The sequence below is a fragment of the Musca domestica genome, unplaced genomic scaffold (genome assembly GCF_030504385.1).
Source record: "Musca domestica strain aabys unplaced genomic scaffold, Musca_domestica.polishedcontigs.V.1.1 8, whole genome shotgun sequence".
Classification (NCBI taxonomy): domain Eukaryota; kingdom Metazoa; phylum Arthropoda; class Insecta; order Diptera; family Muscidae; genus Musca; species Musca domestica.
The window spans coordinates 3442384-3586562 of NW_026712409.1; the positions used below are offsets into that span (position 1 = coordinate 3442384).

Sequence of the window (144179 nt, forward strand, 5' to 3'; positions counted from 1 at the left end):
GTGCGCTCGGTTGGGGAAACTCGGAAAGGAGGTCTTGTGTTAATATTTTTTTTTTCAGATGGAACTTAAAAAGCTCCAGCTTTTGTAGGTGTTTTTACAAATTTAAGTTAAATCCTGCACCCCCGCCTTCTCTTCTAACAAAGATCAATATTTCGGAAATTCAAGCGAAGCAAGTCTTTAGCTCTTTTGAGTCTATTTTCTTTCTGTTGGGGTGTAAGTTCTCTTTCTGATTCTTCTCCCACATTGAGTTCAAAATTTTGAAAAACATATAAGCGTTTTGTGTTTCAAAATTTTGAACCCATTGTGGTAGAACTACAGGAAAGAAGCGAAATAAGCATCCAACTCTCTTCAAATTTTACACATCCAACCCGTTCTGGTACCTCAATCACAAAGGCTCACAATTTCCAATACTTATATCTGTCATAATTACAAAACATGTAGGAGATTCTATACAACATGCTGTATCTAAGTATTTCCCTTAGCTAGAAATCTGATATGAATGTTGAACTAATCGGAATGTATGATTTCGTATTAAATTGGATTTAGAAGTTCGATTGCCTTTTAATTTTCACATACCTATATTTTTTCGCTGTATTAGATGAAGTGGAATACTTCGGTCCACTATATCCGGTACCTCACGCATATTTCCACATTTTCTAAAAAATTGCATATATCTCATATAAAGTATAGGAAGTAGTCCAAATCCGGCTACAGCGTGCCAGTCTTAGGTCAGATACGAATAGGATATTGACCAACTGCTTCGGAACCTCCCCATAAAGGATCAACAGTTTGAATAATCATAACTCAAGGCTGAGGGATATACACCTGTTGGCAAAACCGACTGATTTACTTGTTTTATCTACAACAGATTTGTATTTGTTTTTTTTATTTCAATCAGAGACCCCTGACAACGAACCGGAATTTTGAAATTGCAAAAATATTGGAAATCATTAACTCATTTGCAATTAAAGATAAAACGAGTTTAGGTTTGCAAGGAATGTATTCAGCCGCTACAGCTTTTCGGTGTCATAAATAAACGAAATGTCACAAAAGTTTGACACGCAAACAAACACAAAAACTATTGCATTAATGGATGAATGTTTTTGTTTATTTTGCGGCAAAAGTTTAAAAATTTATCAAAAAAAAAAAAAAAATTGGGGGTGGAAGAGAAGTGGTTGAGTGATAACGAACGCCGAGTGCCAAGAGAGCTTTAGATTACAAAAACAATAAAACAAGTCACCTTAAAATGTTTAGAAATTCTTGGAAAAAGCTCCTTGAAACTTTTGTTGCCATCATTCGACAGCAATGTGTGGAGGAGAGGAGGTAATTTTTTTTTATGACATCCATTGTTGTTTGCCTTCATTTATGGGGCGGACTATCAAAAGTCAAACAAAGTTACGGGTACTTAAATAAACAAGTTATCAGGGTCTAAAGCATTTAAAGATTATTGATTGGGTTCGATGGCGTGGCAAAAATTCAACACTGCATTCGTTCAGTTAATCACTCCTGATTAGGTGGCATTGCAGTCGAAAGCGAAAATGACTGAAACGATTTTTCTTTTTTTTTGACAATTCGAACTGGAATGGGGATCAGCGGTATTACTTGGGTATTATTTTTATTTCGATGATGGCTGGCTTATGTTTTCACATTTGGCCTTAAATTATTTACACAACTGGAAAATGTAGTGCCCGCGGAAGAATAGCTCAGGTGAAAATGATCACTTGTGCTATTTTGCAATATTTCCCCGAAGAAAAAAAGGTGTTTCGTTTTATTTATTTATTTATTGTTATGGTAGTATTGTAATAATACCTGTTGTCTGATGGTGTATTGGGGTGGAACGCAAAAAATGAGGTTGGTAAAAATTTTCGACTTTATACGAGCAATTTTTTTATTATTGGTCTAATCCAGAACTGCAAGAATGTCACACTTTTTACTACGATAGCCGATTTTCCCTTTTATGATATCGAAAAAAATGCAAAATTACTGGATTCCTGAAGGTTCTGGAACAGAGCATATATCACAACCAAAGAAACTGTTCACGCCAAAATAAAATGCATTTTTTTCATAATTTTGTCTTGTAAATATGGCTGGGATACAGTTAAGGGAAGCATTAGTCAATCCTCGCCTTACAAGGTAATGAAAATCAACTATAATATGCCTTACCAGTAAGTTGGAAAAGATGCCCATGACAATAGAAGCTAATTTTCGGAATTTTTTCAGCCTATATTGGGTGTTTATTTGGCAGATTTTTAAATAGTTATGGCTGGCAAAAATGCTCATTTTAGTTACGAAAAGTTTTCCGTTTTAAAGGACATTTTTACAAGGAGTATTCCTGAAAAAAAGAAGCCTAGTACTGTTGTTAAGTTTTAAACGTCAGATCAATACGTTTTATATCATCAGACAAGGAGAAAACTCAATTTATATTCAAATCGGTTGACTTTTAAATCCAGAGCACAGATTTACTCGTTTTTCACAAGTGAAACAAGCTCGCGAGCGGGATTTACATGGAGTTTAGTATTCACTCACAGAGAGTGGGAAATTTTTATGGAGTTTAGACTTCACTCTTTTTTTTTTTTTTTTTTGGTGGGAAGTTTGAGAAGAGGTGGATGCTTATTTCGCTTTCTTTGAGCGTGTTTTGTTTTTCAAAATCTTGAACCCTATGTGGTGGAGGTACCAGAAGAAATGGTCCGATATCTAAAAATCCTTTTAACCTCGTTTTCGAACGAATTTTGCTCCCACTCCAAAACGAGCAATACATGCTGGCCCACATTCGAGAATTTTGATCGTTTTGTTTTGTTTACTCCCAGGAGTTGTTCTCCTGCTTCAGTTCGAGGGTATTTCACCCTCTACAGGGTGAGATGAATAAACTGCAACCAACTTCAGACTGCTGTCATTTCCAAACCACTCGTCCGACAGCTGCTAGAATTATTCCAGTGACAGCTCATTATATTGTTTACAAGATTACAGGAGCATTTTTGTGAGAATTTTCCAGAAAAAAGTTATTCGTCATGGAATTCAAGCGTGATAGTGTGATTTCCTTATATTTGGCTGGAAAACCACAAGTGGCTATCGTTAGAGCGCTCCAGCATTTAAATGTGAATACATCTTGTGTTTCCGAACCATCGCTCGTTACCGTGATAGCTGGGAGCGTAGCCCGACGTCAAGGAAGTGAACGGAAGAAAACAGCAACATCAGCAGAAATGATTCGAAAAGTAAAGAAGCGACTTGATCGAAAACCGCGTCGCAATTGCCGAAAAATGGCTCATGAGCTGAACATATCACAATAGTCCATTCGGTAAATATTGAAAAATGAGCTACCCCGTTGAAATTGGAAAAAGTGCAAGAACTTAAACCGCAGCGGTGGCCGAAAACGGTGAACTTCCGAATTTAGTTTTCTCCGATTAGAAAACATTCATTGTCCAGCAGTTTGTAAACAAACAAAATTATGGTGTTTACTTGCCACAGAGGTCAGCTTAAAATGTGCACCTTCGGTTGGCCACCAGAACTCAAGCGCCGGCCATAGTGATGGCGTGGGCCGCCATAACAGCCGATGGCCGCTCTCCGCTCATATTAATCAACCGAGGCATAAGAATAAATGCTAAATATTATCTCGAAAATATTCTGGAGGGTGTATTAAAGCCTTGGGCACGCAAACATTTTGACCGCAGACCTTGGACATTCCAACAGCACTCAGCACGCCATCATGCCACCCAAGAATGGTTACAAAATGAGGTTCCTCGCTTCATTTCCAGCGCACAATGGCCACCAAAATCTCCGGATACCAATCCGTTGGACTATTGTGTCTGGAGTATTTTGGAATGCAAGGTTGGCACTAAAAAATACGAAAGTCTCGATCACCTTAAGCAAGCGCTTCGCAGGGAATGGACCAAAAAAACCACAGAGTAACATTCAGGAAGCGTGTGAGGGTTCCATTTTCCATTTGAAGGCCATAATTCGTGCCCAAAGGTGACCAATTCGAACAAATCTAAACTTATTCTAAAATTTGATGCTATTTCCGACATTTTTTGCTTCACTTCAATAGAATTAAAAAAATGTAAAAATTATGGCGTTTTACTTTGTTGCAGTTTTTTTATCTCTCACCCTGTATGTACTCTGATCTTAAGTATTTTTTACATTTTCGTCATATTTTCTATTTAATTTTCGGAAATTTAGGTATTTTGAATTATTTGTTTTTTTTTTTTTTTGTAGAAATGCCGTGCCCTTAAAAAAATACATCCTATTAAATACATCCTATTACTTTTTTACCTCTACTTTCAAAATCTGCTGGATTTTTCCTGTTTTTTTTTTTTTTTTCTTTTTTTTTTTTTTGAAGAAGATTGAAAGTTGTTGAACATGGGGTCGATCGTAATTTTTTTTTTGTGTTGCACAGTGTAATTTAATTTTTTCTTTAATTTTTGTGGTTTTCGGCACCACCTAATATACGTGGATATACTTTTTAGACAATAACAATTTTCAATTCAATTGCCATTCGATATTGACTGATATGGCATGGAGAGGGAACCACACGACATGCATATTGTTGTGTTAATTGTTTTTATACCCTCCACCTTTCTATGGAGGGTATATTAGCTTGTAACTTTCGTTTGTAACTCCTAGAAATATTCAGTAGGGTCTATACAAAGTATATATATTCTGGATCAGCGTAAAATTCTAAGACGATCTAGCAATGTCCGTCTGTCTGTCTATCTGTCCGTTGCCATCACGCTATTTTTGGAACGAATTGAGATAGAGAGCTAAAATTTTGAATACATGCATAGTTTACCAGTAGGCAGGTTGAGTTCCTAAATGTGCCATGTCGGTCCACGTTTTCGTATAGCGGTACCTCCCGATATTCGGTATTTTCATGATTTTAACGAAATTATTTACCGGAATAGTTTCAAACTTCGTTTTGGAAGATTTTAATGGGTACTGCAACCTATGGCAAAAAATGCAACTATGCAGGCCCACGTCATCGTATAGTCCCCATATAGCGGTACCTCCCGATATTCGGTATTTTGATGATTTCAGCAACATTATTCACCGGAATAGTTTCAAACTTCGTTTTGGAAGATTTTAATGAATACTACAACCTATGGCAAAAAATGCAGGTCCACGTCTTCGTATAGCCCCCATATAACGCTTCCTCCCGATTTTCGGTATTTTCATGGTTTTGGCGACATAATTGGCCGGAATGATTTCAAATTTCGTATTTGAAGTTCGTAATGGATACTACAGCCTATTAAAAAGATTTTCGTAAGCAGGTCCACGTCTTCGTATGGTCCCCATATAACGGTTTTCAATTAAGTGGTAATTTTCAGTTTTTTTATTTTTTTTTTTTAATTTCCAAATGGTGGAGGGTATTAAAAGTTCGGCCCTACCGAACTTAGCTTCTGTTTTACATGTTTTTTTTTTTTGTTTTTGGTACTAATTATGAGTAAATTCAATATTCAATATTTTCTGCAAGGTCTATCTGATATAATGAGGGCAATAAAAATAACCGTTTTTTTAACGCCACGTATAAAAATGACTATTTGGTGCATGGCTAAAAAAACCTTATCAGCTAAAGGCTTATCAGAGGTTTGGGGAGGGAATGAATGTTGTTTCCAGAAAGAATAAAGGTATGACTACCAAAAGTGAACGAAACACTGAATTATTTTGAAGAGTAAAAAATATGCTTGCAAGGAAGAAAACTGCAAACCTCAAGGAAGAATGAGGAAAATTAGTAAAAATTATGGTCTTTCCAAAAATAAAAAAAAATATATTAACTAAGTTTAATTAATATGCGAAGGACAAATTCACTGAAACTTTCAAAATTTATAAAAGCCAAGTATTTTTTTTTTTTTTTTTTTTTTTTTTTTTGAAAAACCGGCATAACATTGATAAATTGATAATTTAGTACTTCCCAAAACTCTAAAATATACTAAAAAATATACATTTTCTTTATATGAAAAAAATCATTTTTTTTAAAGTTATTTCAAAATATCACTTTTTTTCCTTTTAGCCACACTCCGAGTTTCCTTTGACCAAACTTTATAATTATTATTATTTTTTTTTCTTTTCAACAACTCTACTCACCCATATTTTTGTGTCGTTTATTTTTTTTTCTTTGTCAAGCGGTGTCAAGCGTTATACTAACCGTACTAACTATGAGCGTATTACTAAAACTGCTGGAAATTATTTAAACATGCACTTTATCAGCTCCTTTAGTCGCTGATAAGAGTGTGCCAACACCTGATAAAACAAAATTACAGCAGGGCAACGGTTGACGCAATACAGGGTGGGTGATATCGGAAATATCAGCAGGGGATCTACATGGCTATGGTATTTGTAGATTGGGCTTTCGAAATAGACTTACATGAGAAAAAGAAAAATGAGTAAAATTTCTGAAGTCATTGACTTCCGGATAAAAGTAAATTATTGAAAATTTTGAAAATAAATTATATATACGTATATATAATATATAAATTATATATTATATACGTCGGGCTCCGCTACCAGTATCACGGTAACGAGCGATGTTAGGAGACTCAAAACATTTATTCATATTTAAATGCTCAAGTACTCTAACGATAGCCAATTGCGGGTTACAAGCCAAATATAAGAAAATCACGCTTGAATTCCATCACGAATAACTTTTTTTCTGGAAAATTCTCACCAAAATGCTTTTGTTCGCTTGTAAATAATATAATGAACTGTCACTGGAATAATTTTAACAGATGTCGGATGAGTGGCTTACAAATGACAGCAGTCTGAAATTTCATCTCACCTTGTATATGACATAAAAATATATTCAAATGAGAAATTTTTTTACCTTATAGTTTTTTATTGCTTTTACACACAAAAAATCTGGCAGAGCCTTACAGGGCTCAGCAGATATTAATTATTCTTTTGTATTTTCCATTACAACTCACTTTTTATTTAAATTTTTCACAGAAAAAAATCTTTAACGCGTCATTGCCGACGATTCTTTACAAAACGCCTAAAAGTATGCTCTCTTTTATATCATTACACCGAGAAATGCAAGAGACTTGCAATTGAAGCTAAATAAAATTACAACACACAGCCGCAGAACAGCAGAAATGGAAATATTGTTGAGTGGCAAGTTTAAATGTTATAAATAAAGGGTGATTTTTTGAGAGCTATAGGAGAGCTTTTAAAAACCGAACACCTGAAATGCAGAAAAATAAATGAAATCTTTATTTGAATTGGTAGTACCGTCCAAACATCGCAAAGTAACCAAAACAGAGGGTGACAATAAATTTAGATTTGTTCGAATTGGTCACCTTTGGCACGACCTCTGGCTTTCAAACGGCCAATGAAACCGTCACACGCTGCCCGAATGTTAATCTGCGGTATTTTGACCCAATTCCGGCGAATTTTGACCCAATTCGGACTAGTGGCTTAGAAATGACAGCAGTCTAAAGTTGGTTGCAGTATTTTCATCTCACCCTGTATATGAATTTCTGGCGTTAAGGTAAGACATAGACTTATGACATCATCTAGGACCTATAGTAAAATTATATGACCAATAAATTTGCACAGTATTTTGCCCGAATACTTGCGATTCCGTTTAAAGGGAGTTTTTTAACGATGTATTCCAAAAAAGATCAAGCAGACCCCTTTATTGACTCGCTTGAGGGTTAAGATTTTAGACCAAAATAATTCTCGTGTTTTTATCTGCAATATTGCCAAAGACACTATATCACTAAAATCACCGGATTCTGAGGAATTTTCATCCGGAAATTGCACAGTGTATTTTCCATATGAAACAGAAAATCTTAGGCTCCCATTGTCAAGCAATTATCCTTCATAGAAAATTTTTCTCAATTTCACTTTACCACCCTGTTTTCTTATTTAAAACAACTCAATTTAATCTTATCATTTTGACGGGCACAATATCTATCCACAATTTCGAGCAGATACTTAGAAATCAATAAAACAAAATAACTTCGATTTCATTCCTTCCGAAGGGGATTCACGCCACTCACCTGTAGACTACCAACAACGATAACTCTTATACCCAATCTCTTCTACAACATGTGAGTCATGCTACCCATTCGTCATACACCCTCCCCTCCCCTCCTCCAACATACCCAAAGGAAGGAAAACAATCTTATCTCGCTAAACCATTCCACTGGAAGTTGACATTTTCAAAATAAAGCCATTTCAAATTGATAGGTGTTGGTTTGCCGATACATATGAATCAGTTAACCGAAAACTGGTAGTGTAATTTTTTGTTAGTTAAGAAAAACAAATAACGAACGGAAAACTAGAAATTTTTGGGGAATTATTTTTTTTAATTTGAAAAATAAATCAGAAGAATGGGTAAGTCGAGAATTTATTTACGATTTTTGAGAAGGGGATTTTTTTTTAGATTTTGTTTAACAGAAAATATAACGGTTTTTCGTGCTAAACACTTTTTCGCATAATTTCGATGAATCATCTTAGTCACGGAAAATTCTAGCCGAAATTGAAGCAGGATAATAGCGGACTCCAAGGAGCAGAACAATGATTCGATTATGTTACTCTCATTTTCAATATATGGCCTTGAAGAGCGGAATTTCTCGAAGAAGGCTTTTAGGGTTTCTCGAAAATTCTTTTATAGACGTTCCGCGGAAAGCTTAGTGAATATTCATGCAGATGCATAGAAGACCCCAAAAGCTTATTTCGAAGTTTTTATAGAAGATTTGTTTTTTGGAAGGACTCAGGTACAATTGCTATGAAGCAGATCCTATAAAGGTGGGGCATTGAAGGGATATCCAAAGAGAAAGATTTATCCGGTTCTACCGTTGAAGAATTTTATTTAAATTTTTAAAGGTTTTTTTAAATAATTAGCTGGGACATCGTCGTAGACGTGTCACAAGCAGATCTCTTCCTCTCTCTCTCTCTTCTTTTTTTTATCTTTCCCATATTTCCAGCCCTCTCACTTCACGTCAAAATAATTTCCCAAACTTTACTTTGACACTTTCCCATTTCAGCCCAAAACTGGTTGCATTCATCCCCCTATGCACCGCTGCCACCCAAGGCTGTGGTCGGTGGCTACGACAGCGATGGCAGTCCCATTTATGTGGGACGTTCATTTCACGAGGGCGATTGCCTGCCCACCAAAGTTATACCCAGCAAACGTTCGGCCTTTGTGGCATGGGCTGGTGGCGAACATCCCAAAGCCCACTATGAATTGTTGCTGGGCGATGGTTATTCGTGGCAGCCCTGCTTCGGGCCCAATATACCGCCGAACGCCATCAGCACGGGTAAAACTAGCAACGGAGAAGCCGTGTATGTGGGTCGTGGCCACTATGCCAACAGCTTGACGGTGGGTAAAGTTCTGCCCTCTCATGGCTGTTTGTATATTCCCTACCAGGGAGGGGAAATTAAATTGGAGAAATATGAGGTGTTGGTATACGGCGGCGGAGCACCCGAAGCGGCACCTTTAATTGACTTGGATGGTAAGTTTTGGATTGTGCAGAATATTCATTGTTCTAATCATGTTAACTTCTTTTGTCAGATTACAAATGGGTCCACTCTTCGGCCTATTCCAGCCTGCCACCCAATGCTGTGGTGGGTGGCAATGATTTCGATGGTGACATGATGTATGTGGGCAGAGCTTTCCACCATGGCGATATGTTGGTGTTGAAAGTGGTTCCCGCCAAGAAATTGGCCTTTGGTTCGTGGAGGGGTGAGGAGGTGCCCAAGGATCATTTTGAAATCTTGTGCGGCCGCAACTTGGTGTGGCGCCACTGCTATAACCACATGATCCCCGACAATGCTGTGGTGTGTGGCACCACGTCGTTGGAACAGCCTGTCTACATTGGCAGAGGCCATTACGAGGGTAGTTTAACTGTGGGCCGTATTTCCAAAGTCCACAAGGCTTTGTTTATACCCTTCAGGGGAGTGGAGCGTCGTCTGGAAACCTATGAAATTTTGGTTGATGAGAAACAGTCGGCTGGCTGGAAGGTGGAACTGGCATCCACCGATCCCTTACCGTCACCACCTCCCCCACCACCAATGACACCAGAAAAGGTGTGTCCCTATCCAGAATTGAAAGCACCCATGCCAATGCCAGTACCCACACCAATGGGTCCACCACCACCCTACACACCCGTGGCAACTCCCATGCCCATGCCAATGCCTACACCCATGCCAAGTTATTTGCCTCCAAAACCAGGCTTCACTGAAGCCACCACATATGTACCCCCCGTTGCAGGGGCATATCCTCCATCCCAAATAATTCCAGCCTCCACATACAATTCGTCGACCTACCCTCCACCACCACCGCCAGCTACAATTGTGGTTACGGCAACAACTTACCAGCCCTCCAACCGTTTTGACAAATGGATGCCAGCATCACCGGCATACACTCCTGGCGATGCTGTACATGCTGGCCAAGATTCTGATATGTCCACCATTTATGTTTGCCGTGCCTTCCACAATGGCGACTTTATACCCGGTAAAGCGATACCAGGACGCTCTTCGGCCTACATTTCGTATCAGGGTCAAGAGATTCACAAAACAAATTTCGAAATTCTGGTGGGTCAACATTACATTTGGGTTCCGGCCATTGATGGTTATGCCCCCGGTGCCGTTGAGGGTGGGCGCACCAGCAGTGGTGAAATTTTATACATTGGTCGTGCCCACTATCATGGCTCCTTGACGTGTGGTAAAATTCATCGTTCCCATGGCTGTCTCTATATACCCTATGGCGGAAGGGAGATCCGCATCGATGGAGGCTATGAAATTCTGGTACATCGTGAGGACTATTATCGCGGTGGCCAATACATGGGCTATTGAGGAGGAGGAGCGTTTGTTGTCTTACTTTGGTGTATAAAAATTAGAGCGACTGTTATGTAAATATATAATCGTATGTAAATATGTTTATTCAAATCAATTAAATAATAAAAACCATAATTATCCGATAGCAGATATTCCGCATGTGGATTTTTGGAAATAATACGGGTGAGTATAATTGTTGTTGCTGAACATTATAATTAAGAGCTTCTAAATAGCATTGACAGAACTGAAGTTTCTTTTTGATCAAGTCAATCGCTATGCCGAGTCACAGAGGTGATAGAACACATATTCTGCGACAAGGAAACTACTTAAATTCTATGTTTTGCCGACAGATGTATACCCTCAGTCAATGCCCAGTTTATTTAAATATATTTTGAATTGAGTTATTAATATTCAAACTGCTGACCCATTATGGGAGAGGCTCCGCAGGAAAGGTCCAAAAATGTCAACATTTAAAGAAAGTCGAACATTTATTTTCAAATTTCTGCGAATAATTGTTAATTTAAATTCCCGATTATACAATTCAGACCAGATTTTGATTTGAAAGAAATATTAAGATATTCCAAGTTTGAAACGAATCGCAGACTCTTGTTTCGCAAGTTATGAAAAACATAAGTATGGCAAATTTTGACTTTTTGTGTGGGGGAAGTAGCAAGAGGGGTGGACCAATATCAATCATCTTCAGACTAGATCTTCCGTATTTAACGATAGCCGGAGGCTTATCTCACGTTTTATGAGAGTTATGTTCATTCAAAATTTTGATCCGTTGTGGGGGAGGTACTAGAAGGGGTGTGCCGATAAAAATATTGGGATGTGTGAAATTTAAAAAGAATCGGATGCTCATTTCGCATTTTATGAGCGTTATGGTTATTTAACATTTTGACTCTTAGTAAGGGGAGGTACTAGAAGGAGTGGTCCGACATATTCCATCTTCATACCAGGTCTTGTGTTAGCAGAAAAATTGGGATGCCCTGAGTTTGAAAGGAATCGGATGCTTATTTCGCGTTTTATGAGCTTCATGGTTATTCAAAATTTAGACCCGTTGTGGGGTAGGTACTAGAAGAGGTGGTCCGATATATTCCATCTTCACACCATATCGTGTGAAGGTAAAAATATTGGGATGTGTGAAATTTAAAAAGAATCGGAAGATCATTTCGAGTTTTATAAGCTTTATGATTATTTAAAATTTTGATCCGTTGTGGGGGAGGTACTGGAAGGGGTTGTCCGATATACTCCATCTTCACACCACATCGTGTGATGGTAAAAATATTGGGATGAGCCGTGTTTTAAAGGAATCGAAATATCATTTCGCATATAATGATCGTTATGGTTTTTTTAAATGCTTGACCCTTTGTGGGGGAGGTACTAGAAGGAGTGGTCCAATATATTTCATCTTTACAACAGGTTTTGTGTTAACAGAAACATTGGGATGCCCCGAGCTTGAAAGGAATCGGATGCTTATTTCGCATTTTATGAGCGTTATGGTTATTCAAAAGATTAACCCATTGTGGGGGAGGTACCAGAACGTCAGGTCCGAAATATTCCATCTCCACATCACATCTTGTGATGGTAGAAATATTGGGATGTGCCGAGTTTGAAAGGAATCGGATGCTTATTTCGCGTTTTATAAGCTTCATGATTATTCAAAATGTAGACCCGTTGTGGGGGAGGTACAAGAAGGGGTGGTCCGATATATTCCATCTTCGCACCACATCGTGTGATGGTAAAAATATTGGGATGAGCCGAGTTTGAAAGGAATCGGATGCTCATTTCGCGTTTTATAAGCTTCATGACTATTCAAAATTTAGACCCGTTGTGGGGGAGGTACTGGAAGGGGTGGTCCGATATACTCCATCTTCACACCACATCTTGTAATGGTAAACGTATTGGGATCTGTGAAATTTGAAAAGAATTGGATAAACATTTCGCATTTTATGACCCTTTGTGGGGGAGGTACCACAAGGGATGGTCCGATATATTCCATCTTTATTTTCTTTTAATTTTTTATTTGTGGACCGATATATTCTATCTTCACACCAGGTCTTTTGCTAATAGAAACATTGGGATGTGCCGAGTTTGAAAGGAATGCGATGTTTATTTCGCATTTTATGGGAGTTATATTTATTGAAAAATTTGGACCCTTTGTGGGGGTGGTACCACAAGGAATGGGTGGGTAAATCCCATCATAGCGCCAAATTTTGTGATGGTAAAAATATTGAGATATGCAGAGTTTGAAAAGAATCGAATAATAATTCCGCATTTTATGCGCGTTTTAGCTATTTAAAATTTTAACCCTTTTAACCAAAAGGACTTGTCCGTTCTTGTCCGTTTTCGCACCTGACATAGCACTGATACTGCCCAACCCAATCACTAAACTCGATCTAAGTTTAACAATACTGTTACGATGTGACAAGTTTGGATCGAATCGGATACTCCCTTCGAGAGTTATCATGGGCACCAGCCAGACAGACAGACGGACGGACTGCACCCTACATCGACTCCAAATGTCTTGAAAAGTATTTGACCGAAGAAGCTTAGACGCGATGAGACGCGTTTTGTCTGTATCAAGTGATCTATTCCCCCTGTAGCCATATGGCTGAGGGTATAAAAACCGAGCAAAATCCTCAGTAGGTTTGAAAAAGAAATTGGATTAATGAACTGAAGCTTTGTTCTCGAGCTCCGTGCAGTCAGAGTTGTACCCACAGGTCTGGCGCCCTCCGAACTCCAGAATTTTTTAACGTTTTCGGCACCATTTGAGTGCATTAGTTCATATTTCTGACTCAATGGGTAAAGAAATCTGAATTGTCAATTTAATGCTCTTAAAAAATCACCCTTTACAAAGGGGTTATACACAACGTTGTATCGTTAGTGACCGAAGCACATAACTTGACTACTCTCCAAATTGTAGCAATGGTTGTAACGTGTGTGGTCTGCATGAGTCTTACTCTACCATTGACACTTTCTCGCTCTCTCTCTCTCTCTCTCTCTCTCTCTCTCTCTGTCTCAGCCCCTCACATTTTTGGACTTCTATGCTAAACGTGTTCAGTGATCCGCAATAGATTTGATTGGAATATAATGGAGAGATAAGATTTGTCCAAAAACACGGTAGGTAAAGATTTCGTTTATTTACAACAAACTGTACATTTCAAAAAAAAAATGAAAACCAAGATATTGAAGCATTCCACGAAGGCGTGATATAAATTATATTCTAAGTGATACAATTTTACAATCTGATTATATGGCTTTATGGTTCCTTACAATAATTTATAAAATGAATACGCAGTTGGCAATATCTGGACATATACGGGTGAGATAAAAAAAAATAAAAACTGCAACAAAGTCAAATGCCATAATTTTACATTTCTTTTTTTAAATTTTATTGAATGAAAGCCAAAAATTTGTTCGAATTTGTCACCTTGAGGTACGAATTATGGCCTTCAAACGGCCAATGAAACCGTCACACGCTGCCCGAATGTTGCTCTGTGGTATTTTGGCCCATTCCTTTTTTGTGCCAACATTGCTTTCCAAAATACTCCAGACACAATAGTCCAACGTGTAACCATTCTTGGGTGGCGCGTGCTGAGTGCGATTGTGCTGAGTCTTGTTGGAATTTCCAGGGTCTGCGGCCAAAATGTTTGAGTGCGCAAGGCTTCAATACACCCTCCAGAATATTTTCGCAATAATATTCGGCATTTATTCTGATGCCACGGTCGATTAATACGAGCGGAGAGCGACCATCGGCTGTTATGGCGGCCCACACCATCACCATGGCCGGCGCTTGAGTTCTGGTAGCCAACCGAAGGTGCACATTTTCAGCTGACCTCTTTGGCAAGTAAATGCGATAATTTTGTTTGTTTACAAACTGCTGGACAACGAATGTTTTTTCATCGGAGAAAACCAAATTCGGCAGTTCACCACTTTCGGCCAAGCGAAGCAACTCTTTTGCTCTTTTGAGTCTATTTTCATTCTGTTGAGGTGTAAGTTCTTACACTTTTTAGAATTTCAATGGCTTTACCACCCTGAGCTCATTGCCGAATGGAATATTGCGATATGTTCAGTTCACGAGTCATTTTTCGGCCACTGTGACGCGGGTTTCGATCAAGTCGCTTCTTTACTTTTCGAACCATTTCTGCTGATTTTCTTCCGTCCACTTCCTTGACGTCGGCCTACGCTGGTAGCATCACGGTAACGAGCGATGGTACGAGACACAAAAGATTTATTCACATTTAAATGCTGGAGCGCTCTAACGATAGCCATTTGTGGTTTTCCAGCCAGGTATGAAGAAATCACACTATCCCGCTTGAGTTCCATAACGAATAACTTTTTTCCGGGAAAATTCTCACCAAAATGCTTTTGTACGGTTGTAAACAATATAATGAGCTGTCACTGGCATAATTTTAACAGCTGTCGGACGAGAGGCTTGGAAATGACAGCAGTCTGAAGTTGGTAGCAGTTTTTTCATCTCATCCTGTATAGAAAAATGTATAAAAATATGCCCAGAAAGAGAAAGGCTAATTTGATTTTTCTCCAACTTTCAAAATCCTAATATTTGCATCAGTGCTAGGTCAGATGCGAAAATGGACAATATCGGTCCACTTCATCAAGTTCCTCTCCCACGAAGGGTTAAAATTTTGAATAATTATAACTCTTTTATAATGTGATGTAAGTGTTCGATTGTCTTCAAATTACACACATCATATTACTTTTATTAACTCAAAGTCTGGTGTGAAGATGGAATATATCGGATTTCTCATTTTGGTACCTCCCGCACAGAAGGCCAAAATTTTGATAACATAAAACGCTTATAAAATGTGGAATTACCATATGATTCTTTTCAAATTTCACACATACCAATATTTTTACCATTACAAAATGTGGTGTGAATATGGGATATGACGGACCAAACCTTCTAGTACCTCCTCCACAACGGGTCATAATTTTTAATAACCATGAAGCTCACAAGACTCTAAATGAGTATCCGATTCCTTTCAAACTCTGCACATCCCAATGCTTCTATTAACACAAGACCTGGTGTGAAGATGGGATATATCGGTCCACTTCTTTTGGTACATTCCCCACAACGGGTCAACATTTTGAATTCCCATGTAGCTTAAAAAACCCGAAATTAACCTCCGTTTCCATTCATTGCTTGGCACATCTCAATATTTCTATCAACGCAAGATATTTTATAAAGATATAGGACCATTACTTCTGGTACCTTCCCCACAAAGCGTCAAAGTTTTAAATAACCAAAACGATTATAAAATCCGTAATAGGCATCCGGTTCTCTTCATATTTCACACATCCCATTGTTTCTACTAACACAAGACCTGTTTTGAAGATGTGATATATCGGTCCACTCTTTCTGGTATATTCACGAAGTTCATAAAACTTTAAATTAACATTCGATTTCATTCAGACTTAGTAGATCTCAATATTTCCATCTACACAAGATTTGTTGCAAATATGGTACTGATTGAACTATTTCTTCTGGTACACCTCACCCCCCATATAGGGTTCAAGATAAAAAATAAAACACTCAAAAAAGCGAAATTAGCATCCAACTCTCTTAAAATTTCACCCACATACAAACATTTTTGGTAGCACAAGTTCTGTTGTGAAGATTATGTATATATGCGAACTCATTCTGGTACCTCACCCACAAAGGATCACAATTTTATAACTTATCACTTGCTATATCCAAATATTTCTCTCAATCAGAAACCTGAGAGGAATATGAATATGATTTCGCATAGAATGGAATATAAATGTTCGGTTTTCTCGTAATTTGGTCGATACCAATATTTTTATCTGTATTAGCCGATGTATACTTCAAATACTTCGATCGACTATATCTGGTACCTCACCCACATTTTAACTTTTTTTTTAAAAATTATTACATATCTCACATAATTGAAGAATGTAACCAATATAGTCCAAATCTGGCACGTCACAATATTTAAATGATATATATTTAGGTCCGATACGAAATGGACAATGTTAGCCCATTGCTTCGGAACCTACTCCATAGAGGGACAACAATTTGAATAATCATAACACAAGTCAAAATATATTTAACTAATCGAACACTGGCTGATGGTATGCATCTATCGGCTAAACCGACTGATACATTTTAACTTGTTTTTCCTTCGTTCAATTCTGTTAAACAATATTGTTTATGATCCTCATCAATCTCTTATAACACTAAGCAATTTGCACTTTAAGTATCTACATTTCTTGTACTTGAAAAGTTATATAACATTATAAAATCTAGCCTCTCGAAATTTGCAGGGATTTCGTCATAATTCCAAACTTCAAATTGCCTTTATTGACTAAATAAGTCAATAGTTTCACTTGTCAACAACATTTTGTGTGTTTTGACAAAAACCACAACAAACATCAAATATTTTGTTACCTACCACAATAAAAAAATGGCACAAAGAATATACTCGACATACATACATACATACACATAAAAATCTGTATGTTCATCATCAACAATGGGCAATAACATTAATCTAATCACAATTGTTTACAATTATTTTTCTGGTGAAATAAATTTTCGCAAAACAAAAAAAAAATTTGTAAAACCAAAGGCGAAAGAAAAACGTGTGCCGATTTCTTATTTGTTCTGTAGGTGTGTGTGTACGTGCGTGTGTTTGTGTGTTTGGGGAAATAAAATAATTAGAAAGCAGGCAAGGCAATTCATTCTGTCGAATGGAATATTTATTTAATTTTTTATTTCACTTTGTTGTAATTATTTGCCATCAAACTGATTGCCGGGTAAGACGGGCCGCACGGGCGAGACGGGAAAAATAAACCAAAACCCACCCCTAAAACCAAAGTCATGAACTGATAATTGAAGCGTTAGACTGATGGCTGATTATTTGTTTTCGGTTGATAAAAATCAAGTGGAAAGGCCGTACCGCACAGGGACAGTGGGTCTTTTTTGATATTTTTTTATTTTGTCATGTTCTCGAGTGAAAAAGTAGAAAGAGAACTGCTTAAAATAGTTGCAACGAAGTTTTAGAAAAGATTAAAAAAATCGCCTTGTCATCAAAAATATGCACAAAAATGTGTTGGGGGTATTGAGTAATGAACAAGCACTTCAATCATGCAATCGACTAGTGCTTACCGAAATGGGGGAGAGACCAGGAGAACTTAGGTTGTTGGAGTTCGGCCTATAAATATTCTCACGAACTGATGTATACACTCTGCCAATGTTCGATTATATGATTATTCAAATGATTGGAATAATGAAATATTGAGATGTGGCGGGTTTAAATGTAATCGGATATTAATTTCGCGTTTTATGAGCACCATGGATATTCAAAATGTTGACCCTTAGTGAGGAAGGTCTTAGAAGGAGTGGGACGATATATTCTATCTTCACACCAGACCTTGAGCTAATAAAAATATTGTGATGTGTTTAATTTGAAGACAAGCGGACTCTTACATCACATATTAGCACACCGAGAGTGATAGGTTGAGGCGAAGAGTAGTACGTCGTATAAGAGCTCTTCCTGCCGAGGATGTACCCCCACAGTTTACGATAGGTGATGTTGCGAATGTCATCCGAAACACTAAGTCATCTAAAGCGTTAACTCCGACCACTAACTACCCCAAAATCATTGGGGTCACATTCGATAGCATGTTCAAGTCTTACGCGCAAGTCACAGCTATCTGCGATAAACTGAAAAGTAGGAACAAGGTCCTCAAGGCGCTAGCCGGCAGAATTTGGGGTGCGGATAAGTAGACCTTGTTGACCTCTTATAAAGCGATAGGCCGGTCTGTGGTTAGCTATGTGGCTCAAGTGTCGTCTGCGAATACGAGTGCAACGAATGTGGAAAAGTATTCACACCTGCCAGAATGCCGACTTGTGAACTGCAACAGGGTGCCTCCTCATGACTCCTGTGGACCATTCACATGAGGAGACGAAGGTTCTTCCCTTACGTCATCATAATCATATGCTTTCGTTGCAGTACCTGCTTGGGTGTTATCGTGGGGGTCATCCTAACCACCATATGGTGAAAAGAACTCCTCCAACCAGGCGTGTCAGGAAGGACCTGTATGATCTCGAGAGAGGTCGAGCGATATAAGAGAGAGCCCCTAGATCATGAAGCCTATCAAGCTGGTCTGAATAGCACTCATACTGATGCCGTCGCAGAGGTAGTTAACAATTGCATCTGTTCCTGTATACCCAGTTTGGACCAAGTCGAATATTCTCTTCGAGACCTAGGATCTAAAACCTTTATTTCGATAAGGCACGTTTTGGCCGTATCAAATGATATACACCCTCTATAGCCATATGGCTAAGGGTATAAAAATCCTCGTGCTTTTATCTGTAATATTGCCGAAGACACAATACACCTCAAAAATGTGCCCGATTCTAGGAATTTTTATTGGAATTTTTCGAAATGCGTGAAAGATATGGAAAATTGTCCCTTCTGTTTAGATTACTTTGCGATGCGATATTCAAATCTTTGATATATGTGTTATATTTTTTTGTTGATTTTTCTTATAATTATTTTTTGTGGTGCCCGGTGTTATTTTCATAGATTCTTTGACTGACCTGTGAATATTTTTTTTTAATTAAAGCATCACTAAATGTGCACAACTAAATAATGAATGACTGAAACACTGTGCGTTACTCCAACAATAGATAAGAAATCTATGAGATATCAAGACTTGTTCCCATTGCATTTGATTATTTAAAGACAGATATCACTTAGCCGGGCTAGACACTCAAGAGGCGTAGGTGTTGATGGGGTAAAGAAAAGCTATGTTCCACAATGCAAAATATTTACCACGATAACAGATTTTTCCTTAGAAAAAAGTTATACTTGCCAGAACCAGAGTTTAAAAACCAGAACCTATTGATATTATCCTTAGGTGCAACTGGTATTGAGTATTGGCAGCTATGACAAAAGTTACACATGTTTAATTGATAAGAAGCTAGCTACACATTCAGCAAACAACAAAGCTATAGCTCTGCAGCGGCTTTCGCTTTAGTCGAACGAGCTCGTCTGGTACTTGTTTCCAGGTTCTGGGTCACATAAAAAATACAGGGTGAGATGAAAAAAACTGCACTCAACTTCAGACTGCTGTCATTTCTAAGCCACACGTCCGACAGCTGCTAAAATATTCCAGTGAAAGCTCATTATATTGTTTATATACGCTTATAAACAATAGCATTTTGGTGAGAATTTGGCAGAAAAAAAGTTATTCGTGATAGAATTCAAGCGTGATAGTGTGATTTGGCTGGAAAACCACAAGTGGCTATCGTTAGAGCACTCCAGCATTTAAATGTAAATAAATCTTTTGTGTCTCGTACCATCGCTCGTAGTCAAGGAAGTGGACGGAAGAAAACAGAAACATCAACAATAATGGTTCGAAAAGTAAAAAAGCGACTTGATCGAAAACCGCGTCGCAGTGGTAGAAAAATGGCTCGTGAGCTGAACATATCGCAATATTCCATTCGGCAAATATTGAAAAATGAGCTCGGGTTAAAGCCATTGAAATTCCAAAAAATGCAAGAACTTACACCGCAACAGAAAGAAAATAGACTCAAAAGAGCTAAAGAGTTGCTTCGCTTGACCAAAAGTGGTGAACTGCCGAATTTGGTTTTCTCCGATGAGAAAACATTCGTTCGTTCGTTGACTTGCCAAAGAGGTCAGCTGAAAATGTCCACCTTCGGTTGGCCACCAGAACTCAAGCGTCGGCCATGGTGATGGTGTCAGCCGCCATAATAGCCTTAATCGCTCTCCGCTCGTGGCATCAGAATAAATGCCGAATATTATCGCGAATACATTCTGGAGGGTGTATTAAAGCCTTGGGCAAGCAAACATTTTGGGCGCAGACCTTGGACATTCCAACAGGACTCAACACCATCGCACTCAGCACGCGCCACCCAAGAATGGTTACAAACTGAGGTTCTTTTTTTCATATCCAATGCATAATGGCCACCAAAATCTCCGAATACCAATCCGAGTATTTTGGAAAGCAAGGTTGGCACTAAAAATACCAAAGTGTCGATCACCTCAAGCAAGCGCTTCACTGGGAATGGGTCAAAATACCGTAGAGCAACATTCGGGCAGTGTGTGACAGTTTCATTGGCCGTTTGAAGGCCATAATTCGTACCAAAGATGACCAATTCAAATAAATCTAAACTTATTTTAAAATTTGATGCTATTTCCGACATTTTTTGCTTTCGATCAATAAAATTTAAAATAAAAATGTAAAAATTATGGCGTATGACTTTGTTGCAGTTTTTTTATCTCACCCTGTATATCTGGGAGCTATAGCTATATTTGAACCGATTATCTCAATTTCGATAGGGTTCATCCTTGGGCCAAACAAATAATTGGTGCAAATTTTCATCTGGATCGGACAATAAATGCGGCCTGTAGCTTGTTTACAAAAATACATGGACAGACGGACGGACGGACATGCATAAATCGACTCAGAATGTCCTTCTATTCAGATCATCAAAAGGAACTATGGGTCTATTTCGTTGCCTGTTACAAAAAAATGCACAAAGACATAATACCCTGACCATCTTGTGGTGTAGGGTATAAAAAGCTAAAGCTCTGCAGCGGTTTTCGCTTTAGCCGAATGAGCTAGTCTGGTACTAATTTCCAGGTTCTGGGACACAAATAAAAACAATTTTTTGAAAAAAAAAAAAAAAAAAAAAAATAGTTTCTTCCAGTACCGTTTGTTGCGGCATAAATCATGGAATGAATAATCCAAAAATACCCCGAAATATTTTGAAACAATTACAATTAAATGTATGTATTTTTCCAAATTATTTAATTAATTAACTTGCTCTTAAGCATCTGTCCGGGTCAAAAACACATTTCTAAGTAAATCCTATTAAAATAAAATCGAGATATTTTTATTCATTATTAATTCTTTTTTTTGGCAAAAACTTGTTTTGGTTTTTATTTGTTTGTTTTCAAAACACAAACCAAAAACTCGACTTTGTTTTGAAAAGTAAACAAAAAAAAAATGAATTAATAAAACATGGTCAACAGTGGCAACAACAACAACCAAAAAAAACGGTGGCAAAATATTCGTCGTATATCTCTTCTGTGTGACGTTATAAATTACTCAAACATAAATAGTGTGACGTCTAAAAAAAGGCCGGTTGGGCTAATTTTTCAAAAGAAATCCGCAAAATCCCCCAAACTCACAGCTATCTGCCCTGTGCTTGCGGAATATTAAATTTAAATACATTTTCTTAGTAAATTGTTTATTAAGTCGAGCTACTCTCTTTCTCCAGATGCTGTAGGAATTGTAACGACAATAAAATTTATTTAAAACAGATGACACACGACCGAAAGCGTTTTCAACTGAAATCTCGTTCAGCCATTGTTCATTGCCCAGGCAGGCGGCCAGCCAACGAATCCGTTAATGACATTTTTTTTTTATCCAGAATCACTTTTGATGGAAAAGTTCGCCGTGCTTGTGATTTTAATGAGTTAATGTTAAATGTCTGTTTCGGACCGGGTTATTAAATGCAGGCCAGCCATTTCGAACGGAATATCGGCTCTGTTGTGGTCAGCGGGAAGGAGTGGAATTTTTTTTTTACCTTTGTTGCCACCAGCTGATCGTGCAGGCAATGTGTTCGATTAACTTTAACACAGTTAGAAATGACATAAAATTGTAATTTAAATATTTTGAGGAAAAATCAAATTCCTTACAACAATTATCGCCTAATTTAATTAAGGAAGTGGGGATGTACTAAAAATAAATCCTTTAAAAAATTAAGTAAAAGTGGTTAGACGATAGCCTAAACTAAACTTTCATGTCACAAAAGCGTTTCCGGCCTTAAATGTCATCAGGCATTTGAAAGGCAATAATTTATTTCTTCACACGAAAATTAACAATGCATAAAGTTCTGCAATTGTAATAAAAATTGAATGAATCAAAATATTTATTCATTCATTTCTGCTATGCGGAATTTAGAAGTGTACAGGCTATAGAAAAGGGAACTTTTTTTACAAAAAAAAAAAAAAAACTGACAATTTATATTATTAACTATATGAATTGTCAGGTTATTGAAATTGTATAAGGATGAAGACTCAAGAAATGTACTTCTACACTTGAAAGTTGGATAAGTGCTTCCATGTGGTTTGTCTCTCCTAATGTGGGAACTCGTGAGAATAAATCAGCTGGCTATACCACCTTTAGTGTTGTTTTAGGAAGTCATCAAAAAGGTCAGGTTGGAGGATCTGTAGTTAAAATTGAAATTGTAGATACCTTACTCGGAGACCTTTCGGTACATTGAGATCATCCTGCGTGAAAAGAAAAAAAGAAGGAGATGAAAGGTGATAGATCTTTGTAGAGAAATAAAAAGGATGGAGGAAAACGTCGAATGGAATAGCGTTTAAATTTCGACGACAAAGCCTGTAAAACAGCTATGAGCATCCTCGATCAACAGAATATAAGCAAAGCTCACGCACTCTCTCTCAAATTTAATTTACCATTGATTTGGCAGGAAAGGAGAGGCACTCGTCACTACTAATGCATATATAATGTAAGCAAGACTGCAGTAAAGCCTTTTTGCGAAGTAATGGATGAAACAGAGATCCGTGTCTGAATGCACACTGGAATCTTGGCCTTCCACGCAACCTGTAGCGTTTCCCCTAGCAATCAGCGCCCCGAAATAAAATATATTTTTTCAATTTTTTTTCTTAAAAATTTTTTTGTTAATTTTTTTATCGAAATTAAAAAAAATACTTTTTTTAAAAAATACATTTTTAAAAAATACATTTTTCTTAAGTATTTTTTTTTTAAATAACAATCAATCGGTTTTGCCGACAGATAAATACCCTCAGCCAATGTTCGATTTTTTAAATATATTTTGACATCTGTTATGATTATTCAAATTGTTAACCTTTTTTGGAGTGGGTTCCGAAGGAATGGACCAATATTGTCCATTTCGTGTCGGACCTAAATAAATATGATATAAATATTGCAATGTGCCAAGTTTGGACTATATTGGTTACTTCCTTCCCCTTATATAAGATATGTGATAATTTCAAAAAAATTGTAAAATGTGCGTAAGGTACCAGATATAGCGGACCTAAGTATTCCATTTTCATACCTCATATAATACAGATACAAATGTTGGTATGGGCAAAATTACAAGATAATCGAACATCTATATCCGATTTTGTGCGAAATCATAATTTCCATATTCATTTCAGGTTTCGGTTGAGAGAAATATATAGATATAGGAAGTTCTAAAGAACCGCTGACTTGTTTCGCAAGTTGTGACAGGTAAAAGACCTGAAAATTGTGACCCTTTTCATTTTAACACCAGATCTTAAGTTTATAAAAATATTGAAATTTTAAGACAATCGGATTCTTACATCACATTTTACAAGAGTTGTAATTATTCAAAATTTTGACCCTTTGTGGGGGAAGCACTTGATGGAGTGAACCTGACTGAATACTGGGGCAAATATTAAGATTTCAAAAGTTGGAGAAAAATTGGATTATTGCTTCTCTTTCTGTGCAGAAAATATATAATTTGAAAATTTCGACCTTTTGTGGGGGAGGTACGAGCAGGAGTGGCCCGATGTATTCTATTTTAACACAAGACCCTGGGTTAACAAAATTATTGGGATGTGTGAAATTTGAAAATATCAGACTCTTAACTCACATTTTATAAGAGATGTAATTATTAAAAATTTTGACTCTTTGTGGGGGTACTTGTTGGAGTGGACCGATATTGTCCATTTGCGCACCTGACCTAGCACTGACGCAAATATTAGGATTTTTAATGTTGGAACAAATTCGGATTATTTCTCTTTCTGTGCAGAAAATATCTTATTTGAAAATTTCGACCTTTTGTGGAGGAGGTACCAGAAGGAGTGGACCGATATTGCCCATCTCCGAACTCGATTTAAGTTTGACAGTAATATTACTATGTACCAAGTTTGGATCAAATCAGATATTCCCTTCGAGAGTTATCGCGCGCACCAGCCAGCCAGACAGACGGGCGAAAGGACATTCCTAGATCGACTGCAAATGTCCTGAAATGGATTTGGCCCAAAGAGACCTAGGGTCTAAAACCGTTATTTTGATGAGGCACGTTTTGGTCGTATCAAATGATATATACACTCTCTAGCCATTAGCTGAGGGTATAAAAAGAATTGCAGATTTAAATATAATTTCTCTTTAAAATATTTATTTTCTAACGGGTAATCAGATTTAATTTTTTAGGCAATTAAGTGCCTGTCGATTGCAAATTTTCGTAATTGCAGATTTTTTTTTTAAAACTTAGCTCTATGTTTTCCAAACTATTTTTAACCGTAAAATGAGTGCGCATGAACTTATTCCCACATAGTAAAGTAAGGAAATCCCATTTCAAATACTCAAATAATCAGAATTCAAACCTGATTAGTTGCCTCGAAATACCAAAAATCCCAAGCAATTCTCAATAAATATGACAATTATTGTCATATTCGACTATTGTCCAGATTTGAAAATTCCAAAAATTGGGTAATGGTGTTGGTGGGTCAACAACTAAAGTCTCTATGGCAAAATATTCGATGTTTGCGTGGTACACATAATTATGTCACGTTGTATCAATTAACGAACCAACCAACCAACTGTCTGTATGTCCGTCTGTCTGTCGATGCGCATGAAGAATTCCTCATTAATATCCAACTGAATAACTAAATTTGAGGTTTTTTTCTAGTTCCCACTATTGTTCGATGATGATTCTAGGAAGTAATCTTGGTTTGGTTTTAGTATTTTGTCCTTACACCAGAACATTGACACGGTGCCACAAAAATACGTTTTATTTTCGGCGTAGACATAGACAACAACAACAACAATTAAAAAAAATTAATATTATAATTGTCGTTAATCGCGCCATCTAAACACAAAGAGCTTCAGAGCAACATTTAAAAAAATAAAACTCAATAAAAATGAATTCTACGCTTCTAAAGCTGTTTTAGCTCACGTGTGTGCCGGTGGTCAAGCCAAGAAAAACCATTAAAACAGAGCAGCAACGGCAGCAGGTCTTTGGCGTTTTTTGTTTTTCCACGAATTCTGGTGCGTCTGCTGCGGGCCAAGCGAAAAATCCCACTATTATGAGAATGTGAATTCTTAATCACAAGAAAGCCGGTTCCGTCCGAGTTGTCGCAAACGTCATCCATCTCAGCATCTCTGTTTGTTGTTGTTGCTGTTCGTTGTTTTCGCTTCTTTGGTTTCAGGTTTTGCGGATGAATAAGCAGCAAGCCCCTATGCTCTATGCTCTTGTTGTGAGTGAGTGCGAGCGTGCGTGCCTGTGCTACCCCACTGTCAAATGGAATTCGTTGTGACGTATTAAATCGCAGCAAAAAGTACCCAAAGCCAGTGGGGAAAAACCCCCCAAAGGCAATGAGATGAATGAAACTCTCGGCTTGTTCTTCGCCAGCGTCGGCTTCGTTAGCTTCTTCGTTGTCGTCGTCGTCGTCGTCTAAAGTAGAGTATTTAAAATAACTTGGCTTGGCTCTGTAGAGTTTCATTCCCTGTTCGCCCGTTGAAAAGAAAGCATCTCGTTTTGCATTTAAAAACCGCACTTGGCAAAAATGAAGTGACTTAGGCCAAGAAGTGAAGAAGTGAATTGAATTGTGTGAAGCAGCTCGATACTAACTTAATTTGAAACGCACATAAGAACAATTGAAATTCAAAAATAAAAGTCTGAACCAGAACTGTGATTTATTGTTATTATTTTTTTATACAAATCAAAATTAGTGTTAATTATATATTTAAACAAAATGTAAGTTTGAAAAATTATAAAAAAATATTTTTTTTAAAATAATTAATTTAATAAACATTTAAACAGAAGTGATCAAAAATTGGAGAATTAAAAAAAAATTAAAAAAAAAATATTTGAAAAGATCAAAGAAAAAAATTAGTTAAATTAAACATTGATTTCCGATTCCTTGAAAACCCAAAGAATAAGAATAAAACAAAACCGGTCTAAAATGTATTCAGGCTTAAAATGTATGCATGTGTGTGTGTGGGTGACTCTCATAGCTGTGTGTATGCATAACATCTACTTAACATGAAAGTGACTAACAACAAGTGAAAAGGGCCAACCGCAGTACCAAACACCTTCTTGGAACGGATACCTACTCCTCCTCCTTCCTTCCTTAAAAAAAAACAACCTTACACATCTACATTGGCATGAACAGGTTCTAGGCAAATGTACTTTACTTTTGTTTCGAAAACTTTAATATAGAAAGTTTCCAGTGAATCATGGTGGAAATTTAAAGACATATCTTTTTTATAAATGACTGCAAGTGGATAATTGGGCCATATTAAAAGTTGGGTACGAAAGCCCGCCAAACCCTTTTAAGATTGTGTCTCACATTACATTAAACCGGCTTTTAAAATCCAAGATCAAATTGCCGAACGCTGTGCGACAAAATCCATTTCCCATAAATTACGAGGGAAATCCTGCAGATTATGAAAGTAGAGCTAAACAAAGAAGACATGTGTATCGGAGTTTTGAAAGTTTAAATCGTCAAGTAACCTAAAAATGGAGAGGGCATGTTTACCCATCTTCCTCGGAATCCATTAACTTAAGTTATATACTGTCTTTGGCAATATTGCAGATAACAATATCGAGAATGTAAACCCACAAGCGAGTCAACAAAGGGGCTTTTTGGCCCTTTTTATACCCTCCACCATAGTATGGAGGGTATATTAAGGTTGCCATTCCGTTTGTAACACCTCGAAATATACGTTTTAGACCCCACAAAGTATATATATTCTGGATCAGCATAAAATTCTATGTCGATTTAGCGATGTCCGTTTGTTGAAATCACTCTAGCTTCCGAACGATATGAAGTAGGTTGATAACATTTTACTCAAATGTATATTATGTTTGCAGGACTTTTGGTATTGAAAATTGTCCGTGCAGGTCCACGTTTTGGTATAGCCTCCATGTAATAATACCTCCCTATATTCGCTATTTTAGTTATTCACTGGAATCGTTTCAAATTTAATATTTAAAGTTCGTAATGGATACTACAGCCTATGACAGAAAGTTGTCTGTGCAGGTCTACGTATAGCCCCCATATAATTGTATCTCCCCGTATTATTATTGTTTTGGTGATTTAAGCGACTTTTTTCACCGAAATTGTTTCAAAGTTCGTAATGGTATTTGCAGTTCGTAATGGATATTACAGCCTATGACAAAAAATTGTTTGTGCAGGTTCACGTCTACGTATAGCCCCCCACATAATTGTACCCCACTATTTTCGGTATTGGGTATTCGATATTTAAGCTACATTATTCACCGATTTTTTTTCATGTTTCGCATTTGAATATTGTACGCAAAAATTTTTAATTTTTTTGAATGAAAGCAAAAAATGTCGGAAATAGAATCAAATTTTAGAATAAGTTTAGATTTGTTCGAATTGGTCACCTTTTGGCACGAATTATGTCCTTCACACGCTGCCCAAATGTTGTTCTGCTATATTTTGGCCCTTCCGGGCGAAGCGCTTGCTTGAGGTGATCGACACTTTGGTATTTTTTAGTGCCAACCTTGCTTTCCAAAATACTCCAGACAAAATACTCAAACGGACTGGGATCCAAAGATTTGGTGGCCATTGTGCGCTGAAATGAGAACCTCATTTTGTAACCATTCTTGGGTGGCGCATGCTGAGTGCGATGGCGCTGAGTCCTTTTGGAATGCCCAAGGTCTGTGGACATATTGTTTTCGTGCCCAAGGTTTTAATACACCCTCCAGAATATTTTCGCGATAATATTTTGCATTTATTCTGATACCACGGAGAGCGATCATCGGCTGTTATGGCAACCCTACATCATCACCATGGCCGGCGCTTGAGTTCTGAACGAAGGTGCACATTTTCAGCTGATCTCTTTGGCAAGTAGAACGATCATTTTGTTTGTTTACAAACTGCTGAACAACGAATGTTTTTTCATCGGAGAAATCCAAATTCGGCAGTTCACCACTTTGGCCAAGCGAAGCAACTCTTAAGCTCTTTTTAGCCTATTTTTTCTGTTGTGGTGTAAGTTCTGGCACTTTTTCAAATTTTAATGCCTTTACCCCGAGAACCATTCATTTTTCAATATTTGCCGAATGGAATATGGCGATTGGTTCAGCTCACGAGCCATTTTTCGGCCACTGCGACGCGGGTTTCGATCAAGTCTCTTCTTTACTTTTCGAACCATTTCGGCTGATGTTGCTGTTTTCTCCATCCACTTCCTTGACGTCAGGCTACGCCACCAGTATCACGGTAACGGGCAATGGTACGAGACACAAAAGATTTATTCACATTTAAATGCTGGAGTGCTCTAACGATAGCCACTTGTGGTTTTCCAGCCAAATATAAAGAAATCACACTATCACGCTTGAATTCTATCACGAATAACTTTTTTTCTGGAATATTCTTAACAAAATGCTTTTGTACGCTTGTAAACAATATAATGAGCTATCACTGGAATAATGTTAACAGCTGTCGAACGAGTCGCTTAGAAATGACAGCAGTCTGAATTTGCTTGCAGTTTTTTCATCTTACCCTGAATAGTGTCTTCGGAAATATTGCAGATAAAAATATAACAAATATTTTTGAGGAAAATTTTAACCCCCAAGCAGGTCATCAAAGGGGTATTTTTGGTATTTTTTGAAAAAATAAAATTGTTAAAACCCCTTTAAACTGGATCGTAGCAAATCAAAATGCTATGAAAAGCACATTTTAGGGTTAAAGCCGTAATTTGTGTGAATTTGTGCAAAATTCTCCAACAAAACTTCACTGTTGAAAGAAAATGTTAGAGACAAAAATATTCTTCATCAAATTCCATTATAAGTCTCCGAAGAAAAGAAATGTATATTTCTTTGTATATCGAAAAAAAATATTGGATTCAATTTTCCGAAAAAAAATATTTCCTAATTTTTTTGATTAATTTTTCTTTGGACTTATTTCGACTTGACGCCTGAAAGTAATGTAAAATTTCGTTTTAGGCGGAAGATGTCAAAAGAAGAAATATTCTACTCAAAATTTCACTATAAATTTCAGAATAAATCATATATCTAAATTCAATGGTTTGTAAGAAAATTACATTCGAATTTTATGTATTATAAGTGAAAATTATGTGTTGGCTTTTTTAATATTGATTTAACAGGTTTCCAATTCGAGTCAAAATCTTCCTTTATTCTTAATTTTTTGGGGAAAATATCAAAGTAAGAATTATTCTAGATCAAATTTCATTATGAGTCTCTGACTAAAAGAAATTTGTATATTCAATATGTACTCTGAAAAAAACATCAGCATTTTTTGTTAATAAAAAACCTTGTTCGTTTTTGAAAAATGTCGAATATTTCCCAATTCGCTGCAAATTTTCTTATAATTTCACTGGTTTGTTGAAAATTTCAAGTAGATTTGATAGTACTCAGTTGGAAGATTAAATCCCCAAAGTAGTTTTGGGTTTTTAGGCCAAATGTTGCTAAACCCTTTAAATGGTTTTGACCATATTCAGAGGGACCCTTTTAGTTTGAGATATATTTCGCAATATTTACCATAGAGCTTTGACAATTGGTGCATATCTTTGGATTACTTCAATAATCATGGACACAGAGAAGAATCATTGGATCATATCGATCCACTTTTTGGAATAGTCTCCTTGTTAAAATAACTCCAATTTCAAATTTCTTTAAAAGAAGGTTATGATTATCGTACCATTTGAAGGACATTTTGGGTCGTTTTGCAGGGCAAATTTTCGTTTTCAGGGCGAATTTTCAAAAAAAATTCCTTATTGTATCACAAAGACCCGAATAAAATCCTGCAAGAATATGAAGTTCAACTTTCAATTAATGTGTTTTCAGTGAAAGTAAAATCCTTTTTTAAAACCCCCCTCCCAAACAACGCCACTGCCTAGAATCTAAAATCATGACAATGGAAAGTGGGCAAAAATCTTTCCCCCCTGAATGTTTGCAGACTGCTTCTGCTGTTAATATTCAATTACCTGGCTCTTGACAATATGCAAAAAATAAAAGAAAAATAAAAGAAAAAAAACGAAAACAAACAGAACTATTCTAATTCTGCCATTTGAAGTCTACCCCAGCCTTTACTCACACACACAATCATCAAAGTTGGCTGGAGAAGCCAACAACCCAACCATCCAACCAACCAAGTTTATAACGCCCCCATCATTTGGTGTTATCGGGGCACATTAAATACGACACGGCTATATACGTATTTATTGGCCCTCTAGTTTACAAGTCCTATTTATGGCCGTCTATGGAAATTTCAAAATGACACTGATGAAATTTTAATAACCGGGCGATCACTTTTGAGATTCTCGACGCTGACATCGTTGTGTTCCTCGCGAGTTGTGGTGGGAACCTTAGCTAGAACCTTCACTTTAGTCTTTTGCTAACGCTCGAACTAGACGGACGCGGAACAATAAGAAACGGGTGACGACATTGTATTTTAGTTTAGTCACTGGCTAGTCGAAAGAGGCGCGCTCGCGATCTCTTTTTATTTTTGGCAAGATAATTTTCGGTTTATAACGAAGGAATAAAAGAAAGCAAGCGGCTGATGTGCGTGTGTGTGTGTATCAGTGCGGACGATCACATTCAAATATCAATTGCAAGCGTTTTGAGTCTGGAAACTTGTTGCTTCACTTGTTGTTAAGAAGCTGGAATAGATAGCATTTCGTCGATCTAAAATTGATGGTAAAGTTTAGAACTGAACAAAAAAAACGAAAAACAAAAAAAGATTATCGTTAAAAAGTTCTTGTTTTACTTGTTCGATTGAATTAATTGAAATAAGTGTTAATGATTCGAGTGATTAGATTAAAGGGTTAATCATTTGAGAGTGAAAAAAAAACGTGAGAAAGGAAAATAAACAAAAATAATAAAAAACATAAAAATAAATGAATAAAAAACAAACAAAAATTAAAGAAATAAATCTGAAAAGTTTGAAGAATTTTCAAATTTTTGAAAATTATAAAATTTTAATAAGACTTGATAGAAGATGTAGAATTTGGCTGAAATATGCCGGAATAATTAAAAAAAAAAACCGAATATCAGGTTTTACGGTTATATGGAGCTATACGGAAACCTGGATATTTTTAGAAGGTGGTAACGAACTCCAAATACCAAGACTGAGATAATTCTTTAGCTAAAATTTATGCAACCACATAAAAATGCCGAAAATAGGGAGGTACCCTTATGTGGGGCCATACAAAGGCGTGGATCTCTACAGGAAATTTTCTATCATAGGTGAACCCATTACGAACTCCAAAAACCAAATTTAAAATAATTCCGGTTTAAACTGTGACACAAATTATAAAAATGCCGAATATCTGGAGGTACAGCTATATGGGGTCTATACCAAAACCTGGACCTATATTTACAGTTCTCTGCAAGGATATTTCCAACATACTGGGAAAACATATTCCCAATTTACAGCGAATTCGATTTGAAATTCTGACTAAAACACCCAAAAAAAACTTAAATCTCTCGGTGCAGTTATATGGGGGCTATACGAAGACCATGGCCTGCATGGACAATTTTCTGTCATAGGCTGTAGCATCCATTACGAACTTCAAATACCAAATTTGAAACATTTCCGGTAAATAATGTCGCTTAAATCACCAAAATGCCGAAATATAGGGGCTATACCAAAACGTGGACCTACATGGTCCATTTTCAATACCAAAAGTCCTGTAAACCTAAACCTCACCTTAGTAAAATGTTATCGACCTACGTCATTTTGTTCGGAAGCTGGAGTGATTTCCACAGAAGGACGAATATCGCGTTAATCGACAAAGAATTTTAAGCTGATCAAGAATATTTATATATATTTTGTGGGATCGAGGTATATATTTTGTATATTCGAGGAGTTACGGAAACCTAATTGAGAAGTGTTAAATGTTGCCAAAATAGTTCTGAACTAATTTAAAAAAATAAATAAACAAAAAAAATTAAATGCATATTATTGGACTTAAATACAGTTTTTGATTTTGAATTTTTAAATTCTAATGGTTTTTAGTTTATCATCCCAAAAAAAATGTTCAGCCAACCCCTTTATTGCTTTGTCATCCGATTTCATTGCCAAAATTTAATTCTTCTCTCCTTTCACCCACATCTATTTTTCTTTTACTTTTGTTCTTCTCAACAAAATTTGATCTAATTATGGGACTTTAGTCAGCTATTATCTCGACACAATAGACAAAACAAATATCAAATAGAACTGAAACAAACCGGTGAAATGCTACATAAATTCTTATGTAGATATGTTTGGTGATATTTTTAAACAAATAAAATTAAAAGATTCAATGCGAACAAAAGAAAAACGGAACTAAAAAAGGCAAATACACACAAAAATTATGATATCAACAGAGTTTTCCTTTCGATTCAATAAATTCCAAGTCCAGTCCTGGCTGCTGGATTCAAAGTTTTTTTGGTATATCCAAAAAGTGTTTTTAGGAAGAGTTCACACACAACAACACTGTGCAACATCAAAAAAAAAAAAATAAAAATGATTTTGAATAGCCCCTCATGTAAGGATCACTCCGATTTTAAGTATGTTTTCGGAAAAGACCCCTTGTAAGGATAATTCTGATTTTAAATATTTTTTTTATATTTTTACAACGTAGTTTTTTCAAATTCTTGCATTTTGTTTTCATATTATATAGGGCTATGCCAAAAGGTGGACATATATTGATAATTTTTTAAAAAAAAGCGTTCCTACATAATTCAAATGTCAAATTTTGACAAAACTAAATGGAAAACATGGCCAAGACGTTAAAAATACTTGAAATCGGACTTATCTGTACAAGGGAACTATTCCAAAAAGTGGACGAATATGATCCTGTATATGTAATCATGACTCTGCTCTCTATGAAATTTGAAAGGTCTATGTCAAATACTTCGAAATGTATCTAAAACTAAATTGTATACGGTAAAAAAGAGGTTTTGATCTACATACCGAGTTCTATGAAGCCCATTTGGAATTTTTCACAACCCAGACTGGAAAATTATTAGAAAATTCGCAGGGAATTGGGAAAAAAATGATTTTTTTTCAGAAATAAACAATTGACGCCATTTTTTCAGGGTAAATGTTAAATATACAAATTTCTTTTGTTCAGAGACTCGCAAAAAATTTGATCTAGAGTAATTCTTACTTTGACACTTTCCCCGAAAAGTGAAGTATAAAGAGAGATTTGGGATCGGATTGGATACGTGTTAAATCAACAGTCAAAAAAGCAAAAATCAAATTTTCAATGCAATTTTCACAAAAACTATTCAAACTAGTTACATGGTCGTGAGATTTATAGTGAAATTTTGTGTAGAATATTCCTTCTTTTGACACCTTACGCCTAAAACCAAATTTTATGTTACTTTTAGGCCTCAACTCGAAAAAACTCCAAGGAAAAATGGATCAAGAAATTAGGGAAGTTTTTGGGTCTTGTTTTTTAGACATTAAAGCCCATTTTTTTTGATATACCATAGAAAGAGAAATTATTTTTTTTTCTTTGTGACTATAGGTCCAAAAAAAATACTTAAAGTGTCAGGAAAAGATTTGGGGAAAAAATATATTAAAAGATTAAGGAAAAGATTTTTTAAATATATTAAATATTTTCTTGATATATTATGGAAATAGAGATTTCTTTCCTTTGGTGACTTATAGTGAAATTTGATGGGGAATATTTTTGTCTTTGACGTTATCCTTCTAAAATGATGCCTTCTTGCAGATTTTTGCCCTATCTGACATAAACCACGGTTTTAACCCGGAAATGTGCTTTAAAGACCCATAATAGAATTTTATGAAAAATAATTATGTGGAATATTTTGACTTGCTCCCATATTTTCAAAAAAGGACCAAAAAAAACACATTTGGGAGTCGCTTGAGGGCTACCATACTCAACGAAAAAATCCTTGTTTTGTTTAATATGCATTAATATTACAAAAAAGACACAATATACATAAAATCAACGGATTCCAAATAATCTCAATTCGAAATTTTCAAAAATAAAAGTTTAAAAGTCGGGCCGACTTTATGATACCCTACACTCCTTGGCATATTTAGTAGAGCTTCATATAACAACTAAAAAAATATAACAAATAGGATGAACAATATATATGGGAGCTATTGCTATATCTGAACCGATTTGAATCAAATTCGACACACTTGTCTCTAGGCTCAGTTTGGTCGTAAGTGCCAAATTCCATCCAATTTGGGCTAATATTACACATTTATTATGCCGCAAAACATAAAAGGCAAGTTGGACGAAGATCCATGTGAAAGCTGTATCTAAATTTTGACCGATCTTTCAATAGGGTTCGTCCTTGAATCAAACAAATGACTTGTGCAAAATTTTATCTGGATCGGACAATACTTTCTTTACAAAAATACATGGAATGTTATCTCGTTTTCTTTTGCCTGTTACAAAGAAATTCACAAAGACCACCTTATGGTGTAGGGTAAGAAAAATGTGGAAGAGGGGTAAACTGGGCTTACTTTGCGATATTACACGTGTCTTCCTTTTTCAGGCTCTGCTTTCATAATCTCATGGATTTTCCCTATAATTATTGATAAAATTGAAATTTATAGCAAACATATTCCTGGAAATATTTTAGAGAATTAGTCTCTGTCTCTCCTGTGCATTTATCAGGTCATTTTTCATATTTGACAAAGACATGGAAAGGCTTAAGACATCATGACTTTGAGATGACTAAATTATAATACTCTTCTCACTCTCTTTCTCTCTCTCTCTCTCTAAAAAGTATAGGTATTTTACTACTTCCGCAACCTTATCAAACTGGGCATCAAAAGTGTTGTGGCAAACACTTCAATTTCATGCCTTGTCATTCAAATAAAATCCAATTTACAAGGGTCAATAATTCCTATCTCTCGCTATCGGCGGTTCTCCAGCGATGAAGCTATTAAAAATGGCAAAGAAAAAGTAAACAACTTACAGCTGATCCATACCAAATGCAATCGAATCAAAAACGAAATAAAATAATTATTCGATTGGTCGGCAATCTGCCTTAATTTGAGATAATCACTCTGGCTATTAACTGTCTCAGTAAAATCTCGAGACACTAAAAAAATATATTCACACCATTCAGGCGATGAAAGGCAACGTTTAACGTTCTAATCGATTAAAAGGTTTTCTTCCGGGTCGTTATTTCTATAATTAAATACAGAAACCTAAGAATAAATGGCTCGAAGGGATGGCTAATGATTCAACTAAAGTAGAGGGAGAGAAATCTTGAACCGCACATTTTTTTAGAATTTAATTTGTTGCGCACAATTATGGAAAAAAATTTATTGAGTCAGACTGTTTTAATTTTTAATATTTCATGAGTAATATTCTTTGATGTCCATTCCTCTCCTTCTTCTCTTCCCCCATAAATTCAAAAATGTTGCATAAATCCGATCTCATGATTTCAAATTCCAAATATTAACTGTGATTCACTTCATTCATCCCCGGGTGGGCCTGAGAATTTTAGAAAATATATTCCATTTGCCCTTTTCTAGGAACGAACCTTTGCTGGGAATTGAATCAGAATTTTTTGATTTTTTAATGAGAACGAAAAAAATTTTTTTTGAATCGGAAAAACAAGCAACGTCGCTGTAAATAATTAATGAGAAGAAATTATTTGACAATGGTATGTGAAAAATATGCAATCCACGAGAGCTCGATTATTAACGAAATTAGCATAGTTTACTAATTCCAAAACAACTGCAGCAATATTGATGAGAATATTTAAAAGAATATTTATTTATTTGTTTATCTTTTTTTCTATTCATAACTAATAAATTATAAAAAATAATGATAATGATCGAAAGCAAGAAAATGTAGACAGGAATGCTAATTGGTTGGTAGGACGCGGTGATTAACCGAAGCTGGGTTCGAAACAATGTTGGTGTAAAAAATGCAATTCCAGCAACACCTCTGCTACACGCCTCCGAAGATAAATCTCAAAGCTAGTAATGTGTCAAAGGCGAACACTTTTGAGCTTGACAAATGATTAGATTTCTTTCCAGATTGTCTTTTGTTTAACTCTAATCGCTTTTGTTTTCTTATTCTTAAATTTACATATTTGTTATTGCGCAACTGTCCATGTGTCACAAAAGTAAAGGCAGAAGAATACAACGACGACGTCGAATTAGTATAAATCAAGTTTGGCACTTGTTAAATATAATTTGCATTCCAATTTTTTTATAGACCAACCAATTAACTGGAAGCTATTAACCCATAAAATATTAAAAACACAATCTCAATAAAATTCTTTGTTAATCATTCAAATAATCTATTGCGTTGCATAGACTTGACTTAGAAGGCATTTACATCTCTTTCAACAGAGAAAGGAGATGAATGAGAAGGAGAGAGAGAGAGGACTCTCCTCTTTACCAATATTTGTTTACTCTTCAATAAACCTTTTCGATATTTAAAGATATTAAAAGAAACGATTATTTTTTTTAAATCTTCTTTTAACCCCTCTTGCCTATCTGGGGGTTAAGCCACTTTTATACCAGTTTATTGAAAGTATATTATTAATATAAAAGCATCAATTGTCATAATTTTCGCAAACAATAATTAAAGTTTCTTCGCCCCATGGCTTCCAAAAAGGGGAATAATAGATTTATAATTTCGAAATTAATCATTCATTAAGAAAAAAAATTTGCAATTCTAACAAAGACAATTCGTTTTTTTCTTTTGTTTATGAGAAAAAGATAGGGATTTCAATTCACAATAGAAAATAATATAAGTGAAACAAGTAAAGAATGTCTAAAAGTCAGACATATTTGGTAGAACTTCATATAACAAATAAAAAATATAACAAATAGGATGAACAATATATATATGGGAGCCATAGCTATATCTGAACCGATTTCGATCAAATTTGACATACTTGTTTCTAGGCTCAATTTGGTCGTAAGTGCCAAATTCCATCCAATTTGGGCTAATATTACACGTTTGGTGCCCAATAAAGAGCAAATCGGACGAAGATATATATGTGGGAGCTATATCCAAATCTGAGCCGATCTCAATAAAATTTGAGAAGAATTGCTGTGATGTATTGGATAGATTTCCCAAATACCGTTGTTACAGGGTGCATATTACGGCTACGGAGGATAAAAATATCAAATCGGAAAGCCAATATATATGGGAGCTATAGCTATATCTTAACCGATTTGGATCAAATTTGATATAATTATTTCCAGGCTTAATTGGCTGGTATATGCACAATTTCATACCATTTAGGCTGATATTACACCTTTGGTGCACAATAAAAAGCAAATCGGACGAAGATATATATGGGAGCTATATCTACATTTTGACTGATTATCTCCAATTTCAATAGGGTTCGTCCTTGGGTCAAACAAATGACTTGTGCAAAATTTCATTGGATTGGATTGGGCAATAAATGTGACCTGTACTTTGTTTACGAAAATACATTGGCGGACGGACGAACATGCATAAATCGACTCAGATTCTATGCAGATCATCTTAAGGAACTATAGTTCTTTCTCGTTTTCTTTCGCCTGTTACAAACAAATGCACAAAGGCATAATACCCTGACCATCTTGTGGTGTAGGGTATAAAGAACCGGTACTGTTTGCCACTACCTTTGAAGAGAACATTCGCTATGGCAAATCCGATTGCACCGTGAAGGAAATTGAAAAGGCTGCCCACATTACCAACTGCCATGATTTCATAATGAACTTGCCCAATGGCTATTAGACTAAGGTGCAAGAACGTGGCGCCCAAATGTGCGGAGGCCAACAGCAAAGTATTGTCATTGGATTGGGAGTTTTCTACGGAGTATACTCTTCACCCCTTTGCTATGTGTGGAAGCGCTCCAAAAAAACTTCTGTTTAAGAAATTAGAGTAGGAGTTGAATCGTTCGAAATAGAGAGGGAGAGAGAGAATTTGCTCCAAGAGTGAAACTGAGTGGAAAAAATGTTTGGTTTGCGATTTCTATGTTGCTGTGAACTGTGGAGAGGCGAATGATCATGTAAAATATCAAAGAAGAGAGAAAGACTAGAAGCAAGATGCGGTGGATTACTATCAAATGATTTTCAAGGTGTTTGGTTTGAGAAAAGACACATACATAGAAACACAGAGTATAATATGCTCTGACTTCGAGCGAATTTTGCTCTAAACTCTTTACTCGAATTCGAGCGAGTTTTTCTGAGGTCTAGTCAAAATATTTTAAGATATTAAAAAATTCATTAACCCTTCATCAGCATCTGGAAAATAATTTAAAAAAAATAAATAAAAACAAACAATAAATTCATCATCCGTTTTGGAGATTATATTAATTTTAAAATGAAATCAGGGTCTCATTGTGGAAAAATTCAAAATATTTGTAAACAAAATTTCAAAATTTTCCAAATCGCAAAATGTAATCAAAAACATTTCTCTTTTTTTCAGGTTCCCTAAAACTAACAGATACTCATTCAATCACAAAATGACGTCACCCGGAGACACAGCGACGAAAAAGAAAAACAATATTTTGGCGCAATTTACAAATCCCCAAAAGAAAAATGAAGAAGCGGGCGAGAAAGTGCCCAAGGCCCCATCGATATCGTTCTTCCAGTTGGTAAGTAAACCAAAACGAATCTAAGCCAAAGACTTGACTAAATCGCAAACGATTAATCCACAGTTCCGCTACTCAACGATAAGTGAACGCTTTATGATGCTAATTGGCGTTCTGTTGGCCTGCATTGCGGCCGGTGGTATGCCCTATTCGATTGTGATTTATGGTGAATTTTCTTCTCTGATGGTGGATCGTACGGTGGGTGTGGGCACCTCTTCGTCGACACTGATTTTACATCTCTTTGGTGGTGGAAGGAAATTGTAAGTCTCCATTTTAGCTCGCAATATTTATTCAAACTAATCTCAATACCTCTCGATTTCCACAGAACCAATGCCACCTATGAAGAAAACATGGAGGCAATACGTGAAGATTCCATGGCCTTTGGTTTGGGCAGTGTGGCCGGGGCCATTGCCCTACTGATTTTAATAGCCGCAGCTGTAGATATCTTAAATCGCACAGCCCTCAAACAAATCGGTCGCATACGCAAAGAATATTTGGAATCGATTTTGAAACAGGACATGTCATGGTTTGATACCGCCTCGGGAAATAATTTTGCCAGTCAAATGTCAGAGTAAGTTTGAATCGCCCCGTCGTTCTGAAGGTCATAACTAACCCAAGTTGTTTTTCCAGGAATCTCAACAAAATGAAGGAAGGCATCAACGAAAAGGTTGTCATTTTCATTTTCCTCATCATGTCCTTTGTCATTGCCATTGTGGCATCCTTTGTCTATGGCTGGCAATTGACCTTGGTCGTATTGGCCAGCTGTCCTTTGATTATTATTTCCACCGCCTTGGTGGCCAAAATTCAAAGCTCGCTGACGGAAAAGGAATTGAAGGCATATTCTGGAGCCGGAGCAGTTGCCGAAGAGGTCCTCGGAGGCATACGCACTGTCTTTGCCTTTAGCGGTGAGCGCAAGGAACAAGAACGATTTTCTCAACGTCTGATTCCAGCCGAGACCATTGGACGTCGCAAGGGTCTGTTCTCAGGCTTGGGAGCTGGCACCATGTGGTTTATCATCTACTGCTGTTACGCCATTGCCATGTGGTATGGCGTGAGTTTGATCTTGAATGAACGTCATGATGAAAATCGCCATTACACTCCAGCCGTGTTGGTCATCATTCTCTTCGGTGTCATTATGGGTGCCCAGAATCTGGGCTTCTCGTCGCCCCATTTGGAATCTTTTGCCACGGCCAAGGGTGCTGCCCATAGTATCTTCACCACAATTGATCGGGAGTCCAGCATAGATCCCCTGTCGGATAAAGGAGAGAAACCTGCAGATGTTGTTGGCAACATCGAATTTGAAAATATCCATTTCCGTTACCCCGCCCGACCTGATGTGGAGATATTGAAAGGGTTCTCGTTGAGCATAAAGACGGGCCAAACGGTGGCTTTTGTCGGCCCCTCGGGATGTGGCAAGTCCACTACACTGCAGCTGATGCAACGTTTCTATGATCCTCTAGGCGGCTGTGTTAAACTGGATGGTCGTGATTTGCGCAATTTGAATGTGTCCTGGCTGCGTTCCCAAATCGGTGTTGTGGGCCAAGAACCGGTACTGTTTGCCACCACCATTGAGGAGAACATCCGCTATGGCAAAACCGACTGCACCATGAAGGACATTGAAAAGGCTGCCCGCATTGCCAACTGCCATGATTTCATAATGAACTTACCCAATGGCTATCAGACTAAGGTGGGAGAGCGTGGCGCCCAAATGTCCGGAGGTCAAAAGCAACGTATTGCAATTGCCCGGGCCATCATTAGAGACCCAAAAATTCTGTTGCTCGATGAGGCCACCTCGGCTTTGGATCCCACTTCCGAAAGGCGTGTACAGGATGCTCTGGAAGTTGCCAGCAAGGGCCGAACCACTTTGGTGGTATCACATCGTCTGTCCACCATTACCAATGCCGATAACATTGTGTTTGTCAAGGATGGGGTGGTGGCTGAGCAGGGTACCCATGAAGAGCTAATGGCTAAGGGTGGTTTGTACTATGAACTGGTTAAGATATCGCAGCGACGCGAACAAGTCGATGAAAGTGTCGACAATTCCCAAATGGATTTCCATAAAAAGGCCAGCGCAGAGAATGACAGCGAGGAGGAGGACGACGACGATGATGATGGTAGCAGCAGCGAGGAAGAAGATGAGGGCAATGAAGTAGTCAATGTCGAAACACCCCAAAAGCCATCGAGCGAATTGGGTGTCACCAACAAAGCATATGAGGGTTCAGCGGAAGAAAAAATTGGCAATGGTTTGAAGAGTAAGTGTTTGTTGTCAAGACTTTTGGCAACTGATTATTAATTGTCATTTGTGTTATTGTTCGAAATAGGAAAAGGCAGCAAAAGGAAGAGGAAATCCAAAGACGTGGAAAAATATAAAATTTCCTTTTCACAATTGATGCGTCTAAATGCCCCCGAATGGAAGTTTCTGCTGATCGGTTGTGTTGCGGCCTGCTTGCATGGTGCCACCTTCCCTATTTGGGCGGTGTTCTTTGGCGATTTCTTTGGAGTAAGTATTACGATGAGAAAGAGAGAGAGAGAGAGAGAGAGCGTCTCAAAAACACACAGTTATTAATGCTAAATATGATTTCCCTCTTAGATTCTCTCCGATGATGATGAACAGGTTGTCAGAGATGGTGCCAACTTCTTGTCCTACATCTTCATTGGCATTGGTTTGGTGGCTGGCATTGGAGCCCTGTTGCAAACGTACATGTTCAATACGGCCGGCGTGAAGATGACAACACGTCTTAGGAATATGACCTTCCAGACTTTGTTGAGGCAGGAGGTGGCCTACTTCGATGATGAAAAAAATTCGGTGGGTGCACTGTGTGCTCGCCTGGCGGGAGATTGTTCCAATGTTCAGGGGGTAAGTTTTTAAGAGATTTTCCAATTAGATTTCTCACATTTATAATGGTTAAAATTATTCTTAACAGATTTCTAATGAAAAAACGTTATTTCTTTCAGGCAACCGGAGCTCGTATAGGCATCATAGTTCAGGCCTTGTCCACCCTGTCCGTGGGTGTATTGGTGGCCTTCATCTTCTCATGGCAGCTGACTCTGGTGACATTGGTCATCATACCATTTTTATGCTTCTCAATTGTCCTAGAGGCAAAATTCACGGAATCCTTTGTTGCCAATGAGAAACAAGCCGTCGAACAGGCCTCTCAGGTCGCAGTAGAAGCTATTACAAATATACGCACCGTAACCAGCTTGGGTCAAGAGCGAGACATTGTCAAACGTTATAGCGAACAAATCGAACTGGTGGACAGGGCGTGTGCCAAGAAGTTACGTTATCGTGGCTTGGTCTTTGGTTTGGGTCAATGCTCCCCGATTTTGGCCTATGGTCTATCCTTGTATTATGGCGGAACTTTGGTGGCCGATGGCGTCTTGCCCTATGAGAATATTATAAAGTAAGTATGAGAGGGGGATTTAAATTTCAGCTACTCATTTAGCCACTAGAGAGGGAGAAAGAGAGAGAGAGAAAATCGATTATGGATTAATCGACTTTTGGTATTGAAATCTCTAAGAGCCAAAGTCGATTTTTGTCTGTAATAAATTCTAAAGCGCTTATCTGTCTGTAATAAATTCTAAAGCGCTTATCTGGTTATCGGCTGGCTTCTTCGGAAATTAACAAAGGAGTGGAGATACATAAAGCGCATATTTGGCTGGCATCGGCTACGCTAGCCGATAACTTAGGCTTGCTTCTTCGTAGATGAACAAAGGAGTTTTTGGTTGACTTAGTTCGATTTTGGCCCAAGGCTCCTTTGTTCATTTCCGAAGAAGCCAGCCGATGACTTAAGCCAGATAAGCGCTTTATGTATTCCCACCTTAAAATTGGGTAAAGGCTACAATACATAGAACGTTTTTTTTTTTACTTCGCTTCGATCTAGGTTGACTTTGTTCGATTTTTGCCCAAAGCTCCTTTGATCTTTTCCGATGAAGCCAGCCCATGAATTGGGGAGAAAAGCCAGTCAAAAAAGCCTTTAAAAATCTTCGTCATTATACCCTCCACTATTCTATGGCTTTGTCATTCAGTTTGTAACTCCAAAGACAAAAATCGCAAAATCTAAAATTCAATCTAACTCTCAACTGCCTATCTTTTTAAACCCCTGAGAATATAACTTTAGCATTCAATGTCTAACAATCTCTCTTCCCTTTTTCAACAGGGTTTCGGAAGCCTTGATCTTTGGTTCTTGGATGTTGGGTCAGGCCTTGGCCTATGCCCCCAATGTAAATGATGCCATCATGTCAGCGGGACGTTTGTTGAAACTATTTGAACGTGTGCCGAAAATGCAATGTGCCACCTCGAAGCCATTCAATACAGCCGATGTAAGTTCGAAAACCCTCACAAGCCCCCAAAATTTGAATCAAATTTTAAATTCCCATTTTTGTTACAGAAATGTGAGGGTGACATAACCTATGAAGATGTCTACTTTGAGTACCCCACCCGTAAGGGTATTCCAATTTTGGATAACTTCAATTTGCAAATACCCAAAGGCAGTACCGTGGCCTTGGTGGGTCCATCGGGTTCGGGCAAATCAACTTGTGTCCAGTTGCTGCTGCGTTACTATGATCCCGTCCGGGGTTCCGTAAATCTGAGCAATACCTCGACCACAGAATTCCCCATCGATACGCTACGCTCCAAAATGGGTTTGGTGTCACAAGAACCGGTTCTCTTCGATCGCAGCATAGCCGAGAACATTGCCTATGGCAATAATTTCCGTGAAAACATACCCATGGCGGAAATCATTGAGGCGGCGAAGAAGGCAAATATTCACAATTTCATTACATCTTTGCCGCAGGGCTATGACACTTCGCTGGGCAGCAAAGGTACCCAGCTGTCGGGTGGTCAGAAACAACGCATAGCCATAGCCCGAGCCATGGTAAGGAATCCCACCATTCTCATACTGGACGAGGCCACATCAGCTCTTGACATGGAGAGTGAAAAGGTTGTGCAAGAGGCTCTAGATGTGGCCCGCAGTGGCCGTACCTGTGTCACAATTGCCCATCGTCTGACCACGGTGCGTGATGCCGATCTGATCTGTGTTCTGAAGAAGGGTGTCATTGTCGAACAGGGCACCCACGATGAACTGATGGCCAAACGTGGTCTCTACTATGATCTGTACTTGATGCAACAAGTTGCTTAGTTAGGTTTTTTTTTTCTAGGTTAGGTCTCTTTTTTTTACCACAAACATGAAGTATTAGACATTTAATTGTTTATTATTAATTTAATAATAGAAAAAAAAAACACAAAGTATTTTTAGCTGTATTATTTAGTTAATAGAACAAAATCGATATATTTTCAATGAAAATAACTTAAAAAATAAACAAACACTGAACAAATTCGCAAATGAAAACTCAAGTCTCTGAATTATTGGAATACTGGGTGGGTCGCAAAATAGTGGGGCAGTGCAATCCACTAAAGATGGGAATCGCGTATGGCCCCAGGATTGCTCAGAGCATTTTTGCGCTCTTGAATGGCAAAGCTTAGCTTGCGGAAGGGTCCCAAAGGCAAACCCAAGGACTTGAGATCGGCTTCGGTTAGCAGGAGCAGGGTATCCAAATCGATTTGTTGTTTCTGAAATCTAAAACAAAATTCATTAGAAATTGAAAACCAAACCAAACCTCTCAAAATACCCACATGTGCAGATACTCCTCCAAACCCCAAACGGTGAGAAAACGTTGTATTGGCCCACCAGCCACATCCTGGTCATCGTCATCACTAAACCCATCGGCCCCATCGGAATCCGAATCGGTGAGATTCAAAAATGATCGCTGTTTGGCTGAACGTGATTTCGAGCATATCGAACTGGTTCTTGTGGACGGTTGGGTGGTGGTGGCATTCTCCTCCAGGCCGCTATAGACATCGGTATTCAATTGGCTCAGGGCAGCCGTTACGGAACGCCTAAATGCAATGCTGCCCAACATTGGCCTATCGAATAAACCCGATGGTCTTTGAAGTTGTATCTCCGGCCGCAACGTATCCTTGGCCTCATTATCACCCAAAATATCTGGCTGAGAAAAGGATCGTGACAATGTACCATACGAGGACTTATTATTACTCGACTCATTGTCTGAATTTCCGGCTTCTTCAGTTTCGAAAAGCCCATTGATTTTACCCCGCTTACAGTTGTCCTCGTTGGAACTAAATGTTCCCACATATAAAATCTCCGAATCTCTTTGAACACCACTTAAAGATGTTATTGTCCTTCGGCCATCTGGTTCTATTTCCCCAATTTTAAAGCCAGAATCGCCTCCGCCCGAAGAAAAGGCCTTGGATTTCGAGGAAAATGTATTGCCTTTGCGGCTGGCCACCGAACCACCGCCACTACTGCCAGCCGTACTGCCTCCAGTTTGTACCAACTCACTGAACTTGACACCTCCACTACTTGCCGTGGGAGAATTTTCCTTGGGTATCTTATGTAAATTTCCCTGACTGGACCATATTTTCTGTTTTAATGTGGACAACATTTTGCCGGACTTGCCATTCGTGGCCGTCGTTGGGGATTTCGGTTCCTTTTGTTCCTGATCTTGTTTCTGCTGACGTTTCATATACTCCTTTATGCGTTTTTCACAATTCTTTTCGGCCACTTCTTTCATGGCTTTGGCCTTTTTTCTAAAAGGAGAATTTTTTCAATTATTGTTGGGTCGCTCCATTGATTCTGTTACTCACCTATCGCTGGCTTCGAAATTTGCCGTAGCCGCATCCAAGTAACGCAAAATCTCATCTCGATTGTTAATAGCTGCCAAATCTTTGGCACTGTGCTTATCAATGTCCAGGGCATAAATGTTGACGCCAAATTTCACCAGGAAATCCACACAGCGCAAGTGGCCCTTGGCCGCAGCCAAATGCAGGGCTGTATTACCGAACTGATCACATTTGTCGGGATCACCTCTGGTAATGTAGATGTGGAAGGGTTTTATAAATTTGAAATTTGTAATGGAAAATATACATGGCATTGGAGAGTGAGAAAAAAAGAGAGGGAGAGATTATCCGAGGTGTAAAATTTGGCTTCCACCCAGTTTCCAAGAAATAATATTGCTTAAGGAAATTCTACTTTTTAAAATTTTGTTTTATAATCAAATTCGGCAAACTGCTTCACTCGGAAACCTTTGGTCCATTGTTTTCATCCTCTAACATTCGTATCACTGTTTCCCCCAGGAAAAATGATGGGCATTTGCGTCATATCCTAGGATAATATCGTATGTTCCGCCTTTAGGTCCAGGACATCTTTGGCTGCTGGTTTCGGGTCTTTAATAGGCATGTAAATCGAGGATATCAGCCTTACAGTGGCGATGTCTCCTTTACATGTCCACATTTTTGGAGGCGAACATCGTATAGTTCTTATCCTTTAGTCCAGAAACCCTATTGTTGAAAGATAGAGTTCCTGGACCAAGGCGATATCGATATTTGACGCCGAGAGGTTTAGCTGGAGTTCGTCCCCGCGTTGATGCAGATTAATCTGCACCAGGCAAAGACCCGACTACTTGTCCAGTGCTGCTTCATTTATGAGAAGCCAAAGTGAATCTTTCGCCACCGAAACTTAGCAATCCCACTCCACTTTTAAAGAAGGCCTCTCCGGCCTTGTTTGTTACTATTTTAAGAACCACCCCGCTGTTCTTAGAAAAGACGTTTAGCGCACGCCAGTTTCAAGTGCTAAGACCAGTTTTTCCGCTTCTCAACAAGCTTCAGAATCTCCTTTGAATCCATTATGGAAGGTGGATCTTTGAGATAGACAATATAGCGACGTTGCTGCCTTCCCATTAACTGCGAAAATTATTAAATCTACCGATTCCTTATTTTAGCAGGTAATGACCCTGACTGTACTATAGACTACAGCTCGGCCAATCCATACATTCCGATGTTCCAACTTATCCGACAAGATCTTTCCGTCGATCAGAAGCCAATGATCTTTGCTAATGTACTCATTGATGTCACTCTGACTAATGACTGCTAGTCTAGGGTCATTCGGTATCATCCGTTGAGCAGATTGATGCTCTGCTTCGGTTTTGGGTATCAAGATTTCTGCGAGATATTACCGACAGAAACGGTTTTCGCCTTCCCATTAGTGTGTTTCCGACGAATCTTCTTTGCCGCCACCGAAGCTGTACCGTCTGCGTCGTCAACATTTTCTTCGCCTTGGGTTGCTGTTCCTCAGCTGACCGCATTTTCTTCACAGTCATTGGCTGAGATGGGGACTTGGTCGCCTTCGATGCTGCCTCTTTAAGCGAGATAGACAACTCAGCCGACTAGATACCCTTATGTCTGCTCACAGTTGCTTTTGTTTCATTTTACCACGTTCTCAGTTGTAGGGGGTTGTATTTGTGATGGTAAACTGATTGGATCGGCAGAGCCGGTTTCCAGGGTTTAGCAGGCTTTGATTTCTTCTTCTTCCTCGCAGCCGTTTTCGAAACTTGCGCATGGGATCTTCGAGACAGACACCGCGGCGACCTTGCTACCTTCCCAAAGGCTATTATCTGAGGAAATTAGAAACTCTAACGATTCTTTATTTTCACAGGTAATGACCCTGACTCAACTATGGACTGCAGCTCGCCCAATCCGTACATTCCGCTGTTCGGCCTGCGTGATGGACTGTTGTACCGTCCGTGTCGTCTCCATCAACTTCGCCTTGGATTCCTCCACATCAACTGGCCGCGTCCTTTTCACAGCCACTGGCTGAGAGGGGTACTTGATCGCCTTCGATGCAGCATCTTTAAGCGAGATTGAGAACTCAGCCGATAAGATACCCTTGTGTCTGCTCGCTGTATCCTTCGTTGCAGTCGTCTCTGTCCTGTCCACATGTTGCTTTGCCACGTTCTCTATGTGTTGATGAAACAACTGATGGGCGGAGCCCGTTTTAAGGCTTTGATTTCCTTTTTTTCCTCACAGCCTTTTTGAGGCCTGAGGATTCGTAGCCTTAGCCTCCCTTTCCTTCCCTTACGTTTTAATACCCTCCACAATAGTTTTAAGCTTGTCATTCCGTTTGTAACACCTCGAAATATACATTTTAGACCCCACAAAGTATTCAAATTTATTATTTGAAGGATGCTACAGGCCAATGAGCCATGTAGGTCCATGTTTTGGTATAGCCCCCGATATAACGGTACCTCCCGATATTCGATATTTTGATGATTTTAGCTACATTTTTCGTCGGAATTGTTTCAAATTTTGTATTTGAAGACAGAAAAGTGTCTGTGCAAGTCCACGTCTTGTACAGCCCCCACATAACGGTATCTCCCGATATTCGGTACTTTGATGATTTTAGCGGCATTTTTCGCCGGAATTGTTTCAAATTTGGTATTTGAAGTTTGTAATGGATACTCCAGCCTAAGACAGAAAATTGTCAGTGCAGGTTCACGCCTTCATAAAGCCCCCATAACGGCACCTCCCGATATTCGGTATTTTGATGATTTTAGCGACATTATTCACCTAAATTGTTTCAAATTTGGTATTTAAATAGATACTACAGCCTATGACAGAAAATTGTCTCTGCAGGTCCACGTCATGGATATTTTGATGATTATAGCGACATTATTAACCGGAACTTTAAGATATTAGTTTCGAGATTTTAGCAGAATTTTCAACGGATTTTATTTTTTTGAAAATTGCCAAATTCGTTCGCACCTTTCCCACTTTTCTTGCAAAGTTGAGAAAAACTGCTTAAAATCACAAAAAGAAGTTGCTGGACAATTACTGCTGGAATAGTAACCAGGCAGACCTATTATGGCGCCCAAATGTATACTCCATGTGAATTATTTTTTTCTTGCTTATAAATCTAGGCATCCGAACAAACCAGATGATACTGTCTTTATCTTCCCTCTTAGTGCAACATTTTTACATCCAAGTTTAAGCCTCTTTTCATATTATTTCTTGTTCCGATATACTTTAGATTTAGATATTATGTCCAGAAGTATGCGCTTTAATTCGTCTATTTCTTTATTTTGTATGAACCCATCTCATCTTCTTATATGTTCGAATTTCTCTCTCTCTCTTTCTCTTTCTCTCCTTCTTTACATTCGCAAAATTCCTTCTTACCCTCTGCCACACAACAGCCGTAGAGCTTCCAAATGTCCTTCGAATGCTGCCCATAACACCGGTGTCATTGAATCGTCATCTTTCGAGTTGGCATCTTTGCGTGTGGCCTCTTTTAGGACATCCAAGAGACCATCCTTGGCGGCTCTGCAAGAGAAGTGTTTATAAAAATTATGTTTCTCTCTCTCTCGATAGTAAGATATTCCAGAATCAGCACCAGCACCATTAAGCGAAAGACGAGCAATGTCAAGTTATCTTTAAACATTTTCTGATAAGATAAACATGACTAATTTCGAAAATTTCTAATACTAACTTGTGAAAACGTTCCGATGACATTTTGTTGTTGGTTCCAGGTTTTTAGCAGCAATTCAAAATTTGGGGCATCAAAAGTTTTGGTAGAAAATCTAGGAAACGAAGTTGAACAGCTAACAGGCCATAAGTTGTTAAAATTTCAGGATATATTTATCTACTACTGTATATAAGATATGAACTGGATAACTAATTGTAGTACCCGCTTTTGTAGATTTGTTTAGATATTCCCGATCTATTTTTAGTTTTTCATAACTTCAGAGAAGAGTTAGGTACGAAAGAAGGTACCATAAATGGAAAGTGTAATTCGAGACACATCAAATGCCAAACACGTTCGCGTACGTTCGTTCTTCTTATTTTTCTTCTTTGTTTGTTGTTATTCGGAATGAATGAGAAAGCACTTAATTCGGCTTGATATTGTTGCTTGCCCGCAAAGAGTTATCACTGACCCGTTTTACGATCACCATTCATGTCCACACATTCCGACACATTGTTGCATGAGTGCCTACGATGATGGTATGCGTTCCAAACTTTTATTACAACACGTCGTGACGAACTGGCCCTGCTGGCCTGGTCGCTCATTAATTTTAGTTGAAGTTCAACAATTCATTAAAACATTTCTGTTCCACATACAATGAGATACAATTCCGGCAGTGGGGCTAGATACATTGATTGCATTTCCAAATTAATGTTTGGTTGATGGCAAATTGTTACACTTGTTGTTGTAGCTTTTTCGGAGTTCGGTTCGTTTGTTTGATTTGTTATTTATCCATTACAAACAACATCAATTACGCGTCTCTTTGTTGTCTTTTTTTACTCAAGCGTAGAGCACGAAAACCTTCAAAACAACTTCACTTCACTTCAACCTCACTGATTCGATTCGAACTTTGTCAGCCAGCCACAATGGGGATTCGCTTCTTTTGCAATGAGACAAGTTCAAGGGGTCACAACACAAAACACTCGCTTTCTTTTGGCTTTTTTTTTTTGCCCCGAAAATGTCAATGGAACACATTTAGTTTTTACAATTCCCCCATTACTTCTTTGCCAAACTTGTAGTCATCATTCATTCACTTGTGAAAAGCTGGCTGGTAGCTCATCGTTGTCATAGGGAAATTGTACGGACACACACACAAACACTCATAGCATTAAAGTAGAAATGGAAAGAGTTTCGGGTTTGTGGCAACTTCCACTTCACAGCTAACCAAGCGCGCGTTATTTGCCGTTGTTCCGATGTTGTTTAGAAGAGAGTCTGAGCACAACTAACTCCAAATGTGGCTTACAAAGTAAGTTTTAGCCGCATTCTATTTTGGCCATACTCTCATCAAACTCATGATGTCAACATTTTGAGTAGACAAAGAGAATCAATGTAAAATACTAGCAATGAGAGCGATTGAGCATAATAACAACAACCGTTTTATGAAATATGAAAGAGAGTAGACTAAATTTTTGATCTCTTTCAAAAGATCTTAAACATGGAATGGGGATACACTTAGCGTTACCATTTTTAAACCCTCCACCATAGTTTGGGGGGTATATTAAGATTGTCATTCCGTTTGTGACACCTCGAAATATACATTTTAGACCCCACAAAGTATATATATATATATTCTTGATCAGCATAAAATTCTATGTCGATTTATCGATGATCGTCCGTCTGTGGAAATCACTCTAGCTTCCGAACGAAATGTGGTAGGTTGATAAAATTTTACTGAAATGTATATTAGGTCTGGTATTGAAAATGGGCCATGTAGGTCCACGTTTTGGTATAGCCCCATATAATGTATGTTCGGTATTTTGGTGATTTAAGCGATATTATTCACGGGAATTGTTTCAAATTTGGTATTTGAAGTTCGTAATGGATAGTATAGCCTAAGACAGGAAATTGTCCATGCAGGTCCAGGCCTTCGTATAGCCCCCATATAACGGCACCTCCCGATATTCGGTATTTTGATGATTTTAGTGACATTATTCATCGGAATTGTTTCAAATTTCGTATTTGAAATGCGTAATGGATACTACAACGTATCCCTAATATAACGGCTACATTCGGTATTTTAAGACTTTAAGATAACTTTAGCGTTACCCTTTTTATACCCTCAACCATAGTATGGAGGGTATATTAAGCTTGTCATTCCGTTTGTGACACCTCGAAATATAGTATATACATTCTTGATCAGCATAAAATCCTATGTCGATTCTATTTCGATTTTCTATGTCAATTTAGCGATTTCCCTCCGTTTGTGGAAATCACTCTAGCTTCGGAACGAAATGAAGTAGGTTGACAAAATTTTACTCAAATGTATATTATGTCTGCAGGACTTTTGGTATTAATAATGGGCCATGTAGTTCCACGTTTGGATATAGCACATATATAATGGTACCTTCCTTATTTTCGGTATTTCATGATTTTAATGACATTATTCATCGGAATTGTTTTAAATTTGGTATTTGAAGTTCGTAATGGAAACTACACCCTAAAACAGATAATTGTCTTTGCAGGTCCACGTTTTTGTATATCCCCCCATATAATGGTTCCTCCATATTTTGATGATTTTAGCTTCATTATTCACCAATTTTTTTCCAAGTTTCGCATTTGAATATTGTAATGGCTTATGACAAAAGTTGACTATGCAGGTCCACGTCGTCGTATAGACCCTAATATAACGGCTACATTCGGTATTTTTAAGACTAACAGAATTTTAACGGACTTTTTTTTTTTGTAAATTGTCAAATTCGTTCCAAATGGTGGAGGGTATTCAAAGTTCGACCAGGCCGAAATTACAGCTTTTTTACTTGTTAATTTCTATTTCAAGTGTACCCATTTTTTTTTTTTTTTTTTTTTTTTTTTTTTTGATCACCAATAACGTAAAATATTTGAAGAAAGTCTTTGTATCGGCCAAAGGTTTAGAGATAAGTTTTTTGGAAATTTATATTAGACTAGCTAGTGCACCTAAAAATTAGATTTTAGTTCGAGTAATCACTCAAAATTCACAATTTGTTCAGTTTGACACAAATTTTTTAATCAAAACTTCATAAATCGTACAAAAATGTCAGCCTTTTTAGTTTTTTTCTTTTTCGGAAAGAAAAATGGGAAAATGTTTGCCTTTTGCACCAAAAAGTCTATAATTTTGAAGTTTACTGAGGAGGATTATAGTACCCATTTGCAAAACCTCTACCAGATACCAACAGAGACGAATGTTGGGATTCCAGTTCTATAAATTCACTCACTATTTAATTTAGTAACATTTAGTACTTTTCGTATAATTTTAGTACACATTTCCAACCTCCATATCTCAATTTCACATACCAACAGGGACCTCAATATCAAATATGAGAATTCCACACCTATCCCTTCTCCCAATACCAAATTTAGTACAATTTAGTACAAATTCGGACAAATATAGGACAGATTTCCTAACCATCGCCTGAAACACAGTTAGATTCGCTCTCTATTCGTTGTTTGACCCTTAACTATGAAAAAACTACCTAATTCTTCACACAAAATTTCCTGAGCGAACACTCATATTTGTACGTTGTTCAAATCAAATCACTCTCAGAACAACGAAAAAATATGTCCCATCCCTAACAAATGAGAGCATTTATCGAAAAAATAAATTATGACATTTAAAAATTAAAAATAGAAAAATTTGATGAAATTTTGAAAATTTTCGGGAAGACTGAAAATTATGAATGAAAACTACAATGTTGAATGGCGTATGTACATTCAAACGAAAGTACATTTTGTTTTCTCTCTCATTCGAGGTACGCATTTTATCCACAAGTTGAAATTTCCACAGAAAACTGCAAACAAAAGAGGCAATATTTTCAAAAACTTTGTATCGGCAGAAAAAATGTTTGACAAGTGTCTCTCCAGCAAAATTTAAAAATAGAAAAATACAAAAAAATGTTCAAAATGTCAACATTTGCACAAAAAGTTGAAAACGTGAATGAAAATTATAAAATTAATGATATAATAAATATTTGGGAGAAAAACAATCATTTCTTCTATTCATATTAGTAAGAATTTCATGTATTTTCGTATAAATTCCCATTAAAATCAACAAACAAAATTTTTGAAAAAAGGAATTATTTTACTATGAATTACGAATCGTGCCGTATGAACGGGTTAATTCGTGTACATAATTCTGAGAGCGAACAACGTTGTTCGGTTTCCAATGGAAACATGCTATTACCATCAGTAATCTAAATATGAAATTTCAGAATTTGATTTCTACCCCTTCGCCCAAAACCATTCATTCATTCAGTACTTTTCGTACAATTATAATACATTTCCGAAACCACCTAGTCATGTCCGGGATACACATGATCAGCGACCCTAATATCAATTTCAGGTTTCAAGCATATATCTGTTCACCTAAAGCAAATTGTACCAAATATAGTACTCTTTGTACGCTTGTATTACTATTTTCCAAAACCACTTCTTTATCACAAATTTACCACCAACAGGGACCCCAATACAAAATTTCAAAATTCCAACTCCATCCGTTCACCAAACTGTTCCAAATTTAGTACTATTTAGTACAGTTCGCACGCTTAGTACACATTTTCAAACCCACCTTCATATATCAAACTTACTTTACAACCGTGATTCTCATACCAAAAACCTTAAAACCTTTCGTAGCCTTTAAGTGCTTAAAGCGAAGCTTAAAGTTCAGATTTTTAAAAACCCTTTCATACATATTTTCTGAACTTCATCAGTAACTTTCATTCTAAATATGTAGTCGTAGATTTTGCAATGCATTTTGCATCGCTCCAAAATCGAAATTTTCTGCTGATCTATGTACCCATTGAGCCAATAGTATTTTTACAATTTTTTTCAATATCGTGAAGGGAAAATCGGTTAGCTTAGTAAAAATTTTTACATTCTTGGAGTTCTGGAACAGGCCACATATCATCTAGAAAAAGTTTGATTCCTCATCCTCTCATCCACAAACGGCAAAATCCCTAATTGAAATTTTTCATTGTCTGACTATAGAGTGGAAAGAGCTACTTCATCTCCACTCTCTCCTCGAAAGCTGAAAAATACATTTCAGCGCCTGACATAAGACAAATTTTAAGTGGCATGTTTCATTTTCCATAACGGAAAATCGTTTCTATTTACTACACACAATACGATAATATTCGATAATTGGTTTCCCTCCACCAATAACATCACCCCAATTGATTAGTACACAATCGACCTTTAGATCCCTCATAAATACATATACCACCAGAAAAAAGAAAACACGATATATTTTTTTGTAACAATTATTAAAAATACGGCCAAAACTTAGCCACAAAGGGCAGTAATTTTAGAATATTTCTTTGAAATCTCTTCCCAGTGCGTTGTGCTGTGACGTGACTGTGTCTGTGTGGGTGTGTGTTTTGTAAAAGACAAGAAGATTGAATTCAAATAAAAAAAATCATGGTGCAAGACAACAACGAGGAAGAGAGGAGCGTTTTTGTGCAATAGATTTTCATTGGAACATTGAATCCTTGAAACGAAATTCGAAATATTCTACAGTAATCATCAACGTTGTCGTCATTGTCACCATCCATCCATCCATTCTTCACGTCGATCGATATTGCGTACAAGCAAGCCATCATCTATGGAACCAGCAATCTTCCAATCGATATGTTGCTATTCTTTTCCAAAATATTTTGAAAAATTGCCAACAAAGGAAGCAAAAGGGGAAACTACATTGGGATTTCAAGAATAACAACTTCAGGTATAAGCGGAAGTACGGTGTAAACATGTAACATATGGTGGTGCCTGCCTTACGGATGACACACCATTCATCCCCCCATCTAATATACAATATTTAATGGATATTTATTTGTTTTTGTTTTTCGTTTTAGGATAATGTAGATTTTGCGTAGTAACGTAGTGCCAATTTCAGCCAGTATATAATAAATAGTAAATGCATTAGATCAGATTTCAGAAATTTCCAACAGCACATCAGACAAACAACAACCAGAAATTATCATTTGCACAATTCAACAAAATACTAGAGCCTACCTACAGCAAACAAAAATAAATCCCCCCTGCGCACATTTTCACTTTCAATGCAACAACACAATCCGAACAAACTTCATTCGAACGAAATTAACCAGTACCATCATAGAAGAAGAGTAGCAAAAACAACAACAGCAGCAGCAGCAACAACACAAGAGAGCCCCCCTGCAGCAGAACATACAATTACCAAGTAGACTTAACACAAGAAGAAGAACTGCCACTATATTACGTTCGGTACCAAAGCAAATAGAAGACCTTTTAATTATTTTTTATTGTAATTTAGACTGTATACCAAAAGGCAGAAGCGAAAGAAGTTCGTTTTTACAGAACAAAAGAAACAAAATCGAGAATAAAGGAATTCAAATTCAAGACGTTTTCCCGCTATGGGAAACTGCCTGAAATGCTTCCAGTCGACATCAGAACATCCGTCAAACACATTGGGTAGTGGTGTCGCTACTTCATCGTCTATGCACTCTGGCTGTCACCCTACTACACACATTGTAGATGGTCGCTACACAGGCTTGGCGGCGACAACAGCAACAACAAACATAAACGCCAATGATGGTAATCATCAGCAACTGCCACATCATTTGCATGTTGTAAGAGCTACTTTCTCCTCCAAGGAAAGATCTCATGGTAGGATATTGCAAATGCCATTAATTTTCTATTCATTCTTTAACTCAGTGTTTTTTCCTTTAGAAACTGATGAACTGCTCTCTACCAGAAGTCCACTCAAACCAGCAAACCATTGTGATACAAAACGTAGTAGTTTTAAGAAATCGTTAGCACTGCTTAATGGTAATGCATCAACCATGTGCGATATTATAACAGCGGGTAAGAGTTTGGTTTTTCAAAAAAATATGTGTGGATTTGATCTTAGTAATCAATTGAATACTTTTACTTCCATCCACACAGTTAAGGAAACATCTGAAGTGTCCGATAATACCCTGAACAAATTATTTGAGGAATATAAAGAGCCAGACGAGGACATGATATTGGCAGATGGTATCGAACGTTTATGTTGTGATCTCAATTACCAACCAGATGAATTTGCCATTTTGGTGCTAGCCTGGTGCTTAGATGCTTCACAGATGTGTCGCTTTACACGTAGTGAATTTATAGAAGGTTTACATAAAATGCGAGCCGATACTATAGAAACCATACGCATAAGACTGGAGCAGACAATCGAAACATTAAAAGTCGATTCCGAAATGTTCAAACAGCTATATAGATTTACATTTAGGTAAGCAGCATAGATGACTACTTGGTTTCATTTATTATTTCAAAAACCTTGTTTGTTTGCAGATTTGGCCTGGAACCAGATCAAAGAATTTTATCCTTAGATATGGCCATTTCATTGTGGAAATTAGTATTTACCGTACACACCCCCGATTTACTTAGCAAATGGATACATTTCTTAGAGCAACACCCTAGTATAAGAGGCATTCCAAAGGATACCTGGAACATGTTCTTAAACTTTTCGGAACAGTGTGATATAAACAATTACGATGACACGGAAGCATGGCCAAGTCTATTCGACGATTTTGTAGACTACGAAAAATCGCGCTTAGAAACTGGCGACGATGACAACAACAATGACGATCCTTTGCAACAAAAACAAATGCAAGATAATTCAAGCTCAATTAATGTATTATAGTATTAAGACCAGAGAGACAGCCACAACAGTAGCACATGCAAAGTAATTTCGTTCGTTGCCGTTCCCTTCATCAACATGAATGGAGGTGGTGGGCGTGTTAAATTATAGTTAGATGTGTAAATTAAATTGTAAAATATTCATGAAATTCTCTGCAGGATTGAATTCCCTTGAGATGTTTCATTTCGTTTTTAACATTCCCCGAATATCCAGAACCCCCGACTGTCGATTTGTTGTAACCACTCGCCCCAAATTTTGTTGGATGTCGTTTTTTCGGTGCTGGTAACCCTGTCAAGAGAAGAACGATCTCAACATTTTTACATTTGAATCTGAAGAATTGTTTGTGTAACTTTCATTATTGTACATAATCTTTATTTGAAAACTACAAAAAAAATCATGTAACTCATTGCTGACGAAAAACAAACAAGAAAAAAAAAACACAAGAAATGTATTTATTTGAATTAGATAATACATTATTTCACATACATACTACATTAAAAACAAAAAAAAAAAAAAAAAAAAAAACAATACCATGATCGATCATGTACGTGATGGATTTGCATTTTACAAATAATAATAAAAATATATACATACACATTAAAGAATGGAATGTTTTTAGAAGTGCTGTCAGTCGGTGGTGGTACTAAATTGGTGGGATTCTTAAAATTGAAATAGAATTGGGGGCAGTGAATAAGAACAGAGGCCAGACATACACATATCTATAGATCCATGATTTTATAACTAAATGTATAATGTTGAAGAAAGCACTATTGGTAAAGAAAAATTCTCCAAAGACAACCATCACTATATGTTTAATAGTATCCATTGAAGAAAAGAAAACTTATCAGGACAAAGTTTAGATAATATTCATTTGCTATATTGGGAAGTTGGTCGTTTGATACAAAAATCATCTAATTTGGTTCATCCTAAGGTCAAAAATGCTATATTGCACAGTTACTAATAATAAACACCATTTGGTAAAAAAAATTAACAAAAAGTATCTTGATTCAAAAATATTCCACTTTAATGTGCAAAAACCAGGGAGATCGATTGAAGAATGCAGTTAAATTTTTAAAATACATAACAAAACGGGAAGAAGAGGTAAAACCCATTAAAAGCTGTAGATACCAAATTAAAAAAGAAAATCGTGATAAATACAGAATATCGAGAGGTAGTCTAGAGGAAAATGTGGACCTATACAGACAATGTTCTGTCACCGGAAATATAACCCTTTACAAACTTTTAATACCAAATGGTACAATTTCTTGAAAAAATGTGACTAAAATCATCAAAATACCGAATATCGGGAAGTACCTTCATATTGGGGGCTATACGAAAACGTGGACCGACAAAATAAACTATTGTGCTAAATGCCAAACCTCTACCTCATAAAATGTGGACTGTATCATGATTTCAACAAGAATATAATGTTGATTATGAGTATACGACGAATATTTAGAGGTGTTATAAACGCAATGACAAATCTAATATACCCACTTTTTTAAGGTGAATGCCATAAAAACTGTCTGTTCTTTTCTCATTAAAAATAGATAACAAGTAAAAAAATGTAAGTTCAGCCGGGCCGAACTTTGAACGCCCTCCACCATTTGGAACGAATTTTCCAATTTTCAAAAAATAAAATCCGTTAAAAATTCTGTTATAATCTTAAAAATACCGAATGTATTAGTAGTTAAAATCATCAAAATACCGCACATCGGGAAGTGCCGTTATATGGGAGCTATACGAAGACGTGGACCTGCACAGACAATTTTCTGTCTTAGGCTGTAGTGTCCATTACGAACTTCAAATACAAAATTTGAAATAATTCCGGTGAATAATGTCACTTAAATCATCAAAATACCGAATATCGGGAGGTACCGTTATATGAGGTCTATACGAAGACGTGGACCTGCACAGACAATATTCTGTCTTAGGCTGTAGTATCCATTACGAACTTCAAATACCATATTTGAAACAATTCCGGTGAATAATTTCGCTAAAATCGTCAAAATACCAAAAATAGGAAGATCCCATAATATGGGGGCTATACCAAAACGTGGACCTACATGGCCCATTTTTAATGCCAAAAGTCCTGCAGACATAATATACATTTGAATAAAATTTTATCAACCTACTTCATTTCATTCGGTAGCTAGAGTGATTTCTACAGACGGACGGACATCGCTATATCGACATAGAATTTTATGCTGATCAAGAATATATGTCTATTTCGAGGTGTTACAAACCCATAGTATGGGGGATAAAACTATGGTGGAGGGTATAAAAAAGCGCACAGACATTCATAGACTCACATGAAATGATCATGAAAAGTGACTTCTAATATATTTTGCTTCCTTTTGCATTTTACAAACAAATCCACAAATATTTGATACCCACTGAAATTCCTTAATTTATTTAATAAATATTCAGTGCATTTAGGTCAAACACATTTCACTTTTCTGAACATATTAAGATGCTGTATTTTTTCACTATTTCGATCTTTTCTTCATAGACCTCTTTTTCATAAATTCAAATCACCCTATAACATTGGCTGCCTCTCACATTTGTGTGTGAATACCCGATAAGTCGATAACAGCAGAAATATGTGTCATCATCGAATAATCGTGAATCAAGTGCAAATAATCGGTAATCCAGCAATCATCCTGAAAATCCAAAAAATCCAATGAAAAACAAAATAACAGAAGAAAACAAGGTCCACAAAGAAAAAATAAAACAGAAAAGAACAAAGTATCCCTTCAATAAATCTTCGTCGGCAAAAAATACACTCGGACAATAGAAGGTTATCAAACATTTGGAATGCGATAAGAATTATCGTAATTAGCTAAGAACGGGAATGGACAAGAAGTTATTTGCCATTCTGTTGTGAGTTATGATCGTGCGAGTGCAATTTAATATTTATGATTACAACAATAGCAGCAACAATAATGATATGGGAAATGTTATGACGGCCTCATCTGCAACATACGCAGAAACGAATAACAAAGTGATTCATTGATTTTTGTGCAAGCTAGAGCCTGCCTGTCGCGGCGGAAGTAGTAGTGGAGCGAGCTAGTGTGCGTGTGTATGTGTCTTTGATTTTGGTGACAATTTTGGTTGATTTGACGAGTCTAGGCGTCTAGGAACCAACTGACGACTGTCAAATCATGCCTTGCGAACAATGCCATGTCCAATTTACCGTCTTCAAACGCAAAAAAAGCTGCTCGGATTGCAAGCGCTACTACTGCCACTCTTGCCTGGTGAACACCCGCAAACATTCACTGCTGTGCGACCGATGTTTGCTATTTAGTCGAAGACCACTGCAGAGATCCGATTTGGTCCAACTGAAGACCAAAGACTTGATATTCTATTTGCAATCGAAGCACATCTCTACGGCTGGCTGTGTCGAGAAAGAGGATTTAATTGATTTGGTTATGCGAATGGATTCCAATCAGAATCCATCATCGTCGAGTGGAAGCAGTAGCAAGAGCAGTAGTAAAAGTACGACACCGCAACACCAGCAATCGGCTAGTGAAGGCAATGGGAATGCGGGGACCGGAGGCAATACGAATTCCTTTGATAATATAAAACAAACGTGCCAAAATTTCTTTAGTAGTTTAAGTGAAAATATAAGTGATTCCTTTGCCAATTTGGAGAGCAGGGCTTGTTCGAAATCACGAGGGGATCGACAGAATAGGGGTGCAGCGAATGTTACCGAACAGCCCAGGGTAGCTACTAGGGAAATACCAACGTATGCTAGCAGGCAACAAAGAACTGCAAGTGTTGAGGTGGTATCGCCCACAGAATCGACGGAGACGCGAACGCCCACAACTAATTCAAATCCATTGCCACCACCACAACCAACGGAGAGACAAGAATCGCCATCATCACCCCAATCACCAACGTCTACTCGTCCCAGTCCATTGACAGAGGAACAAGAGCCAAAGGAAGAGGAATCCAAGCCCTCTACTAGGATCATATACGAGGGCGATTGTGAATGTTCCGATGAAGAAGAACTTATTGCCACATTTAGTACACGGACCAGATCGCCTAAAATCGCAATAGAACCTTCCATAAGTAATGATGAAACCGATCAAACCAATCCTGGCGCACCATCTACATCTGCCTCAACTTCCAAGCCCTCCTCACAGTACTCCAAACTGGAAATTTACATAAACGAAGAGGAAGAGTCTTCACATTCTTCATTCGAAGAGCTGGGAGCAATTGGCGGCATTTCGGATGACAGTAAGACCACCACTGATACCACTAGCAATACTACAGATCAATGGCAAATTTTAGATCTAAAACAGGATGGATCTTCCAATCAGACTATGGAAACACCTGATGGCAATGGTTCGACCACAAACCAACAATCTGTGGATGAAACCTCTCCAAAGCCGCAAACCTCAGCAGCACCACCACCCCCACCACCACTCCGTCTCAAGAAAGTAATACGCAGACGTTCCGAAAGCTATCTCAACCGTAGAAGACCTCAGATTAGCCTGGAAGAAGATGACGACGATGAGGATGGTACAATACTTTCCGTATCGATACCCAATCCTACATCGCGAATCGAAGAAGAAACCCAAACCTCTTCGACCACCAGTAACACCACAGCCAAACGCTGTTGTCTGCGTTGCGGCAAAAACAAAGCCAATATCAGACATCAAGTCGAAAAGCTTAGAAAACACTTGGAGAGTTCCCAAATGTCTGAATCAGATATAAAACAGGAATTGAGAGAATTTCTAGCTTATCTTGAACAACGCACCAAATCCGTGGAGTATTCAGATTCGGAGGCTGGAACGTCTACGCCCAGTGCCACTGGGCTAACGGATAATCAAATGGCAACACAAAGAGAATTCAATGTTAGTGGAACTTCAGCCGCTTTCAACTATTTTTCAGAATCTGATGTTGCCACAAATCAATATGAAAAGGGATCACGTTTCATTAATTTGGAAGACTACGACTCATTGTAAGTGCAAAATTCCGATAAAAAATAATATGACAATTATAGTTGATTGGAATTTTGAACTGATTTAAATTATCACAATTATAAATCTACATTTTAATGATATCATTATTTATATTCAGCAAACAACTTGAGGGTCTTAGTGTAAAACAATTGAAAGAAGTCCTTATGCTACATAGAGTCGACTACAAAGGCTGTTGCGAAAAGCAAGAATTACTGGATCGAGTAGGTCGTTTATGGAAAAATCTAAAATCCACACCAGGTATTCGTTTTAATGGCTTATTTGCTTTACAATCGAACTAAATTTCTTCATTTTATTTTGCAGCTGTTGATAAGTTACCCACAGACGAACTGTGTAAAATTTGTATGGACGCACCCATAGAGTGTGTAATTTTAGAATGCGGTCACATGGCTACTTGCACCAACTGTGGCAAGGTCTTAAGTGAATGTCCTATATGCCGACAATATATTGTAAGAGTTGTAAGATTTTTCCGCGCTTAGATATACATAAATAGTTTTCAAATCTTAACAGTACAGAACACATGACTATATTTTGTACTTTTCTTGTATTTACCCTTTGAAAGGGTAAGACATTTCTATTATTTGGTTTTAAAAAGCGAGCAGAACTCGCCAGTTACTATTATATTTAAATGTTTGTATTTTTTAGTAGCAGCAGGAGAAGTGTTTGGTATTGATTTTTAATTTTGAATTACAATAATTAATGGTTATTTCTATATAGTATTTAGACGAAACAAATAATATTATAATAATAATTATTCTTAGAACTTAAAAAGTGATAATTACTTGAGATTTTCATTCCATTAAAAAATTACTTAATAATAAAAACAAGTATTAGCTCAGTAAACAATGGAATGTATAAAAATATAAATAATAACTGTTCGTACCTTAAATTATATATTTGACAAAATGGTTTAATACAGTATAAATAAATTTATTTAAATTTTCATCTGTAAGAATTGCTGCGTTTCTTTTTATATTTGGGTGAGGTACAATTAGGAAGTAGGTTTTAAATAATGCCTTGTACCTATTTCATATTATGTGAGTAGTGTTAAACTGAAATTGACTTACCTGAGCTTTTGTTTGAATTTTCGGATGAGACATATTTGCAATGTTAACGTGTTGCTGAAAAGAAGAAAAAATATTTTTTGAACAACATCCGACTTGAGTCCAAGACAATGAAATTATTCATTGTTATACCCTCCACCATTGTATGGAGGGTATTTTAATTTTGTCATTCGGTTTGTAACACCTCGAAATATACATTCTATGGTGATTTAGCGATGTCCGTCCATCTGTCCGTTTGTGCAAATCACTCTAGCTTCCGAACGAAATGAAGTAGATCGATAAAATTCTGCTCAAATGTGAATTATTTTTTTCTGGACTTGTGGTATTGAAAATAGGCCATGTAGGTCCACGTTTTGGTATAGCCCCCATATAACGGTACCTCCCGATGTTCGGTATTTTGGTGATTTAAGCGACACTATTCACCGGAAATGTATCAAATTTGGTATTTAAAGTTCGTAATGGATAATACAGCCTATGACAGAAAATTGTTTGCGCAGGTCCACGTTTTGGTATAGCCCCCATATAATGGTATCTCCCTATATTCGGAATATTGGTGATTTTAGGTACATTATTCACCGATTTTTTTCAAGTTTCGCATTTGAATATTGTAATGGTTTATGACAAAAGTTACCTATGTAGGTCCATGTCGTCGTATAGACCCTAAAATAACAGCTACATTCGGCATTTTTAAGATTTTAACAGAAATATTAACTGATTTTATTGTTTTTAAGAATTGCCAGATTCATTTCTCATTTCATTTATTTACCTACCAAATGGTGGAGAGTATTTGGCCAGGCCGAACTTACAGCTTTTTTATTTATCATTTTTTACTCCTTTATTGTCGAAAAATGGAATTCAAGGAAAATGCTTTCTGTGGTTTCAAAAAATATAGAAAAAAACAAAGACACAATCCAGATGCGAAATAGACTAGCTGTATAAGGCCTAGTAAAAATCGTGACTTCTTCCGCCAATGTTTTCCGAAATTTTTTCCAGTGGTAGGTATTTTTACCCTGAATTAAATTGCATACTTTTGTAAGTCCAACGCCGGCTACACGAAATAAAGTTTTTTTTTATTGAAAATATAATTTTAATTAACTGGTTAGACAATTTGCCTTAATGCCTCTGGACCCGAAAAAGGCATTAAGGCAAATTGTCGCATTTTGGAAAGGTAAGAGTGGCGGCCATAATTTGGCATCAATTTTGTTGACCCCCAAATTGGACCTTTTTTGAGAGGTTTTATAAAAAACCCAAGTCCAAAAAAATCGATAATTTGACTATAATTTCTGAACTGCTTATGGTGTGACCACTTGTTGGATAGGTTTTTTCATAAGCTTACGATACCTAGATTGTATATATCGGGTAAGTAGATCCAGGTCTTGGCAATAATGGAATCAGGTTAAAATAACCTACCTCTGGAAATTTTTCAAAAAAAAAAAACAAGAGATTTTACTAAACTACAGTTGTTCCCAGAATGATCTTGGAATAAGTAGTTGGCATTTCATTTTGCTGCGTTACAAATTCCCTAGCTTTAAAATATATCCATTTACTTACCATTTCAATGTCTTGCTTTGGACAATATTTTCTGCAGTTACATATAAATTGGAAATAACACAGAAGACACAATTCCATTCTATTTCAAAGATGATCACACAAAAAATATTAGGTTTTATATTCACAATATGAAATATATTCCCGTCAGACCAAACGTTTTCAACCAAGCGATATCGAATATATTATTCTAATCAACTGATTTATAAACACAACACAAGGAGCAATCACGAACGAACAAAAAAATCAAAGACCGACACAGGTTTTCTACATTTTCGGGAGTATTTTTCAGATATTACCATAACAAACCACACAAAACATATACAATAAACTTTTCTTTGCTATAGAACTTATAAAATTGTTATATTTTTTATAAAATTAATATTTGCGCGCATTTTTGAGCTTTTATTGTTGTTGAATGCTTGAACTTAATGCCAATGTTTCACAGGCTTCTAATTTAACGGAGTTGCCTGCTGCGTTTACTCATGCAACTGCCAGTTCGAAAAATACATTCAAACATGTTCATTTGCCAACGGACTTTCAAGTTAACTGGCAATAAATTTCCCGAGCCACATGACACAACTGGACTACCATGACAGGTGACTACTCTGTCAAGCTTTTTTGTGTCAAATAAACTATAAAAAAATTGCAATTATTTATTTTGTTTGTATTACATTTTTTACTTATTTCATTAAATTTGTTCCTCATTAACGTCAAAAATATAAATTATTCTTGCAACTGAATTCGAAATAATTTTAATGCTGAGCACTGCAAGTAAAATATGTGACTAAAAACAGCTATATTCTACTTCCGGTTACTGTAATGAAAGTCTACGAAGATAGCAACAAAAATAAAGTAGTCTGAAAATTATTCTTCTACCATGCTTGCTCTGTTCCGTTAAAAAGAGCTGCAACGGTCAGAAATAAATTTCATACTGTGGGAACCTAACATAAGTTTATTAGCAATGTACATTTGAAAGGTTCTTCGGGAAGTGGCAACTCTACACAAATGTTATTTTATACGTCCGGCATCTTTATATAGGAGACAAATAAACCTTATTTACATCAGGCAATTCAAATTTCTTTCTCGCCAATTGTTGATTTGTTTGTTGTCCAAAAAGGGGACGAAAATGTAATTCCCTCATTTTAAAACAACAACGCTCTTACCAACGAACTGGCAATTACGGTAATTATAAAAAGAAGGTAGGATTCTCTCTCACTCTCTCTCCAACAACAATCTCATAATTGGCGCCATTATAAGCTTCAGGCCTGCAATTGCAGGCTTTTTCTTTGTTGAAATGATTGCTACTGGTTATCAAATAATGGTGCAGACAAAAGCCGAGAAACGACCATCAGTTGAAAACTTATGGCCTTGTGTATTTCCACCCGATGCCCCCAAACACGGTACTTTGACGGAAATATCTGGAGTCAAAGAAGAGGAGCTATTGTTGAAAATCATTGCACGAACTGTTTTGCCTGAGAAATATGGCGGCAAATCCAGTCAAGTCGTTCTCCTTGACTTGAACCACAAAATTGATGAAATTGAAAAACATCTATTGGATGTGATGTCGTTGAGTGAGAACTTTTCCCAAGAGGATCCAAATCGAACCGATGATATTATAAGAACGTGTTTGGACTCCATCATTTTTATTGCCTGTTACTCGTCAGAACAATTTGATTTGGCCCTCGAAGAACTTGAGGAATTGTTGTGGAACAACGAGAACATAACCCTGTTGTCTATCTTTGGATTGGATGCTTTCTATTGGGATGATTGTTATGATCGTCTACAGCGTATGATTATCCACTATCGAAATTTGTGTCAGCGTTTGCAGAAGATCTGTAAACAACATAAAATATGTTGTATTTTTACGATGGAAACGAACTATTTGCAAACCAAATTAAACGGCAAGGTCAAGGTTAGTAACGTTTACAATTCTTATGTAGATTACAGAATTAGACTGTCTTCAAGTGATGGCTGTCTCCATCTCAATGATAAACCTTTTTCGTTTGATATGAAATAAATTGAATATTATGACTTAATTACGCCTGACTTCTCGGATTGGCCGATTTTTCAAAGGAAAGTGAAGCGTTTCTGTCGAATGAGGCACATGTTGATGGTTATCCCTTTATATAAATTGCATAACATACAAAAGGATGTTGGTTTAGTACTTACATCGGCCACATACGACATAGCAATAGTCGACATAGTGGCACACAATTTTTGTGATACATCCTAGTATCTACCTTAGTAGCCAAGTCAGTTAAGAAGTCATAAATCATCTGACCATTGTTTCTGCGTTCATGAAAGCATATTTATTGACTTGAACAGAGATGCACTAAAATTCGAAAAAAAAGGTGTTCCATACTTGATCAACTTTAAAAAATACCATAGTTGAAATCCCGTAAAGAATCTCATAGTTGAAATCCCGTAAATATAATCGTTCATCTTCAAGCGTACTATTTAGAAAGATGACAGCCTATAGCCATTCTGAAAATAAGAAACAGCAAACTTTATAACCGTGAGGACCGATCATGTATACCCCACCCACCATGCTTCGTGGTGGAATTTCTGCAAGTTTTAAGAAGTTTCTGGAAGTTTTCTTAGATTATACAATTAATTTATTTTCAATTAATATTATTTTCCGAATACCTACGTTCTCTAGAATATTTTAAAGCAGAGCATTTTATTTGACACATCATTAACATTTGTAAAAAATAAATTTGCAAGTCATTTCATTTCGTAGCACAACCTATGAATACAAATTTAGACAATGGGATGTTGGTTTTGTCTTTTTACTCAGGTGTATAATCATCCTGCGTTTGAGCCAGTCGATCTACTTGACTTCGAAAATACATTTGATTTTCAAGAGTCATGTAATGTACACCTATATTTTATTATGGAATAGTTTTCAGCTGACTAATATCCTATAGACCTTGATATTTTTTATATCTTTGATTTGAGTGACTTCAGTATTTTCACTCATATCTCTGAAACGAGATAGACGACATCTGCTGATCGGAATTTTTTTCGATGATAAGCGGTGAGAGCATTTATTCTTCTATATATTCATCACTCTATGCTGGTAGTCGTCGTATAATAGACAATTTACCCCAAACCGTAACGAGTCTAGTCAGAATTTCATGACAATTCCCCCATAAATCCCTTTTTCCTGTTAATATGAATTGAAAACGCTTAGAAATATTTGTTTCCTGGTCCTATGGGTAAGGTAACTGTATATGTGGAAAATAAATAAATAAAAAATGTATGTCCATTTCGTCTGCAATATTATGTCCGGTCAAATATTGTAAGCTTTTTATGTTTTCTTTTTCTGTTTTTGATATATGGAACCTAACACAATTTTTAGAAGACGATATATTAGGCATTTAAATATTCTACAAAACATTTGCTCGGAAGATTTTTGGTAGCGACCTGGAATAGCCTTGATTTTGTATTACGAACTCACTGACGTAGGAAAATTCCCGACAATATCGTATCAATATTATTCAACAGTCTCTGCTATCAAAAGATAAGTAATGATGTAAAAACACTTTACAACAATCAATTTCAATTTTGAAAAATTTGGTAATGACAATTGATTCTTAAAGGGGCAATCGATTTAGAATAAATTAAAACGCATTCTCTTATATAAATTTCTTTAGCATGATATTTGTATTTTTTTTTATTGTAGAAAACAGTCTTTTTTTTAATTTGTCTGTATAAATCAAAACACATAGGTAGTGTGTAGTCAGAAACACATACACATTGAATGAAAACAATTTAACCACAAAAAATTGTTATGTAAAAAAAAGAAACGATAATATTAGGAAGACTTGGGTCAGACTAGATTTTTTTTGTGTTTGTGTGTGTATATAAAGCAGCATACTAATACTTTAGGCACTTTGGTTTGGTAGATTGGATCAGGATGATATGCAGTGCATCAGGAGGAAAAACGTTTGGTCGTTAAATCCAATGGCTTGTCCGTGGTTGTCAAATCCAATGTCAACTCTGGTCCCCGCGTTAGAGTAGGATGAAACTGTGCATGATAATGTGATGATTTTGAATCGGGTTCATCATGCAGCCAATAGCTTTCCGTATCTGTGCTGGCTGAATTTGTTTTGTAACAATCTAAGGTGGCTCTGATGTGGCACATTTCTTCCATGGCCATACAAAATGGATCTGGCCCAGCCGGAATGGCTGTTGGAGCTGCGGTCATAATTAAATGATACGATGGTGGGTAATGGTTGTCATTGTGTTCCAAAGGAGAGAATCGAGATTCATCTAAACTACTTCTTTGTTGTTGTGAATGATGGTATTGTTGTTGTTGCTGTAGATATGATGGTGGGGGTGTTGTTGTTGTTGCTGTTGTCTTAGAATCCATTATTTGTATTGAGTGTTTAAATGTCTTCACATGCTTTCTCAGCGAGGATGGATCAGTATAACGTTTTTGACAACCGGGCACCTTACACATGTACGGTTTTTCCATTGAATGAGTGCGTGTATGCTTGAAGCGATCCGACGAATTCGAGTAGGCCTTATTACATCCTTCATATGTGCAAATGTATGGCTTTTCTCCCGAATGAGAGCGTATGTGGATCTTAAGATTTTCCGCCCGACTGAAACGTTTATCGCACAGATGACATTGATGTGGTTTCTCCTTTGTGTGGGTTCGGACGTGAACCAACATTTTGTAGCGGGCATTGAAACCCCGTTGAGTGCGATGGCAGCCAGACCAACGGCAATAGTAGAGACCGTCTGTCAGAGAGGCAACCGCGTGTATTTGCGTAACATGTATGGCCAAAAATTCCAAACTTTCAAAGCATCTGGAAAAAAGCAAACAAGAAAAATTATTAGATTTATGTTTAATTTAATTTAATTTTGTTGTTTTTTTTTTTTTTTTTTTGGAAAATATAGATTCCTTCCCAACTTACCTTCCACAATCAATCCAATCGCATACGAAATCATTATTTGAACTTGGTGACGAAGTGCCACTACTTGGTGTGTCATTGTGATTTAGATTATGGCTATCCTCAATGTGATGATCTATGTGGCCATTATACGCTTCAGTTGGCAGGTGATGTGGACTTTGACCATGGCCAATTTTCATAATGACCGATTGTGTACGCTGAGGTGTTGGATTAAATACTTCTTGGTCGTGCACGTTCGATTTTTGATGTTCAGCTTCTGGTTGTTCTTCTCCTCGTTGAGATTGTTCTCCAGTTGGGTGCAAATTCCTGGGAGGTGTTATAGGTGGTGTGGGAAATCTCAACTGTTGTTGCATTTGTAGAACATCTTCACTCATACTAGTTGGATAATGATATGTGTACTCGGGCCATGAACTGCTGCCAGTATTCAGGGAATACGGTGGTGTGTGATAGGACGAATAGAGAGGAGCGGGTATTCCAAATGGATTTTGGCTAGAAATTAATGTTTGTCCTTCCATTATTTGTGGTGAATTGTAAATTTATTAACATTGATTGTTTTGGCTATTAACAAAAGTTTTGCGTTTGTTTTGGCTTATTGGCGAAAGCACCGTTAGTCAGTAGTTTTTTTTATTTTTTGATTAAGAATGTATTTTCTCTAGCAAGTTTTGTGAACGACTGATGTGATTGTGAGTCGTTTCGTATGTAATATTCTATGCGAATTGTGCTGATAAGCTATTCTTATCATTTCTAGGCCTTCTCATTCAGACCATTGCGGCAGACAGGCAAGAGGGCGGGCTCGCTGTTGGGGGGGTTATGGGTTTGTTTTTAGTTCTTTTTCCATAAAAAGTGTGTTCTGTCTGTGATTGCGTAGACTGGTTAAATTCTCGTCATTGGCAAACACTCGCACAAGCACACAGACGCACACGTGCAGGTTGAATATTTATGAGATACACTATTATGTTGTCGATGCAAGAAAAACTTTTGTGTGTGTGTGTGTGTGGGGGAATAACTTTGACATGTTGGGAAGTTTATGATTAAGTCAATCAATCCTGAAGAAATTTATTATATTTTTACTTAAAGAAAGTTATTGGAAAGAAATCTACAATATTGTTTTATTCTCAACTCAACTGGATTCTAAGTCAGTTATTATGACTGGAAATCAATAAAATTAAAAAAAAAAATGAAAGATTAAAGGTAGGAATACATAAAGCGCTTGTCTGGCTGGCTTAAGTCATCGGCTGGCTTCTTCGGAAACCTAGGGCCAAAATCGAACTAAGCCAACCTAATACTCCTTTGTTTATCTACGAAGAAGCCAGCTAAATATGCGCTTTATGTATTTCCACCCTAAGGTTTGGTCCCGTCCTGTCTTTTCTATCCCCTTCCTTTTCAAACAATCGATTTTATTCATATCTTATCATGCTATTCATGCGTTTTCGTTCTTTTTCGAAATTATTTAATTGTGCGGCTGTGCCATGTCTGCAATTTGCCCTTTCATTTATTATTCAAAATATTTCAATGCCATGCTTTTTAAGTAAATATTAAATAAAAAGCTTTTTCCAAAAATGAGCTTTGGCAGTCCAGAGGGATTTTTTGAAATAGGTTACCAAACACAAGGTGGCTTAAATCCTTTTTGGTGAAACTGAGAATAATTGTAGTCAGTTTCTTCTACAATCGGCAAAATTCCAGCCAAGCTTAAAAATCTTAACAATTGATTATCAATGAATTTTTACAAATACCGCACCTATAATGTTTTGGATATGGGTGTCATGCTGTCTCTACTTTTGTTTTAATTCAACCTCGGGCACCATTAAAAAGAGGGGCTACGGAAGTGTTTATTTAAGAATATATTAATTAATGCATGATTGTTTTCAAGTTTATAAGAGCACTACCTGGATACACTCAGTAATTCTTTAAACTTTAAAAAGTTCCCTAATTTTTGCAAAACCAAAAGCTTTCCCCAAAACAGAAAAATGCAAACTCATCATTTGTGGAAACGCATTTGAAACACCCCCTTAGCACAACATTTCTCAGTCATACAAATGAGTCAGTATCAAATGGGAAGATACTCCGATTCGGGCAAAGAAAACATCGCTTCAACAACCTTCGCTACGTGCAATATCAAACGATTCAATTTCGTGTGTTTGCTATTTTTACACCACAAAACGTAAATATGGAACATGCTGTTTGTAGCCATGGTTGTGCGTGTGTGGTGGTTGTTGTTGTTGTTGTTTTTCCAGTTCCTTGCCGAAACCCTCTTATCTTTTCTTATCGTTCTTTTGGCCCAATTGAAATCACGGGAATTCACGAACACCACACATCCACAACACGACCGTTTGTGCGATCAACAAGCTTTGGGGGGCATTTTGATAACAGCACCTACGTGTACGGTCGATTATTTGTGTCTGCTGTACTTCGTACCCCTGTGGCATTTTCTGTTGGTCGCTTGTTAGTAATAGCCCCGATACAATTAACAGGGTATGATGATGATTTTGATACAATTGTTTATATTTAGAATTATGATGTATTCTGCAAAGCATGAGGGGGTTTAAACAATGATGCGCGGTCCATCCATCTATTATGTGGGTGACGACTACACCATGACTCGACGACTTAGGCAGGGGGTTCCGGACCCCTCCGGATTGATTATATTTGTGGAATTTAGCTTGAAAGTTTAATTTGTGTTCAGTTGTCCCTCCCCGAAATGGTTACATTTTTTGGCATGAACACTAAAATTTTCATATACATATGTATTTCAATGCCATGCCATCTGCCCATAGCTATACCTTGCTTATACTGTAATGGGCAATAATAACAAAGCAAAGCAAAAAAAACCATTTGGTTAGGCCATAGGAATTTTTTTTTACCAAATCATATTTGTTGCTAATTGTCTGGCATTTAACCATTGATAATATGCTGGAAGTTGCTGCTTGTGCTAGATGATGGAAAAATACACAGTGCCATTTTTAGATTAGGACAAACAAAAACAAATTATACGGGCGGGCGACGCATATCGGCAAATGAAATCTTAGGGGTTGGTACAAAATGCGTAAGAATTGACTGTTTGCTTACCGTCTGAGGTCTGCTAGTTATCTTCAGTATGGGCATATTTTGGTCAAAATTTCCTTCTTTTAGATAAGAGATTCTTTGAATTTTATTGAGTACAAGCAAACCAGTAAAATCATTGGTAGCTATGACATGGCATTTTTTCGAAGTTCCAAATTCCACAAATTCTTGTAAAACGATATTTGCAGTTTAAGATTGAAAAAGGGATGGCTCTGGGATATGTTAGCAATTCAAGTATTTGAAAATCAATTACAATAACAACAAGTAAAATAGCTGTAAGTTCCAGTGAATAATGTCGCTAAAATTATCCAAATACCGAATATCGGGAGGCACCGTTATATGGGGGCTATACGAAGACGTGGACCTGCTTAGACAATTTTCTGTCATAGGCCGTAGTGCCCATTCTTCAAATACAAATTTGAAACATTAATGTCGCTTAAATCACAAATGTACCGAAAAAGGGAGGTACCAAAACGTGGACCTACATGACCGATTTTCAATACCAAAAGGCCTGCAAACATAATACACATTTGAGTAAAATTTTATCAACCTACTTCATTTCGTTTGGAAGCTAGTGTGATTTCCACAGACGGACATTGCTTAAACGACATAGAATTTTATGCTGATCAAGAATATATAGCATTTTCAGATTAAATGAAACCTTTTGCAATTCAAATGAAACTTTTTGCAGCGGGAATGAAACCTTTTGCAGTGGAATTGAAACCTTTTGCAGTGGAAATGAAACCTTTTGCAGTGGAAATGAAACCTTTTGCAGCGGAAATGAAACCATTTGCAACCGAAATGAAACTTTTTGCAAATCAAATGAAACTTTTAAATTTATGGAAGAAAAAATAACAAAATATTTTTATTTTTAGTAGGTTTAAAATTAAATCAACTAATTATAACTAATATATTGACAAAGAGGATTTTTTATTGATTATAAACATCTACATTTATTTATATTATTTCTTAAATTTTCAATTATTGTAATAACAAATGGTTCTTTATTGATTTGATATGAAATGCTTCCATATTATTAAATTCCAAATGCTTAACGCTAAAACGAGAAATTTAAACAAATTTTGACCTTTATAGGTATGGCCAGGACTGAAATGTGAAATTAAGCTTTACCACAATTTTTTTATAGTTATAGTATACTATTAATCTTACCTAATAAAGGATTCTCGCTTCGCAGCTTTATTGATTATGGAGATAGAGCAGTCGTGATTTCAATAGGCAGATAAGTGGAAATCATTAAATCAACTATGATCATGATTGTATATAATTTATGGGGTCTACGACGAATATCTAGAGGTGTTACAAACCGAATGACAAATTTAATATATCCTCCTTTCCATGAAGGAGATTATAAAAAGGTACCCAATTCGGGTCCTTTGAAAAAAATACCTTGAAAAACTTTTTTCAATCTTTCTGCATCTACACTTGTGTTTTATGGAAGCTTTAAGAAAAACATTTTATAAAAACATAGTTATTAATAATCAATAAAAATTCCTCTTTAGCTATATATTAGTTATAATTAGTTGATTTAATTTTAAACCTACTAAAAATTAAAATGTTTTGTTATTTTTCCTTCTAAAAATTTTAAAAGTTTCATTTGATTTGCAAAAAGTTTCATTTCGGTTGCAAAAGGTTTCATTTCGGTTGCAAAAGGTTTCATTCCCGCTGCAAAAGGTTTCATTTCCACTGCAAAAGGTTTCATTTCCACTGCAAAAGGTTTCCATTCCACTGCAAAAGGTTTCATTCCCGCTGCAAAAAGTTTCATTTGAATTGCAAAAGGTTTCATTTAATATGAAAATGCTATATACCTTGTGGGGTCTAAAATGTATATTTCTATAAAATTCATAAAATTATTCAAAAGAGGTGTGTACTGCCATAAAACGAATTGCACTAATTACATGTTTACGTCAGAGCTTTTTTTGGGTTAACCTCCTTTATAAAGATTTATTTGATATGTATCCACTGGGTTTACTAAATCCGGTAAACGGTTAACGAACTATAAATTCGATTTAAAGCAAATAAAATTTCACAACGTACGTGATTCGTACTTAGCCTTCGCAATTAAAAGTGCAAATCTAGTGCACTTATTTTCTCCCTCCTCACATTCCCCGCTGCCTCCTCTTACATCAATTTCCTATTATCTATCCAAAAAAAGTCAATTGTTTACAGGTTCCCTAATCTTTGTTCCAAGCAAATAAACCAGTTTCGACTGGCGCTGGAATCTTAGGTGACCTCCAACCTGTCTTTCTTTCTTTTCTTTTTCAATGATTATTATTTTCACAACATTCCGGAGAAATGGGAAAGAGAATGAATCTGTCTGTCAGCAAAATTAAATTTATTTATTTATATAAATGTTTTGGCGCTCACCAAATAGCAAAACAACAAATTATTAGGAATAAATTTTCCAGTTTCAAAACACAGCTTTGAAACACTCAACTGATAAGAGAAATGTGGATGTGCCAGTTCATTCCATCCTTTTGACTTTTCACCACAGCTCCAAGTGAGACACGATGATTGTTTAAAATGGAAACAATAATATTGAACCAAGCTGAACTGAACTGAATAATCGCAAAATCAAAGTGAAACGACAAAACCGGTACAAAGCAGATATTGGAAATTGAACACTCTTCACCATAAATAAAAAAAATCGAAATGAATACACTCATATTCCTGTAGATTTTTAATTGCCTCGCGTACTGATAAGGCCAGAAGGCAAGTGCTACCACCATGTGTGTGCTTTGGTTTCCTTGGACGTTTCACAATCTTGCAACAATTGATTAATTAATACCGGGTGATATATCGCCCAAGATGTCTACAGTATTGCATTTCAAAAAGAGAAATGCATCTGTTGTCTGATAATGGCGAACAGCCGCCATCATCGTCGGAGACTGATAAAACGCATCGCTTGTTGTGTCCAATACATCAATGAAATGCAAATAAAAAAACTGGCCTGGAGGCCAGACATGCTACTATGTGTACAGTTCGTGCGAACGCTTAGCTGCAGCCAGATTCAGCTGTGGGTGTTATCTGTATGGACAATCCAATATTCTCATAATATTAACAATGAGACTTTGTACTTGGTTTTTTCTGTTTCAATTATTATTATTATTATTGTGATTTTATATGTTTCAGATTCACGCACATACCATTTCACCCGACTGTTGGTGCTGCTGCAGCAGACATTTCTGGTGTTCCATTTGAAAACAACTTTCCGAAGTCTTCTATGGCAGCAGACGTCCAAAGTTCAATTTTCGTATAATGTTTGTAAACAAATAGTTTAGGAAATATACCTCGACCCACATTGATACAAGCATAACTACACAGATATATACATACAAACATTTATACCTATGTGTCTGTTTGTATGTATCTGTATATCGATAGTAAGTGCCTATAAACCTGGGGAGTTGTTAAAGGTCAAGTTGCTGGCTAGGGGGGTGCGCGTGTGTGCTTTGTTAGTGTTTGTCCAAAATATAATAATTCATAAATAAGAGATTATTTTTGTTTATTAATTCACTTTGACAGTATCTCGTCTAGACATACAGAATGTTGTTAGATGTGTTTTTTTTTTTTTTTTTTGGAATTGGGTTCACCCAATGATAAAAATCGAGGTTCTAATAAAGGCAAAACAAGAATGAAGTTATTATCACATCATAAAAATGAGAAAGTGTCTAACACGTGTTCAGAAATAGGCAGGTATTTTTGGAATTATGATCAGGGCGGGAGATAAACGAAACAAAAAAACACACGCACACACACATCTCATAATTATTCGCCATGTAGAGCGGAAGTTAGAGTTGTTATTGCGATATTATGAACTATTATAAGCGCGTCCCTATTTGTTTGCCTGTGTTTGACGAAAATTAATTATTAAGTCTGATTGATAACTCTCAGTAAAAAATTGAAAACTTTTGTTGAGTTTCTGTAGTTTTTAAAGTTTAGACCATGGTAAAATTATGAAGGTGAAGTCATTTCAAATAAGCATTACCATCTCTGCATTTTTTGTTATTTACCTTCTAAAATTTTACTGCATAGAAAACAGATTCGCATTTCTGATTTGTATATCTACAAGTAATTCATAATTATACATTTTGACAATGAGATGTTGTCAAATGAATAATTTGAAAAAAAAATGTAAACATATTATGGCCATGGGTGAAACGAAATGTAACATTTGCTCTGAGATAACTGGAGAAGACTAGTAAAAGTGTCAAAATTAGATGACAATCTCTTAAAATCAACATTTACGCCGATCAAAAGCTGACAACCACGCTTCTATTTCGTACTCGGACAAATTCTCTTAGTAAAAGTATTAAAAGAGAACACCATATTTGTGAGTGCTCTCTTCATTTGGACACAAGTTTTAATAGATTTTCATGTACGAGAATATTTTTCAAGCCAAATTAAATTTAAAAATAATACTGGACTGTGGGCTATAGAACAACATTTTGTAATGATTTATACAAATTATAGGATTACTCTACACTCCTAATATAGAAATACCTATATCTATAAGTCGAATATTCTACATAGTTCTTTACCACAGTTTCCGGGACATGTGTGCTAAGTTTTGTACAAAATTAACAATAAATTATCTAATTCATATCCATACTAATTGCATATATAGCTAGAATATACTCATTAAGAAATCTTTTCATATTATACTATATCGAGCGCATAAGGTTTTAGCTACCCGGCGCCTCCCTTCAATATTTTATAAATTTACTATATAAAATATTTTGTAAATAATTATCAATAAATATTTGATTTAATTATCTCACTCTCCTCGTAGAAAGATTCAAAAATATACATAAATAATAATAATAATCCGAAACATGTCATTTATGACCCTCAATGAAGGATATAAAACTTTGTTTTATTGGCATTGGAGAAGCTTACAAGTCTCCGATGAGGAAACTAATATTACAGGAGAATATGGTATACAAATGTAGGCTCAATTTTTCAAAATGTTTGGTCTGTTCCAGAAATGCAAGAATGTAAAAGTTTTTACTACAATAACAGATTTTTCCTTTATGATATCGAAAAAAATTGCAAAACTAGTATATTCTTGCAGGTTCTGAAACAGAGCAGTTATTTATTACGCTCTGTGAACCTAAAAAAATATACATAAGTTAAGTTTTTTTTTTTAAATTTCTTTTTTTTCTATTTTTTTTTTCTAAATTAATCAAAGTTCAAGAGCTGTATAGACATGTACGTGTGCCCATTTTCACATTAACTAAACCATGGAACTTCTCCCCAGACGGTCAACAGTCCTCTGTGATAATCATGTTTTCAAAAAAAATGTTATCTTTATTTTACGAAAGGCTAGACATCAAATGACGTCAAGCTAAGATATCAAATAATTTTGGATCGTTTATATTTTCTAATCGTTATTGATTTATACATATGTTCGTTAATTTTTTCGCCACAAACCACAACGCACACATAAAAAACTGCACTATAAATTTAAAAAAAAAATATTAATTTTCGACATACCGCCAAAATTTCTTGTAATTCTTCCTTTTTTAATTTTTACGTAAACGAAAGTATTTTTTTCGCGACCGATTTATTTGTTGCTATGCAGCACACGGCACATTTTACTAAATGATCCTGTCGTCACTGATCACAATCATAAATGTGCACAATTGAGTGGCACTCTTCGGCTGGAAGTAAAGGTCCGTGGGGTCCACCTTTATGATCGGCCTAATCTAAATGCTCGCTGACAAAAATAATCTCATTTGGGCGCAGGGAGGCGGGCAGGCGCTACTGCAACATAAATACAAAATACATAGGTGCACACAACACACGCACACACCCAATCATACGCTCGTCTCTTCAAAAATGTATGGGCCTTTTTGTACGATTTCATCACTGATGCTGGATAGTTTGACCCTCCACGGTGTTGTGCACAAGACATGACGTACAACAACAACAGCAACAAATACATTTTGAATGAGCGTTTTTATTTAGCTAGAACATCACACATTTTGTGTTAATGTTGTTGTTGGCTAATGTGTCGTCAATACAGAAGAGATGAAGTTATGAATTTTGTTGGACTTGATTGAGCAAATGTCTCCCGCTACATCGTCGATGGCCTCTTGTGGATACTCAGCTCGTTAAGACGATGAAGAAACAAACAAATTAAAAATTGTTTTGTATAGCATATCAACAGCATAATTTCAACTTACCCTGCACCTTTTTAAAACGGAAACGGATATGAACGAGATATGCATAATAAAATATATTGTAATAACAATTATAATACTCTTTAGTAAGGCTCCTTAAAAAAATAGTTGTCAGGCTAATTAGGGTAATATGAAAGTAGAACATGCCTAATTATGGTAAGCAGATTGTTCTTTTGAGCTCAACGCAATTATTAAACAAAAAACTTTGGCTTAAGAGAGAGAGAGAGATAGAGAAAGGTTGATATTTATTTCACAGAAAGTTTGCAAATTCTTGCTGGATAATTTTCTTCTCGTTGCGGTGATTTATATTAAGGCAAGAGATTTAAAACTTTTTGGCTATTTTTAATTTTTGTGTTTTTAATTTCTGTCAAAAATAATCAATTATACCGCCATAAAGTATAATTTCTTGCAAAAGAGAATAAAACTGCCTTAGACTCGCAGAAAGCAACAGCCTGACAATTACTGTAGGAAAAGAAATCAGGCACAATTTCGAACAATTTTATGGAAATCATCAAAATATCCAATATTGGGAGGTTTCGTCACACGAACTTCAAATAACAAGTTTGAAGCAATTCCATTGAACAATGTTGCCTAAATATAATATAACGAGCATCGGAAGGTATAAACAATTTTCTATCCGAGAAAGTGATACCTATTATGATCTTCTAATAAAAACTTAGACAAAAATTCTGAAAAATTTGGTTAAAATATTTAAAATATCGGGAGGGACCTATGCTACGAGAGTGGACAATGTCATTACCCAATTGAAGGACTAGATTTTAAACAATTTCCTTGGAAATGTGAGTAAAGATATCAAAGTATCGAATATTGGGACGAGCCATCATATAATAGGGGAGGAGGAGCCATCATATAATTTATATTTGAATGGGCAGTTTTTTTTTTTTTGTAGGAAATGGGAGGTACGAACTATTACATACCAATTAAAAAAATCCCGTTAAAAATGAGCCCGAAATCATTCAAACACTGGTGAGATAAAAAAAACTGCAACAAAGTCGTGTGGCATTTATTCTGATGCCAAGGTCGATTAATATGAGACCATCGGCTGTTATGGCGGTCCACACCATCAACATGGCCAGCGCTTAAGTTCTAGTGGCTATCCGAAGGTGCACATTTTCAGGTGACCTCTTTGGCAAGTAAACACAGCACGATCATTTTGTTTGATTACAAATTGCTGGACAACCATTTTTCACCACTGCGACGCGGGATTCGATCAAGACGCTTCTTTACTTTTCAAACCATTTCTCCTGATGTTGGTGTTCTCCTCCGTCAACTTCCTTGACGTCGGGCTTCGCTACCAGAATCACGGTAACGAGGTTCGAGTACGAGACACAAAGATTTATTCACATTTAAATGCTGTAGTGCTCTGACGATAGCCACTTGTGGTATTCCAGCCATATGCAAAGAAATCACACTATCACGCTTGAATTCCATCACGAATTACTTTTTATCCGGAAAATTCTCACCAAAATGCTTCTGTACGCTTGTAAACAATATAATGAGCTGTCACTGGAATAAGCTTAACAGCTGTCGGACGAATGGCTTAGAAATGACTGCAGTCTGAAGTTGGTTACAGTTTTTTCATCTCACCCTGTATACTACGCATTTGTCATATATGGACATTTTATATCCACTGAGAGTACAAACTAAGCGCCATATATATAATATTTGACGTACAAGGGTTTAACTTTAGTGAGGCAAATTAATTTAAGATATTTTCGGATCATTTTGAAAATTTTATTGCTCTGTTTTTTATGCCTTATTTGAGATCAACATACCACTTTAGTAAAAACTCTCATTTTTTGTTCAAGAACCGGATTTTCTTTACTGATATAGACGATTTAAGTATCATTTGAATATCCATCTAACACATTGTCACATGATGAGGTTATCTATATCGCAAAATAATTTACTTTGTGGATTTAGAAAAAAACCCTAAAGGAAAAGAATCCATTTTCTTTTGAAGTGAAATTTGCAGTTTAAAGTACATGGCTAAATCTATATAGAGTTTTATGCTGATTAAAAATCTAATTTAGTGGTTTCTAAAATGCTTATTTCCAGACCAAATGACAATTTAAAAGAAAATCCACTTATTGCTAATATTTTGGCTCGATTATGTGCTATCCTTATACTAACGTCGTTGCCCTTGTTTTTCGCATGTTTCAAGACAAAATTATCAATTAGTTTTGTATTACATTGTTTAATAATTAAATCCTACTTGGGAATATTATATGTTAATAATGGTATTTATTGAACATGGAGGCTTCAGCATTAAGGAATGAAATCACTAAAAAAATTCCCCCGAAATACCCCCAATGTACCTGTCGGTAGATTTTAAACCATAAAATTTGTAGCCCTGTCGTTTTCATATGTAAATATTATATATTTAAAGTGTTTTAATGTACAATAGACAAATATTCTTAAACAAACAAATCCTTATTATTACGCATATATTCATTTAGCTGTTTCTCAAGTAGTGGTGCCGTCATTCGATCAACTTGAGCATTGAAACTAACAAAAAACTGTCGTCCATAGCGACGTGTAAACTGTTCTGCCAGTCTTTGTGAATCTGTTATGCTGCTTTGTGCCCCTAATATCGTCGTTCCAATTATTTGACCATCCTGCGGCATTTGCATTGCTACTGCCATCTCGTCCAAACACTCTGGCTCGGCGGAGCCAAGAAACATCATTGTCGCGCCGTTCATTTTTAGTGAACGCACCGTGTACTTTTTATCACCCACCAGGAGTTGTCCTTGGCTGGAGGTAAATGCTTTGTTTGCATCCCCACAATGATCTGTGCTGTTTTCCTCTGTCATGACGATGATGCAGTGTGTGTGTGTGCGTCTATCTTTCCGATTGTGGTCTTTATTTGGTTAGTCGAAATGGCATTTGCAAGTCACCATCGACCGGTAAAAATGATGCTGCTTAGGTTAACTTAGGACGGTACTTTGTTTATAGATGTGTCCGCAGCTATTTCCTTTGCTGGGGATGATGTTTTATTTTACATTACCCTTTTCGTTACGAAAATGCAACAGAATAAATACAATTAATTAAATGTCGGAAGTCTTAGAAAATGATATTTTTGCAATTGTTCATTGTGTACAATTTCACCAGCTGTTGTTGTTTTCATGCAAATAATACAACACTGTACATTGATAACAGGGTGTCTCGTATGAAGGAAATTAGTTAAAAGTGTCATTCAAAGCGAAGCTATCTCTTAAAATCTATGCCATGTTTCCACGAGCAGAAAATATCTCAAATAATTAATTTTGTGTGCCCCTGTTGAGAGTCACGGATTAATATTTTGATAGTTGCTCCCGGAAAATCAAAATTCAGTCAAATTTTCATAAAAGGATGAATTTATACAAAACGAGTCGTAATTGTTTTTTTTAATTACCTGTATAAGTTTTCATCAGGTTAGTACTCCGCAGAGAAATAATTCTGATTTTCTACATGAAATCGGGGTATATCATTTTATGGGGGCTATAATAAAACGTTTACCGACATGAACTATATTATGTACAGATGATTTTACAAGGAACCTATAAGTTATGTTTATACCCTCCACCTTGGAAACGAGGGTATATATACTTTGTTATTCCGTTTGTAACTCCTCAAAATACTTATGTATATATCATCTTGATCAGCGTAAAATTCTAAGTCGATTTAGCGATGCGTGTCTGTCTGTTGTTATCACTCTATCTTTCGAACGAATCGATATAGACGGCTAAGATTTTTCAGACGTGTTTATTTTGCCAGTAGGCAGCTTAAGTTCGTAAAGGGGTCATGTAGGCCCCCATATAACGGTACCTCCCTATATTCGGTATTTTGATGATTTTAGCGACATTTTTCACCGGAATGGTTTCAAACTTGGTATTTCAAGTTCGTAATGGATACTACAGCCTATGACAGAAAATTGTCTGTGCAGGTCCAGGTCTTCGTATAGCCTCCCGATATTCGCTAGTTTTATGATTTTAGCGACATTATTCACTGGAATTGTTTCAAATTTGGTATTTGAAGTTCGTAATGCCTATGACAGAAAATTTTCTATGCAGGTCCAGGTCTTCGTACAGGCCCGATATATATCAGTACCTCCCATATTCGGTATTTTGACGATTTTAGGTACAATACTCACCGAAATTGTTTGAGATGTCGTATTTTTTTTTTTAATTTTTACGATATTTTAAATTGGCTACATATATTTTAAGGACCCAAAAATAATGTTTGGTCTGGGAACCAAAACCCTTTTGAATTTTTCATCTACTAACCGAATAGTATATCACCTCCACTTGGAATTTCCCACTCCCGATTGGCTGTTGCAGAAAATGAATAGCAATGTGTTTTGCGATTAGCTGTTATTTTCGCTTTATTTTTACTTTTTATATTTGTTTGTTTTTATTATTTTTGTTTTAATATTTAATGGAATTACAATATTTGTTTTTACTATTTTTTTTTAATTTGTTATTGGTTTTCAATTGAATCCACATTTGTTCTTTTAATATAAATTTCGAGGATTGAATTTTTTTTCTCACAATTAATATATTTTTTGCTAGATTTTGTCAATTGGTTTTTAAGTTACGGTAATAAAAATAAAAAAAGACGTTATAGATTAAAATTAAAAGAAGGGTTGGGGGCGGGGTCTATAGTGTCGACTACTATTTGGGGGGCGATTTGGAGCGAGAGAGAATATGGTGAGGGGGTTGGCTTGCTGGGGACATTTGAATAATCATTGTAATTTTACTAACATAATTTTACTTTGTGAAGAGGAACAGCATAACTGTTGTAAACCGAAGCCTTGTATTGCGATTTGCATTTGGAGAAGAAGAAAAAGGACTTGATTAGAGGGTGGTAGAGTTTAAAAATAATTGGCTTTAAAATCTAAGAATCTTTTTCTCAATAATTTCTCTCATGTAGTTTGCGTTCAACTTGGTTGGCTCTTATTTAGTCTTCATCATCCTCAGATTCGGCCTCCTGCAACCAAGTCAACCAGTTATTAACCTGGAATAAAGCTGCACCCTTTCCAGGATACTTGTCAGATATTTCTTCTTTCCACTTAATAAAGGTTTCTTCGTCAATGACTTCGGCATCATAGAGATATATGAACCAACGGCACAACATACCTAAAATATACCGGAAATAAATGTTATTAAATGTTTACCTCTAAAACTTTTCGACCACCTTACCTTTGGGGAAGTTCTCATTTACACAGAATACTTGCAGAGCATAGATGGCCAATAGCTGCAACTCAGTGCTGTGACCCAAGAACGACTTAAGGATTTGGCAGTAGTTTTCAAACAGACTTTCTTCTTTTTGAATGGTTGCCTTGTCGGGACAAACTTTGACGTCTGTTCCTTCAGGGAAACTGGTTTTTGATGTTACATATTTGACAACAACTGTCATGAGAGCACTGATAAAACCTTCCTCTTGATAGTATTTCGATTCGACATTGCTCTTTATCCACTTGTAGAAAGCTGTGGGATCGGGATTGGAGTTCAGCTGTTTGCTCATTTCGGCCTGAACCTTTAGCAGCGGATAGAGGAAGGTCAATGAGCGATCTTCTAGTATCTCAGCCAAACGTGTCTTGTTGCGATCAACCTCTGGCAAACAGTTCATCAAATCAATTTTACTAGCGCGGAATATTTCTTCCAGGGGATCCTTGCCGATCAGTTTACACAACTGTTGCAGCACCAACAAAAACAATGGGTAATGCTGACCATTGTCGGTGTAATTTGCAATGTCGCTGAGCTTTAAGAGTGCCGACGATTCACCACCAACGGTGCCCTTGGCCAGCAGAATTGCCACAAAGGTAGTTATGCGGGGATTCAAGGCTTCGCGCTCATTCATCTTCTTAACTACTTGTTTAAACACTTCCAAAATGATGTTGTTCTTCAGGTTGGTCTGCTTCTTCAGACTTTGCAGGAATTTCAGAACTCTTTCCAAATAGTGATCGTCAGCCTTCTCCAAGACATCCAGAATGCTGTTGATGCAAACATCCTTCATACATTTTTCTGGAACCTTTAATTCCAAGAAACCCTCAACAACTTCAGCCAATTTCCTGTCTTCCTCTTCGGCGCTCTCTTCCTTTGCATAGAAGAACTTATCCTTGATGTAGCTGGCAGTTTTCTTGAGCACCTCATCTTTGTTGAAAGCCTTATCCTTCTTCTGTTGTTTAGCAGCCGAACCGCCGCTAGCAACAGCATTAGCACCCGATTTCTCCGTTGAACCCTGTTTGGTCACTAGCTGTGAAGTGGGCGTATTCAAGCGAGACTTCCTCTCATCTTCATTCTGATCAATGCCGCCGACTGCTTCTGAATTTCTCTGGCTACCAGATGAGGAGCCAAAGTTAGAAGAGTTCTTGGCAAAGTCTGGATTTGATGAGGTACTTTTCAGTGTCTTCTCATTGCTGATGCCAGTTTTGTATTCGGCCTCAGCCGATGGTGTGGAAGATGGTCTTGAATTTTGTTGGTGCTGCTGTTGTTGTTGGTTGGATGTGAGATGTGTTGTTGGTGTTCCCAAAAGTGGATACTGGGCATTGGATAATTGCATATCCTTGTTGCCAGCACCCAGTCTGCCAAGACCTCCCGACAGCGGAGTGTTACTGCTGTTCGACAAGGGTGGTGTGGACATCGGCAACATCGATGGAAGCTTTTGATTCTGTGAGGCTGCCTTGAAGAGTAGCGAATTGGCAGCTGGTCTCATTTGCAAGTTTTCTACGGAATCTTGATTGGGTGGTATGATATTGCGTTTGAAGCGCGGTGCCAATTCCTTGTTCAGTGGATTTGCGCCAGCATATGGGTATTGGCCTGATTGATCGCGATCTCTGTCACCTCTATCACGATTGTGGGGGCGATCTTCGCGATTGCCACCACCACCGGTTCCGGGACCATTTTGTTGGTTATGCTTATTGTAACGATTGCTGCTGTAGTTGCCACTTCCCTGTGGGTTGCGATCCCGATTGTTGGAATTATACTGTCTGTTGTTGGCCACCGGTGTAGTAAATCTGAAATGAAGGACAATACGGGGCTAAAACACATTGCTAATAGCTATTAATCAATCACAGCTTTGTGTCTCCACTTACGGTGATATAATTGGCGATGCTCCTGTAACACTCAGACCCGAGAACATGTCATTCAAACCTCCCGGTTGTAAATTCAAAGATAAGCGACCCATCCAACTGTCGTTGTCGCGGTCATCACGATTGTTACGCATTTCACGATTGCGGTTAGCGAATGGTGTTCGAATAATGGGCTCATCATCGGTGCGTATTTGCTTGATTGGCACTGGACCCTCAGCGGTGCCCACTTTGCGAGGTACCCAATTGTTTTCCCGCAATTCGATTACGTCTTTCAAGAGGAATCGTATTCTGGGTGGATAATCAGTTGATTTCGATCGTCGTTCCAATTTGTTCATGACCTGGTTCATCAGCTCTTCGCCCTGTTCTGAATCCAGGTTCTTGCCGCACGTCTTGAGCAACTGTGCCAAGCACTCCATGTCCTCACACAGCTCTTCCTTCGTGGCCGTGCGCTTGTTCTTCTTGTCCAAAAGTTCACAGATGCACTGATGCAAGACGTTCTTGGCCAACATGTCCAATTTGTGTAGTTCTCCAATGAACTTGACGTTGCCCAGCATGCGCTGTTTGGCCAAATGGCGGCGCTCCTCTTCATCAGCTTCATTATCGGCCACTGCTTGGGGACGATGTACCTTATTGAATTGGGAATCTCCTCCTTCGTCGTCACGCTTCTGACGATTGTTGAATTTGTCGCGGCAAACGGCAATGAGTAAACGTAAGAATGTGCTTAAACCACCTGGTTCCTTCTCAAATGATGGGGCTTCTTGTGATAGACGCTTGCACAGCTGTGCATACATAGACGAGTACTTGGGCTCATCCAAAGCCTTATCGAAAATCAACAGAATAACACCGTTCAAAATTGCAATTGAATTTAAGTCGAGTTTTAATAGTTCGTCGCTAAGTTCTTGGAATTTTTCTGGAGTCAATTTGTTAAGAATACCACGGACCTGCAATCGAAATTGGATGTATTGGGATTAGGAATTACAACATCAGTTTTGATCGGCAGTTGTGCCCGTCTACTTACCCTTCTGAAAACAGCATCATTCTTTTCGGCTTGAGTAAGTCCATGTTGAGGACGCAGTGATGGCGGCACCCAACGACCAGCTGACGGTGGAGGAGTTGCAGCCGGTGTGGGTTGTTGACTTGATACACCAGCTGTTAAAGCGGATGTACCGACACCAGAATTTGGCGATATGCCGCGCGAAGATGATGAAGAATTTACGTTCGATGAATGTCCGGATGAGAGGTCTTGTCTTCCGCCCAATGCATCACGATCTCCGCGATCTCTATCTCCGCCTCGCACGGGCGGTGAGCGATTGTTCAGTGAACGATCTCGCTCACGATGGTTGTATGAAGAGCTGCCGCCCCTCTCACCTCTCTCAATGCCCGACGAGCGCAAAGCAGAAGGTGGCAAACGACGCTCTAGGCTATTTGTATTGCTTCCAGATGAACCGTTGGCTGTTATATTGCGTTCGCCGCCAGATGTTCCGTTGGTGTAGCGTCCACCGCCACTTACTCTACCACCCCCTCCCCCAACACCTCTGGGAGAATCGTCGTAGTCACGATAATTGTTGCTGCTGCTGCTACTACCGTTTATGCCGCCGTAATCGTCACGATCGCGATCTCTCTCTCGGTCGCCTCGCTCTCGTTGATGGGATGAACGATAACTGTTTACATTGCCATCATTGGCGGATGATCGTGGTCCGTATGATTTGTTATTGTTGTAGTTGTTATGATAGTTGTTGTTGTAGCCAGCGTTAGTTGAAGAACCGTACTGACGCTGTTGTCCGTTTCCATTGCCGTTTTCGTAGCGTTGAGAGCGGTATCCGCTGCCCGAGCCTCCCGAATTCAAATTACGCGAATAACCGCCGCCATCGGAGTTGTGTGGTTGATAATTGCGTCGTCCGCTATTGCCCTCCGAATGGGAATTGTGGTATGCACCGCTGCTATTGTTGTTAGCGTTCAATGAACCACCGCCACGTCCGCCAGGGCCGCCACTGCTGTTGCTGCCACTGTACGGATTGCCTCCAGAATTGGAGTTGTTAGTGCTGCCTAAACCTCCAGCTTGTGAGCCTCCCAAAATGTCACTATTTTTGTTATAGTAACGCGACGACGACGAATCGTTCTGGAAAGATCGCCGAGGCCGTGGGCTTACTTCTGAATCGTGTTGACGAATTTTGGCGGAATTCTTACTATAACCAGAGGAAAAGTGTCCCGAAGCGCCTGGTGCTCCAGATCTGTTGCTGCTGCCGCCGCCGTTCAAACTATTGCGAACGCTGTCGCCTGAGTTGGGCGAACGCTTGTAAACGCCGCTGCCTCCACCGACTTCTTTGGAGCGATTACCGCCGCTGCCGCCTTGATGGTTGCCGCTTGCGTTACCGTTGCTGGTTGGCGACGAGCCCTTGTCTATCTTCAACAAGTTCTTCAAATTATTGAACGTATCCGATGCTGTGGTTATCGGCAAAAGATTTGCGCTGGTGTTCAGCAAGGTTTTACCGACAGTAGGTGTCGGCGGGGATTGGCCACCGCCTCCTCCTCCTCGATTATTGAAGCTCTCGTTAAAACACTCAGTATCGTCTTGATTAGCCGTTATTGCTAGCTTTAAATTGCTGCCTCCGATGCTTGGGTCACCGGTACTGCTGCCTCCCTCAATGGTGCTTGTTTTATATATGCGGTCCTGCAACGCGAAATTACTGTCAGTGTTTTGCACTAGCACAATGTTGGCACCAGAGTCCCAACACTGTCGTTTATCGTCGTAAGACTGAGAGAAATGACTATTTAGCGTTGGATGAGGAATGGTGAAAATTTTTTAATAAACACTGGACCAACAAAATGTTTTTCCTCTTTGGGTTAGTTCGGTTTGACTCCAGCAACCCTTACAAGTGTTGCTCGGAGTGAAATCACTGTTTGTTGTTGGCTTTTGGCAAGTCCTTGAAGCGCAGCACACTGCGTCTTTGTCGTAGTTCTAAACAGAAACACAATAACACTTAGAAAAAAGGACTGGTTTTCTTTTAAAAATACACAAGAAAATTAGTCAGAACTGTTTGGTAAATCTTAACACTTTCTCCGTGGACTCGACTATTACGAAAAATAAAATCGGAATTTCAGCAAATATAATCTATGAAGGTATGTGTGTAGTACGTATGGGGATTGTTGATTGGTTCTCGGATATTTCGTAGATTTACAAATAAACTAATTTATTTCAATAATGGATTAAGAGGAATTTTCGACAATCTTTGTTATTATTTTAATATTTATCTAAATAGATGTCTTGAAGTCCTGCAAAGAGAGAGGGGAAGAAAATTGGAAACATAAATCGATTAGTAAAATTCGTGATTAAATGTGATGAGTCATAAATGCAAAATAAAAAGAAAGATATCGACGAAAAATTCACCTATAATTCCCCAGAACTTATAATTGAATGAAGACCAAACTAAAACCTGTCGACAGACCGACTGCACACTGAATTTTTATTTCCTGCTAATTTCCGATGTCATTTCATTGTCTGACGGACGAAAGTGTGCCTGTGTGTGGGCTTTGTTGTGTATTCCATAAACAATTACTTCAAGATCAACAACCACCAACAATAATTTAATTTTTTTTTTTTTTTGTGTTTCATTCTACATACTGTTTTTGTTTTCTACACACACTCTCACTGCCTCCTATCTCTCGCTCATGCTGTGGTGCCTCTATAAAATACTAACCCGATAGGCAAGCTCTAGCTGGCAGCATTGATGTCGTTAAATTGTTTTTGAGGTTAAAAGAATTTACCAGCAACGACGGCAACAACTGTCAGTCAGCCAGCCAGCCAGCAGTAGTGGTTTAATGAATCATTTAAATCCATGCATTCAATGTGCGTCTGTGTGTTTGCATTTAGTTAGTAGGTATACGGCGACGTCAACGGAGACAACGACGACGACGTCGTAGAATAAAATGTTTGTTTTTTATGATTCTTAATTATAAATGAGGAACTTTCTTTGTTCTTCCAGAGACCAGTGGAACGAACAACACAAAGAACATTATACAAAGCGAACACACGAAAAGTCAAGCCTGATCGCATTTTGTTTAGTACAGAGAGCAAAGAAAGAAACAAGTACAGTGAGAGAAAGAGAGAGCGCGCGAGAGAGGAAACAAATGCCAGTTTCCTTTGTCTCTTCATTCAACCACTCTCACGAGGAGAAAGTCCTGTCATGATTACTGCCAACGACGACGTCAGAAAATGACAATGTACCAAACAAAGCGTACAAAAATAACAAAAGAAGAAAATAATGCATGTGTGTGTGTGTGAGTCTGGAATTTCTTAAAAACAGGTCATTGATTTCTCTTTAATGCTGCTACACCAGTACAGTGCATGAGTTTGGGTTTTTTCGATTAGGGGTGTTTTTCAGCTACAGCTCTGCGGGGGTAGAAAAGTCACCACCTCCTCAAAACATTATTAGCACCGTAACCACCCCTATTCCTATCTTGTAGGACGAGGGGATGAATAAACTTGTTTATTTTGTGCATCGTAAAAAAATTCAATGATGACAAAGTTTGAGGTTATTTTTCGAAGGCAACCCCTCTACCTCCCTCCCCGACTAACCTTTATCAACCTACATACACATGTACATATCTGCGATTTTGACCTCAATTCCATTTGTGTGTGAAACGCTTTAACGATTTTTTCAATAGCAAAACCAAATTGCAGATTTTTTCCTAAGGAAATTTCCACTTTTCCATTGAAATGGAGGTCAAAGTTCTGTCTTTTCATAAGCCTCATGCATACTAATGTATTACGAACTTGTGTGTATGTATACATACACACACAGGCGAACAGATACAGATGATGGATGGATAGGATGAAGTGAAATTTCTGTTCGGCCATTATTTTGTGTGGAAAAGTAGTTAAATGAAGCTGTGTTGTGTCGTCGCATTATCTTTCCAAAAGTGGCGGGGATTTTTCATCATCTCCATGCGTTTCTTCATTGCTTTTCTTTGCTGCTTTCTTCTATATCATAAAAAAACACTCACAAACACCAATTTGTTTTGTAAACGTCGTAGGTAGTCATCATCATCATAGTCGACGTCGTCGTCTCTCAGCGAGACAAAAAAACACAAAGCGCACACAATTTCTTCACCTAACGCCGCCATCTTGATTGAATCAAACCAATTTCTTTTCAGCATTATATTTTTTCCAGCGTTTTCTGCCTCAACTCCCATTGCTGGTGTGGATTTAAAATTTTCATAAAATTTTGTGTAGCCGAGAAACAATTAATTTGCAATGCATTTATTGATTTTGCTTTAATTTCAAGGCTGCCACTGCTTCCGCTAACCAGCCAAGCCCCATATAGAAAAAAATTGACATGGTCGTCGTCGTCGTTGTCTCATTTTCTAATACATACACTCTCTACACGAAATCATCACATTTTAAACACATTTCTTTCTTTTTTTGCTTTAGTAAAATTGTTTTTCTTTGTTTAATCTTCACTTCTTGACGTTTTTTTTTGCTTAATTGTTTGTTAATTTTTCTTATTATACATACTGCAAGAGTAGGGATTGATGCTCTGCACTTACCTTTATGTAAAATATATTTTACTGCGAATAATGCACAAAGACGAAATTCCAAAGACAATCCAAGTGTGAAATGAAAAATTTCAAAGTACCAGATACATCAATTTCGAGAGAAGTTTTTCCATGTACCGATTACTTTTTACAGAGTTGTATTTTGCAGAGTGCAGGCAGTGTTGCATTTTGTTGTACGTTGACTGTGGTCAAATTAATTTTGTGACGTATCGGCGGTTCTATTTAAACAGCATTTAGATTAACACTTATTAAACAGCTAAAGGCCCAAAACAGATCCGATGTTTGTTTTTTTGCCTTTGTCTGATAGGTTCGGCTTAAATTTTTATCTAATTTGAATTTTTAACGTAAAACTAGGTTTACATTACATCTTTTGATGAAAGTTTATACGTCATATTTGTCACGTCACATTTGTCAAATATATTTACAATAACATCTTATTATGAAGTTTATCGACTTGAGTTGACCAAATACAAGCTTTGCTTAAACAAAAATTGGATGGTTTTTATGGAGTTAAATTTGATATGTTTAATCCCAATAAATTCGAAATAAATACTATTTTCCAAAGAACGGCCCTTTTAAGCCATCACCCACATCAAATAGGATTGTTGAGCCGCTTAACCAATGACGAAACCCGTCACTTGAAGAAACTAGGAAAATGCAACTCTGTACCGGAGTGTCAAATAGACTTTTTTTCAACAATTGATTTTGTTCATTTATTTTTTTTTTGTTTGTCAAAAAATTGCTATATTGGCGATACCCCACAAAACATAAATGGAATATTGGGATTTCACCACAAAATTGAATCCATGATGGAAGGACAATATTGTTTTATCCATGGAATTTTGGGGTTATTCCACAAGATTGAATCTAAAATAGTATGGCAATAAAGTTTAAACCCAAAATTGTACAATGTGTTGCCAATTAACTTCGAAAATATACATTTGTTTTGCATCCGAATTTAATTATTTTTTCAAATTATTTTATTTTTTATTCAAAAAATACACACACATGCACAAAATGTGTATATTTTGGGCACCGAAAAGGAAAAAAAATAGTATTTAGGGGGTAGCTTTGTTCCACTTTCTGTAATTATGCCATGGTTTTATCGATGGTAGAATAGAAGTAGACGCGTCGACACAGGTGATGGAACGATGAACTGTCAAAACAATTTGAGAATTAAAAATGTTGAATGAAAAATTATTCAAATTTGTAAAAATGGTTGAAAATCGAATTTTTTTATCACTTCCGACTGACGTCGTATAAGAAAACATATAAAAATATTCTTAACCCAAGCGTTGATGCATCTAGCTCTATTCTTCAACCATGTTTTTTCCCAAAATTATACATATTGTCGCTTATTATCGTGGAATAAATTTCTGTTATCTCTAAGGGCGGAAATACATAAAGCGCATACTTGGCTGGCTTAAGTCATCGGCTGGCTTCTTCGTAGATGAACAAAGGAGTTTTAGGTTGACTTAGTTCGATTTCGGGCCTATGCTCTTTTGTTCATTTCCGAAGAAGCCAGCCGGTGAATTAAGCCAGTCAGATAAGCGCTGTATGTATTCGCACCTTAAATTTGAAAAAAAAATTAAAATCTTTCCTCGTTATTCAGAACAATACACTCATATACAACCTTGCTCTATTGTAGAACCTGCAAGAATCTACTATTTTTGCAATGTTTTTTCGATATCATAAAGTGAAAATCGATTATCGTAGTAAATACTTTTACATTCTCGCAGTTCTGGAACAGACCAACTGTGTATATGTTTTGTCAGAACAAGGGCAACAAGAGGAAAAAAATTGTATTTGGGGGGTAGCTTTGTTTTACCTTCTGTAATTGTGCTATGAGTTTGTGATGGTGTCAATTTGGCTTTCCTTTACATAGTAAATTTTAAACCATTAAGCTCATCTCAGAATAGAAATAAACAAATAACCAAAAATAGTAAGGAACAATTAAGGGCTAAGTACATAAGAAGCTTGAAGTCATGGCTAGGCATATTAATGTCAAATTATAATGGAAAAAGACGGCTGGACGTTAGTGCGGCTCTGTAATCCCTTTGTGAAATGTCACAAAATATGCCTAGCCTTGACTTCAAGCTTCTTATGTACTTAGCCCTTTATTTCAAGTTAATCTTATTTCATGGTACAATAAGGAGGTAGAACAGCTTCGTAAAACTACAAAAATACAGCCCTGAGGCTATGTCCGCTTCCTGTCAGACTCATTCAAAATTATTGTTTTAATTTTTTTCATATTTTTCCTCTTTTTTAAAATGAGTTAAAAAGCGCGAAAAATGAATAAAATGTCTGGATTTAAAAAATATGATCCCAATTGTTCAATCATTTCATTTCATGCACGAGCCGCAATTCATGTGTCTTCCAATCATTTGTTGTGAAAATATTTTTTTTTTCATTTTTCAAAACAATAAATACATACACAAAATTGGCAGAATTCGGGCGCATTTACAAAAAATTGTAATCAGCTGTTAGTTCTATCTTACCTTTTTATTGTACCATGTCTTATTTCATATAAGGAATTCTGTAATTGATAGAAAGTTTCGACAGTTCCATCCAGTGAATAGACCAATTCATTAAGTTCCTTTCTGGAACTACAGAACTCTACTATCAAAAGAGTGACGTCTGTTTTGATTCCCATCTTTATCTTTATTTCTTTCTGTGCTGTCTTTCAATTCAGCGTTGCCACATCTGATAGTAGCTAGTTCCGCGCCCCTTCGGTGAATGTGTTCAAACCACTTTGTTGTCGGCCGTTTTGTTTTGATTCCATCTTTATCTTTATTTCTTTCTGTGCTGTCTTTCATTCAGTGTTGCCATATTGCAGTGTTCTCTGTGCGTCTAGAGCCACAGAGCCACGAGAGCCACGTCAGAGATCAACTATATAACAAAAAAAAAAAAAAACATACATAACTAACAGAAAACACTTGGGAAAGATGCGGAACACTTCCACGCTACTGATTGCTTCCATTCTCGTTGCATTGTGTTTGCCTGCATTGGCCAAATTTACCACACAGGACGTAAAATGCCATGGTAAGTGGGAATATTCAATACTTGTTGCTCTTCAAGCCGGTAACTAAACAATTGTTTTGTTTTCCAACGTGCCCAACGTGCAGTGTGCAAAGCGGTGGTCAGCGAAATAGAAGAGGAGGTGGCCAAAGTAGATCCCAAAAAGAAAATCGATGTCAGTGGCTTCCGTTTGGATGCCAATGGCAATTCGGTGGGCAAAAGTGTTCCCATGGCCAAGTCGGAATTGTTCCTGAGTGAGGTGCTGGAAAAGGTGTGTGACAAAATGGATGACTACTTACGGGCCACATACAAAAAGACTGGTAAATTCACTCTACTGAAAATCATGATCGATGGTAAAATGAATCCGGAATCCAGTGAGGTTGATTTTGTTCAAGATGATGATCTGAACAAAAGCCTTGGTCACTATGTAAGTTAATTGGGAATTATTCCCATGGTATAGTAACACTTTCCGTTTTCCATTTTGCAGTGCCTTGAATTTATTGAAAATTACGAAGACATTGTAATGAAATATTTCAAAGAGGAAACATTAAATGAACATTTGGACATCAAAATCTGTTCAGAGGAATCTGAATACTGTAACGATGCACCCATCCAGGAAGACTATGAGTTCGACGACAAGGATGAACTTTGATTTCGACATAGGCTGGACGTACTTTCTTTAGTTTGATATTATAATTTATTTTTCTAATGTTAGAAACTATTTTTTATTGTAAAATTGTAGATAGCAATATATTTTGTTATGAACTGATTATTTTTTTATAATTATAATGAATTCTACAAAAGCTCCAATGAAGCTCTAAAACAAATGCCTTTAAAAAAATAAAGAAATATCTATTTTTTCTAGAGATTTCTTTGTTAACGTACGTATTTTTTAAATATTAGTATTGCCACGAATATAATCAAAAGTTAACCAAATGTTGCTTATGTGTGTACATTAGGATGGGTACAGGTTTACCAAATTGTCGACTACGATAACACGCTAAGGTATTGTTTTCTTATTATTCTTTACGAAATAAGGTACCTTGAATGTGTCGTAGTTGGTTATTTTGATCATATATTATTTTTTAATCCTACCTGTTGACCCACCTTCATGTACGTTCTAACCCATTTAAGGAGTTGAAATACTTTGGGGGCTTATCTATGTTCACACATTGTTTCATATCATTCAGTATCTGTTAAAGAAAATCTCTTGAACTATTTGTTATCTTGAAAGTGTGGCTGTGTATGAAGACGTAATTTGCACCTACTTTATTTTATACCTTTCATCATTTGTAAGAAGTTAAATATTTGTCACGAAAATCACGATAATGCTGTCAATGATTCAGATAGAGTCACGGAATGTATTACTAATATACCATGAATATATGATCTTGGCCTTAACAAAAAATTAAAAAGAGACTGGTTATGGGGTTTGAACCACAGACCACTATACTATGTATAACTAAGAAGGAGAAGAGTGTCTCATCAATGTTCAGAGCCATTATTCCGTCTTCCTATAGCAGCACTATAACTGGGGTATTAATTGGGAGTAATGTAATTGATGTGGACATACAAATCCATCGCTACGAAAGCAAGATTAGATTACATTCCAAAGAACGACCATCATCCCCAACAAATATACCTGAGGAGCCACTTTACCACTGGAATTCATTTTCCCAACAAATTTCAGATCATTAAGCTCATCTCGAAGGAGAAATAAACAAAAATCGTCACATATTAATAGACAAATCCAAAATTACCGGTACGCAATGGTTGAATTTTCTGTCAAATGTTTTATGTAGTTACTGGGGCTTATCCTGATTTTCAAGACCCATCCACAATTTCCAACCGATTTCAAGATCGAAAATAGTTTTTACTTTGATTGCAATTTACTTTTACCTAAATGTGTTATTTAATTTTTTATGTATTATTCAATTCAGCCCATTTTTTGCCCTGCATCTTGGAAAAGAGAGAATATATTAAATTTGTCATTCCGTTTGTAACACCTCTAAATATTCGTCATAGACTCCATAAAGTATATATATTCATAATCAGCACAGTAGTTTGTATTGTGTCTGAAATTCTTAACAAGGAGTTCCTTGTGAGTACTTTACCCCCAGAAATAGAATTGTCTATAAAGGTCCATGATATCGTATGGCCTACACACAAGGGTACCCCCGATATTCGATATTTTGACGATTTTAGGGACTTTATTCGTAGGAGTTGTTTCAAATTTCGTATTCGAAGTTTGTAATGGATACTACAGCCTATGACAAAAAGTTGTCTGTACAGGTCCACATTTTCGTATAGCCGCCATATAACGGTAGCTCCCGATATTCGGTATTTTAATGGTTTTAGCCATATTTTTTCAGCAATTTGTCTTAAAATTGGTATTTGTGCTTCGTTATGGGTTCTAGCTCCAGTGGCGGAACATTGTATACATAGGTCCATGTTTTCGTATAGCCTCCATATAAGGGTACCTCCCGATATTCGGTTTTTGATGATTTTTGCCACATTTGTCCACGGTTTCATCTAAAAAATTGTATTTGTTGTTAGTAATGGGTTCCATATTCGGTGACAAAATATTGTTTATATAGGTCTACGTTTTTGTATAGCCTCTATATAAGGGTACTTCCCGATATTCGGTATTTTGACGGTTTTGCCAACATTTTTCTAGGGATTTGTCTAGAAGTGGTATTTGTAGTTCGTTATGGTTTTTAGCTCCAGTGGCGCAACATTGTATACATAGGTCCAGGCTTTCGAATAGCCTCCAGATAAGGGTACCTCCCGAAATTCGGTATTTTGATGATTTTTGCCACAATTTACAACGGATTTGTCTAAAAATTGGTATTTGTTGTTAGTAATGGGTTCCAGCTTCGGTGACAAAATATTGGTTATATAAGTCTACGTTTTTGTATAGCTTCCATATAAGGGTACTTCTCGATATTCGCTATTTTGATGTTTTTTGCTCCATTTTTAAACAGATTTTTCGCGCGTTTTCGTGAGGCCCACCTATAAGTGTACCTCCCGATATTCAATATTTTAACAGTTTTACCCACACTTTTCCACAGATTTGCCTAAAAATTGGTCTTTGTAGTTCAAAAAAAAAAGGTTTTATCTCCAACAGGGGGACATTGCGTATTCATATTTTAGGTTCACGTTTTCGTATAACCTTCATTAAAAGGGTGCTTCCCGATATTCGGTATTTTGACAGTTTTACCCACATTTCCCACGGATTTGTCTAAAAATTGCTATTTGTAATTTGTAATGGGTTCTAGCTCCAGTGGCAGAACATTGAATATCTAGGTCCTCGTTTTCCCATGACGCACATATATCGGTATCTTTGGATATTCGTTATTTGGCGATTTAAGCCACATTTTCTAATAGATTTGTGTGAAATTTGGTATTTGTACTTCATAATGGGTTCTACAACCGGTGCCAAAACATTGTCCATATTGTGTAACAGTTTTTATACAAGAGTTCGGTATTTGATATATAGACCGATATTCGGTATTTTCGGTATTTTGATAATTCTAGTCACATTTACCCACGAAATTAAGTCCAATTTGGTGTTTAAGACTGGCAATAGATTACAATTGTGGTAGTATAAAATTGCCTACACAGGCTCCCGTTATGTATGGACCTAATTTAACGGCTCCAACCAGTATATTGTTTTTTGAAAACTCTAACTGCACTCTCCTACCGATCTTACAAGGAGTTTGTAGTTTAAAATGGAATATGTTCGAACTCAAGTACTTTAAAAAAAATGTTTTCTTTACCTAATAGTGGCACAGCCGAACTTAATGTCTTTTTACCTGCTTCAACTATTTTGCTAGAGTATGGGAATTTTATATTTAAGTGATGTTGTATTTCCAAATGCCTTGCAAAAGTTGTAGATGGTAATATGCGTCTATACCAAATATACTTTGTCGGAACTGTATCTTGGAGAAGTACGTGATGCTTTGGGCCCTCGCAGATAATTCTGAATTACTTGAAGCATTCCAAATCCAAAAGAAAATAAAGGTGTTATTGTCAAGCTCTTGAGTACTTATCTATAACAGATTAATTCTTTGAAAACTGAAAAGTCTCGGAAAATTGATGTAGTTGTGGTGGATGGTGGAGCTTTGGCCGTGATACTTTCATCTATTGTCAGATTCCAATATATTCAATTATTATGCCCCAGAAGATTGAAGATTTTTAGGCAATCATTTGAATATTGAAAATCATTTAAATAATAACAACATAACAGAATGTCGAGAAAAACTCTTTCACAATATTTACAAAAGCAAGGACATGTAACATAAGGATGCCCTTTTACATACCAACAACAACAAAAAGGTGCAGATAAATAAAAAAAATCATAAGGAATGTTGGACTTTAAAGTGAAGGGTTTCAAATAAAACCTTTTAATGTGTTTTTTTCTATAGGGATGAAAGTTCTGCTTCAAATGCGTAAGCACAATCTTTTTCTGGTGTAAAAGGTCGTGCACCTGTTTTATTAAAAATCAAATAAAAATACGAAATGTCATTTACCCTTGTCCGCACATTCGACGACAAAGCAAAGCCAAACATCCCATTCCACTTCGTTGAGCTTTGAGTCTATGGTCCTTTTTGCCGGTGATAATATTTCCTTTATCTGTTTGCTAATCTAAACACTTGTCATTTGAAGTGGCGTAAGGGTGGTTGTTTGTTTTGTTGTTGTTGTTTTTTGGGTGGCTGTTTAATTGTGCGTGTATCGTAGGCAATAACATCATCAACATCATCATCGTCGTTTCATTTTACATCTGGAATTAGGGTTGTCGATTGGGAAAGGATATTTTCCGCATTTTTTTCAATATTGAAAATTTAGAAATATTTTTTTGATTACGAGTGTGTATTATTTTTCTATTGTCCCGGTAATTTCCTGAATCTGGCACATACGACCAAATTGAGCCTAGTAGCAAGTACGTCAAATTTGGTAGAATTCGGTTTAGATAAAGCTATAGCTCTCTTACATATTTTTCTTCCGATTTGTTATTTTTGTCTACTCTACAGCCTAAATATGCTCTAAGTAACAACGATATTCGGGGAAATATATCAAATACAGCTCAGAAATACCTTGGCCAAATTTTATCGGAATCGGTTCAGATTTAGAAACAGCTTCCAAATATATATAGGGTGATATAAAAAAACTGCAACAAAGTCCAACACCATCATTTTTAATTTTTTTTTTTAAATTTTAATTGAATGAAAGCAAAAAATGTCGGATATAGCATTAAATTTTGGAATAAGTTTAGATTTGTTCGAATTGGTCAGCTTTGGCACGAATTATGGCCTTCAAACGGCCAATGAAACCGTCACACGCTACCCGAATGTTGCTCTGCGGTATTTTGGCCCATTTTCGGCGAAGCGCTCGCTTGAGCTGATCGGCACTTTGGTATTATTTAGTGCCAACCTTGCTTTCCAAAATACTCCAGACACAATAGTCCAACGGATTAGTATCCGAAGATTTTGGTGGCCATTGTGCCCGGGAAATGACGCGAGGAACCTCATTTTGTAACTATTCTTGGGTGGCGCGTGCTGAGTGCGATGGTGCTGAGTCCTGTTGGAATGTCCAAGGTCTGCGGCCAAAATGTTTGTGTGCCCAATGCCTTAATACACCTTCCAGAATATTTTCGCGATAATATTCGGAATTTATTCTGATGCCTCGGTTGATTAATACGAGCGGAGAACGACCATCGGCTGTTATGGCGGCCCACACCATCACCATGGCCGGCGCTTGGGTTCTGGTGGCCAACCGAAGGTGCACATTTTCAGCTGACCTCTTTGGCAAGTAAACACGATCATTTTGTTTGTTTACAAACTAAGGGACAACGAATGTTTTCTCATCGGAGAAAACCAAATTCGGCAGTTCACCACTTTCGGCCAAACGAAGCAACACTTTAGCTCTTTTGAGTCTATTTTCTTTCCGTTGCGGTGTAAGTTTTTGCACTTTTTGGAATTTCAATGGCTTTACCCCGAGCTCATTTTTCAATATTTGCCGAATGGAATGTTGTGATATGTGATATGCCATTTTTCGGCCACTGCGACGCGGGTTTTGATCAAGTCGCTTCTTTACTTTTCGAACCATTTCTGCTGATGTTGCTGTTTTCCTACGTCCACTTCCTTGACGTCGGGCTACGCTACCAGTATCACGGCAACGAGCGATGGTTTGAGACACAAAAGATTTATTCACATTTAGATGCTGGAGTGCTCTAACGATAGCCATTTGAAATCACACTATCACGCTCGAATTCCATCATCCATCCGAATAATTTTTTTTTCTGGAAAATTCTCCCCAAAATGCTTTTGTACGCTTGTAAACAATATAATGAGCTGTCACTGGAATATTTTTTTTGGCTGTCGGACGACTGGCTTAGAAATGACAGCAGTCTGAAGTTGATTGCAGTGTTTTTCATCTCACCCTGTATTAGCCCTTTTCGACTTTACATTACAGCTATATTCGTAGTTCGCATGATTTACTTCTCACAAAGCTCGACTAAATATGCGGGTTGGTGTAGGGTATTATAACGTCGGCGCATTCGACTTTTGACCTTTCTTTACTGGTTTTTCTTTAAAGTTAAAATTTTCAAAAATCCCCTTTCGAATAACAATCGACATCCCTAAACAACACCCACTTTGTACTTCATTCCCTTATCCTCCCCAACCCCTTTGCACCATACCCCTCCCACAGACTCTCCCAAAGCTAGTCGTTTTTATTTGTTTTTTAATAAAGAACACAGCCAACCAACCAACAAACACCCAATGAACATTGTCATGGTTTCATTGAAGCGAACCGAGGAAGGAGATAAATGATGAACATATGCCAATACGTGTGAGTGCCGGTCGGTCGGTGAGTGTGTGTGTGTGTGTGGGCATTTTGCGAAACTATGAAATATTTAATTAAACATGAAAAAAAGGATCTCGGTTTCTAATTTTTTTCCAGTCATTCATTCGTTTTTATTGCATTTTGGTTGTCGTTGTTGCGTTGGGTGGTGGGCCAGGCGACCGGCCATAGAAAATTGGGCGGTCTGCAGCATCACATCACCATCATCATGGCTGCTGTGCACGTGTTCCTTGTCGTTGTTATTAAACAGTTAAGTTATCAACAATTACAACAGAACAAATACATTAATTGTACTCGAGGAGATTTTGTCGGAAGTGATAATGATATATTAGTTTTGAAACAGGTTCGAAATTATTTATTGAAATTGATAAATTTACAGTACAACAACTTGTTTGGAAAGTTGTGGTGCAGTCAATGAAAAAAGGATATGAAGTGGAAATACGTCATCTAATGCTTACTACGGACCCAAAACATAAAATCCAATTCATTGAGATCCTTTTAACCAATACCTATTGTCCGGCGTTACATGGGGGGTATTCCAGAAGCTAGACCTACATGTAGAATTCTTTTTCTAGGATGTGTCCTTCTATTGAGGTCTCAAAATATCAAATTTGTTGGTAATATAAATTTGAATACCATGCGGAGTCAATTGGTCTGTTCCAGAACCTGCAAGAATCTACTAGTTTTGCAATTTAAAGGGAATATCGGTTATCGCAGTAACAACTTTTACAGTTTTGCACTTCTGGCACAGACCAAATATGTTTTAGTTGCAACCATTGAAACTTTCAAAATTCCGAAAATCGTGCTATATGGGACCTACATATACTGAAAAAAAACCTGTAGCAAGATTCTCTCCTTTAGAATACTTTTAATCTGGTGGTGTGTACCAAATAGTGGTCCTCTTTTTATACCCTCAGCCATATGGTTACATAGGTTGTACATTATTTTCTCATCGAAATAACGATTTTAGTCCCTTGGTCTCTTTGGATAAAATCCGTTTCAGGACATTTTGAGTCGATCTAGCGATGTTCGTCCGCTCGTCTGTCTGCCTGGCTGGTGTGCACGACAACTCTCGAAGGGAGTATCCGATTTGGTCCAAACTTGGTACATCGTAATATTATTATCAAACATAGATTGAGTTCGGATATAGGTAATATCGGTCCTCTACTTCTGTTACCTCCCCCACAAAAGTTCGAAATTTTCAAAAAAAAATATTTTATTGCGCAGAAAGTGAAAGGATAATCCGATTTTGCTCCAACTTTGCAAATCCTTATATTTCCGTCAGAGCTAGGTCAGGTACGAAAATGGACAATATCGGTCCACTCCTTCTGGTACCTCCCCCACAAAAGGCCAAAATATTAAAAAAAAAAATGATTTTACGGCACTGAAAGAGAAATGATGATCCCATTTTGCTCCAACTTTGCAAATCCTAATATTTCCATCAGTACCTCCCCTTCCGAAGGGTCAAAATGTTGAATAATTAAAAACTTTTAAAATGTGATGTCTTCAGATGGAATATATCGGTCCACTCCTTGTGATACCCCACCCCAAAAAATGGTCCCACCAAATGGTCAAAAATTTCAATTCCATGAAGCTCATAGAACGCAAAATTAACATCCCATTCAATTCAGAATTGCACATCTCAATATTTCCATAAACATAAGATCTGTTATAAATATGGTGGAGATCACCCACAATGTGTCGAAGTTTTGAATAACCAAAACGAATTTAAAATCCGAAATGCATCGGGTTATCTTCGTATTTCACACATCTCATTATTTTTACTAATTCAAGATCTTCTGAGAAGATGGGATGTATCGGGTCACTCCTTATGGTACGTGCCCCACAAAGGGTCAAAATTTTGAACATCCATGAAGCTCATAAAATGCGAAATTAACATCGGATTCCATTCAGACTTGGAACATCTCAATATTTCCATCAACACAAGATATGCTGTGAAGATGGGATATATCGGTCCAACTCTTCTGATACCTCACCCACATAGAGTTCAAGATTTTGAAAAGTAAAGCGCTCAACGCGGTTTTTTGGCCCATTCCCGGCGAAGCGCTTGCTTAAGGTGATCGACACTTTGGTATTTTTTAGTGCCAACCTTGCTTTCCCAAATACTCCAGACACAATAGTCCAATGGATTGGTATCCGGAGATTTTGTGGCCATTGCGAGGAACCTAATTTTGTAAACATTCTTGGGCCGCGCGTGCTGGGTGCAATAGTGCTGAGTCTTGTTGGAATGTCCAAGGTCTGCGGCCAAAATGTTTGCGTGCCCAAGGCTATAATACACCCTCCAGAATATTTTCGCGATGATATTCGGCATTTATTCTGATGCCACTGACGATAAATACGAGCGGAATGCGGCCATAGGCTGTTATGGCCCTCACCGGCCCACACCATCACCATGGCCGGCGCTTGAGTTCTTGTGGCCAACCGAAGGTGCACATTTTCAGCTGATCTCTATGTCAAGTAAACACGATAACTTTGTTTGTTTACAAAATGCTGGACAAAGAATCTTTTCTCATCGGAGAAAACCAAATCCGGCAGTTCACCACTTTCGGCCATGCTAAGCAGCTCTTTTGAGTCTATTTTCTTTCCGTTGCGGTGTAAGTTCTTGCTCTTTTTGAAATTTCAATGGCTTTACCCCGAGCTCATTTTTCAATATTTGCCGAATGGAATATTGCGATATGTTCAGTTCACGAGCCATTTTTCGGCCACTACGACGCGGGTTTCGATCAAGTCGCTTCTTTACTCGTCGAACAATTTTCGGCTGATGTTGCTGTTTTCTTCCGTCCGCTTCTTTGACGTCCGGCTACGCTACCATTATCACGGTAAAGAGCGATGGTACGAGGCACAAAAGATTTATTCACATTTAAATGCTAGAGTGCCCTAACGATAGCCACTTGGTGGTAGGTTTCCAGCCAAATATAAAGAAATCACACCATCACGCTTGAATTCCATCACGAATAACTTTCTTTCTAGAAAATTCTCTTTTCTCTGTACGCTTGTAAACAATATAATGAGCTGTCACTGGAATAATTTTATCGGCTGTCGGACGAGTGGCTTAGAAATTACAGCAGTCTGAAGTTGTTGAAGTTTTTCCATCTCACCCTGTACAATTTAAGAAAAATAATTTATAAAATATTGAAAGAAAGTAAATTATTATTTGAAATTTTCTATATTTTGAGTTATGAAGCCTTCAAGAGATCATACCCCATATTTACGCCTCATGCCAGTCGCTTGAACTTGAATGGTGTTTGGTTTTTCAATTTGTTGTCATGTTTTTGATAAATGTTTATTTATTTGACATTTATTGCTCTAATCTCTTTTACATTTGGCATTTGCTTGTAAAGCATCCTTTCTTATTTTAAATTTAAATTTTATTAAAGTCACACTACAAAGGATATCGAAAAAGGGATCGCTGTGTCGAAATGCTTTAAACGCCCAAAACCAGGCAAACATTAAAAATCGGCAAATACAGACAGACCGACAGACAAACACACTTGTTTCTTGCCATGCCAATGATACGGAGATGGTACTGTGACATCGATGATAGCCATGCAGATGGCAGCTGGTATAGAGCACAACACAAGGGGGTAAGGGGAGGAAGGCGAACAAGTGGTAATTTGACAACAATGCCGTGAAATAAGGATTAATGGTGTTTTTATGCTATTAAAAGGACAAACATATTAAAAATCCTCAAGAGCAGGGTGGGGTAACTGGAAATCTTAGCCCAGCTTTGGCAAACATCCCACCCCTCGGCCTTACTCTTCTTTGCCACCCAAAGCAGATAAACTCATGCAATTCTCACTTTTGGCCAAGCTTGAGCAAGGACAATGTATGAATGGCATACAAATGGTTGTGAACGTCAGAGCATCCTGCGAGGGGAAGGGGCACAGAATTTAATAAAATGCCTTTTGTAATGATTGCCATATCATCATCATCCAAGAATTTCGTATTCATCATTCGGAAGGGTCGTCGACGTCATTGAATTTGTATGGAGACAATAGCCCAGTCACCCCTGCACTGCTGTCTCTCCCCCCACCACACACTTGTTTTAGGGAAATATCCATTCATTTGCAGAATAATAAGAATATGTTGCTGTGGAAAGAAAATTAATATCTGCAGAGTTTTTCTCGTGGTCTTGGGGGAGGGGGAAAATTGTTGAGGGGGCAAATTATGAGCATAATTTTTTAATTGAAATCATAATAATGACTTATTTGGATTATGAATGGGAAATAAACAGGGAGGGGGGATGAATAATAAATATCGTTATTAATGTCAGATTTAAGCCACAAATTATCGGAATATAAAACTACCGAAGGAGTGTCATTATGAAAAGTTTGGCAGTAGTATCTTTAAGGTTTAAGGATAGGGGCTTAGAATTATCCATGTGGTTCATTACTGAAGCTTGATGCTTGGGAGTGTAAAAATATCGTTTTGTGCCAAGAGAGGGTAGAGGAACGGATATTAAAAAACTAAATAAGGGACCACTTGGTTTTATAAAAGCGACCTAAAGGTATGGCCCCCACATAATGAAACATCCAAATGTTTTTACGGCATACTTTTAAACAATTTTTAAACTTAAAAGAAACACTAGTTTAGGTTAGGTTAAAGGGCGCTTGGTTAAAGTAACTCTCGTAGGTAACACTCGTAGACCTGCTTGTCCATTTGAGACAGAGAAAAAGATAAGAGATTGGAATTAATATAATAATAATTAAATAGCGATCCAGGACTAAGAACTCTTCGTGTCGCCTTTAACCAATTAAATCTTCTGGCTAGCTGAGGACTTACTGCTGGCTCTGTGTGAGAGAGAATGAAGACAGATGGTGTATTTTTTTGCTCTCTCACAAGCTTGTGTCTTACATTTATGAAAGGTGGACAGTGGCAGAGCAAATATTGGATTGTCTCAATTTCTTCCTCATTGCTACTTCCTCGTTGCTACTCTATTAAAAAGTCATGGCTCCCATGCTAGAGTGGCCTGTGATGATACCCACCTCAAGTTTTTGGTCAGGTTTCGCCATGTAGGTGAGCGATCTTGTTCTTCTCTCGAAGATTATAAGCCAGATTTTCTTAGAGACGTTACATTCTTTTTATCTAACCTTCTGCCCAATTTATCTGCCGCCGCTTCATTACCTGGAATATTGAAATGGAGTTTGATGGACAATAAAGCATTTTCCCAAACTTTTCTTTGGTGTAGATTTAATAGTAAAAGAATTTAAAGCCTTCAGTGCCGCTTGACTTCCGAATTATTTAGTCAGCTTTGTTCCTTTTTGCCTAAAGATCTTTGGCTTCTTTGCAAAGATCGCAAAGACTTCCGCCTGGAATACACCACAGTCGTTGCTAAGTTTGTAGGTCAGCTGATCTCTATGTCAAGTAAACACGATAACTTTGTTTGTTTACAAAATGCTGGACAAAGAATCTTTTCTCATCGGAGAAAACCAAATCCGGCAGTTCACCACTTTCGGCCATGCTAAGCAGCTCTTTTGAGTCTATTTTCTTTCCGTTGCGGTGTAAGTTCTTGCTCTTTTTGAAATTTCAATGGCTTTACCCCGAGCTCATTTTTCAATATTTGCCGAATGGAATATTGCGATATGTTCAGTTCACGAGCCATTTTTCGGCCACTACGACGCGGGTTTCGATCAAGTCGCTTCTTTACTCGTCGAACAATTTTCGGCTGATGTTGCTGTTTTCTTCCGTCCGCTTCTTTGACGTCCGGCTACGCTACCATTATCACGGTAAAGAGCGATGGTACGAGGCACAAAAGATTTATTCACATTTAAATGCTAGAGTGCCCTAACGATAGCCACTTGGTGGTAGGTTTCCAGCCAAATATAAAGAAATCACACCATCACGCTTGAATTCCATCACGAATAACTTTCTTTCTAGAAAATTCTCTTTTCTCTGTACGCTTGTAAACAATATAATGAGCTGTCACTGGAATAATTTTATCGGCTGTCGGACGAGTGGCTTAGAAATTACAGCAGTCTGAAGTTGTTGAAGTTTTTCCATCTCACCCTGTACAATTTAAGAAAAATAATTTATAAAATATTGAAAGAAAGTAAATTATTATTTGAAATTTTCTATATTTTGAGTTATGAAGCCTTCAAGAGATCATACCCCATATTTACGCCTCATGCCAGTCGCTTGAACTTGAATGGTGTTTGGTTTTTCAATTTGTTGTCATGTTTTTGATAAATGTTTATTTATTTGACATTTATTGCTCTAATCTCTTTTACATTTGGCATTTGCTTGTAAAGCATCCTTTCTTATTTTAAATTTAAATTTTATTAAAGTCACACTACAAAGGATATCGAAAAAGGGATCGCTGTGTCGAAATGCTTTAAACGCCCAAAACCAGGCAAACATTAAAAATCGGCAAATACAGACAGACCGACAGACAAACACACTTGTTTCTTGCCATGCCAATGATACGGAGATGGTACTGTGACATCGATGATAGCCATGCAGATGGCAGCTGGTATAGAGCACAACACAAGGGGGTAAGGGGAGGAAGGCGAACAAGTGGTAATTTGACAACAATGCCGTGAAATAAGGATTAATGGTGTTTTTATGCTATTAAAAGGACAAACATATTAAAAATCCTCAAGAGCAGGGTGGGGTAACTGGAAATCTTAGCCCAGCTTTGGCAAACATCCCACCCCTCGGCCTTACTCTTCTTTGCCACCCAAAGCAGATAAACTCATGCAATTCTCACTTTTGGCCAAGCTTGAGCAAGGACAATGTATGAATGGCATACAAATGGTTGTGAACGTCAGAGCATCCTGCGAGGGGAAGGGGCACAGAATTTAATAAAATGCCTTTTGTAATGATTGCCATATCATCATCATCCAAGAATTTCGTATTCATCATTCGGAAGGGTCGTCGACGTCATTGAATTTGTATGGAGACAATAGCCCAGTCACCCCTGCACTGCTGTCTCTCCCCCCACCACACACTTGTTTTAGGGAAATATCCATTCATTTGCAGAATAATAAGAATATGTTGCTGTGGAAAGAAAATTAATATCTGCAGAGTTTTTCTCGTGGTCTTGGGGGAGGGGGAAAATTGTTGAGGGGGCAAATTATGAGCATAATTTTTTAATTGAAATCATAATAATGACTTATTTGGATTATGAATGGGAAATAAACAGGGAGGGGGGATGAATAATAAATATCGTTATTAATGTCAGATTTAAGCCACAAATTATCGGAATATAAAACTACCGAAGGAGTGTCATTATGAAAAGTTTGGCAGTAGTATCTTTAAGGTTTAAGGATAGGGGCTTAGAATTATCCATGTGGTTCATTACTGAAGCTTGATGCTTGGGAGTGTAAAAATATCGTTTTGTGCCAAGAGAGGGTAGAGGAACGGATATTAAAAAACTAAATAAGGGACCACTTGGTTTTATAAAAGCGACCTAAAGGTATGGCCCCCACATAATGAAACATCCAAATGTTTTTACGGCATACTTTTAAACAATTTTTAAACTTAAAAGAAACACTAGTTTAGGTTAGGTTAAAGGGCGCTTGGTTAAAGTAACTCTCGTAGGTAACACTCGTAGACCTGCTTGTCCATTTGAGACAGAGAAAAAGATAAGAGATTGGAATTAATATAATAATAATTAAATAGCGATCCAGGACTAAGAACTCTTCGTGTCGCCTTTAACCAATTAAATCTTCTGGCTAGCTGAGGACTTACTGCTGGCTCTGTGTGAGAGAGAATGAAGACAGATGGTGTATTTTTTTGCTCTCTCACAAGCTTGTGTCTTACATTTATGAAAGGTGGACAGTGGCAGAGCAAATATTGGATTGTCTCAATTTCTTCCTCATTGCTACTTCCTCGTTGCTACTCTATTAAAAAGTCATGGCTCCCATGCTAGAGTGGCCTGTGATGATACCCACCTCAAGTTTTTGGTCAGGTTTCGCCATGTAGGTGAGCGATCTTGTTCTTCTCTCGAAGATTATAAGCCAGATTTTCTTAGAGACGTTACATTCTTTTTATCTAACCTTCTGCCCAATTTATCTGCCGCCGCTTCATTACCTGGAATATTGAAATGGAGTTTGATGGACAATAAAGCATTTTCCCAAACTTTTCTTTGGTGTAGATTTAATAGTAAAAGAATTTAAAGCCTTCAGTGCCGCTTGACTTCCGAATTATTTAGTCAGCTTTGTTCCTTTTTGCCTAAAGATCTTTGGCTTCTTTGCAAAGATCGCAAAGACTTCCGCCTGGAATACACCACAGTCGTTGCTAAGTTTGTAGGATTTACTTATATTAAGGATATCGCAGAAAACCCCAGCACTCGTCCCACATTCCATCATAGAACGGTCAGAATAGACAGCTATACCACATAAAGGTGGACTGTTACGAAACCAGACCCTATCAAGTATATGGAAGTCAATGGGTTCGAAGTTTAATTACAAGTCACAAGTATTGAAATCCCTTCTCACACATTCCACACGACCTAAGATCGCAGAGTGTCCAAAGATTGACTATGCCATTGTTAAAGTTCTCTGAGTCGTAGGGCTCATCTGTTCCTTTACGCGAAGACTTAATGGACTTAAGCAAAATAGGGTACCTGTAATCAGTTGCAAACTGTACATGTTAGGTTGACTCATATATCCACATGATAATGTGCGGCTTCTACCCCGATTAAGCCTCTCTTCCCTCGTTCCTCAGGATTTCACTTCCAGTTTCAATGGTGGTCGAGAACAGTACCAAAGTATTTGGCTTCTGAGGAAAGCTTTAACGTGACTTCATCTCTCATTGGTGGTGAGAATACAGAATATTTACTTTTGCTCGTGAAGAGGACGAGCTCTGTTTTTGATGGAGGTGTTCACCTTAATAGTATAAGGAGAGTTCCTTGCATTATATCTTAAATTGTTTGCAGGAATTTTCCCATTGGCAACGATCTTTGTCCTAGTTTGTCACAGATCCTTGAGTGTGCCCTGCGATGTACTCCTGGTGAAAGAAACACCATATACAGGGTGAGATAAAAAACTGCAACCAAATTCAGACTGCTGTCATTTCTAAGCCACTCTCCGACAGCTGTTAAAATTATTCCAGTGACAGCTCATTATATTGTTTACAAGCGTACAAAAGCATTTTGGTGAGAATTTTCCAAAAAAAAAATTTCCGTGATGGAATTCAAGCGTGATAGTCTGATTTCTTTATATTTGGCTGGAAAACCATAAGTGGCTATCGTTAGAGAACTCCAGCATTTAAATGTGAATAAATCTTTTGTGTCTCGTACCATCGCTGGTTACCGTGATACTGGTAGCGTAGCCCGACGTCAAGGAAGGGGATGGAAGAAAACAGCAACATCAGCAGAAATGGTTCGAAAAGTAAAGAAGCGGCGATTTGATCGAAACCCGCGTCGCAGTGGCCGAGAAATGGATCGTGAGCTGAACATATTGCAATATTCCATTCGGCAAATATTGAAAAATGAGCTCGGTGTAAAGCCATTGAAATTCCAAAAAGTTCAAGAACTTACATCGCAACAGAAAGAAAATGGACTCAAAAGAGGTGAAGAGTTGCTTCGCTTGGCCGAAAGTGGTGTACAAGTGAGAAGAGAAACCAACCACTCTGTGTTGAGATCAGTTCCAAATCTCACTCCTGAGAAATAAAACACAACCGCTCGTTTGGGTTGCTGATTTAAATCTTGTAGCGTGAAAAGATATAACACCGCTTCGTTCGGGTGTATAATCAATTCTTGCAGCGAGAAGGATAGAACACCGCTTCGTTCGGGTGTAGAATCCATTCTCTATCCGGCTCGAAGGACCACTTGTACAAGTGGTGAGCTGCCAAATTTGGTTTTCTCCGTCTCCGATGAGAAGACATTCGTTGTCCAGCAGTTTGTAAACAACCAAAATGATCCTTTTTACTTGCCAAAGAGGTCAGCTGAAAATTTGCAACTTCGGTTGGCCACCAGAACTCAAGCGCCGGCCATGGTGATGGTGTGGACCGCCATAACAGCCGATGGTCGCTCTCCGCTCGTATTAATCGACCATGGCACCAGAATAAATGCCGAATATTATCGCGAAAATATTCCGGAGGGTGTATTAAAGCCTTGGGCACAACAGGACTCAGCACCATGGCACTCAGCACGCGCCACGCCCAAGAATGGTTACATTTCCAGCGCACAATGGCCACCAAAATCTACGGATACCAATCCGTTGGTTTTTTGTGTCTGGAGTATTTTGGAAATCAAGGTTGGCACTAAAAAATACCAAAGTGTCGATCAGCTCAAGCAAGCGCTTCGCCGGGAATGGGCCAAAATATCGCAGAGCAACATTCGGGCAGCGTGTGACGGTTTCATTGACCGTTTGAAGGCCATATTTCGTGCCAAAGGTGACCAATTCGAACAAATCTAAACTTATTCTAAAATTTGATGCTATTTCCGACATTTTTTGCTTTCATTCAATAAAATTTAAAACAAAAATGTAAAAATTATGGCCTGTGACTTGGCTGCAGTTTTTTTTATCTCACCCTGTAAAGTATGCCCTGCTATTAAAGGATTTACTATTCAAACCTTCGTCTAATAACCCTTTATTTAACTAACTTCTTTGGTATTTTGTCAAAATTCATGTTCGGTAGGCTCCAACTGCCACAATTTCAAAACCTTTATCATTTTTGTTTATTAATAAGACTCAACATTTTTTGTTTTGTGAAAAAAGCATGCATTTGAAAGTTAAACAAATTTATGATACGATCATAATATTTTTATTATTGTCCCCGGTTTTGGTAAATACTCCCGCTTTATCTAACCATAAAACATTTTAATTAGTGATGACACAGCAGATATGCCTCGCTAATAGATATGTTAGAGCGTTGATGCCGATAATTAAATGCTCAACGAATTTAACTCTTTTTATTTGTCTCTCTCACTCTCTCTCTCTCTCTCTCTGCTGGAAAATATTACACATAGGACATAATAAATCATATTGTAACTCTGTTGATGTTTGTCAAAAGATAACATTACATGTCCTTCCTTGTCTTTGATGGGATCCTTTGGAAAACTATCTCTTCAATGGAGGCTAGAACACACACACACCTTTTTATTTTGAATTCAAAATGAAATGACATGTCAACACTTGGCATGGGACCGCACCATAAACGAAGGACCCCAAATACACACTCACACTATGGTCATTGCAACATCGCCGGCCATGTGGAAATGAGTTTTAATACCCCGTTCGTTGTAATAAACATAGCGCAGGACATTTTTATCTTGATTATATTCGCCATTCCCTTTTTTGTGCCGTCGTCTCCTTTTTGTGTTAAATTTAAGGACTTTGGCACGGTGCCGTTGTTGATCCGCACTTGTAGTTAACCCTTTATACAATGTTTTACAATAAATATTAAGGATAAGAATAAAACTCCGAACGGTATATTTTAATGCCATAAGAAGTTGCTAACACACACACACGCATACACAACCCATTTCAATTCCTCAACAAAAAAAAAAGGAAAACAAGAAAACCTCTAATAATACAAACAAAATTAACGTCTAAGACCGACCTCTTAATGAAATGGCAATAAAAATTACGACCAGCAAAAGAAGCAAAAGGAGAACGAAATAAAAAAAAAATGAAAACACCGGAAAGAGAAAAGAAATTAAGTTGGTGTACTCATTGGAATGTTTATTACGACAAAATAAAATTCTATGGTTTATACACTCCGGCAAAACGGGAAGACGTTTCTTCTCCTTGGCCTCCAGGAATTGCACCAGACTGTGTCTTAACCAGTGCGGCAATTCATTCACAAAATTAAGGTTACCAATAGGTTGGAAAGGGTTGTTTTCATTTTATTTCATTGACTATTAAATGTTGCTGTCTAGGCTTCTCGGCAAAGGACTTTGGTTTGGCCAAATTTCAATTTTAGATTCAACGAATTTAAAAGAATTTGTTTAATTTTAAGGCTAAGGCCTCAATATAAGAATGCTTCGTTGCTATAGTAAGAATAGGGAGGAGTGTCTCGCCATAGTCCAAATTCTCAAGCTTTGATGTCAAGATATTGAAGACTAATACCCAAAAGAATTGAAGTTTACACTTCAATCCTTTCTTTTTCATTGGAGCCATCGTGAGTTTCTTCTGTTCGAAAAATTAGAGCGGGGAATGCTAGTAATCACTTTTTAAGGACTACAGACGAATCTGTCTCTCATCCTTCCAATTGAAAACATTACAAAGGCTGATTGACAAAGAAATCAGATCTCTACTAACCACGACTGTCGTCAGCACTGCCCAACATGCCTACCTGAAAGGTAAAGATAGGGTACATTGAGGCAAAACATGAACGACTCCTTGGCAGCTTTCCACCTTGGCAGCCTTCCTCGATATTAAGGGAGCCTTCAAATACGTCACACTCGAATCCATTTAAGATTCCCTTTTAAGACTTAGTTTACCCCAACTCCTTATAAATTGGATTGATACCATGCTTAGTACCAGAATCATTAACTCAAGTATTGGGGAAATATCCGTCAGGAAATCAGTCACCAAGGGCACGTCGCAAGGTGGTGTTCTATCACCATTGCTCTGGCTTTTGATTATCAACAACATACTCATAGATCTGAAGCAAAATGGGATAAAGGTAGTCGCTTAGGCTGATGATGATGTTGTCCTATTGATTGCTGGGAAATTCCTGCAAACAATCTCTTGCCACCTTATTAAGGTCGGGCACGTCGCAATAGACTAGGCTCGAAACCATCAAAGACAGAGCTCGTCTTTTACGAGGAAATGTAAATGTCTTTTATTAATACCATCGATGCTAGATGGGGTCATGCCAAACTTCTACTCTGAAGCCAAATACCTCGGCACCATCCTCGATTGCCAATTAAGTTGGAAGACGAACTCGGAGGAACGAGCTAAGAGACGCTTGATTGCACTCTACTCTTGCAAGAACTCCATAGGTAAAAGCTGGGGCCTCAAACCACACATCATTAGATGAATCAATTGTTCGCCCCATTCTATTCTATGGAGCTCCAGTCTGGTGGCATTCCTTGAAGATGTTTGGCCCACCTGACATCCACATACCTGACAGGGATGCCTCGAACATTTTTCCGCGGCATAGCTGTTTATACTGACGGTTCAAAGATGGAATGCAGAACGGGAGCTGATGTCTTCTGTGACACTCTTAATGGTCGCGAATACTACAAGCTTAGAAAAACTTTGCGATCAAATAACACATAGACCTATTGGTCACGAGGAATAACAAGGTTTGCGGTCTGGTGACTATATGCATCGATAGTTAAGCGGCACTTAATACTTTAACCTCCTCCACTATTAAATCCAGGGCTGCACTGGACACCCTACTGTGCTTAAGCCCACTAAGCATACACGTAGAGGTACCGACAATTAGGTGTGCTCTAAGACTCAATGAACTTAACCAATGGCACAGTCAATCCTTTGGACATTCTGCGATCTTGGGGCGTGTAAGGAATGTGATTATATTTCACCACGGTTGAGCTTTAACCCACCTGACATTCAGATAGCTGATATGGATGTATGGTCCCTTAGCAATCCACCTTTCCGCTACATAGCTTTTATACTGACGGTTCAAAGATGGAATGCAGAACGGGAGATGAGATCTTCTGTGACACCCTTAATAGTCGCGAATCCTACAAGCTTAGAAACGACAGTAGCGTGTTCCAGGCGGAACATTTTGCGGTCAAAAAAGCCATAGACCTATTGGTCACTAGGAACAACGAGGTTAGCGGTCCGGTGACTATATACGTTGATAGTCAAGCGGCACTGAAAGCTTTAAACTCCTCTATCATTATGTCTAGGGCTGTTTTGTCCATGTATACAACATAGCTTGATGGCTGTGTTGTCCATCAAGCTATGTTGGGTTCCTGGTCATTACAATATTCCAGGCAATGAGACTGCAGACGAATGGGCTAGACTATGGTACGAATTAGCTACCATTGAAGTTGAGAACTCGGTCAAACCACCCTTGTGCCACTTCATCCAGGTAATTCATAGACACTACTTTCGGAGAATTCAACAAAAATGGCTGGACGAAAGGGAAAGTAGAATCTCCAAAAGAATCTGGTCCATACTCTCGGAGAAGAGAACAAACTCGCTACTGCCCTTGTCAAAACCTGATTTAAAACTTGTGGTGGGCATTATCACAGCAAGGTGAGGACAATGACCTCAAAATGGCAAAGCGATGATATCGACTGCTGTAGAATCTGTCAAGACAAAGAAGACATTGAGATGATCGAATATTTGCTCTGCCACTGTCCAGCACTCATTAATGTGAGACACAGGTTGGTGGGGGGGAACAAGTGTCACATGATTTGTCTTCGTTCTCTACACTGATCCTACGGTAATTCTTCAATTAGCCAGAAGACTTAAGTGGCTACAGATGACAAGGCAAAATTTCTAGCCGTGGATTACCCTTATAACTCTATTTCCTATCAGTAATACCCTCACTTTTTCCACCAATCTTTGTCAATCAATGGACCAGCAGGTCTCCGATTGGAGCGGTTATCAAACGACAACCACGCGTCCTTTAACCTAAACTTACCTAAAATGCTCGTAATAGAGTTCTGCTCTTGCATGGCGACATCCTTCGAATTCCATGTGATACCATGAAGGAATTACAATAGCTGACTTCAGTGACTACAAATGGTTGCCGAGGTCCTTTATTTGACCTAACCATATTCCTACATCATCCAGGCGTTAGCAATCTACCTCGGACTTTACAGATTGTCCAGACTTTAACTTACCATGCAGATGCTTGCAATGAGAAAATATTCCTTCTTCTATTTTATGCAAAACGCTGCACAGGGGGAAACAATTTTGGGCACATCACAAAATTAGGTCAGTGTAACGCAAAAGCAAGTCAAAGATCACAAAACAACAAAAACAAAATTATATTAAAATTCCTGAAATTCTGAAATTCTTGGAGAGTTTGTCAATTGATTTTGTCATAACTCAACTGCAACTCGACGGAGGAAATTTTACTTCAAATGAATGTATTTCTGTAATTGAGTGCATTTGTATTTGCGGAATACTTACACTTGTAAATATGTATTACACACACACACACACATGTATATACATATGTCGGTTTGATATGTGAGTGCATTTACAGGGTATCCATGATGTCACTAAAATGTAGTTAACATTTTGCTAGCCATATAGGATGGATGGCGATGTGTCCGATCTATTTGCAGCAACAAAAACAACGATAACATTAACCAACAGCCGGCCGAAGTAACAACTGCAACCAACAGGCAGTCTGTCGTTTGGTCTGTTCGTCTGTCTTCCTGCTGCGCTAACCAACTCAAAGGCATTGTCATACTTGCCGGGCAAAGCTGGCAACTGAAATATTTACAAACTTCTCTTCTCTGGGATGACAAAAGCAAACCAAAGTCAGGCAACCGACCGACCAACCAACCAACGAAACAACCCACCAACAACAAATACAAAAAATGAAGTGTGGAAAACCATTTCAAAAAATTATACTCTAAAGTAGCGGCATTACAAAGAAAATGCCTTCTGTAAAACCATCTACGGGTTGTGATAAAAAGAAAATGAACAAACGAAAAAGTATGAAAAAATAGCGAAGTGAGGGGAGGAGAACATGAAAATAAGTATGGTGGCAAGTGCTTTCCGGCCACGGGAGGAGCCATGGAAATTCACACTGCACGTTATAGCTTAGCACGCAAAATACATGCACACCAAAACTGAGAATTGGGAAGTGGAAAAGTGATCAAGTTGTTGCTGTTGGTACGCTATATTTTAAGTTATAATTTTTTTATCGACAAAAATATGAAAAAAAAATTATATTAATAAATATTATCGATAACTAAATTTTCTGCAATAAGAATTTTAAAAATAATCGATACCAATATTATAAATGATCTATTAAAAATATATCCGATTTTTTATTGGCATCAACGACAATTTAATTTGAAAATATTGTCGATAACATAATTCGATATTGAAAATGTTTTCGAAAATAAGATATATTTTTAAAAAAATATACATAACATATGTTTTTCATTAAGAAATGTTATCGATAATAAGATTTTTAATAGATAATAATGTCGATAAGAGCATTCTCCATAGAAAATCTTACTGATAACAAAATATTCTATAGAGAATTTGTTGATGACCGGATATTGTATAGAAAATGTTATCAATAACAGGATTTTCTATAGAAAATGTTGTCGATAACAGGATTTTCTTTAAAAATGTTGTCGAAAACAGGATTTTCTAAAGAAAATTCTATCGATAACAAGATTTTCTATAGAAAATGTTGTCGATAACAGGATTTTCTACATAAACTATAATCGATAACAAGATTTTCTAAAGAAAATTTTGTCGATAACAGGATTTTCTATAGACAATTTTGTCGATAACAGGATTTTCTATAGAAAATGTTGGCGATAACAATATTTCGTGGATTTTCTATATATAACTTTGTCGATAACAAGATTTTTCTATAGAAAATATTATCGATAACAAGATTTTTCTATAGAAAATATTATCGTTGAAAAGATTTTCTATAAAAGATGTTGCCAATAACAGGATTTTCTATAGAAAATATTATCGATAACAAGATTTTCTATAGAAAATATTATCGATAATAAGATTTTCTATAGAAAAAGTTGTCGATAACAGGATTATCTATAGAAAATATTGTCGATAACAGGATTATCTATAGAAAATATTGTCGATAACAGGATTTTCTATAGAAAATATTGTTGATAGGAGGATTTTCTATAGAAAATATTATCGATAACAAGATTTTCTATAGAAAATATTGTGGATAGCGGGATTTTCTATAGAAAATATTGTCGATAACAGGATTTTCTATAGAAAATATTGTCGATAACAGGATTTTCTATAGAAAATATTGTCGATAACAGGATTTTCTATAGAAAATATTGTAGATAGCGGGATTTTCTATAGAAAATATTGTGGATAGCGGGATGTTCTATAGAAAATATTGTGGATAGCGGGATTTTCTATAGAAAATATTGTGGATAGCGGGATTTTCTATAGAAAATATTGTGGATAGCGGGATTTTCTATAGAAAATATTGTGAATAGCGGGATTTTCTATAGAAAATATTGTCGATAACAAAATTTTCTATAGAAAATATTGTCGATAACAAAATTTTCTATAGAAAATATTGTCGATAACAGTATTTTCTATAGAAAATGTTGTCGATAACAGTATTTTCTATAGAAAATGTTGTCGATAACAGTATTTTCTATAGAAAATGTTGTCGATAACAGTATTTTCTATAGAAAATGTTGTCGATGTCAGGGCTTTCTATAGACAATATTACTGATAACGAGATTTTCTGTAGAAAATGTTTTCGATAACAGGATTTTCTATAGAAAATATTTTGATAACAGGATTTTCTATAGAAAATGTTTTCGAAAACAGTATTTTCTATAGACAATTTTGTCGATAACAGAATTTTCTTTAGAAAATGTTGTCGATAACCAAATTTACTATAGAAAATTCTATCGATAACTTAATTTTCTATATATAACATGTTTTCGTTCTACCTTTAAAAATAGAGTTATTCTTATTCGTTTCCAACTTTTCCCAAAGCTCTTAAACTCTTTCCGAGAGAATCAGTCGGTCTCTCACATACAAGTTCTCTTAATATAGACCTAATAGTTAAATTCACGCACTCGCCTAATGATGAATAAGAATTTTGCACACTCTATTTCAGAGGAATTACAGCTTTTTAGAATTCGGTGTGATGGTGGCGGTGGCAGTGGCAGTGGCAGTGGCACTGCTACTGGCAATGGCAAGTTGCAATATATGGCTTTTGAATTGTGCCTGACTCCTTGGCCATGGCCAATATTAACTCATAGAACTCGAGGAATGAAGCTGCTTGTTAGGAGGATCATAGCTGAGCTGAAAAATCGACACGAAGTCGAAGCGATCAAGTTGAAGTTGCATTCATGCATGCCTGGATATCTATTGCTGCATACCGAATGCCTGGTTGAATGCAATTGTTGTTGGCTGGTTGGGCAGACAAACAGACAAACGGAGAGACAGATGAGTACAAGTTTGATGCCACTGCTGCGCTTAGTTATTGTCAACTAATGAGGTGAGGATTGACGATCGAATGCCACCCAAAGTGTGTGGAACAGAAGAAGAGGAGCTCCAAGTGAAACCACCCGACTCTGGCAAGATGACATCAACGCTATTGTGGATTGAATTTGAATTTAAGTGGTGGCCAGATTAATTTTGCCAAGTCGATATTGTTTTTGGTTGATTCCCATTACCAGTTCCCATCATCATCTTCAGCGGCAGAAGCAACATCAGCACCACTACCACCACTGGCTAATGGTGTTTCGACGACCTGTTTCTGGCAGGGAAAATCAAACGAAGAAACGAAAAGAAAACAGCTTGTCTGGTTTTACATTGAGGATGCACTTCGAAAATTCAAAGCAGGCCAGTAGCAATTAAGATAAGCCATTAACACGCTGATTGTGTCCTGTCCACAAATCGTCGATTGACGCATTTAAAGATTTCCTCTCAGGTGGTCGCTCGGTCAACGATGGTTTCGTTTGCCTGCCTGCCTCTCATCGCCATGAGCAGCGTTTTTAAAACCACCGTTGTTTGTGCAGTCCGTTCGTCCGTCCGTCCGTTCCGGTCTCCTTCCACAATTTATGGGAATTTTTCAGTTTTATTCATTCCCAAAACAGAAACCGTAACCGCTGGCGACAGGTGATCTTTAATATTTGAGGTCTGACATTTTAAAATATGGAACAGCGCAATTATTCAATTATGTCTTTTTAAATTGAATTAAATTTAGTTCAAATTATTTTTCTAGCCAATTGATTGGTGGTTGGATGGATGGATATTCCATTCATCTATTCGGCCATTTCTTTTTGTTGTTGTCTAAATTAAAAGCTGCTTTAATACACCGCTCCATGTTTGATGTGTCATGTGGAATACGTACTTGTGTATGTATTTACCTATGTGTGTGTGTGAATGTGTGCAATCTACATCTATACTCTCATATTTGAGGACCTTCAGAGATAATGGTGGAAAAAGGAAACTCCATGCCATGGCAAGATCTAAAGTTTAGTCAGCCGCTCCACTTGTACTCCAATTTTGTGATTAAAGACAGTGGTCTGAGGTGCGAGAATATTTTCCATAGCAAGATTTTCTGCAGAAAATATTGACGATATCAAGATTTTCTATAGAAATATTGCCGATAATGTTTTTATATAGAAAATATTGTTATCGGCAATATATTGTTTTCCGAAAATATAATAGTCGATAACATGTTTTTCTATAGAAAATATAGCCGATAACATGTTTTTCTATAAAAAATATAGCCGATAACAGGATTTTCTATAGAAAGTATTGCCGATAACAAAATTTTCCATAGAAAATATTTAATATTTATAATAACAGGATTTTCTATAGAAAATACTGTCGACAACAGGATTTTCTATAGAAAATACTATCGATAACAAGATTTTCTATACAAAATATTGCCGATAAAAAAATTTTCCATAGAAAATATTTCGATAACAGGATTTTCTACAGAAAATATTACCGATAACAAGATTTTCTATAGAAAATATTGCCAATAACCAGATTTTCTATAGAAAATAATGTCGATAACATGATTTTCTGTAGAATATATTGTCGATAACTAGATTTTCTATAGAAAATATGGCCGATAGCAAGTGTTTATATTGAAAATATACTCGATAACAACATTTTCTGTAGAAAATGTTGTCGATAACAGGATTTTCTATAGAAAATAATTCCGATAACAATATTATTAACAAGATTTTCTATAGAAAATATTGCCGATAACAAGATTTTCTATAGAAAATATTGTCGATAACAAGATTTTCTATAGAAAATATTGTCGATAACAAGATTTTCTATAGAAAATATTGTCGATAACAAGATTTTCTATAGAAAATATTGTCGATAACAAGATTTTCTATAGAAAATATTGTCGATAACAAGATTTTCTATAGAAAATATGGCGGACAACAAGATTTTCAAGAGAAAATATTGTCGATAGCAATATTTTATATAAAAAATATTGCCGATAACAAGATTTTCTATAAGAAATATTGGCGATGACAAGATTTTCTACAGAAAATATTGTCGATAACAGAATTTTCTATAGAAAATATTGTCGATAAAGGGATTTTCTATAGAAAATGTTGTCGATAACAAGATTTTCTATAGAAAATATTGTCGATAACAAGATTTTCTATAGAAAATATTGTCGATAACAAGATTTTCTATAGAAAATATTGTCGATAACAAATATTGTCGATAACAAATATTGTCGATAACAAGATTTTCTATAGAAAATATTGTCGATAACAGGATTTTCTATAGAAAATATTGTCGATAACAGGATTTTCTATAGAGAAAATTGTCTATAACCATATTTTCTATTGAAAATATTATCGATAGCAATATTTTCTATATAAAATACTAACGATAACAAGATTTTCTATAGAAAATAATAACGATAACAAGATTTTCTTTAGAAAATATTACCGGTAACAAGATTTTCTTTAGAAAATATTACCGATAACAAGATTTTCTTTAGAAAATATTACCGATAACCAGATTTTCTTTAGAAAATATTACCGATAACAATATTTTCTTTAGAAAATATTACCGAGAACAAGATTTTCTATAAAAAATATTATCGATAACAAAATTTTCTATTGCCGATAACATGATAATCTACAGAAAATATTGTCGATAGCAAGATTTTCTTGAGAAAATATTGTCGATAATAAGATTTTCTAGAAAATATTACCGATAACAAGATTTTCTGTAGAAAATATTGCCGATGACATGATAATCTACAGAAAATATTGCAAATAGCAGGATTTTCTATGGAAAATATTGCCAGTAACAGGGTTTTCTATAGAAAATATTTTCGATAACAGGATTTTCTATAAAAAATATTTCCGATAACAAAATTTTCTGTAGAAAATATTTCCGATAACAAAATTTTCTATAGAAAATATTTCCGATAACAAGATTTTCTATAGAAAATATTGCCTATAACAACATTTTCTATAGAAAATATTGCCGATAACAACATTTTCTATATAAAATATTGCCGATAACAAAATTTTCTCTAGAAAATATTGCCGATAGTAAAATTTTCTATTGAAACTATTGTCGATAACGGATTTTCTATAGAAAATATTGCCGATAACAGGATTTTCTGCAGAAAATATTGCTGATGTATTGTAGGAAACATTGTCGGTATAACTTTTTTTAATCGAGAAAATTTAAGTAATTCCGACCACTGTTCGCGAACTAAGCCGAGGCCGTCCGTGTAATGTTATTATAAGTGGCACATCCTAAAAACCGATGAAAAGTTCAATTTTTAAATGTTATGTTCGAACATTCAGCTGCCGGCTGTTGTTGTTTCCACTGCTATTGCCGATGTCCACTCCCCTGACCTCGGTAATCGCACTCCAGCAGCAGACTCCACGAGTGAGTGGACCGACCGATGATGACTAAATGGCTGTTTGGTTGGTTGGTTGGTTGGTAGGTTAGCTGGCTGGCTGGAAGGCTGGTGGTTTGGTTGGCTGACTCAATGTTGCCGCTGTTTGGTAGTTGGTTTTGTTGCTGTTGTTGCTGCTGGTGATGTGTTTTGTTGCAGCAAAACAGAAGCATTTGTGGAATGTAAAAACTTGGTTCCCATGACTCTACAGCCATTCGAAAATGTTCAAAAGATACCGAAACGATCCAAAACGATCTGCACTTTGTAGTGTTTTTTGTTTGGGAGTATTTTTTTTTGTATTTCTTTGGCTCCCTCTGCCCCTTGCACTGGGGAAGTTTTATTTTGTTGGTATTGTTGTTGTTGCTGTGATTATTGGTAGTTGTTGGCAATTCTTGAACAAAAAGTTGTTGATATTTTCCTGCTGTTGTTGTTGTTGCTGCTGAAGCCGCTGTTATTGACGTTGCTTGTTGGACCTTTCAAAGAGTGAATTTGTTGTTTTTTTATTTAATTTTTCGCCATCCTTTCAGCGAGCAATAATGGGGAGCGGACCAGTGTAGTTGTTGTCCTCTGTATCTCTCTTCTCAAATAAAATGTATTGGGCGATTTTGCAGTTTGTTCTGTTTTTGTTTTGTTTTATCAGCGATTCAAAGCATCTACGTGCACAAATGTTGCTGACTTTTCGGCTGTTCTTTGGTTGGCTAAACGATGACGACGAAGTTTTCGATGGCGATGACGACAATGATGATACCGTCGCATCGTCGTCGAATGATGATGTGAATGTGGTTGGATGCTGCTGGCCCAGCAAGTTGTTCGCCGTTTTTTTGTTCCTTTGCCGGCGTAAATGAAGCTCAATCGGATCCGATAGATGATAAACAGAACTACAACACCATCACGCGGCCGACAAACAAATGCAAAAAATTGAGTTTCCTTTGAATATTCGTATGTTTCTCTTAGTTGTGTATTATTGTTTTTGTTGTGATTTGTTCACATTGCCTGCCGAACGGCCGATTTGTTTTTTTTTTTTTTTGTGAAAAAATAATGTGCACAGTGGTGGGGCTTCATTGGAGGAATGTTGGAGGCTACAGATGTTGCTACAAAAATATTTTCTTTTGTAAATCATTCAAATTTGTTGTCCTTTGGAAAAGGATAATATTGAGATAGCTAGTATTCAACTCGTTCATAACAACTCACAGGTCTCCAGCTTATAAGCCTTTAGTTCGTTTATAGCGATTCTCTGACCTTCCTTTCGTCGAAACTCGTCCATGTGAAATTAATGGCCTTTACCTCTCTCATTGCCTCACTGGTCCACAGCTCTTCTATATGGACTTCTGCTAGTCTATGTGGTCTCATTGGCATTGATATCGTCTATGCCAAGCTCGTATATATCTACCTAATAGTCATTCGCTCGCATCTATTGCCCTTCAACTCTATAAAATGGCGCTTACGTTCATCGTCTCGTATTGTTAGGCCAGTGAGAGGCCTTCTGCTCATCTATATCGACTCACTGGTCCTCAGATCGTCTTTACCGACTCAGTGACTTTCTGATCCTCCATATCAATTCACAGTCTTTCAGCTTAGCTTACTGGCCTTCATTCCCTTCCCATCGCCTTGCTGGTCTTCAGCTCATCTGTATGGGTTTCTGAAAGTCTATGAGGTATCATTGACATTGAGATCGTCTATGCCAAGCTCGTATGTATGGACCTATTGGCCATTCGCTCGTATCTATTGCCATTTATAGACTAACTGACCTTTAACTCTTTTAAATCGCCCCTTCTTTCATCATCTCGCATTGTTGGGTCAGTGAGAGGCCTTCAGCTCATCTATATAGACCCAATGGTCCTCAGCTCGTCTTTATCGAGTCAGTGACTTTCTGATCGTCTTCAGGTGGCCCCTAAGCATTAGCTCGCCCATGTGAATTTACTGGCCTCTTTCCCTTCGCCTCACTGGTATTCAGCTCGTTTCGGCAAGTTTATGAGGCATCATTGACATTGAGACCGTCTATGTCGTATATGTGGACCTAATGATCATTCGTTCGCATATATTGTCCTTTATAGACTCACTGATCTTCAGCTCTATTGAATAGCTCGTTCTTGATCACTTACTCACTGGTCCTCAGGTCGTCTTTATCGACGATCTTCCCTATCAGTTTACAGACTTTCGGATGGCCCCTTAGCATTAGCTCGTATATGTGAACTTACTGGTCTTTATCTCATTCACATCGCCTCGATGGTCTTTAGCTCATCTATATGGACTTCTGCAAGTCTATGAGGTATCATTGGCATTGAGATCGTCTATGTCATTCGCGTAAATAAAAAGCGACCTAATGGTCTTCTTCTCGCATGTATTGCCTCCTCTATAGATTCACTGGCCTCGTATTTTTGGATCCTCCTTTAGCTCATCTAATAGACGTGCTGGTCCTCAGATCGCCTTCCTCTATGAGGACTTAATGTGAGAATACATAATTCGCTTTTTTGACTGGCTTATGTCATCGGCTAGCTTCTTCGGAAAAGAACAAAGGAGCATAGGGCAAAAATCGAACTAAGTCAACCTAAAACTCCTTTGTTTCTCTACGAAGAAGCCAGTCGATGACTTAAGCCAGTCAGAAAAGCGTTGTATGTATTCTCACCTTTAATTGACTTCAGCTTATCTTCAATGCCTGGCAAGACTTTGGATCATCTTTATCGACGCACAGCTCGTTTATATCACCTAACTCGACTTCAACTCCTCTGTAGGCACTTAAACTTGTCTATATTGAGTTACTGTCCATCGGCTCGTATAAATGGCTTATATTACCAGTTTAAGTTAGAATTGCATATTGCCAAAGGATCCAGAGAGCCTACGTTCGCTTAGTACGGACCGTAGAGAGATGTGTTCTTGGGCTTAAATATTGCCTGCAACTCCCGTTGGAGCTTACGTTCGCTTGGCACGGACCGTAGGGAGAAAGCCTTCCTAGTCTGAATATTTTCCCTACAACTCTCCTTGGGGCCTGCGTTTGCACAGCTCGCACCGTAGACAGCTTTTTCAAGTCATTTCTCTACAACTCTCTCTGGGTACTTTCTCAGCCTGAATTGATGTTATAGTTTTCCTGGAAACATCGGTGCTTCCAGCCACCTCGGTTTTCATATTGACACTCTGTTGCTAGCTGCGTAAAAAAATATTACCTATTTACCTAGACCCACTGGTTTTCTGCTCATCCACATTGCCTTTCTATTCTTCAGGTCGTCAATATCGCCTCAGTGGCTTTGGATCCGTATACACTTTTTTTTAAAAAAATATCGATTAATAAAAAATCGAATTCCAAACACTTACGATGAAGGAGCCGGACCAAAACATTAGCTGAAGATCCGTAAGCCTATACAGAAGAGAGCCGTCTGTCTATATGGAAGAGCTAAAGACTACTTAGACCCTGATTGATTTTCGATATATCTACAACGTTTCGGTTGTTGTCAACATTTTTGTGTTCATACAAGCATAGCTCGTAAAAATTTAAACTCGCTCGAATTTGAGCGGATTACTCCAGCAAATAAAAGGAAGAAATCGGGTGTACTCTAGTTTTCTATTCCACTTGAATAAGAGCGAGTTTGATTCGAGTAACAATTAAAACTCGCTCGAATTTGAGCAGCAAATAAATGGAAGAAATCGAGTGTACTCTAGTTTTTTATTTTACCTGACTAAGAGCGAGTATGATTTATTCGTTTTAGAGTAAGAGTAAAATCCACTGACTCGAGCAGATTCTACTCTTAGCGAATACTCTTTTATTTTTAGTCATCGTTTCCGTCATTTTTCTCATTTTGAACTCAATTTCACAGACCCGTGCCCACCGTTCACAACATCATAACCTGTTTGTTACTAAACACACGCACACGAACACACCCATGAAGAAACAAAATAATTGTTTTACTCGATAATACTCTTAGTGTAAACTCTTGCTCTATTTCGAACTCTCACTCTTTTACTGTAAACCCGATGAACTCGCTAGCGCTCCAAAATGCCATACAAGAGTGTAGAGTAAATTTCTTGTAGAACTCGTATTCTTCGAGCACTCTCGCTCGCGAGCATGTTTCACTCGAGTGTGTTTCAAAAACGAGTAAATCTGAAGTCTGCATACAAGTGGTAGCATTTATTACTTTTGGGAATTATAACTCGATTTTTGCGAAATACTTTTTTAGGAATCGACATTTTTCTCGTCTTTTTGTTTCTGGGTGCAGGGATTAGAGATTCTCGTTCCTGTCTGATCTTTATTTAACTTGTATCATAACCTCGAGAAGAATATTAGTTTTATCCCCCTTCGTAACCACTGTTCCCATTGATGCTGTTTTTGTTGTTGTGGCCTTAAAAAAGATGATGTTTAAAAAGATGTTTCTTTTGTACCTGGGAATTTCTAAAAAAATAGCGACTTGTTTCGCGCCTTTCAACAATTTTTCCACCAAAATCAACAGCAAAAATAACCAACAACAACTGCAAAAGCAATGAATATGCCTCCCTCCAATTTGCCAGGCCATTGATGCTCGTGCGGCAGCCAACCACTGCCAGTGAATAAAAATCTCCTGTGAAAAGGAGTTTATCTTGTTTTTAAGATTCTTGTAAACATTTTTCCCTATCCTTGGAGTCTTAATTCTTTTGCCATGTTTTGTTTCCCCAACAACAACAACAACAAAGGGCAACCCTTTGCAAAATGGTTGTTTTTTGGGGGGAGGGGGCGAAATATTATTTAAAGAAAATTTGATCATTTCGGATGACTTTAAGGGGTTGTCGATAACCACTCCTACTCAACAAATATTTTCTTTGTCGTTTACATATTTCCTGTTTCCGTTTTCCGCATTTTTTTCTAAGCATCTATTCCTCTCTGGCCCCCTCATTTTTTTGCTCCACATTGTCACTGTGAATTTTTTGTTGGTATTCTGAAGTACCCACCGACGTTTTTCAAAATGATTTTCATTATTGCAATTTGTCGCCGTTTGTTGTTGGAAATGATGGCTTGACTGTTTTTTCCAGCCGTTTGAAATCTCAAGTCTCTGATAACAAAAGCCATGTGATGTCTTATGCCCCATCGTCAATCTCCCGCCCTCCTTAGGCAGAAGTTACTCCATGTTCTTTAACTTTGCTGAGAAGCAAATTTTCTGGTTGGCTGGTCGTTTAGCATTCATTCGCCTTCGGTGATGATGTCTTGGAACAGTTCAGTTGTCTGCTGCCGTTCATCCTTTTGTTCTGCAGTTTGCCATATTATTCCGCTTTTGCTTTTAAGTGGTTAAGTTGGTTTTCGATAGCTCCCACTCTCTCATTCTTAGCGTCTATCCTAATGGCTGTGCGATACCTTTCTTTATTGGGTTGCTGTCGGTTGTTGGTTGCCATGGCAGAACGTCTGAAGGCAGCCAGGTCGGATCGGGTAGACTGTGTCAATATTGTTGTAATGAATTTGTTAATAAAAAATATTTTCCTAAGAAAATTATGTGAAAATTCACTGAATGGAGAGCAGGGAAAACAATAAGCTATAGACAGCAGCTACTTGAGTGTTAACCATTGAAGAAGTTCTTCAAAGGTTCATTTATTTGCTCTGCTCTGTCTTTCGTTGATTTTCCCAGTGGTGCGGTATCTTTTGAAAATAAACGAAAAAAAAGAAGGCCGAATGAAGCTGGAAAGATGCAAATTTAGTTTTTACATTTTACATAGTTTCAATTGTTCCAACTGCTGTTGCAAATGGTGGCTTTATTATTTGAGTTATTATCCTGATTTGCGGTTGTAATAAACTTTGGAAAAATGGCTCAATGTAGAGTTTCGATTTGGGTATAAAAAATTATATTTGAAGGCAAGTAGGTTGGAGCATAGGTTTTTTATTAAGAAGCAGGTAGGTCAATTCAAATAGACCTTGATATTGGAAGAATTCCCAGAACTGAAGTTGTCGAGAACTGGAGCATGTCGAGTTGGCCCATATCCGAACTCGATCTAAGTGTGTTAGAAGTATGTCGCTGATTCAAATTTGGACAAAATAGCCCGAGATTTATCGGGCGCACCAGCCAGATGGACTGGCATTGCTAGATTAGCTCCGAATCACCTCCCTAACCATGGTGCATCAGCTCGGTCCAATTTTTGCATACCCTTTCGCCGATCTGTATGAACGTGAGCTTTTACATAGCTCCAAAAAAATAGTCTAAAAATGTTAAATCGTACCATCTAGGCGGCCATTTGACCAGTTCCGAATGTGGAATAAAATATTCACCGAAATCGTCTCTCAATAAGTCCCTAAGTTATGAGTGATATGTGTCAGAGTCTTGTTTGTCGACTTTATCCAACGTCTCCATAAGGATCCACTAAACCTTATGAAATAAGAAGAGAAGATTTCTCCGGGTTGCTCACTTTTGGTACTCGGGTTGTTGGATGAAGTGTGATTAGCTGGTGATAGTATTCAGGTGTTCGCGAAGTTGTCGATTTGTAGGAAATTGGGAACATTGATTTCTGATCGTTGGATGTCGAAATGTTCAAGTAATCAGAAAGTACGATGTTGGTATTCGGATTGATGTCGACATTCGGGATGTTGACGTTTTTAAGGTAATCGGAAACTTTGGTGAATGGACGTCGGGGCTGAGAAGTAAAAGATAATCAGGACTCGTGGCATAATCGTTCGGCTACGGCATTTCACTGTAGAGATATTCGGGAGTAGATTTCCAGGTTTTTATGCTTAGATTGTTTAGTCTTGGTAGTTCACGGTAGGTATGTTCAGGAGCAGATGTCCATGTCTCCTAAGATGAATCGGAACTCGTTCGGGCTTGGCAGCTCCCTACAGGGTTGCCCATATTCGACAGACCCATCTGGCAACGCCATAACTTTTGACAGAGATGTCACATCGCTTCCGGATATCGGACATACCGCGTTTGAAGCGTCAGTCCAAGCAGATTTTTACCATGAACCAATACACGCCACACGAGCGCTCTGAAATAGTTGAAATATCGTGACATGATGACCAATTTTGTGATGCCAATTATTCGTCGAAAGCGTATGAGGCAGTTCTGGTTTCAACAAGACGGCGCTCCACCGCACACAAGTCGCATAACAATCGATTTTCTGAAGAATTTGTTTCCGGGCCGTTTGATGTCGAAAAGTGGTGATTTGGACTGGCCACCGCGTTCGCCCGATTTGACGCCGCCTGACTTCTTCTTGTGGGGATATTTGAAGTCAAAGGTTTACGTTAACATACCCAGGAACGTAGAAGAGCTCAAGGACAACATTCGTGAAGAAATAGCCGCTATTCTGGCCGAAATGTTGGCAAAAACGATGGAAAATGCAGCAAACAGGGCACAATACGTCATCAACGCCAGAGGCGGCCATTTGAGAGATATCATATTCAAAAATTTATGTAAACAAATCTACTTGGAGCAAATTAAATGATTAACATTGCCAAACCCCAAATTTTTATTTATTTTTTTTTTTTAAAACATGGGTCCGTCGAATATGGGCGACCTTGTAGGTGTACGTTCGGGTTTAGCTGTTTGGGTCGTATACGATTTATGACTATCTCTAATTCACTACCATAGTTTGAGCTGAGATACGATGAAACAAAACAGCAACTCCTGTGGAAAAACGAGCTGGAGACCCTCTGTAACTCAACTTTATGAGGGCTATGAATGGGGTTTTACTTGATTCTCGCCATGACGGCCCAAAACAAGATGCGCCATTCCATTACGATGGGTCGCTCAGCGCCGATTTTTTTCCCAGAATTCTCTTAAAGAGTAGTAGATCTCCTCAGAGTTCCAGGTCCATTTCGCAGGTACCAATTCGAAAATCAGCTATATGCCCTTCACTTTCCTCTTGGTTGGGGTTGAGGACTATCTTAAATCTTCGCTGTTCTATGGGTCACAGCACCCTGTTGAGAAAGCAAATCTACATAGAGCCGAAACTTTATCAGCGATTTGTGTATAAATCACAAATACCACACCCAAAACAGGGGCCTCTCTGCCGTCAGGCTAGATCAACAGATGTAGGGGCTACTGATACCCGCGGCACCAGTAGAGTCTCCGGTCAGAACTTAATGAGCGCCAGTTTAAAAAGTATTAATAGCTAACGATTTTGTTGGAGTCGGAGGACAGAACATGATATGGAAAATGTCTAACTAACCGCCTGAAAGTAGCAAGTCTCATGTCTCATCGTAAACCCAATCGATTACTATATTGGACCGGCATTATCTAGTGAATGAGAATTATTTGCCCTATGCGGTAAACGGCATATTGTTGAAAATTGAGTTCTCAGTAAGGCGTTTGGGGAGGTTAATACTATCGTCGCATATTCCCCTGGTCTTGCTGCTGGAACAGAGGCTCAATTGCTGCGTTGACGGTGACACAACGGCAGTTGACGATTATCATTAACAGTGGCCGATACAGAATAAATGCCGAATATTATCGCGAAAATATTCTGGAGGGTGTATTAAAGCCTTGGCACGCAAACATTTTGGCCGCTGGCCTTGGACATTCCAACAGGACTCAGCACGTGCCATCGAAGAATGGTTACAAAATGAGGTTCCTCGCTTAATTTCCAGCTCACAATGACCACCAAAATTTCCGGATACCAATCCGTTGGACTATTGTGTCTGGAGTATTTTGGAAGGCAAGGTTGGCACTAAAATATACCAAAATGTCGATCACCTCAAGCAAGCGTTTCGCAGGGAATGGGCCAAAATACCGCAGCGTGTGACGGTTGGGCAGCGTGTGACGGTTTCATTGGCCGTTTGAAGGACTTAATTGGTGCTAAAGGTGACCAATTCGAACAAATCGAAACTTTTTCTAAAATTTGATGCTATTTCCGACATTTTTTGCTTTCATTCAATAGTTATTTAAGCAGCATTAGTAATAATCATAGTCGTAACGCTCAATCAACATTCACCACATAGTGGTGGAGGCGGTCTGAGTAATGGTTCATCGCGTCTCCTAAGCAACAATTCAAAATCATCGCCAAATCCTAGCCTGATGGGAGGCAATGGAACGATTGGCAACAGTAATCATCATTAAAAATAATAATCGCGTTTGACTTTGTTGCAATTTTTTTATCTCACCCTGCATATCTTCCTAGTTTTTGCAGAGAGTTAAGTATCTGGTACCAAACTGCCACATTTGGGCGCCATTTGCTTGAGAAAACATTCTTAAGTGTCGTTCAATTTAAGTTCCCAGATACGTATTGATTGATTGAGTCATCTAAGGTCTAAGGATGGCCCAGCGTATCCAGGTTAATCAATTCTTTAAAACCGTAGGTACTTGTAATCGAAATGCCTTTTTTCTATTTTAAATGAAAGCCAAGAGGGTTTTTTCGTTGCAAGCCTTTAATGACGAGCCTTTTCGGCAAAAATGTAAACGACAACATTAAATTGCAACTTTTTCTGTTTCAGAGGACTTTTTCGATCATAAAATGCCAACCTAGCCACAAAATTCAGGGAGCGGTTATTTACAGAAAAATTTAATTTTGACATATCTGTCAAAGGATATTAAATGACGCGAGATTAAGAATTGTCATATTTTATACAAAAAACCGTGTAAAATTCAATACCGCTTACTCGTCCGATTTTTTGAATCAGAATAGATTGTTGTTTATTTTTTTTTTTTTTTCATCGATGTTTCTGCCTAATTATTTGGAATCCTCTCAGTTGAACAACTAAAGTAGTCCCTTATTTCTGATCTTAATGCAAAGATATAGATTCGCATTTTTGCAGAACTTCTTAAAAATGTTTCTTCAACATGTGTCTATATCTGAACTCCATTCGTTTTACAACCTCATTACATATTTGAGAACCGCTGCTGTTATTGTTTTTTTCTGGTTCTTTAAGGAATTCCAGTATCAATAGACAACTTTAATATCGATTAAGTCAATATTTCCGTCCGTGCATGTACTAACATGTGAATGTAGCACCACACGTGTTTGTTGTGTTTGTCAAAATATTATGTCGAACATGTGCAGCGCAAATGTAATCGACATACAAATGTTCGTATGTACATGTAAATATTACAAATACAAAAAAAAATATATGCACCTGAAAAAATCTAGGGCAATATTGGAAGCGGTTGAGTTTTGAAATGGTTTTTTTTTCATTTAAATTAAACAGAATTCATCATTCATTACGAATATAACAATATACAACATTAGAATTGTAATTTAAATCGCAAATATCTCGGAAACTAACAGACTTAGGGCTCTGGATTCCATTGTGTCGAGGAACATTTTTTAAACTAAAAACAGTTCTAATATTAGTTGTATTTTATTTAAACAAAGAGATACAGGGTTCATTTTAAGAAGTTGGAAATTTTCCTGGAGTATGGAGGGTATATTAAGTTGGTCATTCCGTTAGTAACACCTCGAAATATACATTTTGGACCCCACAAAGTATATATATTCTTGATCAGCATAAAATTCTATGTCGATTAACGTTTACCGTCCGTCTGTCTGCTGCCCGTCTGTAAAAATCACTCTAACTTCCGAACGAATTGAAATAGGTTGATAAAATTTTAGTCAAATGTGGGTTTCGCCTACAGGACTTTTGGAATGGTTTCAAAGTTCGTATTTGAAGTTCCTATGACAAAAAATTGCTTATGCATGTCCATGTTTTTGTATAGCCCCTACAGGGTGAGATAAAAAAAAACTCCAACAAAGTGAAACGCCATCATTTTTATTTTTTTTAATTTTATTTAATGGAATCAAAAAATATCGGAAATAGCATCAAATTTTAGAATAAGTTTCGATTTTTTTCGAACTGGTCACCTTTGGCACGAATTATGGCCAATGAAACCGTCACACGCTGCCCGAATGTTGCTTTGCGATATTTTGGCCCATTCCCGGCCAATCGCTTGCTTGAGGTGATCGACACTTTGGTATTTTTAAGTGCCAACCTTGCTTTCCAAAATACTCCAGACACAATAGTCCAACGTATTGGTATCCGGAGATTTTGGGGGTCATTGTGCGCTGGAAATGAAGCGAGGAACCTCATTTTGTAAGCATTCTTGGGTGGCGCGTGCTGAGTGCGATGGTGCTGAGTTCTGTTGGAATGTCCAAGGTCTGCGGCCAAAATGTTTACGTGCCCAAGGCTTCAATACACCCTCCAGAATATTTTCGCGATAATATTTGGCATTCATTCTGATGCCACGGTCGATTAATACGAGCGGAGAGCGACCATCGACTGTTATGGCGGCCCACACCATCACCATGGCCGTCGCTTGGGTTCTGGTGGCCAACCGAAGGCGCGCATTTTCTGCTGACCTCTTTGGCAAGTAAACACGATCATTTAGTTTGTTTACAAACTGCTGGACAACGAAGGTTTCCTCATCGGAGAAACCCAAATTCGGCAGTTCACCACTTTCGGCCAAGCAAAGCAACTCTCTAGCTTTTTGCTTGTACTCTAAGTTCTTGCACTTTTTGGAATTTCAATGGCTTTACCCCGAGCTCATTTTCAATTCTTGCCGAATGGAATATTACGATATGTTCAGCTCACGAGTCATTTTTCGGCCACTGCGACGCGGGTTTCGATCAAGTCGCTTCTTTACTTTTCGAACCATTTTAGCTGATGTTGCTGTTTTCTTCGGTCCACTACGCTACGCTATCTGTATCAGGGTAACGAGAGATGGTACGAGACAAAAAAGATTTATTCACATTTAAATGCTGGAGTGCCCCAACGATAGCCACTTGGTTGTGGTTTTCCAGTCAAATATAAAGAAATCCCACTGTCACGCTTGAATTTCATCACGAATACCTATTTTTCTGGAAAATTCTCACCAAAATGCTTTTGTACGCTTGTAAACAATATAATGAGCTGTCACTGGAATAATTTTAACAGCTGTCGGACGAGTGGCTTGGAAATGACAGTGGTCTGAAGTTTGTTGCAGTGTTTTCATCTTATCGTTCGAGGCTGTCCATAGTTGAATTAGAGTGAGTTTCACTCTCTGTACAAATTCGAGTGAGTTTTTCGGAGGTCTGGTTCTTTCTCACTCACTCGTATTTATAATTACTGTCCTCTTTGTTGTTTACATGCATTGATATGTTTGTATATGTGTTGTAATGTTCCTTGACAATTGGACGTGGTTGCCACTTTCAGGATTTATGCTGCTGAAACATTTATGAACAGATGACGAGTTATAAATACGAGTGAGTGGAAGACCAGTCAGTCAGTTGAGTACTGAGACGAGGATTGCAAATCTGCCACCAAATAAAGAAATGCTCACAAATTAATGTCACATTTGCTTCTTAACAAAAAACCCAAGCGATTGGGATGTTTTTCTGATGAAATATCGAAAAGCTCCTCAAGGACAGCAATTCGATTTTCAGAGTTTTCCCAGCGACCACAGAGCGATAAGAAAAGCTGAAATTAATTTGAAAATATTTCTTGTTCGGCATTTGGTGGAGGTTTCGTTTGTTGTCCTTTGAATGGTGGCTTTAAGATATGAATAAAAATTATCCCGCATTCGAAAGTAAAGATTCTATAGACCCCTGTTTCTCTCAGTGTACCTTTCAGTTTGCGAATTGAATTTAAATAAAATATTACAAAAAAAAGCCAACTTTAGTTCACCAAACACGTACATGAATGAAGCACTTTGTGCCAGTCCTTCTCGTCTTCGTCTAGAGAGAACCATACTTTTTAGGCAGGATGAGTTTTTAATTAAGTTGATCTAGCCCATGGTCTCGAGGCAGTGAGTGCTATGTTTTTCTTGGATGAAAAAATGCAGCCTTGAAACTCCATGTTGTCAATATGTGATGGCAAGTTGTTGTAGTTGTTGCAGTTGCTATTTCTTTTGTTTTTGTTGCTGACAATATTGGCATGGCCATGCCATAACATCTGCTATGGCATCTTCATTCAAACATTTACAAGCTATTTAGATTGCGTTCGTTGTTAAGCGCAAGTGAGTGAGAGAGAGAGGCCCAGGAAACCAGTTCAGCCTATGGAAGGGAAGGGAACAATTTTAAACTGGGTCTGGCCGGTCGCTTTTTTTTCATTTCTGGTGTTTACTTCGATTTCGATTTGTTGGTTTTAGCAGATAAGCCAGGAGGAAAGATAGGTCCTCCCCTCCTCTCCTTGACAACGGTGATTATCGGACAATAATTTGAACCCTTGTGTGTGTTTGTCATTGTCCATCGATGCCGATGTCAGGAGTAGATCAATCAAAAAGCTTCGCTGACTCACAAAATGCATTTCAGAGCTGCGAAAGAAACTTTCTTTGGACAAAAACAGGCCAAGAACAAGAATTGGTTGCTTCGAATAAAAAATCAACAAAAAATTAAAAGCGGCTTTTAAAAGTTCTCCTCTTTTCTTGCTAGACAGACAAATCGTTGTTGGTGTTTTTTGTCGCTACGCAAAAAAACAACAACACAACACAGCTCCATGCTGCACTTGGATGGGCAGACAGGCTATAATGACCAATCGGAAGAATCTTAAATGCATCTTTACGTTCGGGCACGTTCATCCGGTGTGGAGCAACAGAAAAAGAGTATAACAACAACAACAAAAAGACCCAAGCGATTGGGATGTGCTTATGATGAAATATCGAAAACCTCCTCATGGGGGAAAGGACAACAATTCGATTTGGACCACAAACGGCCACTGCCAGAACGACAGAGTTTTCCCAGCGACCACAGAGCGATAAGAAAAGCTAAAATTAATTTGAAAATATTTCTTGTTCGGCATTTGGTGGAGGTTTTGTTTGTTGTCCTTTGAATGGCGGCTAACACCGCTATGATGTCAGGTAGACGGGCGGACGGACACACCAGTGACCGCAGCCGTTTTGTTTTTTCTCCAATGTCCACAAGAATTTTGTCCACTTTTTGACCACCTCCAAAGGTACTTCCATTTGCCAGTCAGCCTAACAAACGTTGACAACAGCAGCTGACCGTTGATGTTTTGATGATGGGTTTTGGCCAACCGGCAGCACCATAACAGAGTGACGATATCTCCTTTCACCTCACCCCTTCCTCCCTCACCCCCCAACATAACAAAGCGAAGAAAAATGTTGACATGCGATTCACGATATTTTACGCTTCTTGATCTTCCTCTTCTTTAACTCTGAGCTACTGACCAGCTCGTAAAGCTATGATTATAATGGGAACTTTGACTTGCAATTTCCACACACAGTGATTGCTGTTGTTTTTGTTGTGGAGTTGGTCTAGTCCAGCTCTACTATTTCATAAGCCACGGTTGCTGGATGACGATCGATCCTTTCTAATTGCCAGCAACAACAATTGCAAATGTTCTTAGCCGGGTTATGCCTTCGAAAAGAGCAGCAAAATCGCGCTAATCAGCGGCGAACTTGAAAGTCCGCCATGGAACTAACCGGCAAGAGGTTAAATGGTGGCATGTTCGGCCACAAAAGCCACAACGAAACAGTCGGCTGTCGATCGTGATCTGTGAGAACATAAAAATGAAAAGAAAAGAAAAAAAATACTTTGGAATATCTGTTGGGAGGATTACATTTATCCGCACGAAAGGCAATTGCAAGGCCAGAGTGTAAAGTGCAGGAATAGAAAATGGACAGAGGTGAAAATGGATGGAATTGACTTATGGTATTGCTTGGTACTATATTGATAAAATCAGTTCTCAGAATCTAAGATACTCTTCTTGCAGTTCCCATAGATTCAATCGTTTATGAACATGTATTTTTGCGACAACAACAACTCCAATATTTGATCGGAGGATTGATCTCATAGCACCGCACACAGCTCGTTAAACAAGAAAGGGAATATGCCATAATCTTTACATTTTTTTAAAATTTTATTGAACGAAACCAAAAAATGTCGGAAATAGCATCAAATTTTAGAATAAGTTTAGATTTGTTCGAATCGGTCACCTTTGGCACGAATTATGGCCTTCAAACGGCCAATGAAACCGCCACACGCTGGCCAAATGTTGCTCTGCGGTATTTTGGCCCATTTCTGGCGAAGCGCTCGCTTGATGTGATCGACACTTTGGTATTTTTTAGAGCCAACCTTGCTTTCCAAAATACTCCAGACACAATAGTCCAACGGATTGGTATCCGGAGATTTTGGTGGCCATTGTGCGCTGGAAATGAAGCGAGGAACCTCATTTTGTGACCATTCTTGGGTAGCGCGTGCTGAGTGCGGTGGTGCTGAGTTCTGTTGGAATGTCCAAAGTCTGCGGCCAAAATGTTTGAATGTCCAAAGCTTTAATACACCTTCCAGAATATTTTCGCGATAATATTCGGCATTTATTCTGATGCCACGGTCGATTAATACTATCGGAGAGCGACCATCGGCTGTTATGGCGGCCCACATCATCACCATGGCCGAGGCTTGAGTTCTGGTGACCAACCGAAGGTGCACATTTTCAGCTGACCTCTTTGGCAAGTAAACCCAGCACGATCATTTAGTTTGTTTACAAACTGCTGGACAACGAATGTTTTCTTATCGGAGACGGAGAAAACCAAATTCGGCAGTTCACCACTTTCGGCCAAGCGAAGCAACTGTTTAGCACTTTTGAGTCTATCTTCTTTCTGTTGCGGTGTAAGTTCCTGCACTTTTTGGAATTTCATAGGCTTTACCCAGAGCTCATTTTTTTAATATGTGCCGAATGCAATATATGTTCAGCTTACGAGCCAATTTTCGGCCACTGCGACGCGGGTTTCGAACAAGGTTTACATGGTACATGGGGTGTTATAAGTTTGATTGAGTCAAAAAGTTTGTAAAACCTGAAAATATTGGTCCTAGACCCATGATGTTATATCTTCCTATCTTGCATTCCGCCCTTCTGTCCATGTTAAATAATAATTACGTTACAGATCGAAATTATAGCCCCATCCTTACGATCGGGAATTTGGGTCAGCATAAAAGCAAATTTTCCTGATTTGCAGTCGCTCTACAGTCACTTTGGGACAGGGCGGAAGTTTGGCATTTTGGATGGCCATCGAATAATATTTAACGGGTAAAATAGACCACATTTTTTCTGAAAATCTATCAGTACGACAGGTCGTAAATATATGGCAAATGCAACCGGTCAATGACTAAAGCAATACTTGTATGACATTATTAAAAAAAAAAAAACAAGTGAAAAAACTGTAAGTTCTGTAACTGTAAGTTTGACCCTCCACCATTTGGAACGACTTTGGCAATTTTCAAAAAAAATAAAATCCGTTAAAAATTCTGTAAAAATCTTAAAAAATCTGAATGTAGTCGTTATATTAGGATCTAGACGACGTGGACCTGCATAGGTAAGTTTTGTCATAAGCCATTACAATATTCAAATGCGAAACCGGAGGCTATCCAAAATGGGGGCTATACTTTATTTCGTTCGGAAGCTAGAGTTATTTCCACAGACGGACAGACGGACGGACATCGCTAAATCGACATAGAATTTTATGCTGATCAAGAATATATATACTTTGTGGGTCTAAATTGTATATTTCGAGGTGTTACAAACGGAATGACAAATTTAATATACCCTCCATACTATGGTGGAGGGTATAAAAAGATTGAACGGAGCAAAATGGATTTGAACCAAAGGGGGCTATATTAAAGTGTTGTAGGGTACCACATGGTAGGCCCTGCATGACTTGTATTGCCAGCGTTGGGTTTTGAAGATATTCGCAAAATATTTAGGGGTTCAGATGGACGAGATATTTCCTATAAATTTTATTATACCCTCCACCATACTATGGAGGGTATATTAATTTTGTCATTCCGTTTGTAACTCCTCGAAATACTCACGTCAGACCCAACAAAGTATATATATTCTTGATCAGTGTAAAATTCTAAGACGATTTAGCCATGTCCGTCTGTCTGTCTGCCCGTCTGTCTGTCTGTCTGTCTGTTGTAATCACGCTATCTTTCGAACAAATTGAGATAGAAGGCTAAAATTTTGCACACATGTATATTTTGCCAGTAGGCAGGTTAAGTTCGTAAATGGGTCATGTAGGTCCAAGTTTTCATATAGCCCCCATATAACGGTACCTCTCGATATTCGGTATTTTGATGATTTTAGCGACATTGTTCACCGGAATTGTTTCAAATTTGGCATTTGAAGTTCGTAATGGATACTACAGCCTAAGACAGAAAATATCTGTGCAGGTCCACTTCTTCGTATAGCCCCCATATAACGGTACCCCCCGATATTCGGTATTTTGATGATTTTAACGACATTATTTAACGGAACCGTTCCAAATTTGGTATTTGAAGTTCGTAATAGATACTGCAGCAGAAAACAGAAAATGGACCATGTAGGTCCACGTCTTCGTATAGGCCCCATATACCGTACCCCCCAATATCCGGTATTTTGATGATTTTAGCGACATTATTTACCGGAATTGTTGTAAATTTCGCATTTGAAGTTCGTAATGGATACTTCAGCCCATGCCAGAAAATTGTCTGTGCAGGTCCACGTCTTCGTATAGCCCCCATATAACGGTACCCCCTATATTCGGTATTTTGATGATTTTAGCTACATTATAAACAAATTTTTCTTCAAGTTTCGCATTTAAATGTTGTAATAACTTATGACAAAAGTTGCCTATGCAGGTATACGTCGTCGTATAGACATTCGGTATTTTTAAGATTTTAACAGAATTTTTAAAGGAATTTTTTTTATTTATTTATTTATTTTATTTTTTTTTTTTTTGGAAATTGCCAATTTTGTACCAAATGGTGGAGGGTACTAAAAGTTCGGCCCGGCCGAACTTACAGCTTTTTTACTTGTTTTATTATGGAACTGTCTACCAAGCAACCTCTCCAACACCTGCAGAGAATTTTTTCAATCTTGCTCGTACTAGTTAATAGCACCATTTCCATCTCCTTTGGGTTAACTGCCAAATATTTCATTTATGAAAATATTTTAAAATACTACCAATTTATAGAGCTCTATAAATTCACTATCTTTGAAGGATACTGTCAGCGTGAATGTCGAGCAGTTTGGACCAATCGTTCTTTGACATATGCATGTTTTGATTTGCCTATTATTTTTTGAGAACAGATTAGGTCTTATTTCTAAGTCTTAGTATTATGGGTACCTAATGTGCAATAGACATCTCAAACTGCAGTAAAATCGGGCGGTACCTAAGTCCAAACTTTTTTCGCATTTCTGAGAATGGAGGTTTTTTTTACTGAAATTCCAATGAGAACTTTGAAATCCTTAGAGTATATTGTATTATAATTAGTTATATCGGAAAATCTTTTGGATCATATTAAAAAAATAATTCAACGACTAAATTCGAGAATACCCTTGGCAGCAAATGTCCTCTTCAATCCTTTCATGTTTTCGCAGTAGTACCCTAGATTTTTGAAAGAAATATGTGTGGATCAAATCGTCAAATTCCATATTAATAAATCACTTGTGTGTAAACTGGAACTTACGATCTAAGCCATATTATAGAAAACTTCAGTATATCTGCATGACTATTTTCGTTTGCCGATATTTTCAACTGCCTGTAATGATTTGTAAAAACGCTTCGTTTTGTAAATGCTTTGCTTAGGTTCATTTTAAATTTATAACTCGTGTATAAATTCCATCGTTTTAGGATACCCCCCATTCATGCATTTCATTTAAACAACTTCAATAAATTTTGAATGTTCCTTTTTATAATTAAAAGTCAGTCATTAATTTCTTTCAAATTATAATCAACGAATATTAACTATAATTAACTTTTGGTTCAAATAAATATTTATGGCGAGGTATGCGTGTGTCGCTCATCCCCACCAAAAAGGGAACTCAACTACCTACTTGCATGTAGAATAAACATTAGCCGAATTAAAAGAAAATGTTTATGACAATTCAAATAGGTGGCCATTTAATTACGATAACCCCCGAAAGAAACCACCGAAAACGAAAAAAAAAACACACACATACATCATACACAATAACCGTGTCAGACAAGTTTCATGTTGAACATTTAGCCAAAATTCCCATTTTTTAATTTGGCCAAAAATATGCTATTATTTGCGTTTGTTTTGGTAAGAAACTCAAGTCTGCTTTCTGACACGAAAATTTATGACCAAACAAAAGAGGGACATTGGAGGAGGTTAAATAATTTAAAGTAAATGAATTTCCATAATTTTTGGTGGTACACAATATCAGCACTTGAACCAGATGGAGCCCAGCGGATAATTTGTAGACCTTAGAAATTTTAACTCCAGACAGGAAATAGGAAACCAGGAAAGTTAATCTCTGTTGAGTTTTTTTTTTCTTTTGAAAATGTTTAATGCCAGACCAGTCAGTCACGAGTCTTGCAGTTGTCTCACAATTACAATTTGATTTAAAACGTTAACAGAAAATGACTGACGTCGCCGCTTCTGGCCAAGTCAAAATGTTTCTCCTGCTTTCGCTGTTGTTTTGTTTGGTTTCTTTTCTTTTGCTGCTGTGTCCCAAAGTCCAACCCTTGCAAAAAGATGTCCGTTTTCATGTTTTTCGACTGCTTGTCGGCCAACGGATGGCTGAACCGGTTTAATGCCAGTTAAAGCAAACGAGTTACCATGAACATGGGGCGGAGTCGGCCACACTCAACAACAGTAACGATAGCTATCACATTTTGCCTCTTTCTCTCTGTGGTGTTTGCACTCCAACACTTTTTGTTTGTTTTGCTGTTGTAAATATGACCATCTCATTTTTACATTGGCTTTGCCTGGCAGTTGAGTTGTAACAACAAAATTGTTTGCTCTCTCTCTTCCTCTCTCTCTCACGCGTGCATGCAATTAAGCTTTGTAATAATCAGTTGTTGTTTGTGTTGCTGTAGGAGTTTTGATAATGGAGGCTTTATTGTTTTTAGGAGTGTGTGGAGTTGGAGAACGTAATTTTATCTGTGTGTCTGTGTTTCAAATCTGTCATTTACGCTTGGCAAAGGGAAAAGTGTGACTTTTTTCCTTTTTCTCTCATTCTCCTCTGTATGAAAATAATGTCTGACGGTTTGTTTTTAGTTGTACCCATGTGTTTCGTGATTTTGCCGACATTATGTAGTCTCATTTTGAACTCTTTCCCCCAACTATTGCTTCATTCATCGCATTGAGCAGCATTGACTGGCCATGCAGTTCCAGAGGACATGTTTCTACAGCGCCGGATTTAGAATTAAGCAAGGCCTGGATTTTTACTTAATCGATGGATTTAATGATAGCAATGGATGTAATATTTAAAATATTGCAAAGGAAAGTCCTCATGGACCGAAAAGGTCAAACAACAAAAATGTTATTAAAGATTTATTTTGGCATCTTTGACATATTTTGAATATAATTTGTTAATTTTCAAAATATCATACTTAGGTGAGACATTTCGAACAGTGAGTAAGGGCTTAATGTGGTGAAGCAGTGCATTAAATAGACATTTATAGAACTACCTTTATGATTTCTAATTCCTGGTTTGTGTTATAAAGGTGTGTTACTCTTGAATGAATTTCGATATTATTTCTCAAATTCATAAATGTCAAACTTAGCTAAGACACTTTACATTTTTTAGGTGAACGGAAAACAGAGTTTTCAACCTAGATGTCAGTAAATTTCTAAAAATAGAACAAAATGAATAATTTTTAAAATAAATTATTTAAAAAAAAATATTGTTTTTCTGCACGATTAATTTTAAAGATATTTCTTAAGAAATCGATTTTACTATTAACCAATTTTCTTTAACCTTTCAATAATTTATTTTTGTATATATAAATCTTGACCTACAACACTACCTAGTAAATATGCCTTGGTCTTAACGTTAAGGTCTCCCCGACCCGTACTTTCAAGTTCCATTTTCGTACGGATTTCTTTTCGTTAGAGTCTCCTGCCTTTTCTAAGAGGCATGGAACGAAATTTGGAAATAACATAATACACATTTTCCTTGATTTTTTGAATGATTTTTGATTAAGCTCACCTAAATGTTGTGATTCTCTAGAGCTTTACCAGACACTTATTCGAAAAGAAATTGGCAATTACTTGGATTATTAAAGGAAATTCTATGAATCATATGAAACGCCGAACAACATCAGCAGAAATGTCTCGAAAAGTAAAGAAGCGACTTGATCGAAACCCGCGTCGCAGTGGC

General features: G+C 37.4%; 11 protein-coding genes and 1 long non-coding RNA gene across 16 annotated transcripts in view; 6 read left to right on the forward strand and 6 right to left on the reverse strand.

Annotated features, from left to right (window-relative positions):
• The window catches only part of LOC101895689 (uncharacterized), a 7369-nt gene extending 1138 nt beyond the window's left edge, over positions 1-6231 (reverse strand). Inside the window, exon 1 of the mRNA XM_005191394.4 lies at positions 6076-6231. Coding sequence (XP_005191451.1) covers positions 6076-6079 — 4 coding nt within the window. The 5' untranslated portion in view covers positions 6080-6231. The remainder of the gene's footprint in view (positions 1-6075) is intronic.
• A 1952-nt stretch (positions 6232-8183) lies between these two features.
• Positions 8184-10922, forward strand: LOC101895511 (uncharacterized). The gene is made up of 3 exons (XM_005191393.4): positions 8184-8325; positions 8979-9446; positions 9506-10922. Exons 1-3 carry the CDS (start codon positions 8322-8324, stop codon positions 10786-10788), a joined length of 1755 nt encoding a protein of 584 aa, XP_005191450.1. The 5' UTR covers positions 8184-8321; the 3' UTR covers positions 10789-10922.
• Positions 10923-26316: 15394 nt separating this feature from the next.
• On the forward strand, positions 26317-44623 carry LOC101895168 (multidrug resistance protein homolog 49). Of its 2 annotated transcripts, none has more exons than XM_011297538.3 (10): positions 26317-26566; positions 39217-39385; positions 39449-39642; positions 39708-39953; positions 40013-41634; positions 41704-41882; positions 41973-42239; positions 42338-42783; positions 43540-43702; positions 43771-44623. In XM_011297538.3, coding segments are annotated over exons 1-10 (4038 nt in total). In that variant the 5' UTR covers positions 26317-26564; the 3' UTR covers positions 44521-44623. The 2 variants fall into 2 exon arrangements, with proteins under 2 accessions (XP_011295840.1, XP_005191448.1); XM_005191391.4 differs by lacking the exon at positions 26317-26566 and adding an exon at positions 30922-31495.
• Positions 44624-44630: 7 nt separating this feature from the next.
• LOC101895340 (pre-mRNA splicing regulator USH1G) lies at positions 44631-50963 on the reverse strand. The gene is made up of 5 exons (XM_005191392.4): positions 49720-50963; positions 49410-49553; positions 46047-46268; positions 45015-45989; positions 44631-44958 (listed from the first exon to the last, which is right to left on the reverse strand). Exons 1-5 carry the CDS (start codon positions 49740-49742, stop codon positions 44793-44795), a joined length of 1530 nt encoding a protein of 509 aa, XP_005191449.1. The 5' UTR covers positions 49743-50963; the 3' UTR covers positions 44631-44792.
• Positions 50964-54919: 3956 nt separating this feature from the next.
• On the forward strand, positions 54920-57990 carry LOC101895004 (DCN1-like protein 3). Its single transcript, XM_005191390.4, has 5 exons — positions 54920-55444; positions 55575-56367; positions 56431-56565; positions 56647-56974; positions 57037-57990. The coding sequence occupies exons 2-5, from the start codon at positions 56115-56117 to the stop codon at positions 57386-57388; spliced, it is 1068 nt and encodes a 355-aa protein (XP_005191447.1). The 5' UTR covers positions 54920-55444; positions 55575-56114; the 3' UTR covers positions 57389-57990.
• A 2028-nt stretch (positions 57991-60018) lies between these two features.
• Positions 60019-63328, forward strand: LOC101894726 (mucin-2). Its single transcript, XM_005191388.4, has 3 exons — positions 60019-62354; positions 62474-62613; positions 62677-63328. The coding sequence occupies exons 1-3, from the start codon at positions 60550-60552 to the stop codon at positions 62850-62852; spliced, it is 2121 nt and encodes a 706-aa protein (XP_005191445.1). The 5' UTR covers positions 60019-60549; the 3' UTR covers positions 62853-63328.
• Positions 63329-65999: 2671 nt separating this feature from the next.
• On the forward strand, positions 66000-76578 carry LOC101897537 (uncharacterized). 2 transcript variants are annotated; one of them, XM_020039580.2, is made up of 2 exons: positions 66000-66187; positions 66266-67024. In XM_020039580.2, exon 2 carries the CDS (start codon positions 66283-66285, stop codon positions 67003-67005), a length of 723 nt encoding a protein of 240 aa, XP_019895139.1. In that variant the 5' UTR covers positions 66000-66187; positions 66266-66282; the 3' UTR covers positions 67006-67024. The 2 variants fall into 2 exon arrangements, with proteins under 2 accessions (XP_019895139.1, XP_019895140.1); XM_020039581.2 differs by adding an exon at positions 76121-76578 and having other exon boundaries at positions 66001-66900.
• LOC101894464 (zinc finger protein GLIS2 homolog) lies at positions 68630-78624 on the reverse strand. Of its 3 annotated transcripts, none has more exons than XM_020039579.2 (3): positions 76135-76202; positions 69914-70399; positions 68630-69805 (listed from the first exon to the last, which is right to left on the reverse strand). In XM_020039579.2, the coding sequence occupies exons 2-3, from the start codon at positions 70282-70284 to the stop codon at positions 68923-68925; spliced, it is 1254 nt and encodes a 417-aa protein (XP_019895138.1). In that variant the 5' UTR covers positions 70285-70399; positions 76135-76202; the 3' UTR covers positions 68630-68922. The 3 variants fall into 3 exon arrangements, with proteins under 3 accessions (XP_019895138.1, XP_019895137.1, XP_005191443.1); XM_020039578.2 differs by lacking the exon at positions 76135-76202 and adding an exon at positions 78485-78624 and having other exon boundaries at positions 68631-69805; XM_005191386.4 differs by lacking the exon at positions 76135-76202 and having other exon boundaries at positions 68631-69805; positions 69914-70616.
• A 2987-nt stretch (positions 78625-81611) lies between these two features.
• On the reverse strand, positions 81612-82007 carry LOC101894299 (uncharacterized). The gene has a single exon (XM_005191385.4). The coding sequence runs from the start codon at positions 82005-82007 to the stop codon at positions 81612-81614; it is 396 nt and encodes a 131-aa protein (XP_005191442.1).
• A 1524-nt stretch (positions 82008-83531) lies between these two features.
• LOC101897374 (eukaryotic translation initiation factor 4 gamma 2) lies at positions 83532-89069 on the reverse strand (the record flags this gene model as incomplete). Its single annotated transcript, XM_005191406.4, has 4 exons — positions 83532-84311; positions 84375-86191; positions 86270-87207; positions 87285-89069. Coding segments are annotated over 4 exons (4719 nt in total), but the record flags the coding sequence as incomplete, so codon positions are not given.
• A 352-nt stretch (positions 89070-89421) lies between these two features.
• Positions 89422-92132, reverse strand: LOC105262458 (uncharacterized). The gene is made up of 2 exons (XR_891794.3): positions 91814-92132; positions 89422-89539 (listed from the first exon to the last, which is right to left on the reverse strand). It is a non-coding gene; the product is annotated as an uncharacterized LOC105262458 (long non-coding RNA).
• Positions 92133-94661: 2529 nt separating this feature from the next.
• On the forward strand, positions 94662-95706 carry LOC101894128 (protein seele). The gene is made up of 3 exons (XM_005191384.4): positions 94662-94864; positions 94948-95267; positions 95328-95706. Exons 1-3 carry the CDS (start codon positions 94768-94770, stop codon positions 95490-95492), a joined length of 582 nt encoding a protein of 193 aa, XP_005191441.1. The 5' UTR covers positions 94662-94767; the 3' UTR covers positions 95493-95706.
• Positions 95707-144179: the final 48473 nt, after the last annotated feature.

What these genes read in the sequence shown, in the direction of transcription:
- LOC101897537 (XM_020039580.2), top strand. Translation starts at nt 66,283, where the DNA reads ATGATTGCTACTGGTTATCAAATAATGGTGCAGACAAAAGCCGAGAAA.
- LOC101895168 (XM_011297538.3), top strand. An exon ending in AATTGGCAATGGTTTGAAGA is followed by an intron (nt 41,635 to 41,703) that starts GTAAGTGTTTGT and finishes TGTTCGAAATAG; the next exon opens with GAAAAGGCAGCAAAAGGAAG. An exon ending in CCCTATGAGAATATTATAAA is followed by an intron (nt 42,784 to 43,539) that starts GTAAGTATGAGA and finishes CTTTTTCAACAG; the next exon opens with GGTTTCGGAAGCCTTGATCT.
- LOC101895340 (XM_005191392.4), bottom strand. Translation starts at nt 49,742, where the DNA reads ATGTCATCGGAACGTTTTCACAA. An exon ending in CGGCTGTTGTGTGGCAGAGG is followed by an intron (nt 46,269 to 49,409) that starts GTAAGAAGGAAT and finishes CTACATTACCAG; the next exon opens with AGGTGATCCCGACAAATGTG. An exon ending in TTGGAGGAGTATCTGCACAT is followed by an intron (nt 44,959 to 45,014) that starts GTGGGTATTTTG and finishes ATTTTGTTTTAG; the next exon opens with ATTTCAGAAACAACAAATCG.
- LOC101894299 (XM_005191385.4), bottom strand. Translation starts at nt 82,007, where the DNA reads ATGACAGAGGAAAACAGCACAGATCATTGTGGGGATGCAAACAAAGCA.
- LOC101894128 (XM_005191384.4), top strand. Translation starts at nt 94,768, where the DNA reads ATGCGGAACACTTCCACGCTACTGATTGCTTCCATTCTCGTTGCATTG. An exon ending in ACAGGACGTAAAATGCCATG is followed by an intron (nt 94,865 to 94,947) that starts GTAAGTGGGAAT and finishes CCCAACGTGCAG; the next exon opens with TGTGCAAAGCGGTGGTCAGC. An exon ending in ACAAAAGCCTTGGTCACTAT is followed by an intron (nt 95,268 to 95,327) that starts GTAAGTTAATTG and finishes TCCATTTTGCAG; the next exon opens with TGCCTTGAATTTATTGAAAA.
- LOC101895004 (XM_005191390.4), top strand. Translation starts at nt 56,115, where the DNA reads ATGGGAAACTGCCTGAAATGCTTCCAGTCGACATCAGAACATCCGTCA. An exon ending in CTCCAAGGAAAGATCTCATG is followed by an intron (nt 56,368 to 56,430) that starts GTAGGATATTGC and finishes TTTTTCCTTTAG; the next exon opens with AAACTGATGAACTGCTCTCT. An exon ending in GTGCGATATTATAACAGCGG is followed by an intron (nt 56,566 to 56,646) that starts GTAAGAGTTTGG and finishes CCATCCACACAG; the next exon opens with TTAAGGAAACATCTGAAGTG.
- LOC101895511 (XM_005191393.4), top strand. An exon ending in ACCTTTAATTGACTTGGATG is followed by an intron (nt 9,447 to 9,505) that starts GTAAGTTTTGGA and finishes TTCTTTTGTCAG; the next exon opens with ATTACAAATGGGTCCACTCT.
- LOC101894726 (XM_005191388.4), top strand. Translation starts at nt 60,550, where the DNA reads ATGCCTTGCGAACAATGCCATGTCCAATTTACCGTCTTCAAACGCAAA. An exon ending in TTGGAAGACTACGACTCATT is followed by an intron (nt 62,355 to 62,473) that starts GTAAGTGCAAAA and finishes ATTTATATTCAG; the next exon opens with CAAACAACTTGAGGGTCTTA. An exon ending in AAATCTAAAATCCACACCAG is followed by an intron (nt 62,614 to 62,676) that starts GTATTCGTTTTA and finishes TTTATTTTGCAG; the next exon opens with CTGTTGATAAGTTACCCACA.
- LOC101894464 (XM_005191386.4), bottom strand. Translation starts at nt 70,425, where the DNA reads ATGGAAGGACAAACATTAATTTCTAGCCAAAATCCATTTGGAATACCC. An exon ending in GATTGGATTGATTGTGGAAG is followed by an intron (nt 69,806 to 69,913) that starts GTAAGTTGGGAA and finishes GCTTTTTTCCAG; the next exon opens with ATGCTTTGAAAGTTTGGAAT.